General features: G+C 36.0%; 6 protein-coding genes and 1 long non-coding RNA gene across 7 annotated transcripts; 6 read left to right on the forward strand and 1 right to left on the reverse strand.

Moving 5' to 3' along the window:
• The first annotated feature begins 12,477 nt into the window (after window positions 1-12,477).
• On the forward strand, window positions 12,478-54,863 carry LOC138329066 (cytochrome P450 3A5-like). Its single transcript, XM_069275791.1, has 14 exons — window positions 12,478-12,601; window positions 13,561-13,654; window positions 13,918-13,970; window positions 20,531-20,627; window positions 21,099-21,215; window positions 21,931-22,025; window positions 22,833-22,984; window positions 42,603-42,727; window positions 43,055-43,160; window positions 45,965-46,122; window positions 50,756-50,844; window positions 51,074-51,211; window positions 52,546-52,708; window positions 52,920-54,863. The coding sequence occupies exons 1-14, from the start codon at window positions 12,531-12,533 to the stop codon at window positions 52,992-52,994; spliced, it is 1,533 nt and encodes a 510-aa protein (XP_069131892.1). The 5' UTR covers window positions 12,478-12,530; the 3' UTR covers window positions 52,995-54,863.
• A 1,077-nt stretch (window positions 54,864-55,940) lies between these two features.
• Window positions 55,941-60,280, forward strand: LOC138329068 (uncharacterized). Its single transcript, XR_011209401.1, has 3 exons — window positions 55,941-56,076; window positions 57,510-57,591; window positions 58,012-60,280. It is a non-coding gene; the product is annotated as an uncharacterized lncRNA (long non-coding RNA).
• A 3,493-nt stretch (window positions 60,281-63,773) lies between these two features.
• Window positions 63,774-78,684, forward strand: LOC138329071 (cytochrome P450 3A7-like). The gene is made up of 8 exons (XM_069275795.1): window positions 63,774-64,151; window positions 73,144-73,237; window positions 73,837-73,889; window positions 74,105-74,201; window positions 75,447-75,563; window positions 76,327-76,421; window positions 77,252-77,404; window positions 78,565-78,684. The coding sequence occupies exons 1-8, from the start codon at window positions 64,081-64,083 to the stop codon at window positions 78,593-78,595; spliced, it is 711 nt and encodes a 236-aa protein (XP_069131896.1). The 5' UTR covers window positions 63,774-64,080; the 3' UTR covers window positions 78,596-78,684.
• Window positions 78,685-81,442: 2,758 nt separating this feature from the next.
• LOC138329070 (cytochrome P450 3A5-like) lies at window positions 81,443-92,870 on the forward strand. The gene is made up of 13 exons (XM_069275793.1): window positions 81,443-81,562; window positions 82,162-82,214; window positions 82,430-82,526; window positions 83,778-83,894; window positions 84,664-84,758; window positions 85,590-85,741; window positions 86,899-87,023; window positions 87,349-87,454; window positions 89,441-89,598; window positions 89,971-90,059; window positions 90,302-90,439; window positions 91,641-91,803; window positions 92,025-92,870. The coding sequence occupies exons 1-13, from the start codon at window positions 81,473-81,475 to the stop codon at window positions 92,097-92,099; spliced, it is 1,458 nt and encodes a 485-aa protein (XP_069131894.1). The 5' UTR covers window positions 81,443-81,472; the 3' UTR covers window positions 92,100-92,870.
• Window positions 92,871-97,083: 4,213 nt separating this feature from the next.
• On the reverse strand, window positions 97,084-97,926 carry LOC138328880 (uncharacterized). The gene has a single exon (XM_069275596.1). It carries the CDS (start codon window positions 97,924-97,926, stop codon window positions 97,084-97,086), a length of 843 nt encoding a protein of 280 aa, XP_069131697.1.
• Window positions 97,927-117,469: 19,543 nt separating this feature from the next.
• On the forward strand, window positions 117,470-131,769 carry LOC138329069 (cytochrome P450 3A5-like). Its single transcript, XM_069275792.1, has 14 exons — window positions 117,470-117,833; window positions 119,119-119,212; window positions 119,379-119,431; window positions 119,652-119,748; window positions 121,466-121,582; window positions 122,152-122,246; window positions 122,747-122,898; window positions 124,340-124,464; window positions 127,451-127,556; window positions 128,484-128,641; window positions 128,976-129,064; window positions 129,289-129,426; window positions 130,500-130,662; window positions 130,873-131,769. The coding sequence occupies exons 1-14, from the start codon at window positions 117,763-117,765 to the stop codon at window positions 130,945-130,947; spliced, it is 1,533 nt and encodes a 510-aa protein (XP_069131893.1). The 5' UTR covers window positions 117,470-117,762; the 3' UTR covers window positions 130,948-131,769.
• A 177-nt stretch (window positions 131,770-131,946) lies between these two features.
• On the forward strand, window positions 131,947-134,422 carry LOC138329072 (cytochrome P450 3A2-like). Its single transcript, XM_069275796.1, has 3 exons — window positions 131,947-132,081; window positions 133,153-133,315; window positions 133,526-134,422. The coding sequence occupies exons 1-3, from the start codon at window positions 131,954-131,956 to the stop codon at window positions 133,598-133,600; spliced, it is 366 nt and encodes a 121-aa protein (XP_069131897.1). The 5' UTR covers window positions 131,947-131,953; the 3' UTR covers window positions 133,601-134,422.
• The last annotated feature ends 9,757 nt before the right edge of the window (window positions 134,423-144,179 follow it).

Consider the following 144,179-nt stretch of genomic DNA (forward strand, 5'->3'; position numbering starts at 1 on the left):
ATCATTTATGATATAAACCAATACATCATTTACTGATATAATGCTACATCCTCGGTAACCCAGTGTCAGATATAAACCATTTACTGGTATAATGCTACATCCTCGGTAACCCAGTGATAGAAATACATCATTTACTGATATAATGCTACATCCTGGGTAACCCAATGTCAAATATAAACCATTTACTGGTATAATGCTACATCCTGGGTAACCCAATGTACGATATAAACCATTTACTGGTATAATGCTACATCCTGGGTAACCCAATGTCAGATATAAACCATTTACTGGTATAATGCTACATCCTGGGTAACCCAATGTCAGATATAAACCATTTACTGGTATAATGCTACATCCTGGGTAACCCAATGTCAGATATAAACCATTTACTGATATAATGCTACATCCTCGGTAACCAATGTATAGAATATAACACCATTTACTGGTATAATGCTACATCCTGGGTAACCCAAGTGTCAGATATAAACCATTTACTGATAATGCTACATCCTGGGTAACCATGATAGAAATACATCATTTACTGATATAATGCTACATCCTCGGTAACCCAGTGGCAGAAATACATCATTTACTGATAAAATGCTGCATCCTCGGTAACTCAGTGATAGAAATACATCAATTACTGATATAATGCTACATTCCTGGGTAACCCAGTGTGACAGATAAAACCATTTACTGGTATAATGCTACATCCTGGGTAACCCAATGTAAGAATAAACCATTTACTGATGTATAATGCTATCCTGGTAACCCAGGGAGTCAGATATAAACCATTTACTGATATAAATGCTACATCCTGGGTAACCCATGTGATCAGATTTATAAACCATTTACTGATATAATGCTACATCCTCGGTAACCCAGTGATAGAAATACATCATTTACTGATATAATGCTACATCCTCGGTAACTCAGTGATAGAAATACATCATTTACTGATATAATGCTACATCCTGGGTAACCCAATGTCAGATATAAACCATTTACTGGTATAATGCTACATCCTGGGTAACCCAATGTCAGATATAAACCATTTACTGGTATAATGCTACATCCTCGGTAACCCAGTGATAGAAATACATCATTTACTGGTATAATGCTACATCCTCGGTAACCCAGTGATAGAAATACATCATTTACTGGTATAATGCTACATCCTGGGTAACCCAATGTCAGATATAAACCATTTACTGGTATAATGCTACATCCTCGGTAACCAAGTGATAGAAATACATCATTTACTGATATATAATGCTACATTCTCATCCATTTACTGATATAATGCTACATCCTGGGTAACCCAGTGTCAGATATAAACCATTTACTGGTATAATGCTACATCCTGGGTAACCCAATGTCAGATATAAACCATTTACTGATATAATGCTACATCCTCGGTAACCAAGTGATAGAAATACATCATTTACTGGTATAATGCTACATCCTCGGTAACCCAGTGATAGAAATACATCATTTACTGATATAATGCTACATCCTCGGTAACCCAGTGATAGAAATACATCATTTACTGGTATAATGCTACATCCTGGGTAACCCAATGTCAGATATAAACCATTTACTGATATAATGCTACATCCTGGGTAACCCAATGTCAGAAATAAACCATTTACTGGTATAATGCTACATCCTGGGTAACCCAATGTCAGATATAAACCATTTACTGGTATAATGCTACATCCTGGGTAACCCAATGTCAGATATAAACCATTTACTGGTATAATGCTACATCCTCGGTAACCCAGTGATAGAAATACATCATTTACTGATATAATGCTACATCCTCGGTAACCCAGTGATAGAAATACATCATTTACTGGTATAATGCTACATCCTGGGTAACCCAATGTCAGATATAAACCATTTACTGGTATAATGCTACATCCTCGGTAACCCAGTGATAGAAATACATCATTTACTGATATAATGCTACATTCTCGGTAACCCAGTGATAGAAATACATCATTTACTGATATAATGCTACATCCTGGGTAACCCAATGTCAAATATAAACCATTTACTGGTATAATGCTACATCCTGGGTAACCCAATGTACGATATAAACCATTTACTGGTATAATGCTACATCCTGGGTAACCCAATGTCAGATATAAACCATTTACTGGTATAATGCTACATCCTCGGTAACCCAGTGATAGAAATACATCATTTACTGATATAATGCTACATCCTCGGTAACCCAGTGATAGAAATACATCATTTACTGGTATAATGCTACATCCTGGGTAACCCAATGTCAGATATAAACCATTTACTGGTATAATGCTACATCCTGGGTAACCCAATGTCAGATATAAACCATTTACTGGTATAATGTTACATCCTCGGTAACCCAGTGATAGAAATACATCATTTACTGATATAATGCTACATTCTCGGTAACCCAGTGATAGAAATACATCATTTACTGGTATAAATGCTACATCCTGGTAACCCAATGTCAGATATAAACCATTTACTGATATAATGCTACATCCTGGGTAACCCATTGTCAGAAATAAACCATTTACTGGTATAATGCTACATCCTCGGTAACCCAGTGATAGAAATACATCATTTACTGATATAATGCTACATTCTCGGTAACCCAGTGATAGAAATACATCATTTACTGGTATAATGCTACATCCTGGGTAACCCAGTGTCAGATATAAACCATTTACTGGTATAATGCTACATCCTGGGTAACCCAATGTCAGAAATAAACCATTTACTGATATAATGCTACATCCTCGGTAACCCAGTGATAGAAATACATCATTTACTGATAAAATGCTACATCCTCGGTAACTCAGTGATAGAAATACATCATTTACTGGTATAATGCTACATCCTCGGTAACCCAGTGATAGAAAATAAACCATTTTACTGATATAATGCTACATCCTGGTAACCCAATGATAGAAATAAACCATTTACTGGTATAATGCTACATCCTCGGTAACCCAGTGATAGATAATACATCAATTACTGATATAATGCTACATCCTCGGTAACCCAATGTAGAAATACACCATTTACTGGATATAATGCTACATCCTCGGTAACCCAGTGATAGAAATAACCATTTACTGGTATAATGCTACATCCTCGGTAACCCAGTTGATCAGATATAAACATCATTTACTGATATAATGCTACATCCTCGGTAACCCAGTGATAGAAATACATCATTTACTGATATAATGCTACATCCTGGGTAACCCAATGATAGATATAAACCATTTACTGTATAATGATATAATGCTACATCCTCGGTAACCCAGTGATAGAAATACATCATTTACTGGTATAATGCTACATCCTCGGTAACCCAGTGATAGAAATACACCATTTACTGATATAATGCTACATCCTCGGTAACCCAGTGATAGAAATACATCATTTACTGATATAATGCTACATTCCTGTTAACCCAATGTCAGATATAAACCATTTACTGATATAATGCTACATCCTGGGTAACCATGTCAGATGTACCATTTACTGGTATAATGCTACATCCTGGGTAACCCAATGTCAGATATAACCATTTACTGTATAATGCTACATCCTACGGTAACCCAGTGATAGAAATACATCATTTACTGGTATAATGCTACATCCTGGGTAACCCAATGTCAGATATAAACCATTTACTGGTATAATGCTACATCCTCGGTAACCCAGTGATAGAAATACATCATTTACTGATATAATGCTACATCCTGGGTAACCCAATGTCAGAAATAACATCATTTACTGGTATAATGCTACATCCTGGGTAACCCAATGTACAGATATAAAACCATTTACTGGTATAATGCTACATCCTGGGTAACCAATGATCAGAAATACACCATTTACTGGTATAATGCTACATCCTGGGTAACCCAGTGATCAGATAAATACATCATTTACTGATATAATGCTACATCCTGGGTAACCAAGTGATAGAAATAAACATCATTTACTGGTATATAATGCTACATTCCTCGGTAACCCAGTGATAGAAATACATCATTTACTGGGTATAATGCTACATCCTGGGTAAACCAATGTCAGAATAAACCATTTACTGGGTATAATGCTACATCCTGGTAACCAAGTGTCAGAATTTATCTGTAAATGCTACATACGGTACCCATGATAGAAAATACATCAATTTACTGCATAAATAATGCCTACATCCTGGTAACCCAATGTTCACATCAGTGATAGAAATACATCATTTAACTGATAAAATGCTACATCCTCGGTAACCCAGTGATAGAAAATACATCATTTACTGATATAATGCTACATTCCTCGGTAACCACAGTCAGATATAAACCATTTACTGATATAATGCTACATCCTCGGGTAACCCAGTGATAGAAAATACATCAATTTACTGATATAATGCTACATTCTCGGTAACCCAGTGATAGAAATACATCATTTACTGATATAATGCTACATCCTCGGTAACCCAGTGATAGATAAATAAACCATTTACTGGTATAATGCTACATCCTGGTAACCCAATGTCAGATAAAACCATTTACTGAGTATAATGCTACATCCTGGGTAACTCAGTGATAGAAATACATCATTTACTGATATAATGCTACATCCTCGGTAACCCAGTGATAGAAATACAACATCATTACTGGTATAATGCTACATCCTCGGTAACCCAGTGTCAGATATAAACCATTTACTGGTATAATGCTACATCCTCGGTAACCCAGTGATAGAAAATACATCATTTAATGATATAATGCTACATCCTGGGTAACCCAATGTCAAATACAAACCATTTACTGGTATAATGCTACATCCTCGGTAACCCAGTGATCAGAAATAAACCATTTACTGGTATAATGCTACATCCTCGGTAACCCAGTGATAGAAATACATCATTTACTGATATAATGCTACATTCTCAGGTAAACCCAGTGATAGAAATACATCATTTACTGGTATAATGCTACAATCTCGGTAACCCAGTGATCAGAAATACACCATTTACTGATATAATGCTACATTCCTGGGGTAAACTCAATGTCAGTGATATAAACATTTACTGATATAATGCTACATCCTGGGTAACCCAATGTGATAGAAATAAACATCATTTACTGGTATAAATGCTACATCCTGGGTAACCCAATGATAGAAAAACCATTTACTCATTTACTGGTATAATGCTACATTCTCGGTAAACCCAATGTCAGATATAAACCATTTACTGATATAATGCTACATCCTCGGTAACCCAGTGATAGAAATACATTCATTTACTGTATATAATGCTACATCCTGGGTAACCCAATGTCCAGATATAACCCATTTACTGATATAATGCTACATCCTGTCCGGTAACCCAGTGATAGAAATACACGCATTTACTGATATAATGCTACATTCTCTCGGTAACCCAGTAATAGAAATACATCATTTACTGGATATAATGCTACATCCTCGGTAACCCAGTGATAGAAATACACCATTTACTGATATAATGCTACATCCTCGGTAACCCAGTAATAGAAAATACATCATTTACTGATAAAATGCTGCATCCTTGGTAACTCAGGATAGAAATACATCATTACTGATATATAAGCTCCTACCCTGGGTAACCCAAAGTCAGAAATAAACCATTTACTGATATAAATGCTACATTCTCGGTAACCGATTACTAATAAAGGGATACCCCTAGTGTCAACACAATAAATCATTTACTTATATAAATTGACCTAGTGTATTTTTATTTGCGTGGAAGTTGTTGCTAGTCCTAGTTTCCAAGTTTTCGTTAATAAACGTAACTATTAACCAGAAACCCGAGTTCCGGGGTCTAGGTGTCAGATCAGTTTAAGGAAATCTGTGTTTTTGAGATGTGTCGTATCGTTTCTGAAAGCTCAGAGTTAGATTCCTGGATAATATGTGTAATTAAATATCTTCTTAGACTGAGGTAGAAATGCTAATAAACGGAACTCTACTTGTTGACCAGTATTTGTGTTAAACGGAACTCGGGTCTGGTTCCTAGTTCCGTATAAGCTTAAACGGAACTCGGGTCTGGTTCCTTGTTTCATTTAAGTTAAACGGAACTCGGATCTGGTTCCTAGTTCCATTTAAGTTAAACAGAACTCGGGTCTGGTTCCTAGTTCCGTCTAATAAACGGAACTAGGAACTAGGAACTCGCAACCAACTTCAGCCCTGCGTATTTATCTCTATATACTGGGTTATCTAGTGCAATACGCTCATGTCCCCTGAGACTATATTACATGGTTACCCATACAATACACCCATGTCCCCTGAGACTATATTACATGGTTACCCATGCAATACAGGCATGTCCCCTCAGGCTATATTACATGGTTACCCATACAATACAGCCTCGGTACGTCACGGCATCAACAAAATTACTATCTTATTGTTAACTTTTCAACATTATTTTCAGAAATTATGCTGATTGCACTATAAAAATTAAGACAAATTATTTATCAAAATGGCAGGCTTTCATAATTGTGAGATTGTAATAAAACATCGAGGTACAATGTGAGAAAAATACTCTTTCACATGTGGATATGAAGGATAGCGATATTCCACCCTCGGGATCACAAAAGACTGTAAAACCCTCGGCAAGCCTTGGGATTTATTACATTTTGCGAACCTCGGATAGAATATCCCTATCCTTCATTTCCCTGCATGAACAAGTACTATCGCCTGCCATACACAACAGTATGGGGAGTTTGTAAATAGCAAGTGTAAGCAGTACAAGGGCCCTGGGGATATTCGTAAGTATGGGGTGGTAGTTCAATAGCGAAAAATAAAGAATTGTTGGACTTGTTCATTAAATCTCATGAATTTATTTAACAACATATAGAGGCTAATACACTTGGCAATGGAAAGAATCCACTATGTCATAGTGATGTGAAGTTTTCTACATGTCCAGTCCCCTAAATGAGATTACGTATATAATATCGTAATATGTCACGGGATAACTATTTTGTTCACTATACTGTCGGTACGAGACGCTAACTACAAATGATGGACGTTTGCGCATTGTGATTTCTAAACAAGAGAAATACTAAAGACACAAGATAATACATGCTTTTCATGTAGTCATTAATAACGCCACAAAGGATGGGGAAGAAACCTTTATGAAGTACAAGTTTAATCAAATACATGATGTTAGTTAAATATTAATAGAATTGCATGGTACATGTTAAATAATTGTTTGGAATTTTCTCAGTTTTCCGTGTGCTGGACTTGTTCCAACAGAAGAAATGCAGAGTAAAAAAATGCATCATTCACTGTTATAAATCTTCATCCTCGGCAACCCAGTGTTAGATTATCAGAGATACTGATGTAATGTTACGTAATAGCGTATTTATCTCATAACTACGAGTGTACTACTGGGTTATCTAATACAATACACTCATGTCCCCTCGAGACTATATTACATGGCTACCCAAACAATACACTCATGTCCCCTGAGGCTATATTACATGGCTATCCATACAATACGCTCATGTCCCCTGAGGCTATATTACATGGCTACCCATACAATACGCTCATGTTCCCCTGAGGCTATACTATGTGTCCCCTGAGCGATAATACATGGCTACCCCATACAATACACTCATGTCCCCTGAGGCTATATTACATGGCTACCCATACAATACACTCATGTCCCCTGAGGCTATATTTACATGGCTACCCATACAATACACTCATGTCCCCTGAGGCTATATTACATGGCTACCCATACAATACACTCATGTCCCCTGAGGCTATATTAACATGGCTATCCATACAATACACTCATGTCCCCTGAGGCTATATTACATGGCTACCCATACAATACACTCATGTCCCCTGAGGCTATATTACATGGCTACCCATACAATACACTTCATGTCCCCTGAGGCTATATTACATGGCTACCCATACAATACACTCATGTCCCCTGAGGCTATTTACATGGCTACCCATACAATACGCTCATCCCCTGAGGCTATATTACATACAATACACTCATGTCCCCTGAGGCTATATTACATGGCTACCCATACAATACACTCATGTCCCCTGAGGCTATATTACATGGCTACCCATACAATACACTCATGTCCCCTGAGACTATATTACATGCTATACCCATACAATACCTCATGTCCCCTGAGGCGATGATTACATGGCTACCCATACAATACACTCATGTCCCCTGAGGCTAATATTACATGGCTACCCATACAATACACTCATGTCCCCTGAGGCTATATTACATGGCTACCCATACAATACACTCATGTCCCCTGAGGCTATATTACATGGCTACCCATACAATACACTCATGTCCCCTGAGGCTATATTACATGGCTACCCATACAATACACTCATGTCCCCTGAGGCTATATTACATGGCTACCATACAATACACTCATGTCCCCTGAGGCTATAATACATGGCTACCCATACAATACACTCATGTCCCCCTGAGGCTATATTACATGGGCTATCCATACAATACACTCATGTCCCCTGAGGCTATATTACATGGCTACCCATACAATACACTCATGTCCCCTGAGGCTATATTACATGGCTACCCATACAATACACTCATGTCCCCTGAGGCTATATTACATGGCTACCCATACAATACACTCATGTCCCCTGAGGCTATATTACATGGCTACCCATACAATAATACACTCATGTCCCCTGAGGCTATATTACATGGCTACCCATACAATACACTCATGTCCCCTGAGGCTATATTACATGGCTACCCATACAATACACTCATGTCCCCTGAGGCTATATTACATGGCTACCCATACAATACACTCATGTCCCCTGAGGCTATATTACATGGCTACCATACAATACACTCATGTCCCCTGAGGCTATATTACATGGCTACCCATACAATACACTCATGTCCCCTGAGGCTATATTACATGGCTACCATACAATACACTCATTCCCCTGACACTCAATCGCTCAGTCCCCTGAGGCTATATTACATGGCTACCCATACAATACACTCATGTCCCCTGAGGCTATATTACATGGCTATCCATACAATACACTCATGTCCCCTGAGGCTATATTACATGGCTACCCATACAATACACTCATGTCCCCTGAGGCTATATTACATGGCTACCCATGTACAATACACTCATGTCACCTGAGGCTATATTACATGGCTACCCATACAATACACTCATGTCCCCTGAGGCTATATTACATGGCTACCCATACAATACACTCATGTCCCCTGAGGCTATATTGCATGGCTACCCATTACAATACGCTCATGTCCCCTGAGGCTATATTACATGGCTACCCATACAATACGCTCCATGTCCCCTGAGGCTATATTACATGGCTACCCATACAATACACTCATGTCCCCTGAGGCTATATTACATGGCTACCCATACAATACGCTCATGTCCCCTGAGGCTATATTACATGCTCCCTACCACATACAATACACTCATGTCCCCTGAGGCTATATTACATGGCTATCCATGCAATACACTCCTGTCCCCTGAGGCTATATTACATGGCTACCCATACAATACACTCATGTCCCCTGAGGCTATATTACATGGCTACCCATAAAATACACTCATGTCCCCTGAGGCTGTATTACATGGCTACCCATACAATACGCTCATGTCCCCTGAGGCTATATTACATGGCTACCCATACAATACACCCATGTCCCCTGAGGCTATATTACATGGCTACCCATACAATACGCTCATGTCCCCTGAGGCTATATTACATGGCTATCCATGCAATACGCTCATGTCCCCTGAGAGGCTATATTACATAGCTACCCATGTAATTAAGCCCCATGACGTCACGTTGTCAACACAGTATTACTATTATATTTTTAAATATTAACATTATTTTCAGAAATTATACTGTTTATAAAGAATAAGACAAAATATTTCTCAAAAAAGCAGGCTTTAATAATTGTGAGATTGTATTAAAACGTCGAGGTATGAGAGAAAATACTCTTAAACAGGTAAATATGAAATATAGGGATATTCTATCCTCGATATCACAAAAGGCTGCAAACCATGCCAAGCCTCGAGGTTTTAGTACATTTTGTGAACCTCGCGCCACGAAGGGAAGGGGGGGGAGAAAACTCAGTTGATTCTAGATAATGACGTACTAGTAATCAAATACATGATGTTGATTAGATATTAATAGTATTGCATAGTACATGTTAAATAAGTGTTTGTAATATTCTTAGTTTTCCGTGTGCTGGACTTGTTCCAACAGAAGAAATGCAGAGCAAATAAATACATCATTCACTGTTATAAGTCTACATCCTCGGTAAACCATTGTTAGAAATAGATTATTTACTGATATTATGTTACGTAATAGTGTATTTATTTCATATCTACTACTTGGTTATCCAATGAGTTACGCTCATGTTCCCTGAGGCTATATTACATGGCTACCCATACAATACACTCATGTCCCCTGAGGCTGGTTTACATGGCTACCCATACAATACACTCATGTCCCCTGAGGCTATATTACATTGCTATCCATACAATACACTCATGTCCCCTGAGGCTATATTACATGGCTACCCATACAATACACTCATGTCCCCTGAGGCTATATTACATGGCTACCCATACAATACACTCATGTCCCCTGAGGCTATATTACATGGCTACCCATACAATACACTCATGTCCCCTGAGGCTATATTACATGGCTACCCATACAATACACTCATGTCCCCTGAGGCTATATTACATGGCTACCCATACAATACGCTCATGTCCCCTGAGGCTATATTACATGGCTACCCATACAATACACTCATGTCCCCTGAGGCTATATTACATGGCTATCCATACAATACGCTCATGTCCCCTGAGGCTATATTACATGGCTACCCATACAATACACTCATGTCCCCTGAGGCTATATTACATGGCTACCCATACAATACACTCATGTCCCCTGAGGCTATATTACATGGCTACCCATACAATACACTCATGTCCCCTGAGGCTATATTACATGGCTACCCATACAATACACTCATGTCCCCTGAGGCTATATTACATGGCTACCCATACAATACACTCATGTCCCCTGAGGCTATATTACATGGCTATCCATACAATACACTCATGTCCCCTGAGGCTATATTACATGGCTACCCATACAATACACTCATGTCCCCTGAGGCTATATTACATGGCTACCCATACAATACACTCATGTCCCCTGAGGCTATATTACATGGCTACCCATACAATACGCTCATGTCCCCTGAGGCTATATTACATGGCTACCCATCCAATACACTCATGTCCCCTGAGGCTATATTACTTGGCTACCCATACAATACGCTCATGTCCCCTGAGGCTATATTACATGGCTACCCATACAATACGCTCATGTCCCCTGAGGCTATATTACATGGCTACCCATCCAATACGCTCATGTCCCCTGAGGCTATATTACATGGCTATCCATACAATACGCTCATGTCCCCTGAGGCTATATTACATGGCTACCCATGTAATAAAACCTCATGACGTCGCGGTGTCAACACAGTATTACTACACAGTATTACTAATTTAATTTTAAATATTAACCTTATTTTCAGAAATTATACTGTTTAAAAAGAATAAGACAATTTATTTCTCAAAATAGTAGGCTTTCATAATAGTGAGATTGTATTAAAATGTCGAGGTATGAGAGAAAATACTCTTTCACAGGTAAATATGAAAGATAGGGATATTCTATCCTCGAGATCACAAAAGGTTGCAAACCATGCCAAGCTTCGAGTTTTTAGTACATTTTGTGAACCTCACGCCTTGAAAGGGGGGGGGGAGAAAACTCAGTTGACTCTAGATAATGACGTAATCAAATACATGATGTTATTTAAATATTAATAGTATTGCATTGTACATGTTAAATAAGTGTTTGTAATATTCTCAGCTTTTCCGTGTGCTAAATTTGTTTCAACAGAGGAAGTGAAGAGCAAGTCTTGACCATGTCTGCACAATACAGATGTAAACAGTGTTTACCTAAACTGGTCATCATAACCTAATTAAGTTGTTGATAAGATTTGTTAAGCTAAGTCTGTCCTGAATTAGACAAAGACAAGTACATTTGTAATGTATTCTAAAGACTGGTGGTGAGTTATATGTTATACCTTCACATTTTTGTAATGCTCACGAGTGAAAAAGGCATATATCGTATATACACAAATCCATATAAACTACGACTCAAAATCTAGGACATTCTTCACATTCAGTCATATGTAAATGACGTCTCGAAATCAGGACATTTTACAATCACTGCCCTTTAGTTTGCGTATTATGTAACATATCACGTGGATATATTCCACTTGAACAAAAAAAAGTACCACTATCAATCTAAAATAGCTGATGTTTCATTTCTCATAGTCAGATAACCTGTACCTATATCTCGACAAGATGGACGTGATGGGATTTGACACCCCCTTGTGGGTTATCCTGGTGCTACTGGCGATTTTTTTCTATACAATGTGAGTAAATTTTCGTGTGCACCTCTATCAAAACGCACGTATACACAAAACAAAACTATATCAAATTATTTACACTTACACAAGATCGTTATCTGAATGCAACTTAATACCGGAATAAAGATACAGGTATAACCTTTGGACTATGGCAATTTACTATAGCCTAACTGAATATTAAATGTTCATGTCTGAATAATTAAGTTATTATTATTGGTATGCGTTTTCAACATGAAAAAATGTATTTACTACATGTTATGTACCTAGCCTAGCCTGTATCGTATTATAACCCGTTTTATTACCAGATGGTTATTTACAAAAAAAAAGTATCATTAAAAACGCTCACAATACTCAACTTTGCCCGATAGCATTATTACTGAGGTTTGAGTGTGACCATGCATGTAGTAACAAGCCAAATGAGTTTGTCTGTTTACATTTATTTGAATAAAAAAACATACATACGTATCCATTAAATAAAGAAATCGTCAGGGTTCGTTAATATGTTCCACGGATAGACGACTGATCAGGTCATTCAGGACTGTTATATTGGCACTGTACCTCCCTGTACTAGTGGACAATCTTGTTCATTGTAAAACGTTATCTCACTAATTACTACCAGGATACCGAACAGCATACCCAACGAGACCGTCAACCATTCTTAACTTAATAATGACTGTTTTAGAGAAGCTAAGAGAAAGGCTGAGAAATGTTTTACAATCATAATATTTAAGGAGCCATAATGAAGTGTGTTCTCTTTAGCAAACGGTATAATCCTACTCATTAACAAAAACTATAAAAGCGGTCCTAATAAAGATACAACCTTACGCTTGGATCTATTAGTACTATGTAAGGCGATCCAGATGAAGAGTGATTAACATATATCCGATATACACTGTATAACATGACCTGTTCGTTGGTACTTATGTTCGTAGAATGAATAACTATGGACATTATAATTATTGTAGTTTGATGAGTCGGGACTTCCTTACATTCAGACGGATGGGCATCCCGGGACCAACACCTTTGCCTATAATTGGCAACTTGTTTGCCATGAGGAAGGTGAGAACGTTTGCTAATAAGCCGTCAACTTCCATACAATAAGTTGTAATGTTTTTGTATCATATAATGCCTAGGGAAATGTATTGATTTTCCTTATTAATTTGACGTTAATTTTCAATTACGTTTCATTTTCGATTAAATGATTCAATTTGATACATTTTCAAATGTCGGTTTTGAAAAATAATATATTAGATAATATTGATTCAATTAATTTTACGCGTTTTGAAATTATAATAAATGCCATTTTCCCTTTGTCTTTTTAGGGTATCCGTGCCTTCCACACAGATGCAATTAAAAAATATGGCAAAGTATGTGGGTATGTGTTACGACCAAGAATAACAGAAATGAGAAACCAGCAGCTAAATTCAAAACATAATTTATTTATATATAAAATATCATACAGAGATGGTTTACAATATCTAAAGTAATTGGTGGTGGTACAAGAATAATACAAGAATTAAAAATGTTACTTATCTGTATGTGAATGTCCTGGTATAATTATTGATCCTTCTAGGTTCCGAATTAACAATAATCACATATCCACGAGGAAAATGAATGTCATCAGATGATTTGTAAAGTTCCAGGCAATATGAATATAATCCACACCATACGTTGTAACAATTCACAGATAAAGTCACAATAGCTCTCCCAATAGAAGCTGATATGGCGCTCTACAATTCTTGATACGTCTAATTACAGGTCTCATTACATTCTGATTAGCCTTGGATAGCTGGAGTGTATATAGCTAAACCCTAATTCAAGAATATTGGAGAACCTTCTACCTCTAGAATATCTAACTTAAAACAGTAAACTTTCTGGAAATAGATCATTCTAGATCCCTACTTATAATCAACATGTTTACAAACATGTATGTTTATACATGATAATATTCTAAAAAGTTCTATAACCCAGATTAATGATATGACCTTAGGACGAATTGATAATATAGCTATAGGAGTTATCTCCCTTATCTAATAACTACATGTATTTAGTGTCATACATAAGACACCCCTCTTTAAAGAAAAGAAAGTTTTATTGAAAAGGAAATTTTCTTGAAATATCAATCAAGTAACATTTAAATTTAAATCCTTGATAAAGCATCAGTCAGAATATTGTCTTTCCCTTTTAAATGTTTGATGTCAAGATTGTACTCTTGCAAAGTCAAACTCCACCTGAGAATTCTTTGTTTTTGTTTTTCATTTTCCCAAGGAATGTCAAAGGGTTGTGATCAGTGAATACCAACACAGGCACAACTATAGTGCAGAGATACACATCAAATTGCTTCAAAGCCAAAATCAATGCTTAACATTCTTTCTCAATGGAGGAATATTTTCTCTGGTGTTTGTCATTTTTTTCGAGAAATAACAAATTGGATGGTCAATTTGTTCAGAAACATCTTGCATCAAAACAGCACCAACACCTACATCGCTGGCGTCAACAAACAGTTTAAACTGTTTATCAAAATCTGGAGCAGTCAGAACTGGCGAATTTGATAGTATGGCTTTCAATTTCTCAAAGGCAGACTTACTTTCGTCTGATCAGACAAATTTGACATATTTCTTTACCAAAGCAGTAAGTGGAGCTGCTATAACAGAGAAATTTTGACAAAATTTTCTGTAATATCCAGCCATACCAAGAAATCTCATCAGCTCTCTTTTGCTTCCAGGAGTTAGAAAATCTATAATTGCTTCTACTTTGGTCTGAACAGGTTTTACCTGTCCCTATCCTACAACATGGCCTAAAAGTTCAACAGTTGCATGACAAAATTCACATTTCAGTAAGTTCACAGACAATTTCATGGTAGTGAGTCTCTCGAAGAATCCGTGTATCTCGCGTAGATGGTCTTCCCACTTGTCCTAGTAGTTGATGACGTTATCAATGTATCCATCGAAGCCTTCAAGGTCTGATATCACGCTGTTAAGAAGACGTTGAAATGTTGTCGGGGCATTCTTCATATCAAACGATACTGGTGCAAACCTTGAGAGGTTACAAATACCGACAATCCATAAGCTCTTTCTGTTAATGGCACCTGCCAGTAACCTTTCAATGGGTCAAACTTGCTGACATACTTGGCTTTGCCAATTTTGTCAATACAAGAGTCAATCCTTGGAATTGGATAAGAGTCTGTTTTACTAAGAGAATTTACTTTTCTGAAGTTAGTACAGAACCGGTATATCTTGTCTAGCTTTGGCACCAGAACACACGGAGAGCTCCATTCACTTTTGCTTGGTTCAATGATATCATTGTTCAACATGTGTTGAATTTCTTTCTTTAAATGTTCTTCTTTCAAAGGATTGGCAAGGTAAGGATTACAGGTGGCGCAACGCCCACATCCACATCGTGATAGATAGTATCTGTTTTGCCTGGTGTATCCGGAAACGAAATCTTTATACTCAAGTATCAGATCTTTCAGTTCATTTCGTTCCTTTTCCGATAGATGACATATATAGTTTCTTGTCCAAGTGTGCGAGCACATCTGAGTTCCGTAACTTAACACCACAATCTAAACCTACATCTTGTACACCACCATCTAAGTCTGATTTACAAATATCAGCTGTACTTTCACTTTGCGATGGTACAGAGACCAAAGTAGCAACAGGTTGCGAGGTCTTGCTCTCTTCTCTATTTACATATTTTTTAAGCATATTAACATGACATAATTGAGTTTTCATGCGCCTCCCTGGATTTTGTACAATGTAGTTAACATCATCGATCTTTTTCTCAATAACATAGGTCCAAAATATGTAGCTTGCAAAGGCTGACCAGGTATTGGTAATAGAGCCAAAATTTTGTCACCTGTATCAAAACTTCTTGAACGGGCATCTTTATCGTACCATGTGGTCATTTTGGTTTGAGTAATGGCCAAATTTTCTTTTTCCAATTCACATGCCTTTTTCAATCTTTGCTTAAAGTTAGACACATACTCTAAGAAATTCACTTTAAAATCTTCGTCCGAAATTTTGTCTTTCAAAGTTTTCAAAGGATCATGTACAGTTTGTCCAAACACAAGCTCAAATATATTGAAGCCAAGAGACTCTTGGACAGATTCTCTAACGCCAAACAACAACATGTGTATACCTTCGTCCCAATCTCTTTTGTTTTCAAAACAATAAAGTCTCATTATATTCTTCAATGTCTGATGAAAACGTTCTAAAACACTCTGAGACTATGGATGATAGGCACTGGACTTATAATGCTTGCTCTGGAGCTGGTACATGACTTGTTTAAAATACCAGACATGAAATTAGAACCTTGGTCCGATTGGACAGCTTTTTGAAGACCAACCAGGGTAAAGAATTTAACCCAAGCCTTGACTATGTTAGGGGCCTTAATATCACTGGGGGCACTTGCGCATCAACACACCTGACCTACGGAAGTAACAAAGCGGGACTTTTCAGCCTCTTCCTCACTCAAAGCCCTATTACACAATAAGGAGATTTCATGATCTTTTTCCTGATCAACTATAAGCTCCTCTCTAGATAAAGATGATTTACTCATCATGTCAGAGCAAGACGTATCATTGTTAGGAACACCTCTATCATTATAGAGGTCTACAGGATTACTCAAAAGATCACACTTGCCCCCGACATCCTGTATATCATGAACCAAGAAAATGTCATCTAACCCTGGACTATAATGATCCTCAACTACTGCAACATCAGAAACCTTTTTACTCATTGAACGAGAAGCAGCACAAGAGAAAATACCATATTCCTGTTGAATAAGGATACTGAACACTAAGGGATCTACCCAAACTTTCTCTCCAGCCAAGTCATTACCTAAAATGAGCGACACGCCGTCTATGGAAAGTTCCGGTCTTACACCAATGGTAACAGGCCCAGATACCAAGTCTGACTTAAAATAAACACAATGAAGATGAACATTAACAAAACCTAACTCTACACCTTGAAGCAAAACACTACTACCACATGAGGTCTCCTCAGACAAAGGCATTACGCCATCTAATATTAAAGAATGAGAAGCCCCAGTATCTCGCAAAATCTTCACAGGTTTCAAGTTGGTGATATCACTAGTAAGTAAAACAAAACTTTCAAAAATGAAGAGAGAGTACTTCTCCAAGACACTATTAGACTCTGAGCTCTTAATCTCAACATTTGGACACTTTAGAATCTTCCACAATATCACTTACTTTCTGACTAGGCTTTGACATAGCTAACACAGAAGGAACTGACTGTTTTCGGCTGTGTTCATTACGCTGGAGAGAATAACACTCAGACACAACATGTCCTACTTTCTTGCAGTGATTACAAACAGGACCAGAATGAGATCTCACACCTGCCCTATGATCTGTTTTAGAATCTGACTTAGTCTTATCACCAAATTTAGGTTTGTCGTTAGAAGGGCCACTCAAGGTTGGGTTCCTAGGCTGACCAAATTTACTAGTAACAGTGGTACTGTTTTTGTCTTGAGAACTGTTTAAGGAAATGAACCTTTGTGGGTGAGAGTGTAATCATCAGCCATTGTAGCTACTTCACTAAGTGTTTCAGCTTTTCTCTCATCTAAATGAGTTTTTATGTTTGTGTGGACACAACGTTTCAACCCCTCTATCAACAATAATTGGCAGTAAGTCTCGGGAACTACATAACTCATAAGCTTTAGAAATAGCTTTCTTGACTACTTTGTAATTTGAAATCTCATCTACAGACAAAGAAGTATAATGTCTCTAGCTTTACCAATCAAGACTCTCAGGCCATTTCATATTCTCAGACAAAGGCACTACGCCATCTAATATTAAAGAATGAGAAGCCCCAGTATCTCGCAAAATCTTCACAGGTTTCAAGTTGGTGATATCACTAGTAAATGAAAAAAAACCTTCAAAAATGAAGGGAGAGTACTTCTCCAAGACACTATCAGACTCTAAGCTCTTAATCGCAACAGACACTTTAGAATCTTCCACAATATCACTTACTTTCTGACTAGACTTTGACATAGCTAACAGAAGGAACTGGCTGTTTACGCCTTTGTTCATTACGCTGGAGAGAATAACACTCAGACACAACATGTCCTACTTTCTTGCAGTGATTACAAACAGGACCAGAAGGAGACCCCACACCTACCCTGTGATCTGTTTTAGAATCTTTTTTAAGCCTCCGGAACTACATGTAACTCATAAGCTTTCTGAATACCTTTCTAGACTACTTTGTAATTTGAAATGTCATCAACAGATAAAGAGGAATAAATGTCTCTAGCTTTACCAATCAAGACACTCTGAAGAAGCATTGTAAGCTTATCTTCAGGCCATTTCATACTGTCAGCTATTTTCTCAAAATGCAGAAAATACTTGTCAACTCCTTTCTCTTGAAAAGGAGGAATTAACCTAATGTTTCTACTAACATCAAAACCTCTGTTTCCTAAACCCCTAAAAGTTTAATAACTTGAACCGTCTTGAGAAGCTAGTTTTAATTCTTTAATTCTAAGTTCTGTTTCAGCTTGAATTTTCTGGGTTTTTTTTTTCTAGTTCTAACCTCTGATCTCTCCCAATCTCTTTTTTTTCTTTTAATTTTCTTTTAATTTCTTTTTCTCTTAACTCTCTTTCTTTATCTATTTTTTTCTCTCAACTCCTATTCTATTTCTCTTTCTCTCATTTCTTTTCCTTTGTCTATTTCAATTGGTCTTAGTTTCATTTCATGTTCAAGTTCCATTTTTCTAATTTGAATTTCTGAACTGACTGTTTCCTCTATACTATCTAATGCACTAGAATTTGTCATTGTCAACAAAATATCTTATAATAACATTCCTAATTTCAGCTTTCCTTAAATGAGTTTTGATAGTTAGGCCTAAACGTTTACCCAATAACAGTAAATCCTTCTAACTAACTTGCAAAAGAACTTCCCGGGATGGCACTTTAACAAACTGTTCTACCAGCATAGTAGTCATGTTTATCTAGCTGTTGGTTTCAAATGTTAACTAAAAGTTTGTACACAATTTTGAAAATTTCTTAATTAATTTTCCAAAGTTAGGTTTCACAAATTAAATATCGATCCCGGACGAGCCCTCAATTCTGTTACGACAAAGAATAACAGAAATGAGAAACCAGCAGCTAAATTCAAAACACAATTTATTATATATACAATATCATACAAAGATGGCATACAATATCTAAAGTAATTGGTGGTGGTAATACGGGAATTCAAAGTATAACTTATTTGTATGCAAATTTCCTGGTATAATTATTGGTCCTTCCAGTTTCGGAATAAACAATAATCACAAATCAACGAGGGAAATGAATGTCATCAGATAATTCGTTAAGTTCCAGGCAATATGAATATAATCCACACCATACGTTGTGAAAATCCATAGATAAAGTCACAATAGCTCTCCCAATAGAAGCTGATATGGCGCTGTACAATTCTTGATACGTCTAAGTACAGGTCTCATTACAGTTCTGATTAGCCTTGGACAGCTAGAGTATATATAGCTAAACCCTAATTTAAGAATATTGGAGAACTTTCTGGAAATAGTTCATTGTATATCCCTACTTGTAATCAACATGTTTACAAATATGTATGTTAATACATGATAATATTCTAGAAAGTTCTATAACCCAGATTAATGATATAACCTTAGGACGAATTGATAATATAGCTATAGGAGTTATCTCCCTTATCTAATAACTACATGTATTTAATATCATACATAACAATATGTTACTTACTTAGTAAAATGTCATTTGTTACTAATTTGGATAATTTATAATAATGTATCCAATACATCAATCAAAATTACATTAACTTAATATGCTAAATAAAGAAAAATATTTCGGTATCGCAGATGGCATGACATAACATAATATAAGATTAATCATAATTTCAATTATTCTAGTAAAGTTAAATGATATCTCTTTTGATTTTGTAGACATTACGAAATGATTTCTTCGACTCTTATCGTAGCTGACAAAGAGATGTTGAGAGAAATCTTGGTGAAACAGTTTAATAACTTCCCGGATAGACTGGTTTGTATAATACACTTCTTTTGGAGTTCCTCTCCATGCAAGAGTAGCAATGAACACGAGATAATCCGATAACAAAGTCTCAATATTTCAATGGTCACTATCTTTGTTGTCATATCGACTCCTTGTATGTCATAGTAAAACCAATCAAAGGTCTTTATCTTCTTCTTTTAAAAGTAATTACGTCAGCCTTTAAAGCCATTCAGTGTACCGTTATTCGATGGTTTGATATGCAATACAGGACCAACATACATGTCTCATCATATGTCTCAAATAGAACTTTCAGTTACCCCAGGGGCGGATATAACGACGGTGATAGTAACCCCTGAACTACGAGAATTATGATTACACTGACAAATGTAACGGTCCATGGTAACAGGTATGCTCTATGGCATATGATGACAGCTTTAATTTTTATCCAAAAAACTATGTTGGGTTTACTTTGATATGCACAAATGTTTTACGTTTTTGTAGATGATTGAAGGCTTCAATGGAGATTTGGATCATAGTCTCGTTAGTACGAAAGGAAACCAATGGAAACACGACAGAAGCATTATTACACCAACGTTCTCATCCAGCAAATTACGAAAGGTAGATATATACCAATATGTACTCTCTCTGGCACCGCTCTCACTTACTATCATTGTGGTGATATATATTGGACTTTACGTACTTAGCATTGGTAAGTCAGACATCCACTATAGACAAATATACAGAAAAGGGTACAACTCCTCCGTGATGTAGGATTGGGTAATTTAGTTCAAAGGTGCTGTCAAATATAACAGGAAATCTCAACAGCGAAGGTTCTACTTAAAAATTATACTGTTAAACTGAACTAGTCTCCTTTTCACATACTTTAAAATTGATAAATAGTTCTTAGTCGGATATGATCGAAAACCTGTATGCACACCAGAATGTCTGTTCACTACACTAAAACACGACAGCCTACAATAACATGCTTTGACATAAACAAACTTGAGGTAAGTATAAGCATCACTATTTATCCATGTAAAGTTAACGACCATTCTGCCTTTAAAGTGAATCTCATTGTCGTAGCAAACGAAACAATCTTTGACTTAATTATCTATGTCTAGACCATCCTTGATGACCCAGTGGTTACTATCACTGTCGTTATATCCACTTCATAGCAAAGTTGAAGGCTCTATGTACAACATATGTGACAGGTAGCTTGGTCTTTTGTGATAGATTAGATGATATTAAGATATGTTGAGCATGCTACATTGTATTATCAAATGTTTCTTCTCCAGCAGTATATTGTTAAAATGTCATTATATTATATATAAAGATGGTGCCACTTGTCCAACAAGCATGCGACCTATTGATGAAGACGACTAAGAAAACAATGAAGAATGGGGAGGATGACCAAGTAGAAATGAAAAGGTAAAAAAAAAATCACCGAAGAGTGCATGGCATTTTAAATTGGTTCATGTATAATACCATTAAGTGATAGTGTATGTTGATAGCGCTGACATAAATTGTCTGTGACTCAATTATTTATTAAACAACACGTGACATTGCATTTTGCATTGTATATGGTACGACATTGAACACGTACACGTGCGTGTATGAGCACGAGACCTGGTTATATACCGCCTGGCGACCAGTTAGTAACATCCATGTATACCATTGACATATGCAAACTATGCAGCATCACTCTTTTGTTTCCTCAAGATATTTTCACATGTATAGGACATTTACAACATCATTTCGGCAATAATAGAGCATGTCATTACGACATTTGAAAAAAATATAAGCTACCTTGAAAATAATGATAACTCCATTCATTGGATCTATCCTCAGCTTTCGACAAGTCTCATTCAAGGTCTCTCGTCCTCTATTAATTAAATTCTAAAGATATTAAAATTCTAATATTATTAGACTGTTTTTACTGAGATTTTAGGTCAATGCTTTTCACTAGAACGGATTCTGTAGCCCATACAAGTTCATGTTTGTTTAATATAAATAACAAATGAAGTTATCGTGATAGAAAAAAATATGGCTTGTTAACGTTATCACATATGTCAACTTTCATTTTTTGCTATGATCCTGATTTTCCATAACCAGTTTTGATGTCCATTCACTACCACCGCTGTGAAAGATTAAATCATGCATTATTGATAAAGTTTAAAGTGAAGATAAGTTAATTATATTAATCTTTTATTGATTCACTGATCTTATATTTTGTAGATTATTTGGAGGTTTTAGTATGGACGTGATCAGTTCCACGGCTTTCGGTATCCATGTGGATTCACAGAATAATCCCGATGACCTCTTCGTAAAACATGCCAAACAAATGTTCAACATCAGTTTTACGTCATCTCCAGTGGTCCTCCTTATTTGTGAGTTTTATTCTGTCGTATCTCATCTCATGTAGTCCTTCTTATTTGTGAGTTTTATTTTATCTTATCTTATCTCCTGTGGTCCTCCTTATTTGTGAGTTTAATTTTGTCGTATATCATCTCCTGTGGCCCTCCTTATTCGTGAGTTTTATTTTATCGTATCTCATCTCCTGTGGCCCTTCTTATTTGTGAGTTTAATTTTGTCGTAACTCATCTTCCGTGACCCTCCTTATATGTGAGTTTTATTTTATCGTATCTCTTCTCCTGTGGTTCTCCTTATTTGTGAGTTTTATTTTATCTTATATTATCTCGTGTAGTCCTTCTTATTTGTGAGGTTTATTTTGTCGTATCTCATCTTCTGAGTCCTCCCTATTTGAATGTTTTATTTTGTCGTATCTCATCTCCTGTGGTCCTTCTTATTTGTGAGTTTTATTTTATCGAGTCTCATCTCCTGTAGTTTTTTATTTGTGAGTTTCATCTTATCGTATCTCATCTCCTGTAGTCTTCCTTATTTGTGAGTTTTATTTTGTCGTATCTCATCTCCTGTGGCCCTCCTTATTTGTGAGTTTTATTTTGTCGTATCTCATCTTCTGTGGTCCACCTTATTTGAGAGTTTTATTTTGTCGTATCTCATCTCCTGTAGTCTCCTTATTTGTGAGTTTCATTTTATCATATCTCATCTCCTGTAGTTCTAATTATTTGTGAGATTATTTTTTCGTATCCCATCTCATCTCATGTCTCCTTATTTGTGAGTTTTATTTTGTCGTATCTCATTCCCTATCCTACTTCTTATTTGTGAGTTTTATTTTATCGTATCTCATCTCCTGTAGTCTCCTTATTTGTGAGTTTCATTTTATCGTATCTCATCTCCTGTAGTCCTAATTATTTGTGAGTTTTATTTTGTCGTATCTCATCTCCTGTGGTCCTCCTTATTTGTGAGATTATTTTTCGTATCTCATCTCATCTCATGTCTCCTTATTTGTGAGTTTTATTTTGTCGTATCTCATTCCCTATCCTACTTCTTATTTGTGAGTTTTATTTTATCGTATCTCATCTCCTGTAGTCTCCTTATTTGTGAGTTTTCATTTTATCGTATCTCATCTCCTGTATCCTCTCTTATTTGTGAGTTTTATTTTGTCGTATCTCATCTCCTGTGGTCCTCTTTATTTGTGAGTTTTATTTTATCGTATCTCATTCTCCTGTGATCTCCTTTATTTGTGAGTTTTATTTTATCGTATCTCATCTCCTGTGTCCTCCTTATTTGTGAGTTTTATTTTATCGTATCCCATCTCCTGTAGTCCTCCTTATTTGTGAGTTTTATTTTTCGTATCTCATCTCCTGTGGCCCTCCTTATTTGTGAGTTTTATTTTATCGTATCTCATCTCCTGTGTCCTCCTTATTTGTGAGTTTTATTTTATCGTATCTCATCTCCTGTGACCCTCCTTATTTGTGAGTTTTATTTTATCGTATCTCATCTCCTGTGGTCCTTCTTATTTGTGAGTTTTATTTTATCGTATCTCATCTCCTGTGGTCTTCTTATTTGTGAGTTTTTTTTTCTTCTCATCTCCTGTATTCTCCTTATTTGTAGATTTTTTATTTTGTCGTATCTCATCTCCTGTGTCTCCTTATTGTGAGTTTATTTTATCGTATCTCATCTCCTGTGTCTCCTTATTTGTGAGTTTTATTTTATCGTATCTCATCTCCTGTAGTCCTCCTTATTTGTGAGTTTTATTTTATCGTATCTCATCTCCTGTAGTCCTCCTTATTTGTGAGTTTTATTTTATCGTATCTCATCTCCTGTAGTCTCCTTATTTGTGAGTTTTATTTTTTTCGTTTTTCATCTCCTGTAGTCCTTCTTATTTGTGAGCTTTATTTTATCTTATCTCATCTCCTGTGGTCCTCCTTATTTGTGAGTTTTATTTTGTCGTATCTCATCTCCGTAGCCTTCTTATTTGTGAGTTTTATTTTATCGTATCTCATCTCCTGTAGCCCTCCTTATTTGTGAGTTTTATTTTGTCGTATCTCATCTCCTGTGGTCCTCCTTATTTGTGAGTTTTATTTTATCGTATCTCATCTCCTGTGTCCTCCTTATTTGTGAGTTTTATTTTATCGTATCTCATCTCCTGTGGTCCTCCTTATTTGTGAGGTTTTATTTTGTCGTATCTCATCTCTGTGGTCCTCCTTATTTGTGAGTTTTATTTTATCGTATCTCATCTCCTGTGGTCCTTCTTATTTGTGAGTTTTATTTTATCGTATCTCATCTCCTGTAGTTTCTTTTTGTGAGTTTTATTTTGTCGTATCTCATCTCCTGTGGTCCTCCTTATTTGTGAGTTTTATTTTGTCGTATCTCATCTCCTGTGGTCCTCCTTATTTGTGAGTTTTATTTTATCGTATCTCATCTCCTGTGGTCCTCTTATTTGAGAGTTTATTTGTCGTATATCTCTTCTCCTGTGGTCCTCTTTTTGTGAGTTTTATTTTATCGTATCTCATCTCCTGTAGTCTCCTTATTTGTGAGTTTTATTTTGTCGTATCTCATCTCCTGTGGTCCTCCTTATTTGTGAGTTTTATTTTGTCGTATCTCATCTCCTGTGGTCCTCCTTATTTGTGAGTTTTATTTTGTCGTATCTCATCTCCTGTGGTCCTCCTTATTTGTGAGTTTTATTTTATCGTATCTCATCTCCTGTGGCCCTCCTTATTTGTGAGTTTTATTTTGTCGTATCTCATCTCCTGTAGTCCTCCTTATTTGTGAGTTTTATTTTGTCGTATCTCATCTCCTGTGTCTCCTTATTTGTGAGTTTTATTTTATCGTATCTCATCTCTGTAGTCCTCCTTATTTGTGAGTTTTTATTTTTCGTATCTCATCTCCTGTGTACTCCTTATTTGTGAGTTTTATTTTGTCGTATCTCATCTCCTGTAGTCTCCTTATTTGTGAGTTTCATTTTATAATATCTCATATCCTGTAGTCCTCCTTAGTTGTGAGTTTTGTTTTGTCGTATCTCATCTCCTGTGGTCCTCCTTATTTGAGAGTTTAATTTGTCGTATCTCTTCTCCTGTGGTGCTTCTTTTTTGTGAGCTTTATTTTATCGTATCTCATCTCCTGTAGTCTCCTTATTTGTGAGTTTTATTTTATCGTATCTCATCTCCTGTGTCCTCCTTATTTGTTAATTTTATTTTGTCGTATCTCATCTCCTGTGGTCCTCCTTATTTGTGAGTTTTATTTTATCGTATCTCATCTCCTGTAGTCCTCCTTATTTGTGAGTTTTATTTTTCGTATCTCATCTCCTGTGGTCCTTCTTATTTGTGAGTTTTATTTTATCGTATCTCAATCTCCTGTAGTCCTCCTTATTTGTGAGTTTTATTTTATCGTATCTCATCTCCTGTAGGCCTTCTTATTTGTGAGTTTTATTTTGTCGTATCTCATCTCCTGTGGTCCTCCTTATTTGTGAGTTTTAATTTTTCGTATCCCATCTCATGTCCTGTCTCCTTATTTGTGAGTTTTATTTTATCGTATCTCATCTCCTGTGGCCCTCCTTATTTGTGAGTTTTATTTTATCGTATCTCATCTCCTGTAGCCCTCCTTATTTGTGAGTTTTATTTTGTCGTATCTCATCTCCTGTGGTCCTTCTTATTTGTGAGTTTTATTTTTATATCGTATCTCATCTCCTGTGGCTTCTTATTTGTGAGTTTTATTTTATCGTATCTCATCTCCTGTAGTCTTCCTTATTTGTGAGTTTTATTTTGTCGTATCTTATCTCCTGTGGTCCTCCTTATTTGTGAGTTTTATTTTGTCGTATCTCATCTCCTGTGGTCCTCCTTATTTGTGAGTTTAATTTTGTCGTATCTCATCTCCTGTGGTCCTTCTTATTTGTGAGTTTTATTTTATCGTATCTCATCTCCTGTAGTCCTCCTTATTTGTGAGTTTTATTTTGTCGTATCTCATCTCCTGTGGTCCTCCTTATTTGTGAGTTTTATTTTGTCGTATCTCATCTCCTGTGGTCCTTCTTATTTGTGAGTTTTATTTTATCGTATCTCATCTCCTGTAGTCTCCTTATTTGTGAGTTTTATTTTATCGTATCTCATCTCCTGTAGTCCTCCTTATTTGTGAGTTTTTATTTTATCGTATATTTGTATATCTCTGTGGTCCTTCTTATTTGTGAGTTTTATTTTATCTTATCTCATCTCCTGTAGTCCTCCTTATTTGTGAGTTTTATTTTATTTATCTCTTATCCTTCTTATTTGTGAGTTTTATTTTTCGTATCTCATCTCCTGTAGTCCTCCTTATTTGTGAGTTTTATTTTATCGTATCTCATCTCCTGTGGCCTCCTTATTTGTGAGTTTTATTTTTGTCGTATCTCATCTCCTGTAGTCCTTCTTATTTGTGAGTTTTATTTGTATCGTATCTCATCTCCTGTAGTCCTCCTTATTTGTGAGTTTTATTTTATCGTATATATCTCATCTCCTGTAGTCCTCCTTATTTGTGAGTTTTATTTTGTCGTATCTCATCTCCTGTGGTCCTCCTTATTTGTGAGTTTTATTTTGTCGTATCTCATCTCCTGTGGCTTTTATTTGTGAGCTTTATTTTATCGTATCTCATCCCTGTAGTCTCCTTATTTGTGAGTTTTATTTTTTCGTATTTCATCTCCTGTAGTCCTCTTATTTGTGAGTTTTTTTTATCTTATCTCATCTCCTGTGGTCCTCCTTATTTGTGAGTTTTATTTTATCGTATCTCATCTCCTGTAGTCCTCCTTATTTGTGAGTTTTATTTTATCGTATCTCATCTCCTGTAGTCCTCCTTATTTGTGAGTTTTATTTTCGTCGTATCTCATCTCCTGTGGTCCTTCTTATTTGTGAGTTTTATTTTCGTATCTCATCTCTGTGGTCTCTTATTTGTAGTTTATTTTATATCTCATTCCTGTAGTCTTTTATTTGTGAGTTTTATTTTATCGTATCTCATCTCTTGTACTTCCTTATTTATGAGTTTTATTTTGTCGTATCTCATCTCCTGTGGTCCTCCTTATTTTGTAGTTTATTATTATCGTCTGTAGTCCCTTATTTGAGTTTATTTTATCCATGTCATCTTGTAGTTTCCTTATTTGTGAGTTTTATTTTATCGTACTCATCTCTTGTACCTCCTTATTTATGAGTTTATTTTATAGTATCTCATCTCTGTGTCTCCTTATTTGTGAGTTTAATTGTTCGGTATCTATGTACTCCATTGTATTGACATTTAGATGTTGGTATATAGACATCCATTATACCTGACAGTGATAGAGATGTTGGTATATAGACATCCATTATACCTGACAGTGATAGAGATGTTGGTATATAGACCTCCATTATACCTGACAGTGATAGAGATGTTGGTATATAGACCTCCATTATACCTGACAGTGATAGAGATGTTGGTATATAGACCTCCATTATACCTGACAGTGATAGAGATGTTGGTATATAGACCTCCATTATACCTGACAGTGATGGAGATGTTGGTATATAGACCTCCATTATACCTGACAGTGATGGAGATGTTGGTATAAAGACCTCCATTATACCTGACAGTGATAGAGATGTTGGTATATAGACCTCCATTATACCTGACAGTGATAGAGATGTTGGTATATAGACCTCCATTATACCTGACAGTGATAGAGATGTTGGTATATAGACCTCCATTATACCTGACAGTGATAGAGATGTTGGTATATAGACCTTCATTATACCTACAGTGATAGAGATGTTGGTATATAAACCTCCATTATACCTGACAGTGATAGAGATGTTGGTATATAGACCTCCATTATACCTGACAGTGATGGAGATGTTGGTATATATAGACCTCCATTATACCTGACAGTGATGGAGATGTTGGTATATATTAACCTCCATTATACCTGACAGTGATAGAGATGTTGGTATATAACCTCCATTATACCTGACAGTGATAGAGATGTTGGTATATAGACCTCCATTATACCTGACAGTGATGGAGATGTTGGTATATAGACCTCCATCATACCTGACAGTGATGGAGATGTTGGTATATAGACCTCCATCATACCTGACAGTGATGGAGATGTTGGTATATTAACCTCCATTATACCTGACAGTGATAGAGATGTTGGTATATTAACCTCCATTATACCTGACAGTGATAGAGATGTTGGTATATTAACCTCCATTATACCTGACAGTGATGGAGATGTTGGTATATAGACCTCCATTATACCTGACAGTGATGGAGATGTTGGTATATAGACCTCCATCATACCTGACAGTGATGGAGATGTTGGTATATAGACCTCCATTATACCTGACAGTGATGGAGATGTTGGTATATAGACCTCCATTATACCTGACAGTGATAGAGATGTTGGTATATTAACCTCCATTATACCTGACAGTGATAGAGATGTTGGTATATTAACCTCCATTATACCTGATAGTGATGGAGATGTTGGTATATTAACCTCCATTATACCTGACAGTGATGGAGATGTTGGTATATAGACCTCCATCATACCTGACAGTGATGGAGATGTTGGTATATAGACCTCCATTATACCTGACAGTGATAGAGATGTTGGTATATTAACCTCCATTATACCTGACAGTGATAGAGATGTTGGTATATAACCTCCATTATACCTGACAGTGATGGAGATGTTGGTATATAGACCTCCATTATACCTGACAGTGATGGAGATGTTGGTATATTAACCTCCATTATACCTGACAGTGATGGAGATGTTGGTATATAGACCTCCATTATACCTGACAGTGATGGAGATGTTGGTATATTAACCTCCATTATACCTGACAGTGATGGAGATGTTGGTATATTAACCTCCATTATACCTGACAGTGATGGAGATGTTGGTATATAGACATCCATTATACCCGACAGTGATGGAGATGTTGGTATATAGACATCCATCATACCTGACAGTGATGGAGATGTTGGTATATAGACCTCCATTATACCTGACAGTGATGGAGATGTTGGTATATAGACATCCATTATACCCGACAGTGATGGAGATGTTGGTATATAGACCTCCATTATACCTGACAGTGATGGAGATGTTGGTATATAGACCTCCATTATACCTGACAGTGATAGAGATGTTGGTATATAGACATCATTATACCCGACAGTGATGGAGATGTTGGTATATATAGACCTCCATTATACCTGACAGTGATGAGATGTTGGTATATAGACATCCATTATACCCGACAGTGATAGAGATGTTGGTATATAGACATCATTATACCTGACAGTGATGGAGATGTTGGTATATAGACATCATTATACCTGACAGTGATGGAGATGTTGGTATATAGACCTCCATTATACCTGACAGTGATGGAGATGTTGGTATATAGACCTCCATTATACCTGACAGTGATGGAGATGTTGGTATATAGACCTCCATTATACCTGACAGTGATGGAGATGTTGGTATATAGACCTCCATTATACCTGACAGTGATGGAGATGTTGGTATATAGACATCCATTATACCTGACAGTGATAGAGATGTTGGTATATAGACCTCCATTATACCTGACAGTGATAGAGATGTTGGTATATAGACATCCATTATACCTGACAGTGATGGAGATGTTGGTATATAGACCTCCATTATACCTGACAGTGATGGAGATGTTGGTATATAGACATCCATTATACCCGACAGTGATGGAGATGTTGGTATATAGACATCCATTATACCTGACAGTGATGGAGATGTTGGTATATAGACATCCATTATACCTGACAGTGATGGAGATGTTGGTATATAGACATCATTATACCTGACAGTGATAGAGATGTTGGTATATAGACCTCCATTATACCTGACAGTGATAGAGATGTTGGTATATAGACCTCCATTATACCTGACAGTGATAGAGATGTTGGTATATAGACATCATTATACCTGACAGTGATAGAGATGTTGGTATATAGACATCCATTATACCTGACAGTGATGGAGATGTTGGTATATAGACCTCCATTATACCTGACAGTGATAGAGATGTTGGTATATAGACCTCCATTATACCTGACAGTGATAGAGATGTTGGTATATAGACATCCATTATACCTGACAGTGATAGAGATGTTGGTATATAGACCTCCATTATACCTGACAGTGATAGAGATGTTGGTATATAGACATCCATTATACCTGACAGTGATAGAGATGTTGGTATATAGACATCCATTATACCTGACAGTGATAGAGATGTTGGTATATAGACCTCCATTATACCTGACAGTGATAGAGATGTTGGTATATAGACCTCCATTATACCTGACAGTGATAGAGATGTTGGTATATAGACCTCCATTATACCTGACAGTGATAGAGATGTTGGTATATAGACATCCATTATACCTGACAGTGATAGAGATGTTGGTATATAGACATCCATTATACCTGACAGTGATAGAGATGTTGGTATATAGACCTCCATTATACCTGACAGTGATAGAGATGTTGGTATATAGACCTCCATTATACCTGACAGTGATAGAGATGTTGGTATATAGACCTCCATTATACCTGACAGTGATAGAGATGTTGGTATATAGACATCCATTATACCTGACAGTGATAGAGATGTTGGTATATAGACATCCATTATACCTGACAGTGATAGAGATGTTGGTATATAGACCTCCATTATACCTGACAGTGATAGAGATGTTGGTATATAGACCTCCATTATACCTGACAGTGATAGAGATGTTGGTATATTAGACCTCCATTATACCTGACAGTGATAGAGATGTTGGTATATAGACATCCATTATACCTGACAGTGATAGAGATGTTGGTATATAGACATCCATTATACCTGACAGTGATAGAGATGTTGGTATATAGACATCCATTATACCTGACAGTGATAGAGATGTTGGTATATAGACCTCCATTATACCTGACAGTGATAGAGATGTTGGTATATAGACATCCATTATACCTGACAGTGATAGAGATGTTGGTATATAGACCTCCATTATACCTGACAGTGATAGAGATGTTGGTATATAGACATCCATTATACCTGACAGTGATAGAGATGTTGGTATATAGACCTCCATTATACCTGACAGTGATAGAGATGTTGGTATATAGACCTCCATTATACCTGACAGTGATAGAGATGTTGGTATATAGACATCCATTATACCTGACAGTGATAGAGATGTTGGTATATAGACCTCCATTATACCATGACAGTGATAGAGATGTTGGTATATAGACCTCCATCATACCTGACAGTGATGGAGATGTTGGTATATAGACCTCCATTATACCTGACAGTGATAGAGATGTTGGTATATAGACATCCATTATACCTGACAGTGATAGAGATGTTGGTATATAGACATCCATTATACCCGACAGTGATAGAGATGTTGGTATATAGACCTCCATTATACCTGACAGTGATGGAGATATTGGTATATAGACCTCCATTATACCTGACAGTGATGGAGATGTTGGTATATAGACCTCCATTATACCTGACAGTGATAGAGATGTTGGTATATAGACATCCATTATACCTGACAGTGATGGAGATGTTGGTATATAGACCTCCATTATACCTGACAGTGATGAGATGTTGGTATATACTTGGTAATAGACATCATTATACCTGACAGTGATGGAGATATTGGTATATAGACCTCCATCATACCTGACAGTGATAGAGATGTTGGTATATAGACATCCATCATACCTGACAGTGATGGAGATGTTGGTATATAGACCTCCATTATACCTGACAGTGATAGAGATGTTGGTATATTAACCTCCATTATACCTGACAGTGATATAGATGATTGGTATATAGATCTCCATTATACCTGACAGTGATGGAGATGTTGGTATATAGACATCATTATACCTGACAGTGATGGAGATGTTGGTATATAGACCTCCATTATACCTGACAGTGATAGAGATATTGGTATATTAACCTCCATTATACCTGACAGTGATAGAGATGTTGGTATATAGACCTCCATCATACCTGACAGTGATAGAGATGTTGGTATATATAGACATCATTATACCTGACAGTGATGGAGATGTTGGTATATAGACCTCCATTATACCTGACAGTGATAGAGATGTTGGTATATAGACCTCCATCATACCTGACAGTGATAGAGATGTTGGTATATAGACATCCATTATACCTGACAGTGATGGAGATGTTGGTATATAGACCTCCATTATACCTGACAGTGATGGAGATGTTGGTATATTAACCTCCATTATACCTGACAGTGATAGAGATGTTGGTATATAGACCTCCATTATACCTGACAGTGATAGAGATGTTGGTATATAGACCTCCATTATACCTGACAGTGATAGAGATGTTGGTATATAGACCTCCATTATACCTGACAGTGATAGAGATTTGGTATATAGACCTCCATTATACCTGACAGTGATGGAGATATTGGTATATAGACCTCCATTATACCGACAGTGAGAGAGATATTGGTATATTAACCTCCATTATACCTGACAGTGATAGAGATGTTGGTATAAAGACCTCCATTATACCTGACAGTGATGGAGATGTTGGTATATAGACCTCCATCAATACCTGACAGTGATGGAGATGTTGGTATATTAACCTCCATTATACCTGACAGTGATAGAGATGTTGGTATATAGACCTCCATTATACCTGACAGTGATAGAGATATTGGTATATAGACCTCCATCATACCTGACAGTGATAGAGATGTTGGTATATTAACCTCCATTATACCTGACAGTGATAGAGATGTTGGTATATAGACCTCCATTATACCTGACAGTGATGGAGATATTGGTATATAGACCTCCATTATACCCGACAGTGATAGAGATGTTGGTATATAGACCTCCATTATACCTGACAGTGATAGAGATGTTGGTATATAGACCTCCATCATACCTGACAGTGATGGAGATATTGGTATATTAACCTCCATTATAACTGACAGTGATAGAGATGTTGGTATATAGACCTCCATTATACCTGACAGTGATAGAGATATTGGTATATAGACCTCCATTATACCTGACAGTGATAGAGATATTGGTATATTAACCTCCATTATACCTGACAGTGATAGAGATGTTGGTATATAGACATCCATTATACCTGACAGTGATGGAGATGTTGGTATATAGACATCATTATACCTGACAGTGATAGAGATGTTGGTATATAGACCTCCATTATACCTGACAGTGATGGAGATGTTGGTATATAGACATCATTATACCTGACAGTGATGGAGATGTTGGTATATAGACCTCCATTATACCTGACAGTGATGGAGATGTTGGTATATAGACCTCCATTATACCTGACAGTGATGGAGATGTTGGTATATAGACCTCCATTATACCTGACAGTGATAGAGATGTTGGTATATAGACCTCCATTATACCTGACAGTGATAGAGATGTTGGTATATAGACATCCATTATACCTGACAGTGATAGAGATGTTGGTATATAGACCTCCATTATACCTGACAGTGATAGAGATGTTGGTATATAGACATCCATTATACCTGACAGTGATAGAGATGTTGGTATATAGACCTCCATTATACCTGACAGTGATGGAGATGTTGGTATATAGACATCATCATACCTGACAGTGATGGAGATGTTGGTATATAGACCTCCATTATACCCGACAGTGATGGAGATGTTGGTATATAGACATCATTATACCTGACAGTGATAGAGATGTTGGTATATAGACCTCCATTATACCTGACAGTGATAGAGATGTTGGTATATAGACCTCCATTATACCTGACAGTGATAGAGATGTTGGTATATAGACCTCCATTATACCTGACAGTGATAGAGATGTTGGTATATAGACATCCATTATACCTGACAGTGATAGAGATGTTGGTATATAGACCTCCATTATACCTGACAGTGATAGAGATGTTGGTATATAGACCTCCATTATACCTGACAGTGATAGAGATGTTGGTATATAGACATCCATTATACCTGACAGTGATAGAGATGTTGGTATATAGACCTCCATTATACCTGACAGTGATAGAGATGTTGGTATATAGACCTCCATTATACCTGACAGTGATAGAGATGTTGGTATATAGACCTCCATTATACCTGACAGTGATAGAGATGTTGGTATATAGACCTCCATTATACCTGACAGTGATAGAGATGTTGGTATATAGACCTCCATTATACCTGACAGTGATAGAGATGTTGGTATATAGACCTCCATTATACCTGACAGTGATAGAGATGTTGGTATATAGACATCCATTATACCTGACAGTGATAGAGATGTTGGTATATAGACATCCATTATACCTGACAGTGATAGAGATGTTGGTATATAGACCTCCATCATACCTGACAGTGATAGAGATGTTGGTATATAGACCTCCATTATACCTGACAGTGATAGAGATGTTGGTATATAGACCATCCATTATACCTGACAGTGATAGAGATGTTGGTATATAGACATCCATTATACCTGACAGTGATAGAGATGTTGGTATATAGACATCCATTATACCTGACAGTGATAGAGATGTTGGTATATAGACCTCCATTATACCTGACAGTGATAGAGATGTTGGTATATAGACATCCATTATACCTGACAGTGATAGAGATGTTGGTATATAGACATCCATTATACCCGACAGTGATAGAGATGTTGGTATATAGACCTCCATTATACCTGACAGTGATAGAGATGTTGGTATATAGACCTCCATTATACCTGACAGTGATAGAGATGTTGGTATATAGACCTCCATTATACCTGACAGTGATAGAGATGTTGGTATATAGACATCCATTATACCTGACAGTGATGGAGATGTTGGTATATAGACCTCCATCATACCTGACAGTGATGGAGATGTTGGTATATAGACCTCCATCATACCTGACAGTGATAGAGATGTTGGTATATTAACCTCCATTATACCTGACAGTGATAGAGATGTTGGTATATAGACCTCCATTATACCCGACAGTGATGGAGATGTTGGTATATAGACCTCCATCATAACCGACAGTGATGGAGATGTTGGTATATAGACCTCCATTATACCTGACAGTGATAGAGATGTTGGTATATAGACATCATTATACCTGACAGTGATGGAGATATTGGTATATAGACCTCCATCATACCTGACAGTGATAGAGATGTTGGTATATAGACCTCCATCATACCTGACAGTGATGGAGATGTTGGTATATAGACATCCATTATACCTGACAGTGATGGAGATGTTGGTATATAGACATCATTATACCTGACAGTGATGGAGATATTGGTATATAGACCTCCATCATACCTGACAGTGATAGAGATGTTGGTATATAGACATCCATCATACCTGACAGTGATGGAGATGTTGGTATATAGACCTCCATTATACCTGACAGTGATAGAGATGTTGGTATATTAACCTCCATTATACCTGACAGTGATATAGATGTTGGTATATAGATCTCCATTATACCTGACAGTGATGGAGATGTTGGTATATAGACATCATTATACCTGACAGTGATGGAGATGTTGGTATATAGACCTCCATTATACCTGACAGTGATAGAGATATTGGTATATATATTATACCTGACCTCCATATACCTGACAGTGATAGAGATGTTGGTATATAGACCTCCATCATACCTGACAGTGATAGAGATGTGGTATTCATCATTATACCGACAGTGATGGAGATGTTGGTATATAGACCTCCATCATACCTGACAGTGATAGAGATGTTGGTATATAGACATCCATTATACCTGACAGTGATAGAGATGTTGGTATATAGACCTCCATTATACCTGACAGTGATAGAGATGTTGGTATATTAACCTCCATTATACCCGACAGTGATGGAGATGTTGGTATATTAACCTCCATCATACCTGACAGTGATAGAGATGTTGGTATATAGACCTCCATTATACCTGACAGTGATAGAGATATTGGTATATAGACCTCCATTATACCTGACAGTGATAGAGATGTTGGTATATAGACCTCCATCATACCTGGCAGTGATGGAGATATTGGTATATAGACCTCCATTATACCCGACAGTGATAGAGATGTTGGTATATTAACCTCCATTATACCTGACAGTGATAGAGATGTTGGTATATAGACCTCCATTATACCTGACAGTGATGGAGATGTTGGTATATAGACCTCCATTATACCTGACAGTGATAGAGATGTTGGTATATAGACCTCCATCATACCTGACAGTGATAGAGATGTTGGTATATAGACCTCCATTATACCTGACAGTGATAGAGATGTTGGTATATTAACCTCCATTATACCTGACAGTGATGGAGATGTTGGTATATAGACCTCCATTATACCTGACAGTGATAGAGATGTTGGTATATAGACCTCCATTATACCTGACAGTGATGGAGATGTTGGTATATAGACCTCCATTATACCTGACAGTGATAGAGATGTTGGTATATAGACCTCCATTATACCTGACAGTGATAGAGATATTGGTATATAGACCTCCATTATACCCGACAGTGATAGAGATGTTGGTATATTAACCTCCATTATACCTGACAGTGATAGAGATGTTGGTATATAGACCTCCATTATACCTGACAGTGATAGAGATGTTGGTATATAGACCTCCATTATACCTGACAGTGATAGAGATGTTGGTATATAGACCTCCATTATACCTGACAGTGATAGAGATGTTGGTATATAGACCTCCATTATACCTGACAGTGATAGAGATGTTGGTATATAGACTCCATTATACCTGACAGTGATGGAGATGTTGGTATATAGACCTCCATTATACCTGACAGTGATAGAGATGTTGGTATATAGACCTCCATCATACCTGACAGTGATAGAGATGTTGGTATATAGACCTCCATTATACCTGACAGTGATGGAGATGTTGGTATATAGACATCCATTATACCTGACAGTGATGGAGATGTTGGTATATAGACCTCCATTATACCTGACAGTGATGGAGATGTTGGTATATAGACCTCCATTATACCTGACAGTGATAGAGATGTTGGTATATAGACCTCCATTATACCTGACAGTGATGGAGATATTGGTATATAGACCTCCATTATACCTGACAGTGATAGAGATGTTGGTATATAGACCTCCATCATACCTGACAGTGATGGAGATGTTGGTATATAGACCTCCATTATACCTGACAGTGATAGAGATGTTGGTATATTAACCTCCATTATACCCGACAGTGATAGAGATGTTGGTATAAAGACCTCCATTATACCTGACAGTGATAGAGATGTTGGTATATTAGCCTCCATTATACCTGACAGTGATAGAGATGTTGGTATATAGACCTCCATCATACCTGACAGTGATGGAGATGTTGGTATATAGACCTCCATTATACCTGACAGTGATAGAGATGTTGGTATATAGACCTCCATTATACCTGACAGTGATAGAGATGTTGGTATATAGACCTCCATTATACCTGACAGTGATAGAGATGTTGGTATATAGACCTCCATTATACCTGACAGTGATAGAGATATTGGTATATAGACCTCCATTATACCTGACAGTGATGGAGATGTTGGTATATTAACCTCCATTATACCTGACAGTGATAGAGATGTTGGTATATAGACCTCCATTATACCTGACAGTGATAGAGATGTTGGTATATAACCTCCATTATACCTGACAGTGATAGAGATGTTGGTATATAGACCTCCATTATACCTGACAGTGATAGAGATGTTGGTATATAGACCTCCATTATACCTGACAGTGATGGAGATGTTGGTATATAGACCTCCATTATACCTGACAGTGATAGAGATGTTGGTATATAGACATCCATTATACCTGACAGTGATAGAGATGTTGGTATATAGACTCCATATACCTGACAGTGATAGAGATGTTGGTATATAGACCTCCATTATACCTGACAGTGATGGAGATGTTGGTATATAGACCTCCATCATACCTGACAGTGATGAGAGATGTTGGTATATAGACCTCCATTATACCTGACAGTGATAGAGATGTTGGTATATAGACCTCCATTATACCTGACAGTGATAGAGATGTTGGTATATAGACCTCCATTATACCTGACAGTGATGGAGATGTTGGTATATAGACCTCCATTATACCTGACAGTGATGGAGATGTTGGTATATAGACCTCCATTATACCTGACAGTGATAGAGATGTTGGTATATAGACCTCCATTATACCTGACAGTGATAGAGATGTTGGTATATAGACCTCCATTATACCTGACAGTGATGGAGATGTTGGTATATAGACCTCCATTATACCTGACAGTGATGGAGATGTTGGTATATAGACCTCCATTATACCTGACAGTGATAGAGATGTTGGTATATAGACCTCCATTATACCTGACAGTGATAGAGATGTTGGTATATAGACCTCCATTATACCTGACAGTGATAGAGAGATGTTGGTATATTAGACCTCCATTATACCTGACAGTGATAGAGATGTTGGTATATAGACCTCCATTATACCTGACAGTGATGGAGATGTTGGTATATTAACCTCCATTATACCTGACAGTGATAGAGATGTTGGTATATAGACCTCCATTATACCTGACAGTGATAGAGATGTTGGTATATTAGACCTCCATTATACCTGACAGTGATAGAGATGTTGGTATATTAACCTCCATTATACCTGACAGTGATAGAGATGTTGGTATATAGACCTCCATTTATACCTGACAGTGATAGAGATGTTGGTATATAGACCTCCATTATACCTGACAGTGATAGAGATGTTGGTATATAGACCTCCATTATACCTGACAGTGATGGAGATGTTGGTATATAGACCTCCATTATACCTGACAGTGATGGAGATGTTGGTATATTAACCTCCATTATACCTGACAGTGATGGAGATGTTGGTATATAGACATCCATTATACCTGACAGTGATGGAGATGTTGGTATATTAACCTCCATTATACCTGACAGTGATGGAGATGTTGGTATATAGACCTCCATTATACCTGACAGTGATGGAGATATTGGTATATTAACCTCCATTATACCTGACAGTGATAGAGATGTTGGTATATAGACCTCCATTATACCTGACAGTGATAGAGATGTTGGTATATAGACCTCCATTATACCTGACAGTGATAGAGATGTTGGTATATAGACCTCCATCATACCTGACAGTGATAGAGATGTTGGTATATAGACCTCCATTATACCTGACAGTGATAGAGATGTTGGTATATAGACCTCCATCATACCTGACAGTGATAGAGATGTTGGTATATAGACCTCCATTATACCTGACAGTGATAGAGATGTTGGTATATAGACCTCCATTATACCTGACAGTGATAGAGATGTTGGTATATAGACCTCCATTATACCTGACAGTGATGGAGATGTTGGTATAATAACCTCCATTATACCTGACAGTGATAGAGATGTTGGTATATAGACCTCCATTATACCTGACAGTGATGGAGATGTTGGTATATAGACCTCCATTATACCTGACAGTGATGGAGATGTTGGTATATAGACCTCCATCATACCTGACAGTGATGGAGATGTTGGTATATAGACCTCCATTATACCTGACAGTGATAGAGATGTTGGTATATAGACCTCCATTATACCTGACAGTGATAGAGATGTTGGTATATAGACCTCCATTATACCTGACAGTGATAGAGATGTTGGTATATAGACCTCCATTATACCTGACAGTGATAGAGATATTGGTATATAGACCTCCATTATACCTGACAGTGATAGAGATGTTGGTATATAGACCTCCATTATACCTGACAGTGATAGAGATGTTGGTATATTAACCTCCATTATACCTGACAGTGATAGAGATGTTGGTATATAGACCTCCATTATACCTGACAGTGATGGAGATGTTGGTATATAGACCTCCATTATACCTGACAGTGATAGAGATGTTGGTATATAGACCTCCATTATACCTGACAGTGATAGAGATGTTGGTATATTAACCTCCATTATACCTGACAGTGATAGAGATGTTGGTATATTAACCTCCATTATACCTGACAGTGATAGAGATGTTGGTATATAGACCTCCATTATACCTGACAGTGATAGAGATGTTGGTATATAGACCTCCATTATACCTGACAGTGATAGAGATGTTGGTATATAGACCTCCATTATACCTGACAGTGATAGAGATGTTGGTATATAGACCTCCATTATACCTGACAGTGATAGAGATGTTGGTATATAGACCTCCATCATACCTGACAGTGATGGAGATGTTGGTATATTAACCTCCATTATACCTGACAGTGATAGAGATGTTGGTATATAGACCTCCATTATACCTGACAGTGATGGAGATGTTGGTATATAGACCTCCATTATACCTGACAGTGATAGAGATGTTGGTATATAGATGTTGGTATATAGACCTCCATCATACCTGACAGTGATAGAGATGTTGGTATATAGATCTCCATTATACCTGACAGTGATGGAGATGTTGGTATATAGACCTCCATCATACCTGACAGTGATAGAGATATTGGTATATTAACCTCCATTATACCTGACAGTGATAGAGATGTTGGTATATAGACCTCCATTATACCTGACAGTGATAGAGATGTTGGTATATAGACCTCCATTATACCTGACAGTGATAGAGATGTTGGTATATAGACCTCCATTATACCTGACAGTGATAGAGATATTGGTATATTAACCTCCATTATACCTGACAGTGATGGAGATGTTGGTATATAGACCTCCATTATACCTGACAGTGATAGAGATGTTGGTATATTAACCTCCATTATACCCGACAGTGATAGAGATGTTGGTATATAGACCTCCATTATACCTGACAGTGATGGAGATGTTGGTATAAAGACTATCATTATACCTGACAGTGATAGAGATGTTGGTATATAGACTATCCTGTTCTCATGACATCACCATAATCAGGATCATATCAATTGTCATCTCTAACACTTTTTAGCTCTCACGTTATAAGCAGTATTCTGACTTTTTCGCCACGTCTACAATACATTTGGAGACATTATCTATAGCTGGGATAGCTATGTAAACTACATTTCGGTACAAATTTAGAAACATGCAATTTGATTAATTTCTGCAATGATTATTTTTGCCTGGTTTTCGCCAATTGTTTTTTACGGTTCTGTCCCTTATGGCCTGATCGATGTATTAAAATTGATTGAAAAAGTTGCTTGACTGATTGGTCTATGAATAGATTTGGAATACAGTTTTACAGTGTCGAATTCATTACTTCAAGTATTGTTAATATATCTGAAATACAAATATAGATATTCAAACTAGATTTTATGGTTTTGATGCAGTGTATAATAAAATCGAAGTAAATTAATTAGCATTTTGAATTCGGTCAATGTATGATTTTATGGACCAAAGAAACCATATCAACATTGGACTACATTTGTTGTTGATTTCAGTGTTTTTTCCTGTACTGAAGCCACTGCTTAAGAAGATGGGTTTTGCTGTTTTCCCCACAGATAGCATGGTTTACTTCCGTAAACTTACCACACAGCTGATGGAGGAGAGGAGAAAAGACAAAACGGTATATTTGGATTTTTATTATAAAAAACTAATGATAATAGATTATGTGTGCTACAATTATGGATGATGCGTGATCTTACATACTTAATGTTGTTTGCCGGATACCAAATCACCCTCTTATGTTACTCATTCCATATAAAAATCTTACATGATTAATACCATGAATACATGTTGAACTTATTCGTTTATCATATTGTTAACTTGTTTCCGCATGACTAGGGAAAAAACCAAATGTGATTCCACATCGTGTCTTGGCCTATACATATGGTAATGATTGTTTACTAATATCCAATTTGCTCTGAACATTCAATTGTTGCTAACGTTACAGACAAGTCGTTCGGATTTCCTTCAATTGATGATAGACTCCCAGGAGGATGGAAATATATCAGAGGATATCAATGACAGTGCCAATCACTGGGATTCTAAACAGAAAGGTGATTTCTATTAGTGCCATAAGTGGTAAAATATCATCTTATCCTATTCACATTTGACAGATAGCGTAGCTAAGGGATGGCAATTTTCAAAACTGTACAAAATGGTGTGACTGACAACATGACAACACCCTCCTCCTACCCCAACTCCTCCTCTCTAGTCTGAGTGACTTTTGACATCATGAACAAATCAACAAGAAAAGTACATCACATATCAAACCAAATAGAGAGCTGGTTTTAAGATGAACAAGTGGTCATGCCGATGTGAACGTATCCTCATGAATTAAGCTAAAGGACTATGGATATTGCTAAATTTATTTCACTTATTACATTCTTACAGACTAGTGTGAATTTCAAAGGTCAGGGCAGAAAAGGATCTTTTAATGCACTGTAAATAATCTTTGTCATATGTGTGGAATATCTCAAATCTTACAAAAAAAATAAAATACCAAACGATTTCAGGCTACAAAATATTTCAAAATGAATGATTTGGTCATGGCTTGAAATAGGTCAACTTGGTCTTTCTATTAAAAGTATCTGGATTAAGGTTCTTGTCCACCAGTAGTGATCATAACATATAACGAAATTCTATAAAAAGTGTGTTCAAATGAATAAAATCTGGATAATAAACATGTTGTCGGTTAAATGTGAAAATAGGATTCTTATATGGCTCTGAACTTTATATCACTATATTTCCAAGCATTCCAGGAATGTGTGTCTTTTTTCGCTTTGAGTAGAGTCACAGTTTTACCATTTTTTCCTGATTTTTTTTTACTTAAATCATCACTGCGCCACCATTTTAGCTGTATCAAATTTATTTCTGCTGTAAATCTTTACTAGGTTCGTGGTTATTAAAATATTGAGCATTAATGTGTGAAATGACACACTTTTGTCACTTTATTTTTACATTTAATGGTAATTTGAGCACTTATGTTTTACTCTACAATATTGAAAAAACAAATATTCAAATGGGCAAAAAAGTAAGCACACGGGCCCCCCATTTTTCTACCTGATTTAGAAAGAACAACCCTTTCCTTATTGATATGCAAAATATTAACAAAAGTTTATTCTATAAAGGGTTTAATTTGGCAAAAATGGCTGATAATGGTGCATTTTGTAACTCAAAATTAAGGGGTAGGGGTAGCATATGTTGTTATTCTGGGATAAAATATGAGTCTTATTAATCAAAGCTGGTATATTAAAAAAAAAGACCACTGGATAGTAAATTCTACATACATCCATATATATCAAACGCCTCATTAGGGAATTATGGCTTTAATCTCTTGTGTATATGGTTAAAATGGCATGATTCATATAAAATCCAATATTTTGTCAACTAGGTATCTTTTAGTGACAATAGCTCAAAAACGAGCACACGGACATATGTTTTTCTTCATGGTATGAACTCCTATTTCCAAAATTCTATATGGGAAAAAAAGTTTTAATACAAGAAAGCTTTGACTTCTCAGAGGAGTACATCCTTACGATGACTACGATGAATATGTATCAAATATATATCAATTATGGACTTTTGTTGAGGTTACACCATATGAACCGAAACAAAGGATTAGATATGATAATCATTTTAAATGTTTGCTTCGTGCTTAATGATATAGAAATACATGGATAATGGCTTGACTGCATCTTCCCGAAGAACTCGACGTCGGGTATTGTGACGTCATAATCGGAAAATCGACTTTGGAGTGACGTCACAATCGGGAATATTGACTCGGTGTTTCCCAAAATAGAAATCTAGTCGATATGCTAAACATCGCCCTCCATGTGACAGTGTATCAGCCAATGAGAGTGGCGGAAAATCGGAGCATATCTAATATATATTGATGTACATCCCTATCTTCCTTAGTGGTCACCTCCTTATACAGACCATCTGTATAACAAGTCCACTTTCTTTTTCGAGGTCCTCAAAAGGTAAATTCCAACATAATTTGGGCTGTGTAAAAAGGTCGGTTTGCTATAAACACTCTTTTTGTCTGGTCCATTGGATGATCTTTATAGACATATTTATCTGTAGCTTATATCGGTGTGGTTTGGCGTCACTATTTCATTAACCAGTCAGTATTTTTTAAGGATTTAAGAATTTAAGAGATAGAAGAAGTCCAGGAGAAAAAAACACCAGCATGCGGTCATTACCTAGCAACTGCCTCTCATAGGTTTGCAACTCGGACCAAGATGTAGAGGCTGTCATCGAGTCCACTTGATATAATTTAATTACATTATGTTTATAAAATATATTTATATTTATTAGATATGCTCCGATTTTCCACTATTCTTATTGGCTAATACACGCTTACTTGGAGGGCCATATTCAAGATATTGACTCGATGTTTCCATCTTGACAAAGCATATTGACTCGATGGATGCTACCGTTTTTATAATCGCCGAGTCAATATTACTATTGTGAAATCACTACCGAGTGATATTTCTATTGTGACGTCACAACATCCCGACGTCGAGTTTTTTGGGAAGATGTAGCCGAGCTATTTTCCATGTATTTCTATATTACTTATATACACAGCGCGAAGCAAACATTTTACAATAATTATTATATTTAATATGAAAAATAAGGACCTCACCAAAGGTCCATAATTGATATTCATGTTAGTATAGATAATATTATATTACATACATTCTACAAATATCGTTTACCCATTCCCCCGATATAGGTTATTTACATACTTGTCATAACATCCATGTCGTTACCTTCAAAATAATTACATACCGTTACGTCTTATTTCTTATCTCACTTCTTTTGCAATGTATGTTCATATTTTATTTATTGATGTTAGGAATAACATTCGAATCAATCGTGGGAAATGCTGAACTATTGATCGCTGCCGGCTACGAAACTATGTGTATCACCCTTACAATGACTGTGTACAACCTTGCCACCAATCCAGATTGTCAGGACAAACTGCGTCGGGACCTCAAGAAGGAACTTGGATCGGTAGGCAGCTAAGATAACGTTGATAATTTCATAGGTTCGACTGATGTAACAGCTATCGTTAACAGTAGGTATGGCGTTAAGAGTCTTCTTTGTATTGCTAGCTCTATATAACTTATAGGCCATGGGCTAGGAGGGTCCAACATGCACCCCCCACCCAAACCTCCGAACCAATATTTTTCTGAACCCTTATGACCCACTGATCACAAATCAAAATGTTAACATTGCATAAGTTGGGATGAACTTCCGGTTATGACGTCATAAAGATGGCCGCCATCTCGAATTTCACTAAAAATTGACAAATAGTCATAACATTGACATTTTTCAACCGAAGTAGACAAATGAGGTATCAAAATGACCACAATAGAACAACAAATACATATCAGGACCAAAAAATCCAATATATGAAGTGATTTCTACGCAGGTATTGAAGAAATCTGATTTTAAGCTCAAAAATGGTGATTTTTATGCAAATTTTTCATATTTGGCTTGACGCAGTAAAAATGTTTCCCAACATCAAACTATTATTTCTAATAAGTGTTTTGACCACTTATCAATCAGATTAAGCAACAAAAACAACAAAAACCAATGTTAAGATCATTTAAGTTCAGGTTATGACGTCATTAAAGCTGACAATGCAAGATAAAAACATGCAGTTGAAATTAAAAAAAATATATTTTAACGAAATTTTTTTTCAAAAATTGTTTCTGAGACATCCCCTAGTTATGACAGTGTGGTATCTAAGGAAGTGGCAGCCATTTTTCTTTTGCTCTGCTTAGTAACCTTCACTGGCCAACCCCCTATATAAAGCACGGGACACTTGACACACGTGTATCATTCTAAACATGTCTTGTCTCAGATACACATGCCCCGATATTGCAAATAACAATGTCAAATTGAAAATAAACACTGCACTCACCTGACAATAGTTCATTGAAGTAATAGATGAATGTGTTGTCAGCTAAATCCCAACATATGTCCAATACGAACTAATAAAACACTTCAATATACAGTAGGTTTTACACGTACATGTAGAACGACACGTGTGTGTTTTTGATAGTTGTCGCTCGTTCGGGTCAGGTACGTAGTCACGTGTATACGGTCAGTTGAGTGCATCGGGTACGATGACATACGTGCAGATATGTGGACGGATTATTGTTTGGATTTCTATTCACTTGCGTTGGAATTTTATTTTGAGAAACATCTAAATGACAACGTAGAGGAGTTGACATGTTAATTGCTAAAAAAAGGTCCCATATAGTTTTACAGGTGAGGGTTTTGTTTACCTAATTGTAGGTGATATATACTGTGGAACGCTAGGTGTATAGGTACATGAATGAGCGCACGTGTGTCGATTCACGCGCTTTATATAGGGGTCGGCGAGTCGTCGGAATGTAAAACGAAAAATGGCTGTCCTCAACCGGGGAATGTCCCATAAACGATTCTTGAAAAAAAGAGTATACTTATTAAAAAAATCATTTAATAATTTTAACTTGCATTGTCAGCTTTAAGATGGCCACCACCTCGAATTTCACTTAAAATGAAGAATAGTCATAACACTGATATCTTTCAACTCAAGTAGACAAATGAGGTATCAAAATGACCACAATAGAACGACAAATACATATCAGGACCAAATAATCCGATATATGTAGTGATTTGTACGCAAGAAATGAAAAAAATAAGATTTTAAGCTCGAAAATGGTGATTTTTCAGCAATTTTTTCATACGTGGCTTGACGCAGCTAAAATGTTTCCCAACAACAAATTATTACTCGTAATCAGTTATTTAAACTCCTATCAATCAGTAAAAACAACAACAACAACAACAGCAAAAATATATAGAAAAGCAAAAAGAATTTTTGTTATACCCTCAATTTTATAGATTAGCAGCCTCTCAAAAATAATTATTATAGCACAACACCTACTGATAGCGCAACAAATGTAACCTTAGCTAAGCCTATCTTTCCGTTAATATCATTAACAATTTTCAAAACATTTGTGTCTTTGAAAATGAGCAGATTCATTGTTTATTTCATATGCATAGCATAAGCAAAATGTCAGATGGTTACTACAATGTCACATATGTCTTTCACTGGTTCTCAATGATAACCATTATCATTGTGCGTGCTTTCTCGCCTGAATGCACTATCCACTGAAGAGACTCGACATATCTGATAGCTGGCACATGCAGTCCGAATCAGAGTAATCGAGATATCAGTATCTAATTCTTCGAAAGTCAGAGCGTCGTCTTCGATGTCGATGAGCTGATGTGACACTATATTACCAGTGTTGTTCTAGCCTGTCATCTTTTATGACACATCCATGGCCAGAGTTCATATCAGGAACAACAGGTTCAGGGATGTGGGATCTCTTTCAGAGTCTAACATATCGTACATATATGCTGTTTCAGACTTCTCCTGCATAATGGAAATTACACCAGATCCACATTCTTCCAATGGTAGAATTGGTTCTCCTTCGCACATAGCTCCATAATTCGTATGAAGTACTATTCATCAATCTTGTGGACCCTCGTACAACCATAAATGGCACAGGTGATATCATCGAGGTCATTAATGAGGCCATAAATGTTAAATGTTTTTCATTGGTCTGGCTTTTCCCACTCCCTTGAAGCTGCTGGTTGTTTCACATCTGGTGTATGCGTAAAGAGACCATTGAAGACTCTCCAGTAAAAAGTTCTCTACAGTGCTTTCCAGACTTTGCAAAGAGTGGAACTTCACTGCAGACCTCATTTATGACCTCAAAGAATCCACCTGTGCCACCTATGGTCACTGAGGTTCACAAGAATGAGGAATTGTGCTTCATACGAATTAAGGAGAACCAACTCAACCCTCTGCTGAATGTGGATCTGGTGTCTTTTCCATCATGCCGGAGAAGTCTGGAACATCGTATACGATATGTGAATCTAGGTGAAACTAGGTTGGAAACAGGAAGAGCTCCCACATCCCTGAATCCGATGTTTCTGATGTTAACTCTGACCATGGACTGTTGACAAGTTAGAACCACGATGGTGACCCGGTAATGTAGTATCACATCAGGTCATCGAGGACGAAAACGACACTCTGGCGAGAAAGCGTGCATATTATTATGAACTAGTGAAAGAAATATATGACACTGTAGTAACCATCTTTTATTTCCTTACGTTATACAAGGAAATAAACAATGGATGTGCTCATTCTAAAAGACACAACACGTTTCGAAAAGTGTCATGGTATTTACGGAATTTTAATTTGATACCCTATAGCGATTAGTTGGCGCTTTGCTGTAATAATTCAGTTTGAGAGGCTACTAGTCTACAAACATTCGAACATGAAAATGGATTATTTTGAAGTCCCACTTAGATATCCAGCCAACTTTAAGTTCAAATTTGTTAGATATAAATCGTCAATAGCCATTGTTATATTGAGGAAATTCCAAGACACTAGGAAACTGTAGTGTCAGCGGTTTGGAAAAAATAACAATCATATGCCGAATCCGGTGATGATTTGTAAACCAAATGATGGTATAACAACAATTCCTATATATTTTTGTTGTTGCCGTTGTTGTTGTTTTAACTAATTGATAAGAGGTCAAATAACTGATTACGATCAAAAATAATTTTTGGGAAACAATTTTGCTACGTGAAGCCAAATATGAAAAAAATGCTGAAAAATTACCAGCTTTGAGCTTAAAATCGTATTTTTTCATTTCCTCCGTACACATCACTACATATATTTGATTATTTGGTCCTGACATGTATTTGTTGTTCTATTGTGGTCATTTTGATACCTCATTTGTCTACTTCAGTTGAAAAATGTCAATGTTATGACTATTTTTCATTTTTCAGTGGAATTCGAGATGGTGGCCATCTTGATGACGTCATAACCGGAACTTATACGATGTTAACATTGGTTTTTGTTGTTTTTGTTGCTTAATCTGATTGATAAGTGGTCAAAACACTTATTAGAAATAATAGTTTGATGTTGGGAAACATTTGTGCTGCATCAAGCAAAATATGAAAAATTTGCTGAAAAATCACCACTTTTGAGCTTAAAATCAGTTTTTTCATTTCCTGCGTAGAAGTCACTTCATATATTGGATTTTTTGGTCCTAATATGTATTTGTTGTTCTAGTGTGGTCATTTTGATACCTCATTTGTCTACTTCGGTTGAAAAATGTCAATGTTATGACTATTTTTCAATTTTTAGTGAAATTCGAGATGGCGGCCATCTTTATGACGTCAAAACCGGAAGTTCATCCCAACTTATGCAATGTTAACATTTTGATTTGTGATCAGTGGGTCATAAGGGTTCAGAAAAATATTGGCTCGGAGGTTTGGGGGGGTGCATGTGGGATCCTCCTAGCCCATGGCCTATTAGTCTTAGGTTATAAAATACATAGGGCAAATTCCGTATCGCTAGTTGCACTTTGGATTACATTATCTTTTTAAATGCCAAATAAGGAGTCGCAATCATAGTTTTAAAAGTCATCAAGTTTAACAAAGTATTGAAAAAAATTGACCAAATGGTCTACATGTGTTTGAATAGGATATACTACTATTTTCTTTATTTGTCATTAACAGAAAGAATAAATTTTGAACGTGTGAATATACGCTGATTATGTATCTTCTTTTTAAGGAAAATGTCGATTACGAGAACGCTCAGAAGCTACAGTACCTCGATATGTGTATAAATGAGACTCTAAGGATGTACCCGCCAGCAATGAGGTGGGTGCCCGACTTTTTGTGTAATTCTTTTTTTCACCTTGAAATTAGTCTTTAATACGATTTTATATAAGATATCATCTATAAAATCAAAACGTATATTTGTCGCGACATGTCTGTATGAACAAATTTATATTTTGCTTAGAGATTTCGCTTAAGATAGCATTAATGTATTTGATAATAAATCTTACATTATAATTCGGAACGATTTCACGGAAAAAATTCGTTGTAGACTTGAGAGAGTGTGCGTTAAGACCACCAAGGTAAAGGACATTACGATTCCAGCCGGAATGAGTGTCTCTGTGCCAGTATACGCAATGCAGCATGATCCAGAAGTTTGGGAAAAGCCTGACGTCTTCAATCCAGAGAGGTATATATCATTTAAATTAGCACACAGTCCAAATGCTTTCGTTTCAGGCCACGTGTTTAATGACAATTTTCTCTAAAAATTATGACGTCATATGGAGTTAGAAGAGAGATTAATGTTATCGAACTTGTAATCCTTCATAATTAATTTGTCCGAGAAAAGCGCGAAAACCGACGGTATCGTGACATCACAATAGCGAAACAGTACTCCCAGGAAAAATTAAAATGAATCGTATATTAAGCTTATTTCGTTTACTAAATAGTCTAAAAACAGTTATAAGCATTGTTGTCACTCTTTTATTAATATCCCGATGAAATTAAAAAAATAACATCCATGCATTGTTAAAGTTGCTAACACAATAGCAGATTTAATTCATTTTGATTTATCTCTTTTATTTCATGTTGATGCCATCCATATGTTATAGAGGTGAAATGATTTATGTTTTGTATGTATATACATTTGTATTAGACATCCTACAATATTCCATCATTCTCATTGGCTAATTACACTCTCACGTGGAGGGCGATATTTAGCATATTGACTCGGTGTTTCCATTGTTTGAAACACCGAGTTAAAATTTCTGTGGTGACGTCACTCCTAAGGCGATTTTGCGATTGTGACGTCACGATATACCCGACGTCGAGTTCACGAAGAAAGCATTTTGAAATAATTATCATATACATGTTAACATAAAAAATTGGACGTTTGATTCGGTTCATATGGTGTTATAACGCCCTGGTAGAATATCAAATAATGACCTCTGTCATTATTTAACTATACTAGGAGTTATAGCACCATATTTACCTCAACTAACCTCCATCAATGATATAGTTTTATAAGCTGTATTTATACTTTCTGATGACTTAGGTTTGTCGCATCTAAACAGTAGGTAAACATAAAAGAGCTGTTAAAATAAATGTAAACACACCTGAAGACAAAATCTTAGCATACAACTTTTTGTCATTAATTTTTCCATTGATGTTCATGTCAAAAATATATCTATAGACGGCTTTAAATATATCTTATAATGCTAAGTATTTTTTAGTTTTGAATGGGTAGATATATATATTCCAATAATGTAGCAGTAAATTAACTTGGATAAACTGAACCCATTTCATTTCTACGGAATATGGAGGAGTTTTGTCTATTTTCGTCTTGCTTTATTTTCTTCTCATTGTTTTGTTCTCATTTGTAAGTATGATATGTAGTCTTCTTTCTTTAACTCGTGTACGGCCGATAGTCTTCATTTGGATATTAATTCTAACAATATTTAATCTTGACAACATGGATATCGACCTATCTGAATTGATATGTATTTTTATTATTATCACTTTAAGGTTCTCACCTACTGAGAAGGCAAAATATGATCCCGTGGATTACATGCCATTTGGACACGGTCCGCGCAATTGTATTGGTATGAGGCTGGCTTTACTGGAGGCAAAGATGGCACTAGCTGACTTTGTGCGCAACTTCCGGATAAGTGTTGGCAGTAAAACTGACGTATGTCATTTCCCAATCACTTAATTATAAACGTTTTTGAACATTACTTCTAATTTATTGATAAAATTCATATTATTCGATAGACATGTTATTGTCAAACAGATAATCATACAATCGTATTATTTCGTATTGTTTTTAACAGAAAGAGTATGAACATTTTAAAATAATTAGCATCTAAAGCAATAAAATTCTATGGTTGTCCCTGTTTTAGATACCACCAAGAATGGAGGATGAGGAAGTCTTGAAACCTACGTACCTGTGGCTTAAGTTGGAAGAAATAAAATGAGCTTGTACATTCCTATTTTAAGTCGGATCGTTCGAAGGAAAAAGTTGTGCATGTCAATCATCAAAACAATTTAGATATTTATATTTTGTTTAAATGAACTATCGCTACTACAGTTTCTGTCAGCTTCATATCACTTCTGAAAAAAATTAGTGGATTTTTATTCATGTGATATTACGATATTGTTTTTGATGATATCTTATGGTATAAATCACCGTTTCTATGCATAATTAATTGGTGAATTTTGAACTAATAAGAGCATACTTACTGAATGTATATTTAGCGGCCGAGTGGTTAAGATGTCCCGACATACTACCTCAAGTCATCCACTTCTGGGATTGATTATGAAATTAGATATGAAAATATTGAAGAACATAACATGCATACCTACACATCATTTAGCGTTTGACCCATTTAGGGATGCTGCAATTTTTATTTGATTTCTCTTATAATTCTTGGTCGCTATTCCATATGTTTAAATGTAAACGATAAGTGTATTACTTGATATTAAAACATTTTATAATAGTAATATTTTAGATGCATAGTGACTGGATTCATAGAATTTGTAAGCACTATGCCTAGGAAGTAGTGGAAAACCATTGGGGTTGATTGTTTCAAAAGCATATTGATTGTTTCATGTTTTACAAACATACTGTTTCACTTCTACCTGAATTAAGATTCGGTATATTTATAGCATACTATCCATTGTATATTGTTACTGTAAGCATTCTAGAAATTATACAATTCATTGTTATTGTGATTCATTTTCATGAAGTACTTTACAATTAAACTTTGATTAACATGTTAACATATTTTTATCCTCAGTTGAAATAGAAAAAAAAGTATTTGAAATTATTTTTTTGTCTTTTATCACAGAAGACCGCTAAAACCAATATAGTGCTGTTTTGTCGTAATACAATTACATACAGCTGAGCTAACATCAGTGACAAGTATGTAATATATAAAAGTTATTAAAAAAGTTTAAAAAAATAATATGCCAATAGATTTTAGGAATTGAATTTGATCTATTTCATATAATGTAAGAGTGGGTGGTTTTGTGACGATTACTAGTTGTACATTAAATTAAATTTAACAACCTGATCTGCAATATGGAAAAAGGTGAAGGCTTTTTAACACAATAGTATTTTATTTATTTTATTGCTGATTGTAAGCAGTCTCAAGGCTCTGTTGTTTTAAATAGCCCAATCGAATGTTTTACCTGATATGCCATTCTCCCAACATGCCACGTGCTTTTTTATACAACACAAATGTGTTGCTTGGCAATTGTTGTACTTTCAGCGAATGTTATGTTTTGAGAATATCATATATGACTAGCGAAGTAAACCTGGAACTCGTTGAACTACTATACCCTATTTTATTTAATTCAAATCATTGTGTTAGCCCCAGTTTAATGTATTTAAACGGTCCTTGTAAAATGTATTTCATTAAAAAGAAGCAATGATCAATCCTTTGGCCTCCTATCACCTATATATAAACGTCTGTACCACCATTATGTAACAGATCAAGGTCCAATACTTTTCATCAGTTTCCCACAAATATTTTAAACATAAATTATTCTGTTTTATTCAAACTCAATATAATTTATTACATACATCGATGTTTGTAATTAGTTATTCAGACTACTAAGTAAAATACATATGTATTTTGATGCACGATTCCATTGATTTTTCAATGATTTTTTTTTCAAACCAATACGTAGCATCAATATCTCTGTTGTGACGTCACTACAATGTTCTTGTTCTGCACCACTGTCGACTTTTGCATGTAACTATTAATTAATTAATGCAAAACTCCAATAGTATAAAGTTATGAAATAAAATCACTGGCCTGGAATTGTTTTTGACTGGTGTGTTTTACTTTTTAATATTTTTCAAAATGTGTATTCCAATTCCAAAAATATGTATTTCAACTCGTTTTGATATTATATACAGTGTTTTCTTTCGATACTATATATGCTATAATTACGTTACATGTATGATTTACTTTTTAATATTTTTCAAAATGTGTATTCCAATTCCAAAAATATATATTTCAACTCATTTTGATATTATATACAGTGTTTTCTTTCGATACTATATATGCTATAATTACGTTACATGTATGATAAATATCACTATGATAAATTTTGATTGATTCAAATTTGTATTGACATGGTTCAGACTACACAATTCGATTGGAAGAATAAGGTTTAAGGTCCCTTCTTGGTTCCCCATACAGTACAAAAAAAGAAAAACCGAATAATAAAAAAATAGGGGGAGTTGAAGCTATATATTTTGCATATGTATACTGTTATTTGTAAACAATATAGTAAACAAAATTGAGTATGTGTTGACTTACTTTAAAACAAGCAATTAGTCGGTAAATACTGCAAATGTTAAACAAAATGATGATTTTTTTGTGCAAATCCTCAAGATACACATTGGCGTTAACGGGTTCGGCTCAAACATTAGTAGTTTGTAGTCGACATTATCTACTTTATGCTATGCGTTAGAAAGAATGACACAACTTGTACGCTCCATATTTAACAAAATATTACGACGTATTTTCAAATCCCGGAGATTCGCCATATTGGAACGATGCCGAAATATAAGCAGGTTGTAACATAGGAAATTATACCAAAACAGACCTACACATAACTTTGAAATGAAGCATATATTTATTTGAGGTCATTATCACAATATTAACAAACGAATTTACCTCATCAGACGCAAGACTTCTTCAACATAATGTAACAAAATCGGTGTGTCGAAAGTTATCTTTTTAAAGCACCTACCCGGAAGATACCGAAAGCTAGGAAATCAATACGCTGAAAGTGAAAGTAGATCAGTAATGATACTTAACGTTTTACTTGAGCATTACTGCAGAGCCATTTAATGTCCGATGTCATGTTGAAACCAAAAGATGAAGATAGTTATTTTATTCGAACATTTAGATATTTTATTTATTGAACTGCGGGCCTTGTTATTCATTATGCAATGACTTCCGGTTTTTCGCGAGAGGGCATGCAGACAGCAACCTAGCAGAAGATGTTATTCATTGATGTTGATACATATGATTGATTGTGGTAAGTACTGTTGATAAGTGATACATAGCATACCATTTTATTTCTTCATTGTTATAATCAACGATCAAATGGACAGAACGCTCGAATTCTTAGTCGATTTATTCAGCAGTAAGGTTTGACATTTGATGTGAATATGTCAACTTCCGGATGATTTATAAACGTTTAAAAGTATATATTTTTCAGTTTCATGGGTAGTGGTAACGTTTTTTCTTTCTCGAAGATTAAACAAAATATGAATTGTTAATAATAAACGTATTTGAGAGAGTTCTAGTGTCCCTTGAAGCGTGGGTCAATCTATGGAAGCCTTACTCTAACAATACATTTTATTGTATGATGTAACACAAACCAGAAAGTGAATAATGAACATTTATTAAGGACAGTCATATTAGCTTGAAGCTATCATCAAGACTGGAAAAATAGTGCGAAACGCGATGCACTTTTGAAAGATATAAACAAAGCCAGCGATCTCACGATTACTGGAAGTACGGAAGCATGTTAAAGTCAATAACCTTCACAAAATATTGTGTATGTTGTCAAAAAATCAGTCTGCCATTTAAAGTTGTTATCAATGATACATTTGTAAATGAATGTGGAAAGGCTGCATCCTATAATTAGGAATGTCTAGTAAAGTAAGATTCTCTTTATAAATGTACAAGAGTGAGTGGGACATGGGGAAGGTGGGCGGTGCGAGAGGATTGTACCCTTCGTCTTCTTGTTACAAGTATATATAATCATGGATGTTCCAATGTTAAAAATATGAAGGCATTACAATACAGCAGTTTTGGAACAAACAGTGTTGCATGATTGTTGTGTTTTTATTCAATCGTCAAAAAAGGAATGAGTTAGTGTGGTTTGTACATAATCATGTTAGTGTTAAATACGGTGTCACTTCTTAGCTGACGGAGCATGCATACACTGTAAGCTCCTCAGTTGATAGCGTTGTAGATTTCCACTCTGGAGACCTGGGTTGCTCATCCGATAAGAATCATGTGTATTTATCCCTGTTCTTCTTTGATTAATTTACCTTTTATGATTCTGTAGTTTTGTCAACAAATATTGATTTGAAATATAAAACATAAATTAATATATGCTGGTTAATGGTAAAAAGTAGATGCCCCCTGGCCAAAACAAGCTGATCTTGGACATTGATTGTCATGTAATGAGATTAATCTATAACAGGGTGAGACTGTGCCGCCAGGTGGACTTGAACCTGCTACCAAGTCTTACTGGTCTGTCGCTTTACCAGTTAACTTATATTTAATTAGTGTAAGGGAAATTCCCTCTAGCCTGAAGCCAGGAGGCTAGTATTACTTTATTATACCTGTTACAAAAGTGATAGTTCATTACCTTACAGCAATGAAGACAATAAAGCACATACAATGTATATACACAGTTAGTAAAATATTGGATCGATAAATTCTTTATTATTTCAGTGGGGAAAATGAGATTGTATCCTACCAGAAGACTAGTCATCGAATCACTAAACGGATATGCAGTATATGTGTAACCCTGCAGGTACATAAACGTATATACATGTTTATAAAATCATTGTAGTGTGATTTAAAAATATATGTTTTTGTCTCCTTTCTCTCTGTCAACCCCACTCTGTCATGCAATATCATGTCATGGCACAATTAGATACAGTCAAACCTGTCTATAAAGGACACCAAAAGGACATAGCAAAATTGCCCTTTAATATAGATAGATAGGTCTCTTTATACAGAGTACTACCTTTATAGTATATTTCACCAAATGGAACTGATGGGTTTGTAAAAGGACCCTTTACATACAGGTTTAACTGTTTGTGCATGTATATTTTAAGGAATGATGCACATGCTTAGCTATATATACATTGACCAGAATACTTTTGTCACACTCACTCTTGCATCATTGTTTGAGGTTCACAATTAAATATCTTTTTGTTTTGTTTTGCAGTTCTCATCAGTTTTGAACTTGTCATTAGCAGTACAGCAGTTATCTCTGGCTATGGATCTACAAAGCACCATACAAACTGAAGTTATTTGATCAGTTCCTTTAGCACCTTGAATTAAAGTCAGAGAAGTGGAGAATAACTGAGATTGCATCAGGGAAAAGAGACAGGGTGATGTGTATTAAGTTTTAACAAAGAAGGTCCATGTGGAGCTGGAATCAAAATTAATGAAAGGTTTTACAGAATGTGGTATTTGAAGGTGTTTAATGAATATCATCCATGCAGATTGTACATATATGACTGTAATGACAATCATAATTGACTAAAATAATTTGTGTTTTGTCTGCAATACTGTGGAATGATAGACAACTACATGAAAAGATGAGGTGGTATTATTGACACTACTGTTTTCTAAGTTATTGCTAGAAAATTACATGTACATAATAATTGGGCCATTCATCGTTATGTCCATCTGTGTGAAAAGTTTAGTTAGTTACAAAAGGCCAATTTACTTGAAATTTTACAAGATTCAAGCATTTGGTTCATAGTATGTAAATGTGCATTTTTTTCCATTAATAAAGATGGATGAAAAAATCTGCTTTCTTTTTTATTGATAACTTAAGACAGACTTAAGTAACGTTTTCTAATCATCTCTTGTCTGTCGTCGAACATCCTCTGCAGTCAATCAGGCCCCAATTTCTCAAACAAACTTAACTTAAAAACTTACATAAGTCAAAAATTTTTACGTAAGTTACATAAGGAGAAAAACAGAAAAACTTAAGTTCTTACTTAACTTACTTAAGTCTGCACTTTTGTTTCGAGAAATCGGGGCCTGATCTTCATAGATTGAAGGACTCTAAAACTCTTAACAAAAATTATTGATTTCATGGCCTAAAGATTGGGTCTAAGATTTTCTTCTAGAGAGTGTACTCCGATACTACAGTTACATAGGGAAGCATGGTTTGAGAACTATTTGTTTCCCTCAGGAAAAAGTTGAACTTTCTTATAATTATCTATTAATTATCAGTTAGAGATCACAGGGATATGGCGCAAATTTTCAACCAACACTATATAGACTATATATACATTGTATTAGAAATAAAAACAATAACGACTGACTAGTTCATTTATTTTATTTTATTCATTATAAATACATTGTATTTATATACATAGTGAAACAAATCTATGGTTTCTGAGCTACAAGACCAGAGAGGGAGACCAAAAGTGGTCAAACTGACCAAGATGTCTACAGTATTTTTCTTAAAATCCAGATATACTCAAATTTAATACTCATTGCAGATAAAAGTTTCTTTTTTCAAATACATTTTACTTAAAGAGTGTGTTTCTGAAATCGGGATATTAGGCTCTTCCCAAAGCAAGAAAATAAAGTTTATTACAATTATGTGTGATTACAGTGATGGTTATTTTATTTTGATATGCATCTGTTTGAGTCCAGAATGCTCCTTTACCAAAAAAGTCAAAATCTTTTTTAAGCATACATAACTCAAGTGACCTTTAAGGCCATTTTATCTTTTGTTTCCATAAAATTTACTAATAAAACATTTCTTACTGTTCAAAATAAACAAGGAAATAGAGTTTTACATTGTATTTATTCTAGCAAATTTTCTTTTAATAATGTCTATGATACAAATGTACTTGCCCCATGGGCCTCCAAACATTGTATGGAGAAAGTAGTCTATGGCTGCCATTTTGGATTTCTTGTTCATTTATTAACAAACTTTTACTAGTCGATTTTAGATGTTTATCATTATACTATATCAACCAAAGGCATAGCATAACCAACAAAATAACTTTTAAAAGATATTTGAGTTCCTTTTCAAACAATATATGACTTCACAAATTCTGAGGATTTGCAGCAAAATTTCAACAATTTTGTGGTACTCATTTCATTTCAGAAGTGTTTTTAAATAAATAGTTTACTCACATGGATAGTCTGTTTCCTACTGAACATTTTGGTATATAGAATATATGTTATATTTAAGTTTTTTAACTTGTAATTCTAACTAGAAAATCACACTCTTAAAAGGGACCTTCTACCTTAACTAATAAACCTGTGTCTTCCGGGTGGTATTAGGAGTTACCTCCCTTAATATAAGGTATCACGACAAAAATATGTAGGTTCTAGGCTTAGCTATGTATGAAAGTGGGAATGATGAATAAATCTCCTCCTGTGAGAGGACACATCATGTATAATGATTACATGCCTATTATGAATAAACTTTTATGTTAAAAAAAATAACCCAGTGTCTGAAATACATCATTTACTGATATAATTTTTCATCCGCGGTAACCCAGTTTCAGAAATACATTATTTACTGATATAATGCTATATCCTCGGTAACCCTGTGTCAGAAATACATCATTTACTGATATAATGCTACATCCTCGGTAACCCAGTGTCAGAAATACATCATTTACTGATATATGTCTACATCCTCGGTAACCTAGTGATAGAATACATCATTTACTGATATATGTCTATATCCTCGGTAACACATTTACTGATATATGTCTACATCCTCGGCAACCCAGTGTTAGAAATACATTATTTACTGATATAATGCTACATCCTTGGTAGCCCAGTGTTAGAAATACATTATTTACTGATATAATGCTACATCATCGGTAACTCAGTGTTAGATGTTAGAAATACATCATTTACTGATATAATGATACGTAATAGTGTATTTATGTCATACCACGCAATTAATGTATTGTACTCTATACTGTCTACAGTTAAATCGGTACGAGAAACTAACTATTAATGATTGATGTTTGCGCATTTTGATTTCAAAATAAGAGAAATACTAAAGACACAAGATAATACATGCTACTCATGCAGTCATAAATAACTATATTTACACTTGCTAGGCTTGGTCACTATACGCTAATACTAGCCGATTTTGTTTACCATAACTGCATGGTAACATTGAACTTTGAACTTGCGTAAGGAAATACTCTGTGCAACGTAAAAGGACTACTTTTAAAAAAAAAGAAACACATGGCTTTGTTTACATTTTGACGCAACATTACGTGTATATTGTTGTTTTTCATAGAATTTTGGAAAAATGTAAACAATATATACATGTTTTATATTTATATATGATTCAAACAATTTTTAAATTAACAATTGTATAAAGAAACGGAAAAATATCCCGACCGGGGCGACGTGCTTTCATTTTTGTTAAAAATGATGGGTGTCAAATGTAAACATTACCTCTGTGCCTATGTTCGTCCTACGATCGAGTCTTTGGGGTAGACGGGTGTGAGACCCTCTGATAGAGGTCAGTTATAAACATATCCTCTTGTCTTTGTTCTTTGAGTATTTAATCATGTGTATTATAAAACATGCACCGCTAATAATCCACGTGTTGACAGTTCCGCGTCACCACAAATACATTGTATCCATCGAACACAAGTGAATTTGTTTCATCTATCGATGGTAATATGGATCTAAGCGTAGATTATATAATCACATGGCTCCCAAGGATGTAAAACCGTCAAGTCAGACGACAATTCAAACACATTGAGCTACTTGAAAATCGGTGTTCGACAACTTCGGCAAACTCCAGTGTGTAAGCGTGCGTCAGCTTCGCCTCGCTGCACAATAACGGTCACCGAGTTCACACATGTGGCCGTGTACAAATTCTTTATGTTATTACGCTATATATTAACTTTTAGCAAAATTGAATATATATTTAAAGTTCTGATCTGATTAAATAAAATCATCTCTGAAATTTACTTTGTTTGTCATGTTTATTTTACACTAAAATATTGAACTTTTTTGTCGTCGCGGATGAATAATTCTACCTTACGTGAAGCGTCATCATTCGCTGTTCAATTGAGTAAGCTCCTCCCACTTTTGACCGACTTTTATTGAATAATTACGTCACTTTCAAATGACGATTTTATTGCATAAAATATAAATAAAAAGTCGTGTGAGTGTAAATATAGGGATTGGATTTCGTTTTTATGTTAACCATGCTTGTATGGAGCAATTCCTCTAAGAATATATTCTATGGGGCGCTACGCTAACGCGCCCCATAGAATATATTCTTAGAGGAATTGCTCCATACAAGCATGGTTAACATAAAAACGAAACCCAATCCCTATTTAGTAAAAAGTTTAGTTACATATTAGTAGCATTGCATGGTAGATGTTCAATAATTGTTTGGAACATTCTCAGTTTTTTAGTGTTCATGCACATGTTCCATAAAATCTCATGAAATTATTTACGATTATATATAATACACTTGTCAATGGAAAACAGTCACTAGACTGAATTCATTGATTACAAATGGATAGTAAAATTTGATATGACGCCCACATTAAATGAGGTAGGGAAACTCTAGATCTAGTACCATAGCCGGCCATCCGGACTATGTCATAGGCATGTGGGGATTCTGTCCAGAATTGAGGTTATATATATATATATATATATACCACAACATTGCGCATTATATCACTCGATGAATATATTGTACTCTATACTGTCTATAGTTAAATCGGTACGATAAACTAACTATTAATGTTGAATGTTTGCGCATTTTGATTTCAAAATAAGAGAAATACTAAAGACATAAGATAATACATGCTTTTTCATGTAGTCATTAATAACGCCACAAAGGGTGGGGGAAAAACCTCAGTTAACTCTAGATAATGAAGTACAAGTTTAATAAAATACATGATGTTATTTAAATATTAATAGTATTGCATTGTACATTTTAAATAAGTGTTTGTAATATTCACAGTTTTCCGTGTGCTAGACGTGTTCCAACAGAGGAAGTGAAGAGCAAGTCTTGACCATGTCTGCACAATACTGATGTCTGCACAATACTGATGTAAACAGTGTTTACCTAAACTGGTCATCATAACCTAATTAAGTTGTTGATAAGATTTGTTTAGCTAAGTTTGCCCTGAATTAGACAAAGACAAGTACATTTGTAATGTATTTTAAAGACTGGTGGTGAGTTATGTGTTATACCTTCACATTTTTGTAATGCTTTCTTCTTCTTCTTCTATTTACGGGACGCCGTCAAAGTATGACGATTATGTCCCGGGGGGACCTGTAGGGGTGCAAGGGTGTGAAAGGATTAGATTTTGTGATTTGATTTTTTTTAGTATATAGATAAAAGGTGTGTGCAGAACTAAGGTGTGAGGGCTTCAAGGGCTACGTTGGAAATATGCGCCTTGAAGTCCTCGAGTGTAGTGCATTGTACTGCTGCTACAGGGAGGAGATTCCATTGTGTTATTGTTTGTGGGAAAAATGAATATTTGTATGTGTCATTTGTAGCAGAGATTTGTCTGAAGCAGTGTGGATTGGAGTGTCTGGTTCTGTGGTCTACTGGTATGAGTATGGTCTGGTATTCGACGGCAACTATATTGTGTATTATTTTGTAGAAAAGTATCAATCTTGTGTGTAGCCGTCGTGTCTGTAATGTTGGACAGTTGAGTTGATGTATCATGTTTGTAACTGAACTGGTGTCGTGATATTTGTTGTGAACATATCTTGCTGCTCTGCGTTGTGTTTTTTCTATCTGTTGAATTTGGTGTGTGTTGCTCACGGGTGAAAAGGCATATATCGTATATTCACAAATCAATATAAACTACGACTCAATCTCTTTAGGACATCCTTCACATTTAGTCATATGTAAATGACATCTTGAAATCAGGCCATTTTACAATCACTACCCTTTGTTTACGTATTACGTCATATACCACGTGGATTTATTTCACTTGAACAAAAGAACCGCTTTCAATCTAAAATAGCTGATGTTTCTCATAGTCAGGTGACTAGTGTAAACATAACAACACAGTGTTATTTACAGCCATGTTGAAGCTACGAACACTGGTCTTGAGTCGCTCCCTTGAAAGTTTAATCACAATTGTAAATACGACTGGATATGGACAGCTTTCACTATGTGTGGAGAAGGGGTCAGTAACTAGACCGCTCATTGTTCTGATTGTTTGCGTACATAGTGCATAAATTCCCGACCGGAGACAAACTCGGGATACACATATAGTAGACCCGTACCTACCTAGATCTAGACAAGATGGACGTGATGGGATTTGACATCCCCTTGTGGGTTCTCCTGGTGCTACTGGCGATGTTATCCTATACAATGTAAGTAAATGATAACAGTAACATTTGATCAAAAGATGAGATAACTTACACATATACAGTACACGTATACATGTACATGTAACGACTTGTTTTGCTACGACCGTAGTCATTAGCACAGAGTAAGAATGATACAATTAATTTGTTTTGCTCTGGGTTCGACTGCCGCGTTAGCTTGCAGATTCCTATGTCTCGCTACAATATTCAAAGGTACTAGTGAGTATGGACAATGGACGACATCAAATTCATTTTACAGTTTTTTAATATTTAACATGTGTAAAGGCGACAACAAGAAATTAATACCCGCGTGGCTCAGTGGGAAGTAGTGTGTAATGGACAGTTTTGCTGCTAATATTCTCACGTTTTCGCTATCAGAATTAACTCCTACCCATCAATGAAAGACCAAGCACGTGGCGCTACACACCGGGCCGATTATCGATAGTTTAACCTCCAATTTCACAAACACCGTTCTCCAGCGAAGATTCTCAAAATATCTCCTTAACGGTTAACCCCGAAACTCAACACAGGAGGCTCCCACTCTTTTGCCTACCAACGGCTCTCAACACAAGAGTGAAGACTTTTAATTACTATCGAAACCCGTCTAAAAGCGAGACATGCCAAGTCCGACATCGCACAATTTCACAAGTATTTCAAACTCAAAAATATAGAAAAAATATCGACTGACAGCGAAAAATACACACACAGTAATGTTAATGCATTTCCATACTATACGATAACAGCAAATTAGGGAAAGGATGGGCGACAAATATATAAAATTTACTTAGGATTCAAAAACACAACCCTCACCTCTCAAGGCCCGGTAGAAAACTGAATGTCTCGGCGCAGTCCCGAGATCTCGTGCCCAGCAAATTCCCGCCAAAGTCTCGGTTAATATAATTTCCGGAAAATATAGCAACGAAGCGCACCGCAGCTTCGTTTCATACCCCCAACCACCTAGACAGGCTGCGACCCGTAGCCGTAAAACTGATCTAAGGGAGATAATTTTGGGAAAAAAATAAACCAAAAGTTCCTAACAAAAGTTGAAACATTTAAAGCCAAAAGTAAGATGCACAAATTTCGAATTTGGAAGTATCCAGTTCACGAACTCGAACTAAAATAAAAATAGAATGGAAAAAACCAAACTAAATTTTAAAGAACCTATCTATCCAGTTCACGAACTCGAACTAGAATAAAAATAGAATGGAAAAAACCAAACTAAATTTTAAAGCACCTATCTATCCAGCTCACGAACTCGAACTAGAATAAAAATAAAATGGAAAAAACCAAACTAAATTTTAAAGAACCTATCAAGGGGAGATAATTTAAGGAAAGAAAAACCTTAAGTTCACAAAGTCAAACATCTCTTAATAAAGAGAGGTAATCTGATGAAAAAAACCCACAAAATTTTGCACAAAGACAAACATGCCTTAATAAGGAAACGTCAGCTAAAAAAGAAAAAAAAACCACCAAGTTTGTATATTGTCCCCCAACCACCTAGACAGGATGCGACCCGCAGCCACAAACAACCTACTGCAAGAGAAAAAAAAATGTGAGAACTTCCTACAATTACAGAGGACGGAAATGCATCAACATACCGCGGCCATTCTAAACAGAAGATAAAACATGTCATTATCTTTAAATTATCCCTCACTGGCCAAAATCACAATCATAACAACAACAAAAACAAAAAAACAAAACAATTGTACAACAAGGTACCAAAAACAAAGGAGGTGGACTCTCTATATAACAATTATCCTGAAGTGGAATTGGGAATTAAAAAAATTTACAATCATCCCAATGCCAGTACACAATTAAATCACATCACAAGTATAGAGCCTGTACAAGTATCACCGATTAATTATCCCTTAAATGTTCAATATTAATATTTTTGCTAAATAACCACAATGCCAGTGCGTCAAAGGTTAAAACAGCGAAAGCATTATATTTCATCAAGGAATCCTGTGCAAATCTACGAATTTTCATTTGCAACCAAATTACACCAGTAATATTTCCTTATCTTTCATTTCTCTTATGGTTTTTGGGTTTTTTTCCCAGATATCTAATTATAACATCTTCATTCTGTAACACCACTGGTATGAACACGAAAACATCCACTATAAACAAACCTGTTGTATTAAATGTAGTATTATCAGAGACAAGCTATGAAACCCCCAGACAGCTCAGAGAGTCACATGAGTTACGTGCCCTTGGTATAGGTAGTAGCTGGTGGCTAGCAAAATTCAATACTCAGCTCACCTGTAATATCACTTATTTTCTCTACGAGTAACTCAATCACATCTGCTTAGTAGTGATTATATATATAGCTTAGGGCATGGTTGTTTTTCATTCCTTTTCTTTTGTATTTCTTTCTCTTTGTATACTTGTTTTACCGCCCTAGCAATCAACTGCAGATGCCTCGTATATATATATTGTACTACCACCTGACGTATGTACAATGCCAAGTGACCTCGGAGCAGACAGGAGAATTTCAGCGCAGAAATGGGTGCTAAAAGAATTGTAACAGGCACTCTTGCTTACTTTTGCAATAAATGTATATTAGAAGATGTTGTCGAGTATTACAATGGTGAGACCATAATAATTGTTATTGTGAAATGGACATCAATCAGCAATTGATTTTACCCCTAACATATATATTTGCACGCGTTACACATTCCGCTGTTCAAAGTTAGACACCACCAAATATAACTTAGAGAGTTGAATAATTTTTCAAGGCAGAAAAAATTTAAAGCTGACAATGCAAGTTAAAAACATGCATTTGAAATTTAAAAAAAAAATTATTAACGAAATATTTTTTTCAAAAATTGTTTCTGAGACATCCCCTAGTTATGACAGTGTGGTATCTAAGGAAGTGGCAGCCATTTTTCTTTTGCTCTGCTTAGTAACCTTCACTGGCCAACCCCCTATATAAAGCACGGGACACTTGACACACGTGTGTCATTCTAAACATGTCTTGTCTCAGATACACATGCCCCGATGTTGGAAATAACAATGTCAAATTGAAAATAAACATTGCACTAACCTGCCAATATTTCATTGAAGTAATAGATGAATGTGTTGTCAGCTATATCCCAACATATGTCCAATACGAACTAATAAAACACTTCAATATACACCAAGTTTTACACGTACATGTACATCGACACGTGTGTGTCCTTGATAGTTGTACGGTCAGTTGAGTGCATCGGGTACGATGACATACGTGGAGATATGTGGACGGATTATTGTTTGGATTTCTATTCACTTGCGTTGGAATTTTATTTTGAGAAACATCTAAATGACAACGTAGAGGAGTTGACATGTTAATTGCTAAAAAAAGGTCCCATATAGTTTTACAGGTGAGGGTTTTGTTTACCTAATTGTAGGTGATATATACTGTGGAACGCTAGGTGTATAGGTACATGAATGAGCACACGTGTGTCGATTCACGCGCTTTATATAGGGGTCGGCGAGTCGTCGGAATGTAAAACAAAAATGGCTTTAAGCTTTAAGCTCCATGTCCCGGAACTCCGTACACGAAAACTTTAAGATTATACATAAACGTAATAATCCCTTGCAGTCATTAACCTTGTGGGTTTCACAAGATTCCAGCATTTATAAAAAAAAACAGAACAATGTCCCAAGAGTCTTTTAACCAAGTTAAATTTCCTTGATACTTTTAGACAATTCCAAAATCAGAAAAGTACCCTTAGATAATTTTTTTTTCTGCCTTGGACACCACCTCCTTTTTACACGATTTTTAGAACAAAAGGAAAAAATGACATTATGGGGAAAAATACACAAATACAAAAACATACAATTAACAAAACAAAGTTTTCAATCGGGCCCTAAACGATCCTACAAGACTGGGGAAGCCACTCTTATGATTTTACTTAAGCCGACTCGAATGAAAATTTGGGGTCGACCAGAGACTTTTCCCGTTACCTAGTATAGCTCCCTCCCAAACTAATTAAGTCTGACCACGTGAGTACAAGACCCCAGTGTTGGTCGTATCAACTCTAACCACCAGAACCATAGTCCCCACAGTGGCCAGAATACCTAACAGCCAAAAATACTCTCCCCAACAATTTTGAATAGGAGCAGTCCTTGTTAGGGTTACCTCGAGGTGTTGGTTATTTCAACTCTTACCACCAGAGACACCCCCAACCACCTGGATCTTCTCCCTAACTAACTACAATTATACCTACAGTCCTATCAACATGCCCCTGGTCGCCCCCACCTATTACACTTAACATTACATACCACCAGTTCATCTACATAATAACCTCCCATTATATAGACAATATTACCAACAGCCCCCCCCCCCCCAACACTACATGACTATAGCTATATCTACCAATAACGAAACGAAAAAATATAAAACAGATATGAACATTTCAGGAATACTTATCAATACATTGAAATTTGAATGTTCACTATGCACATTATCCAATAGTTCTGATGCCTCCTGGGGGAAGGGATATTCAGGGGTCGACACTGTGTCCTCCAGACCCCTGTGCTGCGCGGTTCGGGGTAATTACCCTGCCCGATCGGGCCCAAACTATAATGTTCTCCTTGTGTTACACTGAAATTCTCCGGAATCAAGCACAGGGGGTTAACGTTGCTGAGCCCTACAACACCCCAATGTCCCGATACTTATCATACAAAAGTTCCTCGGCACTTTATATCTCACTTTGCACTTGCACCGGAATATCAATAAGGGTGTCTGGGTCCAGGCAGGGCCCCATGAGTTTTCCCCAAACCGCTTTGACGTTGTGGCACCAGCAATGACACAGGGGCCTGGGTCCTCTTCCTTGGTTCCTCCCCCAGGTCAGGGGCACCAGTATACAGCAAACATGAAAAAAAATTGAACAACAAATGTTAGTCCTATATATCAGCTTGTAATATCAATACTATTAAATAACAACAACTCCTCAAATATCCAAATTACAAGTTTGTATTTTCAGTACTGGCCTTATCAGTTTCGGAATTTAACTCACTCTAACCCCATATCAGTTACTACAATAAATCCTACTTAGTCCCTTTTACCCATGAGCGGCCTCCCCAGTAATACTGTCGCCCATCCTTCCCCTGTACCCTGTTACACCACAGGGGGCCAACTCAATGGAAATGGATGTTGTCATACGTTTTTTTGTATTTGGAGGATGGACTGATGAGTATATATGACAGTCATATGATTTTTTTTTCGAAAAAAACGAGATTTGAAAAATTATTAAAAAATCGGGATATTTACTATAAAACAGAGAAAGGAACGACAGTCGCCATATTGGATTTTTTACCCCCACCTCGATTAAAGTTAATTTTTTCACAATAGTATACCGTTTTAATATTCAAATTTTCCGCGAAAACAAACCTATCGGAATATCTCTGATTAAACCGATTGAATTACACTGCAGGGGAAGTCACTCTAATCGCTCTTCACTAGGACGTTGCTTTCGATGTCACAAGTCAGAAAGCGCCGGTAATTTTGGATTCAAATATTGCGTTTGACTATATAGACATCGTTTATATGCTTTTGCATGGTTTGTGTGTGATTATGGATTATCGGAGGACTGATGCGTGATTATGACTCTAGGAAAAAAGGTATACTTTTGTGAAAAAATTAACTTTAATCGAGGTGGGGGTAAAAAATCCAATATGGCGACTGTGGTCCCTTTCTCTGTTTTATAGTAAATATCCAGATTTTTTAATAATTTTCAAATCTCGTATTTTTCGAAAAAAAATCATATGACTGTCATATATACTCATCAGTCCATCCTCCAAAGACAAAAAATGTATGACAACATCCATTTTCATTGAGTTGGCCCCCTGTGAACCGAAACGTAAACAGTTCACCTGTATAAATTTCACAACCACTGGGACTCGTCACCCCGCGTAGTAGATAAACGAGTAAGTAAGTCAACAATCAAATATTCAATTGATTAGTTAATTAGGGCCCCACGTTGGGCGCCAAATTGTAACGACTTCTTTTGCTACGACCGTAGTCATTAGCGTAGATTATTTTGTTTTGCTCTGGGTTCGACTGCCGCGTTAGCTTGCAGATTTCTATGTCTCGCTACAATATTCAAAGGTACTAGTGAGTATGGACAATGGACAACATCAAATTCATTTTACAGTTTATTAATATTTAAAACCCAGCTAGTAAAGTTTCCTTTGTTGTATATGATCATTATATTACATAATGGACACCTAGGAGTCCATTATGTAACTCACTGTCCATTATTATAGGGCCCCTGTCCATTATTCCCCAAAATAATGGACAGTCTATTTTGAACAAAGGAAAAAAAACGCTGCTGTATGGAAAACTAAACATGTTTATTTGACTATCCAAAATTTTACATTTAAGTTCACTCCTCCATCGAAATTATTACTTCCCCTTCCTAGCTGTTACTGTTCTGAAAATAAAAAAAAAAAACATAATTAGATTCTTGCATTATTATTTGTTACATCTTTTTAAAACTTGTAATTGACGAGGAATAGGAACTCTAGATTCTTGACTGAGGTGGGATAATATGCAGTCTTTTAGATCAGATATCTCACAACCCTTATAACATATAATCTGATGATTATGGTTAAACATAATATACTTATGAGCGAAACCTGTCTAATCTGACACCTGCTTTCCCTATCCTATCTGTAACTGTTCCGTATTCAACAATAGCAACAATAGTATACAACAGTATCTGACTTTTCTACACCCTGAATAATCTGACCAAACACCCACGTGGTGTCGGATTAGACAGGTTTCATTGTATTCCAGTGCAATGCTATCATAGCAATCAGATATGGGTTTTTTTATCATATCTATAACATGCGTATGGTAGATTTTTTAGGAAAAACAGTTATGTTTAAATTGTAGCGAAAACTCGCCTTGCTTGTATGTATTTGATCACAGGGACTTGTAACGTAGGTTGTGAGAAAGTCTGTTGTGTATACGTGTGTACTATAGGCCTATATACTATATAAAAGGACAAGGGAACCAACGGCTCGCTTGGAAGAGGTACACCTGCCTCTACAAAAGTCGCCGGTATTCCGTCAAACATGGATAAATATGTATATATTTAATACTAATATATTCTTAAATAAATTTTCGATACGGAAAACACAACTTCAGACACGAAATAATATATTAACATACCTTTATTTCACTATGAACGCGGAAAATGCAGTCAGATTTCCTCACTGTTTAATTACTATCGAAACCCGTCTAAAAGCGAGACATGCCAAGTCCGACATTGCACAATTTCACAAGTATTTCAAACTCAAAAATATAGCAAAAATATCGACTGACAGCGAAAAATACACACACAGTAATGTTAATGCATTTCCATACTGTACGATAACAGCAAATTAGGGAAAGGATGGGCGACAAATATATAGAAATTACTTAGGATTCAAAAACACAACCCTCACCTCTCAAGGCCCGGTAGAAAACTGAATGTCTCGGCGCAGTCACGAGATCTCGTGCCCAGAAAATTCCCGCCAAAGTCTTGGTTAATATAATTTTCGGAAAATATAGCAACGAAGCGCACCGCAGCTTCGTTACATACATATGTGCGTCTGTATAGATAGCTGCTTAATGCAAATCGACGAAATAAAATCGATTTTACATTACTTGATACAACTGTACATGTTTGTGAAAGTCATATGTAACGATACAGTACAATGACGATTGTTTAATTTGATGCTACCTGTGCTGGTTATTTACGTATCCCACGTACGTAGTCGCACGTTAAAATTGGCAAGGAAGCGGTCACATGTCAAATTTAGACCCAATAAATTACGTTCCTAGGGTCCAGAGGTGGTAGTCCAACTTTCTATTTACAACGTCCTAAATTTCCGTTTATGACCGGTCAATCGATCAATATATATCTAAGGCCGTAGTCCCTAGCTTAAACCTGAGAATAGAATATAAAGGCACTAGAAATTAATTTGCAATATAAACAATATGTCGTTTATATTGAAACAGTAATTATGTCGCTTGGGAGTAATTCCAATCGTTTAGACAAAATAGATTGACAATTTTGCAACGCAGTCTGCACCTTTATTAAGATGAACGTATACACAAAACAAAACGATATTAAATTATTTATACTCCTACAAGATCGTTATCTGAATGCAACTTGATGTCGAAAAAAGATACAGGTATAACCTATGGACTATGGTAATTGACTATAGCCTGTTTGAATATTATAATGTTCATATGTCTGTCTCATTAATTAAGTTATTATTATTGGTATGCGTTTTTAACATGAAAAAAGGTATTTACTACCTAGCCTAGCCTATATCGTAATATGAACCGGTTTAATACCAGATGATTATTTACAGTATCATAAAGTATCAAAAAACGCTCACAATACTCAACTTTGTCCGATAGCCTTATTACTGATTTTTGTGTGTTACCTTGCATGTAACAACAAGCCAAATAAGTTTGTCTGTTTACCAGACTTTTATTTGAATATAACACATACATACGTATCCGTTAGATAAAGAAACCGTCACGGTTCGTTAATATGTTCCACAGATAGACGACTGATCAGGTCATTCAATGACTGTTATGTTCGCAATGTACCTCCCTGTACTAGTGGACATTCTTGTTCATTGTAAAACGTTATCTCACTTATTACTACCAAGACACCGAACAGCACACCCAACGCGACCGTCAACCATTCTTAACTGAATAATGAGTGTTTTAGAGAACCTAAGGGAAAGTTAAGAAAGATGTTACAATTATAATATTTAAGGAATCAATCATGAAATGTGTTCTCTTTAGCAAACGATATAATCCTGCACATTAGCAAAAACTATAAAAGCGGTCCTTACATAGATTCAACTTTATGCTTGGTTCTAATAGTCCTATGTAATGCGATCCAGTTGAATAGTAATTAGCATGTATCATATATACACTGTATAACATGACCTGTCCGTGAGTACTTATGTTCGTGGAATGAATAACCATACATTATACTTATTGTAGTTTGATGAGTCGGGACTTCCTTACATTCAGACGGATGGGCATCCCGGGACCAACACCTTTGCCTATAATTGGCAACTTGTTTGCCATGAGAAAGGTGAGAACGTATGCTAATAAGCCGTCTACTTCCTTACAATAATTCGTAACGTTTTTGTATCATATACTGCCTAGGGTAATGTATTGATTTTCCTGATAAATTTGACGTTAAATATTAATTACGTTTCACTTTCGGTTAAATGATTAAATTTGATACATTTTCAAATGTGGGTTTTGAAAAAAATATGGAGTTCTAACCAACAGTATTTGCATAATACTATTGGTTAGAAACTTGTGCCAGGTCCCTGTGAGTAAGAAGCAGTGTCTTCATGAATCTGTCTCCATATTCTACATGAAGACGATTTTTGCTCATTTTTGTCTCTGTTTATATGAATTTCTCTCGTGGTACGAGTCGAAGATTTCAATAGTCAATTAATGCGACTTTGTGTGTATATGTTTACTTAATGTTGACATTGTTAATTGTATGTATTGTTTGAATTAATGAGGGCAAGAGAGCCTTTAGAGAGCTGTAAAGAAGTTACGAAATAAAACAACTTGTCAAATAAAAATATATATGTATATATATTAGATAATATCTATTCAATTAATTATACATTTTTTGTAATTGTAATTAATGCCATTTTCCCTTTGTCTTTTTAGGGTGTCCGTGCCTTCGACACAGAGGCAATTAAAAGATATGGCAAAGTATTTGGGTATGTTATTTAGTTCTAATAAAAATGTCATTTGTTACTAAGATGGATCATTTGTAATCATGTATCCAATACATTAAACAAAATTACGTTAAAATACTAAACAAAGCAAAACATTCTGGTATCGCACATGACATAACATAAAATTGTATCAAAGAAATCAATCATAATTTCAATTATTATTCTAAAGTTAAATGATCTCCCGTTTTATTTTGTAGACATTTTGAAATGATTTCCTCGAATCTTATCGTAGCTGACAAAGAGATGTTGAGAGAAATCCTGGTGAAACAGTTTAATAACTTCTCGGATAGGCTGGTTTGTATAATACTTCAATACAGTCATGCTCATCAAGCTAACAATACTAGTTAGGCTATGTATAGATGCTCCACGCGCTCCCGACAAAACTTTTCGAATCACCGAACATTTTGGAACCACTGTAGACTTACCATATTCAGTACGTGTAGCGTCGCCTAGTGTGATTTCTGAGAATAATGTCCGACAACCAGATAAAAAACATTCGGACTTATCTGGGTTTATCTAATGATAATTTGCATATAATCTTCAACAACAAGTAACTAATAAACACTCGTAAATCATGTTGGCCAGTCAATCAAAGTGAACAGATTATTTATAACCACGTGAAATCCCAAAAACATGGCAGGCAAAGCGACCGATTATAAAAGCTATCATCAGATGCCATAGAGCATCTATGTTAAACATACCTGTTACCATGTACCTTTACATTTGTCAATATAATCATTATCCTCGATAATTCAAGAGTTACTATCACCGTCGTTACATCCGCCCCTGGGGTAACTGAAAGTTCTATGTGAGACATCTGATGAGACATGTATATTGGTCCCTATTTGTAAAAACTATCCGGAGATGCTGGAACAAAATTTTCTACTTAGGGGATATTTGTGGAACTGTATGCGCTAAAGTAAAGTACAGTTTTAACCGAAATGTCATGTTTGTTTCTATGCGTATATTATGTATTTTACCAACTTGTCCAAGTACATGTACATGTTATCAGTACAGTGTACATTAGACGGAAAACTTGTTAGCATTAGGAAAAAGCCCCACTACACCTTCTGAACAACCTTATCAAAAAATTTCATAACGCAGGTCGTATTATGTTTCCCGGCGTCGTCTTAATTATAACGCGTTAGTTGACTATCACTGCGCCAGACGGCAAAACGTCAACTTGTTTGGTGTTGTAACCTCATCTTTGGCCATCGTTATCAATTTTATTATACTACAATTGTTTTAAAGAGACTTTATTGTTTTGGTTTCTGAAAGGTAGCCTAGTTGCCCCTTCATTAATATCATGAAGTTGATTATCATTTACATTGACTATGAAAACATTTAAATTATCATTCTTCAAAAATGAATTGTTATAAGAACTATGACATCTAACTGTGAACAGAACAAGCTTTCCTATTATTGCTTCCTAATAAATAATGCTGTGTGGTAGCCTTCTTAGCTTTTTGGGAAGCTAATACTTGTATACAATCTATGCTGGGTTCACTGTGATGTGTGCTATTGTTTTACGTTTTGTAGATGATTGACGGTTTCAATGGAGATTTGGATCATAGCCTCATGTGTACCAAAGGTAACCAATGGAAACACGACAGAAGCATTATTACACCAACATTCTCATCTGGCAAATTACGAAAGGTAGGTATGTACTCTCTTTGGCACCACTCTCACTTATTATCACTGTCGTGATATGTATTGGACTAAATTTACTTAGCATTGGTAAGTCTGACATCCAATATAGACTGATATACAGAAAAGGGGACACAACTCATCCGTGATGTAGGAATGGGCTATTTAGTTCAAATTTAGGTGCTGTCAAATATAACAGGTAATCCCAACAGCGAAGGTTCTAATTAAAAGTTAAGATGTTATACTGAACTCTCTTTTTTCACATATTTTAAAAATTGATAAATGTTACTTAGTCAGATATGATCGAGAACCTGTATGCACACTAGAATGTATGTTCACTACACTAAAGCACGGTCCAGCCTACAATAACATGCTTTGACATAAACAAACTTGAGGTAAGAACAAAAACGTATCAACTTCGATAAAATTCTCCACTCGTATACCTTATATCGTGTTTAAGCATCGCTATTTATCCATATCAAGTTAACGACCATTCTGCCTACATTTCAATTTATGTAAAGTGAATCTCGTTGTCGTAGCAAACGAAGCAATCTTTGACTTAAATATCTATGTCTAGGCCATCCTTGATGACCCAGTGGTTACTATCACTGACGTTATATCCACTTCATAGCAAAGGCTATGTGACCGGTAGCTTGGCCTTTTATGATAGATTAGATATGAAATTAAAATATTCTGAACATGATACACTGTATTGTCAAATGTTTCTTCTCAAGCAATATCTTTTTAAAATGTCATTATATTATATATAAAGATGGTGCCACTTGTCCAACAAGCATGTGACGTATTGGTGAACACAGCCAAGAAGGTAATGAAGAATGGGGAGGATGGCCAAGTAGAAATGAGAAGGTAAAAACATTCACTGAAGGGTGTTCATGGCATTGTAAATTGGTCTTTGTATAATACCATTAAATGATAGTGTATGTTGATAGCGCTGACATGATTTGTCTGTGACTCAATTATTTATTAAACATTACGTGACATTGCATTTTGCATTGTGTATAGTACGACATCGAATACATAAACGTGCGTGTATAAGCACGAGACCTGGTTATATACCGCCTGGCGACCGGTTAGTAACATCCATGTATACCATTGACATTTGCAAACTATGCAGCATCACTCTTTTGTTTCCTCAAGATGTTTTCACATGTATAGAATATTTACAACATCAATTCTACAAATTATAGAGCATGTCATTACGACATTTGAATGAATTAAGCTACATTGAAAAAATGCTAACTCCATTCATTAGATATAAACTCATCATTCTACAAGTCTCATTTAAAGTCTCAGATCGATTAGTAATTGAGACGCCGTTGCGAAGTCGAATTCTAAAGATATTAAAATTCTAAGATAATTAGACTGTTCTGACTGAGATTTTAGGTCATTGCTTTTCACTAGAACGTATTCTGTAGCCCATACAAGTTCAAGTTTGTTTAATATAAATAATGAATGAAATTATCGTGATAGAAAGAAATATGGCTTGATAACGTTATCAATATATGTCAACTTTCAATTTTCGCTATGACACTGATTTCCGATAACCAGTTTTGATGTCCATTTATCACTACCGATGTGAAAGATTAAATCATGCATTACTGATGAAGTTGGAAGTGAAACAAGGCAAGTTAATTGTTTCAATCTTTTATTTATTCACTGATATTATATCGTTGCAGATTATTTGGAGGTTTTACTATGGACGTGATCAGCTCCACGGCTTTCGGTATCCAGGTGGATTCGCAGAATAATCCCGATGACCTCTTCGTAAAACATGCCAAACAAAATGTTCGACTTCGGTTTTACGTCATCCCCTGTGACCCTCCTTATTTGTGAGTTATTTTTTCTTATATTATCTCCTGTAGTCCTCCTAATTTGTGAGTTTCATTTTGTCGTATCTCAATTTCAGTAGCCCTCCTTATTTGTGAGTTTTATTTTGTCGTATCTCATCTCCTGTAGTCCTCCTTATTTGTGAGTTTTATTTTATCTGATATGATCTCCTGTGGCTCTCCTTATTTGTGAGTTTTATTTTGTCGTATCTCATCTCCTGTAGTCCTCCTTATTTGTGAGTTTATTTTATCTGATATGATCTCCTGTGGCTCTCCTTATTTATGACTTTTATTTTGTCGTATCTTATCTCCTGTAGACCTTCTTATTTGTGAGTTTTATTTTATCTTATCTCATCTACTGTAGCCCTCATTATTTGCGAGTTTTATTTTGTATCTCATATTCTGTGGCCCTCCTTATTTGTGAGTTTTATTTTATCTTATCTCATCTCCTGTAGTCCTCCTTATTTGTGACTTTTATTTTATCTTATCTCATCTCCTGTGTTCCTCCTTATTTTTTTATTTTTTTTTATCGTATCTCATCTTCTGTGACCCTCCTTATTTTTAATTTTTATTTGATGTTATCTCATCTCCTTTGGCCCTCCTTATTTGTGAGTTTTATTTGATGCTATCTCATCTCCTGTGGCCCTCCTTATTTGTGAGTTTTATTTTTGTCGTATTTCATCTCCTGTAGTCCTCCTTATTTGTAACTTTTATTTTATCGTTTTCGCCGCGAATACAATACATGTGGAGACATTTATCTATTACTGGGATAGCTATTTAAACTACATTTCGGTGCAATTTTGGAAACATGCAATTTAATTGGATTATGCAATGAATATTTTTGCCTGGTTTCCACCAATTGTATCGAACGGTGGCCCAATCGATTTATAAATAAATAATTGAACATATTGCTCGAGTGATTTGTCTTTAAATAGATTGGGAATTCCCCGGGCCGGTGTATTACAGCGTCGAATTCGTTACTTCAAGTATTGTTAATATATGTAAAATACAAATATAGTCATTCAAACTAGACAATTTTACGGTTTTGATGCAGTGTATAATAAAATCCAAGCAAAATTATTTTGCATTTTGAATTAGGTCAATATATGATTTTATTTACCAAAGAAACCATATTAATATTGGACATTTGTTGTTGATTTCAGTGTTTTTTCCTGCACTGAAACCACTGCTTAAGAAAATGGGTTTTGCTGCTTTTCCCAAAGAAAGCATGGTTTACTTCCGTAAACTTACCACACAGCTGTTGGAGGAGAGGAGAAAAGACAAAACGGTATATTTGGATTTTTTTATTATGACGACAGCTCGCGTTAGCTTGCAGATTTCTTATGTATCAGCTACACATATTCAATAGGTACGAGTGAGTATGGGACAATGGGGACAAACATCAAATTCATTTTACAGTTTATTACATATTTAAAACACCAGCTAGTAAAGTTTCCTTTGTTGTTATATGTTCATTTTTATTACATAATGGACACATAGGAGTCCATTATGTAAACTCAACTGGTTCCCCACCCAATTATATATAGGGCCCCTGTCCATTATTTCCCCAAAATAATGGACAGTTCTATTTTGAAACTAAAGGAAAAAAAAACGCTGCTGTATGGATAATACTAAACTTGTTTATTTGTGGGACCCTATCCAATAAATTTACATTTAAGGTTCACTCCTCCATCGAATTTATGTACTTCCCCTTTCCCTACGCTGTTCTACTGTTCTGAAAATAAAACAAAAAAAATACATTAAATTATGTATTTTTTGCATTATTATATTGTTACATCTTTTTAAACTTGTAATTGACGAGGAATAGGATATCTCATAGATTGCTTGGACTGACGGTGGGATAATATGGCTGTCTTTTTAGATCATAGATATCTCACACAAACCTTTATAACATTATACATCTGATGATTATGGGTTATATACATAATATACTTATGAGCGAAAAACCTGTCTAATCTGTCACCTGCTTTCCCTATTTCCCTGATCCTGTAAACTGTTCCGTTATTCAACAACCCTATAGCAATACAATTTAGTATACAAACAGTATCTGGACTTTTCATACATCCTGAATAATATCGACACACATAAATCCTCACGTGGTGTCGGATTAGGGACAGGTTTCATTGGTTATTCCAGTGCAATGCCTATCATAGCAATCAGATATGGGTTTTTTTTATATATCTATAAAACATGTCGTTATATGGTTGATTTTTTAGGAAAAAAAAAAGTTAATTCTTGTAAATAAATCGCCTTTTTAATTACTATCGAAACCCGTCTAAAAGCGAGACATGCCAAGTCCGACATTGCACAATTTCACAAGTATTTCAAACTCAAAAATATAGCAAAAATATCGACTGACAGCGAAAAATACACACACAGTAATGTTAATGCATTTCCATACTGTACGATAACAGCAAATTAGGGAAAGGATGGGCGACAAATATATAGAAATTACTTAGGATTCAAAAACACAACCCTCACCTCTCAAGGCCCGGTAGAAAACTGAATGTCTCGGCGCAGTCCCGAGATCTCGTGCCCAGAAAATTCCCGCCAAAGTCTTGGTTAATATAATTTTCGGAAAATATAGCAACGAAGCGCACCGCAGCTTCGTTACATACATATGTGCGTCTGTATAGATAGCTGCTTAATGCAAATCGACGAAATAAAATCGATTTTACATTACTTGATACAACTGTACATGTTTGTGAAAGTCATATGTAACGATACAGTACAATGACGATTGTTTAATTTGATGCTACCTGTGCTGGTTATTTACGTATCCCACGTACGTAGTCGCACGTTAAAATTGGCAAGGAAGCGGTCACATGTCAAATTTAGACCCAATAAATTACGTTCCTAGGGTCCAGAGGTGGTAGTCCAACTTTCTATTCACAACGTCCTAAATTTCCGTTTATGACCGGTCAATCGATCAATATATATCTAAGGCCGTAGTCCCTAGCTTAAACCTGAGAATAGAATATAAAGGCACTAGAAATTAATTTGCAATATAAACAATATGTCGTTTATATTGAAACAGTAATTATGTCGCTTGGGAGTAATTCCAATCGTTTAGACAAAATAGATTGACAATTTTGCAACGCAGTCTGCACCTTTATCAAGATGAACGTATACACAAAACAAAACGATATTAAATTATTTATACTCCTACAAGATCGTTATCTGAATGCCACTTGATGTCGAAAAAAGATACAGGTATAACCTATGGACTATGGTAATTGACTATAGCCTGTTTGAATATTATAATGTTCATATGTCTGTCTCATTAATTAAGTTATTATTATTGATATGCGTTTTTAACATGAAAAAAAGGTATTTACTACCTAGCCTAGCCTATATCGTAATATGAACCGGTTTAATACCAGATGATTATTTACAGTATCATAAAGTATCAAAAAACGCTCACAATACTCAACTTTGTCCGATAGCCTTATTACTGATTTTTGTGTGTTACCTTGCATGTAACAACAAGCCAAATAAGTTTGTCTGTTTACCAGACTTTTATTTGAATATAACACATACATACGTATCCGTTAGATAAAGAAACCGTCACGGTTCGTTAATATGTTCCACAGATAGACGACTGATCAGGTCATTCAATGACTGTTATGTTCGCAATGTACCTCCCTGTACTAGTGGACATTCTTGTTCATTGTAAAACGTTATCTCACTTATTACTACCAAGACACCGAACAGCACACCCAACGCGACCGTCAACCATTCTTAACTGAATAATGAGTGTTTTAGAGAACCTAAGGGAAAGTTAAGAAAGATGTTACAATTATAATATTTAAGGAATCAATCATGAAATGTGTTCTCTTTAGCAAACGATATAATCCTGCACATTAGCAAAAACTATAAAAGCGGTCCTTACATAGATTCAACTTTATGCTTGGTTCTAATAGTCCTATGTAATGCGATCCAGTTGAATAGTAATTAGCATGTATCATATATACACTGTATAACATGACCTGTCCGTGAGTACTTATGTTCGTGGAATGAATAACCATACATTATACTTATTGTAGTTTGATGAGTCGGGACTTCCTTACATTCAGACGGATGGGCATCCCGGGACCAACACCTTTGCCTATAATTGGCAACTTGTTTGCCATGAGAAAGGTGAGAACGTATGCTAATAAGCCGTCTACTTCCTTACAATAATTCGTAACGTTTTTGTATCATATACTGCCTAGGGTAATGTATTGATTTTCCTGATAAATTTGACGTTAAATATTAATTACGTTTCACTTTCGGTTAAATGATTAAATTTGATACATTTTCAAATGTGGGTTTTGAAAAAAATATGGAGTTCTAACCAACAGTATTTGCATAATACTATTGGTTAGAAACTTGTGCCAGGTCCCTGTGAGTAAGAAGCAGTGTCTTCATGAATCTGTCTCCATATTCTACATGAAGACGATTTTTGCTCATTTTTGTCTCTGTTTATATGAATTTCTCTCGTGGTACGAGTCGAAGATTTCAATAGTCAATTAATGCGACTTTGTGTGTATATGTTTACTTAATGTTGACATTGTTAATTGTATGTATTGTTTGAATTAATGAGGGCAAGAGAGCCTTTAGAGAGCTGTAAAGAAGTTACGAAATAAAACAACTTGTCAAATAAAAATATATGTATATATATTAGATAATATCTATTCAATTAATTATACATTTTTTTGTAATTGTAATTAATGCCATTTTCCCTTTGTCTTTTTTAGGGTGTCCGTGCCTTCGACACAGAGGCAATTAAAAGATATGGCAAAGTATTTGGGTATGTTATTTAGTTCTAGTAAAAATGTCATTTGTTACTAAGATGGATCATCTGTAATCATGTATCCAATACATTACACAAAATTACGTTAAAATACTAAACAAAGCAAAACATTCTGGTATCGCACATGACATAACATAAAATTGTATCAAAGAAATCAATCATAATTTCAATTATTATTCTAAAGTTAAATAATCTCTCGTTTTATTTTGTAGACATTTTGAAATGATTTCCTCGAATCTTATCGTAGCTGACAAAGAGATGTTGAGAGAAATCCTGGTGAAACAGTTTAATAACTTCTCGGATAGGCTGGTTTGTATAATACTTCAATACAGTCATGCTCATCAAGCTAACAATACTAGTTAGGCTATGTATAGATGCTCCACGCGCTCCCGACAAAACTTTTCGAATCACCGAACATTTTGGAACCACTGTAGACTTACCATATTCAGTACGTGTAGCGTCGCCTAGTGTGATTTCTGAGAATAATGTCCGACAACCAGATAAAAAACATTCGGACTTATCTGGGTTTATCTAATGATAATTTGCATATAATCTTCAACAACAAGTAACCTATAAACACACGTAAATCATGTTGGCCAGTCAATCAAAGTGAACAGATTATTTATAACCACGTGAAATCCCAAAAACATGGCAGGCAAAGCGACCGATTATAAAAGCTATCATCAGATGCCATAGAGCATCTATGTTAAACATACCTGTTACCATGTACCTTTACATTTGTCAATATAATCATTATCCTCGATAATTCAAGAGTTACTATCACCGTCGTTACATCCGCCCCTGGGTCAACTGAAAGTTCTATGTGAGACATCTGATGAGACATGTATATTGGTCCCTATTTGTAAAAACTATCCGGAGATGCTGGAACAAAATTTTCTACTTAGGGGATATTTGTGGAACTGTATGCGCTAAAGTAAAGTACAGTTTTAACCGAAATGTCATGTTTGTTTCTATGCGTATATTATGTATTTTACCAACTTGTCCAAGTACATGTACATGTACATGTTATCAGTACAGTGTACATTAGACGGAAAACTTGTTAGCATTAGGAAAAAGCCCACTACACCTTCTGAACAACCTTATCAAAAAATTTCATAACGCAGGTCGTATTATGTTTTCCGGCGTCGTCTTAATTATAACGCGTTAGTTGACTATCACTGCGCCAGACGGCAAAACGTCAACTTGTTTGGTGTTGTAACCTCATCTTTGGCCATCGTTATCAATTTTATTATACTACAATTGTTTTAAAGAGACTTTATTTTTTTGGTTTCTGAAAGGTAGCCTAGTTGCCCCTTCATTAATATCATGAAGTTGATTATCATTTACATTGACTATGAAAACATTTAAAGATATCATTCTTCAAAAATGAATTGTTATAAGAACTATGACATCTAACTGTGAACAGAATAAGCTTTCCTATTATTGCTTCCTAATAAATAATGCTGTATGGTAGCCTTCTTAGCTTTTTGGGAAGCTAATACTTGTATACAATCTATGCTGGGTTCACTGTGATGTGTGCTATTGTTTTACGTTTTGTAGATGATTGACGGTTTCAATGGAGATTTGGATCATAGCCTCATGTGTACCAAAGGTAACCAATGGAAACACGACAGAAGCATTATTACACCAACATTCTCATCTGGCAAATTACGAAAGGTAGGTATATACCAATATGTACTCTCTCTGGCACCACTCTCACTTATTATCACTGTCGTAATATGTATTGGACTATATTTACTTAGCATTGGTAAGTCTGACATCCAATATAGACTGATATACAGAAAAGGGGACACAACTCATCCGTGATGTAGGAATGGGCTATTTAGTTCAAATTTAGGTGCTGTCAAATATAACAGGTAATCCCAACAGCGAAGGTTCTAATTAAAAGTTAAGATGTTATACTGAACTCTCTTTTTTCACATATTTTAAAAATTGATAAATGTTACTTAGTCAGATATGATCGAGAACCTGTATGCACACCAGAATGTATGTTCACTACACTAAAGCACGAAAGCCTACAATAACATGCTTTGACATAAACAAACTTGAGGTAAGAACAAACGTATCAACTTCGATAAAATTCTCCACTCGTATACCTTATATCGTGTTTCAGCATCGCTATTTATCCATATCAAGTTAACGACCATTCTGCCTACATTTCAATTTATGTAAAGTGAATCTCGTTGTCGTAGCAAACGAAGCAATCTTTGACTTAAATATCTATGTCTAGGCCATCCTTGATGACCCAGTGGTTACTATCACTGACGTTATATCCACTTCATAGCAAAGGCTATGTGACCGGTAGCTTGGCCTTTTATGATAGATTAGATATGAAATTAAAATATTCTGAACATGATACACTGTATTGTCAAATGTTTCTTCTCAAGCAATATCTTTTTAAAATGTCATTATATTATATATAAAGATGGTGCCACTTGTCCAACAAGCATGTGACGTATTGGTGAACACAGCCAAGAAGGTAATGAAGAATGGGGAGGATGGCCAAGTAGAAATGAGAAGGTAAAAACATTCACTGAAGGGTGTTCATGGCATTGTAAATTGGTCTTTGTATAATACCATTAAATGATAGTGTATGTTGATAGCGCTGACATGATTTGTCTGTGACTCAATTATTTATTAAACATTACGTGACATTGCATTTTGCATTGTGTATGGTACGACATCGAATACATAAACGTGCGTGTATAAGCACGAGACCTGGTTATATACCGCCTGGCGACCGGTTAGTAACATCCATGTATACCATTGACATTTGCAAACTATGCAGCATCACTCTTTTGTTTCCTCAAGATGTTTTCACATGTATAGAATATTTACAACATCAATTCTACAAATTATAGAGCATGTCATTACGACATTTGAATGAATTTAAGCTACATTGAAAAAATGCTAACTCCATTCATTAGATATAAACTCATCATTCTACAAGTCTCATTTAAAGTCTCAGATCGATTAGTAATTGAGACGCCGTTGCGAAGTCGAATTCTAAAGATATTAAAATTCTAAGATAATTAGACTGTTCTGACTGAGATTTTAGGTCATTGCTTTTCACTAGAACGTATTCTGTTGCCCATACAAGTTCAAGTTTGTTTAATATAAATAATGAATGAAATTATCGTGATAGAAAGAAATATGGCTTGATAACGTTATCAATATATGTCAACTTTCAATTTTCGCTATGACACTGATTTCCGATAACCAGTTTTGATGTCCATTTATCACTACCGATGTGAAAGATTAAATCATGCATTACTGATGAAGTTGGAAGTGAAACAAGGCAAGTTAATTGTTTCAATCTTTTATTTATTCACTGATATTATATCGTTGCAGATTATTTGGAGGTTTTACTATGGACGTGATCAGCTCCACGGCTTTCGGTATCCAGGTGGATTCGCAGAATAATCCCGATGACCTCTTCGTAAAACATGCCAAACAAATGTTCGACTTCGGTTTTACGTCATCCCCTGTGACCCTCCTTATTTGTGAGTTATTTTTTTCTTATATTATCTCCTTTAGTCCTCCTAATTTGTGAGTTTCATTTTGTCGTATCTCAATTTCAGTAGCCCTCCTTATTTGTGAGTTTTATTTTGTCGTATCTCATCTCCTGTAGTCCTCCTTACTTGTGAGTTTTATTTTATCTGATATGATCTCCTGTGGCTCTCCTTATTTGTGAGTTTTATTTTGTCGTATCTCATCTCCTGTAGTCCTCCTTATTTGTGAGTTTATTTTATCTGATATGATCTCCTGTGGCTCTCCTTATTTATGACTTTTATTTTGTCGTATCTTATCTCCTGTAGTCCTTCTTATTTGTGAGTTTTATTTTATCTTATCTCATCTACTGTGGCCCTCCTTATTTGCGAGTTTTATTTTGTATCTCATATTCTGTGGCCCTCCTTATTTGTGAGTTTTATTTTATCTTATCTCATCTCCTGTAGTCCTCCTTATTTGTGACTTTTATTTTATCTTATCTCATCTCCTGTGTTCCTCCTTATTTTTTATTTTTTTTATCGTATCTCATCTTCTGTGACCCTCCTTATTTTTAATTTTTATTTGATGTTATCTCATCTCCTTTGGCCCTCCTTATTTGTGAGTTTTATTTGATGCTATCTCATCTCCTGTGGCCCTCCTTATTTGAGAGTTTTATTTTGTCGTATTTCATCTCCTGTAGTCCTCCTTATTTGTAACTTTTATTTTATCGTTTTCGCCGCGAATACAATACATGTGGAGACATTATCTATTACTGGGATAGCTATTTAAACTACATTTCGGTGCAATTTTGGAAACATGCAATTTAATTGGATTATGCAATGAATAGTTTTGCCTGGTTTCCACCAATTGTATCGAACGGTGGCCCAATCTATTTATAAATAAATAATTGAACATATTGCTCGAGTGATTTGTCTATAAATAGATTGGGAATTCCCCGGGCTGGTGTATTACAGCGTCGAATTCGTTACTTCAAGTATTGTTAATATATGTAAAATACAAATATAGTCATTCAAACTAGACAATTTTACGGTTTTGATGCAGTGTATAATAAAATCCAAGCAAAATTATTTTGCATTTTGAATTAGGTCAATATATGATTTTATTTACCAAAGAAACCATATTAATATTGGACATTTGTTGTTGATTTCAGTGTTTTTTCCTGCACTGAAACCACTGCTTAAGAAAATGGGTTTTGCTGCTTTTCCCAAAGAAAGCATGGTTTACTTCCGTAAACTTACCACACAGCTGTTGGAGGAGAGGAGAAAAGACAAAACGGTATATTTGGATTTTTTTATTATAGATAAATGACAATAGATTCTGTGTGTTACAATGATGGATGATGCATGATCATACATCCTGAATGTTGTTTGCAGGATACCAAATCACCCTCTTATGTTACCCATTCCATATATAAAGCTTGAAAGATTAATACCATAGATACATGCTGAGTTTATTTTTTTATGATATTGTTAACTTGTTTCTGTATGACTAGGGATAACAAAAATCTGATTCCACATCGTGTCTTGGCCTATTCATATGGTAATGATTGTTTACTAATATCCAATTTACTCTGAACAATCAATTGTTGCTAACGTTACAGACAAGTCGTTCGGATTTCCTCCAATTGATGATAGACTCCAAGGAGGATGGAAATAAATCAGAGGATACCAATGACACTGCCAATCACTGGGATTCTAAACAGAAAGGTGATTTCTATTAGTGCCATACGTCTCAAAACATTATCTTATTCTATTTACGATGATTACGATGAATGTGTATCAAATATATTTCAATTATGGACCCTTGTTGAGGTCAATGTGGTGTTATATTACCCGAGTAGAATAAATAATGACCGAGGGGGAAGCCCAAGATCGAAATTCTACAAGGGCAATATAACACCACATTGACATCAACAAAGGTCCATAATTGATATATATTTGATACACATTTAATAGGAATATCGACTCGGTTGTGACGTCACAATAGGAAATATTGATTCGGTGTTTCCAAAAAACGGAAACATCGAGTCAGTATGCTTTCTAAAAATGGAAACATCAAGTTGATATGCTAAATATCGCCCTCCACGTGACAGTGTATCAGCCAATGAAAGTGTCTGAAAATTGGAGCATATCTAATACATTGATGTACATCCACACCTTCCTTGGTGGTCACCTCTTTATAAAGACCATCTATATAACAAGTCCACTTTCATTGTCAAGGTCTGCAAGAGGTAAATTCCAACAAAATTTGGGCTGTGAAGAAAGATCAGTTTGCTATAAACACTCTTTTTGTCTGGTCCATTGGATGATCTTTATAGACATATTTATCTGTAGCTTAGTTCTGTGTGGTTTGGCGTCACTTTTTCATTAACCAGTCAGTATTTTTTTAAGGATTTAAGGATTTAAGAGGTAAAGGAAGTCAAGAGAAAAAAAAAACACCGACATGTGTCAACTACCTCTCATAGGTTCCCAACTCGAGACCCAGATGTAGAGGCTGCCATCGGGTCCACTTGATATGATTTAATTACTTTATGTTTATAATATATATCACATATATTAGATAGCTCCAATTTTCCACTATTTTCATTGGTTAATATACTCTTTTGTGGAGGTCGATATTCGACATTTTGACTCGATGTTTCCATCTTTAGAAAGCATATTGACTCGATGAATGTTACTATTTTTATAATTACCGGGTCAACATTATTTTTGTGATGTCACTACCGGGCGATATTTCTATTGTGACGTAAAAACACCCCGACGTCGATCTCTTCGGGAAGAAGTAGTCGAGCCATTTTCCATGTATTTCTATATTACTTACAGCACGAAGCAAACATTTTATAATAATTATTGTATCTAATATAAGAATTATAAATGTCAGTATATTATTAGTTATATAGTCTATAAAGGCAAATAGGGTCAGTGAGATTTATAGAGAGCAAGGGCGTAACTCGAGCCTCTTATACTTCTTTATGACTCTCTATGCCTTTATAGGGGGTGAGTAACTGACTATATAACGTAATTATCGCATCGAGGACCATAATTTTTTTTTTCATTTGGTCTGTGTTTCCTTTTTGTTTTGTCAATAATCTGACATCAAACTTGAATCATGCTGGCGAATGATACAAACCATCGACGCATCACAAACAAAAGTGACACAAACATCCATCAAACATTTAAAGAGCAATCTCCTTGATCATCTTTGCATTCTCGCTGAGACAATCACTCAAAAGTCATGCCGATGAATTGATTGTAGAGTGAGGATTCACTTGTACGAATCCCTCCAAGTATTAGATGATTTTTACGGTAATAATATGATGTATTTACTGGAAGAGAATGTGTTAAAATTTTGAAGCGAAGGCGACAGCCGCCATATTGCACCATAATAAAATTTACTGACCCTATAAAGTGTTAGAAGGTCACACCATGGCGGCTCTCCGCCAGTCATTTGGGCACATTTCTGTCCGAGGTGCGATAAATAATATTATATTACATACATTCTACAAATATCGTTTACCCTATCACCCGAGATAGGTTATCTACATACTTGTTGTGATAAAGTAACATGAGTAAGAAAAAAGTGTGTTTCTTCATCAACATCATAACATCCATGTCGTTACGTTCAAAATATTTACATACCGTCTTCTCCCACTTTTTTACAATGTATGTTCATATTTGATTTATTGATGTTAGGAATAACATTCGAATCAATCCTGGGGAATGCTGAACTATTCTTCGCTGCCGGTTACGAAACTACGTCCATCACCCTTACAATGACTGTGTACAACCTCGCCACCAATCCAGATTGTCAGGACAAACTGCGTCGGGAACTCGAAAAGGAACTCGGAGCGGTAAACAGCTGTGATAATTGCATATGTTCAACTGATGTAACCGCTTTTGAAAACAGAAGGCACCATTGTAACGCTAGCTATATACATCTTAGTCTGAAGTTATAAAATACATAGGGCCAATTCCGTATCGCTAGTTGCACTTTGGATTACATCATTTTCTAAAAGGCCAAATAAGAAGCGGCAATCATAGTTTAGAAGTCATTAAGAATAAAACAGTCTCGTAAATTCTAAAAACAAAGTTTTGAAAAATAATTAACCAAATGGTCTACATGTGTTTGAATAGGATACACTACAGTTTCTTTATTTTTCATTAATAAAAATAATAAATTTTGATCGTGTGAATATACGCTGATTATGTATTTTCTTTTAAAGGAAAATATCGATTACGAGAACGCTCAGAAGCTACAGTACCTGGATATGTGTATAAATGAGACTCTAAGGATGTACCCGCCAGCAATGAGGTGGGTGCCCGACTTTATGTGTAATTTTTTTCACCTTGAAATTAATTTTGAATACGATTTTATATAAGAGATAATCTATAAAATCATAACGTGTATTTGTCGCAACATGTCTGTATGAACATATTCATATTTTGATTAGAGCTTTCAATTAAGATTGCATTAATGTAATTGATAATAAATCTTACATTATAAAATTCGGAACGATTTTGCAGAAAAATATATAGATAACACATTATTTGTAGATTTGAGAGAATGTGCGTTAAGACCACCAAGGTAAAGGACATTACGATTCCAGTCGGAATGAGTGTCTCTGTGCCAGTATACGCAATGCAGCATGATCCAGAAGTTTGGGAAAAGCCTGACGTCTTCAATCCAGAGAGGTATATATTATTTAAGATTAGCACATAGTCCAAATGCTATCGTTTCAGGCCACGTGTTTGATGAAAATTTTCTTGGAAAATTGTAACGTCATATGGAGTTAGAAGAGAGGTTGATGTTCATGAACTAGTAATCCTTCATAATTAATTTGTCCGAGAAAAGCGCGAAAACCGACGGTATCGTGACATCACAAAAGCGAAACACTACTCCCCGGAAAAGTCAAATGAATCGTATATTAAGCTTATTTCGTTTACTAAATAGTCTTAAAATAGTTAAAAGCATTGGTGTGACTCTTTTTTTCACATCCCGATGACATAAAAAATTGACATCAATGCATTATTATAGTTGCTAAAACAATACACAAGAGAACTGTTAAAAATAAATGTTAGCATATCTTAAGACACAATTTTAGCATGCAAATTTTTGTCATTGACTTTTCCATTTATGTTCATGTCAAAAGCATATCTGTAGACGGTAAAAGTGAAACTTGAAATATATCTTATTAATACTAAATATGTTTTAGTTTTGTATATGTAGGTATAGATATTGCAATAATGTAGCAGTAGATTAACTTGGATAAATTGAATCAATTTCATTTATACGGAATATGGAGGAGTTTTGTATATTTTCGTTTTGCTATAATTTGTTTTTATTGTTTTGTTCTCATTTGTAAGTATGATATTCAATTAAACCTTATTGCTTCCTTACATCCACACACAAGGGATCGATAACAAAACATACAGGTACATAACACACTGTAGATCGAAACAACAACTTAAACATTCATCAAGCCAGCTTTCCTCAGTTCAAATGACTTTTTAACAAAGAGGCCTAAATCCTGTAGAAGTTTTATATCATTCGAAGACAAGAGTTGTAAGAATTTTTCAAAATCTGTTAGATGGTGGTTAATTACATCTTTATGACTACTAAAGAAAATTGTTTTCGCTGTACTGTTTATGGATCATTTAAAAATGAAGTGGGTTTCATCCTCAATCTCATTAGAAAATTTGCATAATCGCATAGGACGGGGATTTTTGTTTACCCTACTCGCCTCAATTTCTAAACTGTTATGTAGTCTTCTTTACTCAACTCGTATACGGCCGATAGTCTTCATTTAGATATTAACTCTTACAATATTTAATATTGACAACATAGATATAGACCTGTCTGTTTGATATGTATTTTTATTATTATCACTTTAAGGTTCGCACCTACTGAGAAGGCGAAATATGATCCCATGGATTACATGCCATTTGGACACGGTCCACGGAATTGTATTGGTATGAGGCTGGCTTTACTGGAGGCAAAGATGGCACTTGCTGACTTTGTGCGCAACTTCCGGATAAGTGTTGGCAGTAAAACTGACGTATGTCATTTTTCATTCACTTAATTAATAATGTTTTTCAGCGATGTAATTAATTTTACTTCTAATTTATTCATACAATTAATATTATCGATAAACAGGTTATTGTCTAACAGATAAACAGATAATCATATATCTCTTATTATGTTTAACAGAAATAGTATGAAGATTTAAAAATAATTACCTTCTAAAGCAATAACATTTTATGGTTGTCTCTGTTTTAGATACCACCAAAAATGGAGGATGAGGAAATCTTGAAACCTACGTGTCTGTGGCTTAAGTTGGAAGAAATAAAATGAGCTTGAACATTCCTAATTTATGTCGGATCGTTCGATGGAAAAAGTTGTGCATGTCAATCATCGAAACAATTTAGATATTTAGACATTGTTTCTTAAGACGATTATTTAAATGCACTATCGCTACTACAGCTTAAGTCAGCTTCATATACTTCTAAGAAACTTTTTTTTAATTCATGTGATATTACGATATTGCTTTTGTTGATATCTAACGGTATAAATCACCGTTTCTATGCATAATTAATTGATAAATTTTGCAATAATATGAGCATAATTACAGAATGTATATTTAGCGGCCGAGTGGTTAAATGTCCCGACATAATTCCACAAGTCGTCCACTTCTGGAATTAATTACGAAATTAGATTAGAAAATATTGAAGAACAAATCATGTATTTTTATTTGATTTATCTTTTAATTCTTTGTCGCTATTCCATATGTTTAAATGTAAACAGTAAGAGTATTAAATAATATTGAAATATTTCATAATTGTAAAAGTTTAGTTGCATTAGTGACTGGATTCATAGGATTTGTAAGCACGTATGCCTAGGAAGTAGTAGAAAATCATTTGGGGTAGATTGTTTCAAAAGCATATTGCATTGTTTCATGTTTTGCAAACAAACTCTTTTACTTCTACCGGAATTAAGATTCGGTATATTTATCGCATACTATCCATTGTATATTGTTTCTTTAAGCATTCTACAAGTTATACAATTTATTCATATTGTGACTCATTTTTACGAAGTACTTTACAATAAACTGTGATGAACATCTTAGCATATTTTTGTTCTCAGTTGAAATAGAAAGAAATATTTGAACTCAGTTTTGTGTTGTCTTTTATCATAGAAACCGATAAAATCAATATAGTGCTGTTTTGCCATAATACTATTATACATATAGCTGAGCTTACATAAGTGATAAGTATGTAATATGTATAAGTAAAATTCATTGGCATACAAGGTATCATCAATTAAAGTTAACCTGGGGTTTTTGGAAGGGAGGTTACTCGTAACTTCTGATTGTGTGAGTTTTGTTTTATCTATTTATCTATTTCATGCATTCCTTTATTTATTGATTGCTTTCTCTCAATATGCAGTTAACGGTGATCACGGATATTTTTCTGTTCAAACTGTCGCTACCATATCAGAAAAAATGATTACAATTTAGTATTAATTACTAAAACACAAAAACATTTTTTGATAACATTTTTTGATTTTTTGATTTTTTTACAGTGTAGTGTTGTAAGGATATTATTGTACCAGTACTTTTTGATGCAACAGTATTTTTTTTTGTTATTATTACTGCCAGAAAACAGCTTCAAACATCCTTTTAAATTTGCACAGTAACAGAGCAATGCTAATCAAAGCAGTGTTCCCCGTACTGTTATAGGATAGCGAGATGAAATTGGCTTACTTGTATTTTACCCGATAATCCAACCGATTAACATCATATGTGTTTCATCTTATACAAAACAAATGTAATGTATGGCAGTGGTACAGGCCATTTGCATATAAAATTATCATACACGTTTACCTAACGTTTTGTACGATATAAATGTTAAGTGTAAAGCTATCTAAATGACAACAGCAACCAACCAACATAAAGACTGGGCAAATTTAATAAACATTTACACATAAAATTATTACAAGTCAATATCCATTGACAGTAAAAATAAAATAAATTAATTGTACATATAGAGAAAAATTGGAAAGTTGAAATGTCTAAAAAAAAACTTTAACCCCCTACATTATATGGAGAGAACTATCTATAGTAATACTACTATGGAGATAGGAAGCAATGCGAATAATATTACCCTAGTGGGCAAAGCAAAAGGGGATGGGAGGGTGGGTTAAAAGATATTTAATGGCCCACCAAGCGTACTCCCATACTGCATGGAGCTATGCGTTGTAACAGCTTGCACATGGCTGTAAAACTGTCTACTACTTAGAGAGCATGGCAAGGGGGGTAACTCTAACCGCAATGTCCGGAAAAGGCCCCATAGGCCTGCATGTATTTACAGTCTTACAAAATTTATTTTTACCAAAATTATCACTTTGTGCGATATAAATGTTAAGTGTAAAGCTATCTAAATGACAACAGCAACCAACCAACATAAAGACTGGGCAAATTTAATAAACATTTACACATAAAATTATTACAAGTCAATATCCATTGACAGTAAAAATAAAATAAATTAATTGTTCATATAGAGAAAAATTGAAAAGTTGAAATGTCTAAAAAAAAACTTAAACCCCAAGCCCAGTGAAAATTGGTTGATTAATGAAGTAATTGGTTATGGAGAAAAAAAAAGGGGGGGGGGGGGTTATAGTATATGTACAAATGGAAAAATATGGAGGCAGCCAGGCGTGGTTACCTTCTGCACAAAACATCAATTCAACGCAACTGATTTTGTAAATTCTTGCATAGTACGCAATTTTACATCATTGTCATGTTCTATATATATCTAGAGACAGCTTCACTGAACCAAAGACCAATATGCTTGATAACGTCCACAGGAACACCTAGTTTGTTGAGCCACGTGGCTCCACCTCTACGGAAAGAATGTCCTTTGATATTCGAGGATGGAATGCCGGCCTTTGTCAAGCAGCCATGAAGCAAACTGAGAAACGTTCTATAACACAGGGCCGACCCATCGTTCTGAAGAAACAAAGGGCCCATAGGGTCTGCAGACTTGGAGAACTGTAATAATACTAGAATAGCACTTGCTAGACATAATACACTAGATTTTTCTAATTTGGGGAGGTACACTTCCACTACCTTCTCCCTATATTGAATTGTCTTTGTCCAACGGAGAAAAATGATGAACCCCCATTCATAGGCTAAAACATCCACTCTCCGTAGATCTCTATCCTTGTTGAAGGCTTGGCGAACTACCACATTACCTGGTCGTAGTAGGCCAAAAAAGCTACTAAGCATGCACACCAAAAGGATATGTCTTGTAGGTTGTCCATACTTAGAATTGAATGTATTGCTTGTAGAATTTGAGGTGTAATAACATCAACAGGCTTTTGCGCGACACCCAACACACGTTTAACTCCGGATTACTCCGTTTGCAGGTGGTAATCTCCCTTTAGGGGATCAGATAAATTTGAACACTTGTGAAAGTGAGTAATTATGTTGAGGTATTGTCTAGCTGTACTAAAACGAAAGTGCTTTACCGATACCAGATAGGCGATATACATCTGTAAGGTTGTAGACACAGCTGGAACAGGTGTTAGACGAAACTGCGCACAGAATTCCACATAGCACCTCAGATGTGTAGTATACGTCGCCGCCGTAGAATTAGCCCACGCCCTTCTTTTCAGGTCTTCGGCCACTCCATGGAGGGACTCTGCTGTTGAACCACCTGTAATTCACAAACGACAAAGACATATGGTGAGTAAGTTCCTCTACTGTGAATGGTTCAAATTGGAGGGATGGTATCAAATTGTACAGGTGTGTCAGTTTTTGTGGCTCATGTAACCTAGAACATGTGTCTGCAATCACATTATATACACCGGGGAAGTACACACACTTCAAAGTGAAATTGTAAAAGGCACAAAACCAGAAGAGAATTCGCAGTAGAAACATGCCTGTGTGGCTTCGACAAGATCCTTTATTAATCTATGCTGCTGCGGACCTATTGTCTGTGTAGATAAGTACTTTTTTGTCTTTTAATTGAGAACACCAGCGACAAATTGCTAGGTAAATAGCGACTAGCTCCTTCACATTAATGTGTTCTGATTTAAGTGGTGGTAAATCAAGATTCCAATTAGTATAATAATAGTCTCCACAAAAATAACCTCCCGCACCATGATCACAGGCATCAGTTTGTAATGAAGTTACAGGTTTTGTGTCTAGAATTTTGCATGTACCATTGAACTGGCTAATGAAGGTAGACCACCAGAATATGTCCTGATAAAACTCGGAGGATAGCAGCACTTTGTGGTGACGGTGTTTGATGGAATCTTTCATGCTGATGTGATACGTCATAAAAATGTGCGACCACCACAAATTACTTGAGCAGCCCAATTAAGCTTCCCACACAGTGTTTCGAGTTGGGCTTTACTAGCACGGCGCTTTCTTTGATACGACAATAAAAGAGTTGAGAACTCTGCAAGTTTGTTTGGTGGTAATTCAAATGTCATTTGGATGCTGTCGATGATGATACCAAGAAAACAAATCCTAGTATTTGGACCTGCTACTTTGGAGTAGTTTATGGAAAAACCTAATCTGCGTAAAACAGTGATCAGGCTATAGAGGGCTTTTGAACACGCCGAGAAAGTCTTCCCAAAGATTAGGAAATCGTCCAAGTACGCAATAACAGTAATACCATATTTAGCCTTTAAAATCCGACATACTGCACTGCTGAGTCGTTGAAAAATATGCGGGCTCTTAGCAACCCCAAAAGGGAGCCGAGAATCGTAAAGGTAGGTCGGAGATGAGTCACCTGTAAATGTTTATTTTAATCCTGTGGCGGAATAGTTTGACGGATGAATAGGTACAGACCTGTATGCAGCACTAAGGTCAACTTTGGCTAGGTAGCAACCCCGAGTTATGTGTTTATCTACTTCACGGAGGTCCATATATGAACAGGAACAGTCTGTCGTGATATGATCATTTAGAGAAAGACCTGATGGCCTGCTCGCATCATGAATCAGACGTATTTTGTTATCCGATTTTGGAATCGCGCCCAAAGCACTGATAATTCGCGGTTTTTCACTACAAACAACATAGTTACCATGGATAATCTCAGTGTGAACTTGTTTTTCAACCAAGTCATGGTATTTAACACATGATGAATAATTGTCATTTTCAACATCAATAATATTGTTCATGTCTAGCTCATTGTCGAATAAATCGAATCCATTTTTACACCACTTAATATGTAGTCCCTATCAAAATCATGCTGATCGAGTAAGTCATTCCAGCTACTATAATTCAGAGGACCTAAATTGTCACTTAATCTAGGCGCTGGACTCTGAATATCTACTTTTTTGACTCCGCGTTGACTGGGTGTTTAGTGGCCGGATGGTCTCGCGAGAAACACAGAGAACAATTATGAGCTAATTTGCAGTTTGTCGAAACACGGTCACAGTTCTCAATGTTAAATCGTCGACAAATTTCTTTGCCGTTGGGTAAGAATGGACCTTTCTGGCGTTTTGAAGCTGGAGAACGTCCATTTGGACTGTCTTGGTATAGATGTAATGTACCTGCATTAGGTTTTAGGATTAACTGGAAGTCCTGAATGTCACGACGTGGAGAACCCCAAGGGAAGCCGTCCTTGCACTGTGCCTCGCGATATTCCTTGTCATACAAGGTGACACTACCCCTGGCATAACGACTGAATAAACGCAATGTTTTTTGGGTGTGTTCGATGTATTGTACTACCTCTGGGGTCTTTATTTCATCCTTGTTGATCATGTGTAATAAAATTCCCAGGCTACCATATCCCCACTGTTCTACGGACAATTGGTGGACTTCGGGACGTAATTTCCGATTGAATTTTATGCCGTTGTCCGTTATGGTAATGCCCTCCTCGCGAATCGAGGGTTCTTCCATAACAAAATCTTTGACATTGTATGCTTTTATTGACTGACAGTTTTGGGGTGTTTCGTTGATACCTGACACACCTAACATATCACATAGTGTTTTAAAAGATTCAGCGTTAGTGAAGTGACCATTTTTGTCAACGCTTATCTGGCCCTGGGTATCAACACTTGGCCTACCTTGTTCAAGTTGTTGGGAGACTCTGTCCGACGTCTGGTCTTTTGTAACCAATTTGGTCTGCATATCAGCGATCCTTTGTTTTGTCTGTTCAATGTCCGACATTAGTTTTCATTTTTTTCCTCTGCTTGCAGATCTGCCAGTTGTTTTTCCAAAATGTCGGTTTCCCGCGTAATTGCGCTAGGCCTAGCCGGTTGAGAGTCATGCACCACGTGTTTTCCTCGTCCGAGGGATTTTGAAACTGGCCGAGGCAAAGTTTGTATTTTGGGGGTTACATCTTGCTCGGACCCCTTTTCCGCGTTGCACCTTGTCAAATTGAGGTGTTCCTCTTCGGATGTCTCCGAATCCTGAAGGGCCTCGTGTACCACGGCCGCCGCCATTTCAAAAAAAATTGTTCCGGTTTTGTCAGAATCAAACGCTGACTTTGGGCTTACTAAAACTCTAGATACACGTATTTTTTCCCGTGGTCTCAATTCCATGTCATAAACAGTTCATATTGGTGATACTTCTTTGAAAAACATCTTTAAAAAGATATTTAATGGCCCACCAAGCGTACTCCCATACTGCATGGAGCTATGCGTTGTAACAGCTTGCACATGGCTGTAAAACTGTCTACTACTTAGAGAGCATGGCAAGGGGGGTAACTCTAACCGCTATGTCCGGAAAAGGCCCCAGAGGCCTGCATATATTTACAGTCTTACAAAATTTAATTTTACCAAAATTATCACTTTTGGAAGGGAAGTAACTCCGACTTTTTTTCAATTCTCTTCATATGCCATCAAAGGCCCAATATCCGTATCTGTCTTATTTTCTTCATAACTTAGAAAAATTTTGAAGGAAAATATCCTGTTATAATCATGCAGAGACAGGACTAAATCGAAGTCAAGATGAGCGATAATGATTCGGAAACTTTTTATAAAAAAAAATATAGAAAATCGCTTGATGGGTCCCATTTAGTCAAACAAGCCGAAGTTGTAACGTCGTTGCTGAGAACGCCATGTGGCTACCTTAACTAAGCAACATCTGTCCAAACACTTCCGGGAACGGGTCATGGACTTTCGAACTTCCGGTCAGCAATAATGGTAACTTTCATGGCGACCAGTTTAAAATGAAGGCATGTTTACAAGTATTGACTTTCAACATATGCTGTTAAATATTGTGACAAATAACATTATAATTCACAGTTAAATTATCATTTCCGGATATTACGGCTCCGGACCCTTTTGTTATGTTGATGAATATACTTCCTGTTATTGTCGAGTTTTGCCGCGATTAAACGCTGTTTAGCTGAACTCAGCGATTTCTAGTCTAATTCTTGCTGTGACACACATCCTGACACAACAACTGGTAACAGAAGTGGTAATATTATTCTACGTTCATGTCGTGCTCGTCATACCTACATGTGGACCGAAGCTTCTCCAGGTATTGTGAGTTGGATTTGCAAGATCTTCTATGGGAGTTCCAGGACATTTTTGCCAAAGATGATTATGAATTGGGAAATTCAGTGGTGTAAAGCATAGGGTCTTAATTGAGGATTCCCAACCTATCAGACAACCACCAAGACGGACTCCTATAGGATTCCAGTGGGAGGAGGATGAGCATCTAGAAAAACTCCTTAAAGCTGGAATTGTCATTCAGTCCAGTTCTGAATGGGCATCGCCAGTAGTTTTAGTCCGGAAGAAGGATGGCACTGTCAGATGGTGCATAGACTACAGAAAAGTAAATGCTGTGAGTGTTAAGGACGCATATCCGTTGCCAAAGATTGAAAAGTGTCTCGACACTTTAGGTGGGACAACAGTCTTTTCAACGTTGGACCTCATGAGTGGATACCACCTGGTGGAAGTTGATGAGCGAGATAGGTCAAAGACGGCTTTTGTCACCAAGAAAGGCCTTTATGAGTACACGAGGATGCCATTTGGACTCTGTAATGCCCGTCCACTTTCCAAAGAGCCATTGAGTTAGTTCTTCGAGGTCTGCAGTGGTCTATTCTTCTGATTTACCTGGACGATGTCATCGTTGCTTCTAAATCCTTCTCGGAACACCTTTACCTTTCGTTCGACAGGTGTTTGCTCGTTTTCGTTCCCACGGGTTGAAGCTAAAGGCTAAGAAGTGTTGCTTGCTGAAAACGGAAGTCCTTTTCCTTGGTCATAAGATAAGTGGAGAGGGAATTTCCACCAACCCCAAAACTGGTATCGGATGTGATAGACTGGCCAACTCCAACGACAGTGCGCGAACTTCAATCCTTCCTGGGGCTGACAAACTACTACCGAAGATTTGTTCTTGGTTATGCGGAGATAGCACTCCCACTTTATGATCTCATGAGAAAGGGTGTTCGATTTGAATGGAACAATAGGCAGGCTGAAGCTTTCCAAACACTGAAACACGCTATCACCAGTGCACCTTTACCTTTCGTATCCCACAGAGGATGATGTTTTTATACTTGACACGGATGCGTCTAATCAGAGTATTGGTGCCGTTTTGTCCCAAGTAGCTGTGGTAGCCTTCTGCCATAATTTTAAGCATTATCTGCTAGGAAGAACATTCCTTCTTCGGACAGATCACAGCAGCTTGTCCTGGCTCTTCCGATTCAAGTCCCCACAGGGACAACTAGCTAGGTGGCTGGAAGAACTGAGTCAGTTTTCCTTCACCATCCAACGTCGGGCAGGAAAACAACACAGTAATGCTGACGCCCTTTCAAGGCGCCCTACAGAGGAATCCTGTGACTGTTACTATGCTGGAGCATCGGTAGCTTCTTTGCCGTGTGGAAGGTGCTTACATTGCTCTAAACTACAATAGTCGTGGGAAAGGTTTGAGAGCGATGTAGATGACATTTATTTCATTTCAACAAATTTTATTGCAAATAATATGCAAATGGATTTGGCAACAGGCAAAGCCTATATTAGCCATCTCCAAACAAATCCGGTATAGTACAATTATCAACAAAATATTTTTAACATTTAACATTTACATTACATTATGAATGAATATTATTATTAGTGTATCTCCCCAACCTATCATAGTAGAAAAATCTAAAAAAAATCTTTTAGTTTCAGATATATATTCTTATGCATTGCAATAAATATGTATTTTTTTCTTCATCACAATTGTCACAACCATGCAGTAGAGTTTTTGCGTTACAATGCGAGTGGGGGATATTAGAGTTATGTATTTTGGTTCTGAGTGATGATCTTTGTTCATTAAATAAAGGACATATGAAAAGATAGTGTTCGGCTGTTTCATTACCAAGGCCACAAGAACAAATTGGAGAATCTCTCAAATGATCGCGAAATAGGTCAGAATTTAGATTGCTAGAGGAATTTCTGAGCTGGCACAGAGTAATATTTATAATTCGAGAACCTTTGTTTATAAAGGTATTTGTTATATCAGGTTCCATTTTATTAATGTTAAAAAGGAGTGTTTTAAATTGTGCAAACAGTATTAACATTCGATAAGTCAAAGTTTAAAGCGAAAGAATTAAATTCTCTAAAGGTACTTGGAAAAAAACTAGTATAGTAACTTGCAGTTCTGCACATAGGAATATTAAAATATCTTGTCATCCTTAGTGGATATCTCTCATTTTCAGGCTGATATAAAAATGGTTGTACAATTTCAATCAAATGCTGTGGAGCAAATCCACGGAGTATCTTAAACATAAGAATAAGTTTGTGTTTTTGACGCCGATCAGAGAGAGATTCCCAAGCTAGTTCTTTATAAAGTATATCATGGGAGGTACCTCTGCGCAATCCCGTTATAATCCTAGCGGCTTCTAAGTGGACAGACTCTAACAGAAGTTTACATTGTTCAGTACAGTTATCCCATAAAACATCAGCATATTCTAAAATAGGTAAAATATAACTTTTATAAATGTTTAAAAGAGTTTTACGTGACACTCTTTTTTTTTTAATGTTTTTAAAATATTTATCCTTTTAAATGCTTTCTGGTATACATAATCTATGTGGTGAGTCCATTTACAGTCGTCAGAAAGTAGAACTCCTAAATGTCTATGTGTGCTAGCTGTATGAACCGTGTTATTGTCAAAGTATATATCGGGATGAATGACGTTTCGTTTCCTTGAAAATATTAATGATTCAGTTTTAGTGGGGTTAAACTTTATGTCCCATTTCAGAGCCCTGGTACTTATATTCGAAAGATTTTGTGAAAGTGTATGGGCAGCATAGATTTGGTTATTATCAATTACTTCACTAATCGAAGTGTCATCTGCAAACAATTTGCAATCACTAGTAACAATATTAGTTATGTCGTTAATATATAATAGAAATAAAAAAAGGACCTAAGACAGATCCCTGAGGGACTCCAGCGTTAACAGTTTTAAATGTAGAGAAAATGCCTTCAGTTTAAAACACGTTGCTTCCTATCAGTAAGATAATTTCTAAACCACCCTAATAATTTCCCTTTAAAACCATAAGATTCTAATTTAAATAATAGTCCATCATGCCACACTCTATCAAAGGCTTTACTTATATCACAGAAAACAGACCGGACTTCTTTTCCTTTGTCTAATGAGTTAGTGATATTATTGTATATCGAAAGAAGTTGGTTCACAGTTGAATCACCGGGAATGAAGCCGGACTGATGTTTGGTGATTACTTCACAGTCACGTAGGTAATTATAGAGATACTTAAAAATTACTTTTTCTATTATTTTACTGAAGCAAGAGGTGATAGAAATGGGTCGATAGTTGGAAATATCATTTACATCACCTTTCCCTTTGTAGATGACATTCTTCCGATCGCAATAAGGCAATGTGGAACTGATGAATCAAAGAACATAAAAAGCATTCAAAAACACTCTGAAGAAACGATTGAGTGTAATTGGATGGATACGATGAGCCTCCAGGAAATGCAAAATGCTCAGAAGGAGGATGATGACATTGCTTTACTGCTGGAAGTTATCCAGGGAAACACCACGTTCTCCAAGGATGAAGCTCACAGTCAAAGCCCAGAGTTCCGTCGATATTTGCTGCTCATTTCCCAGATGCGAATAGTCAACGGAGTCCTTTACTACGAATGGGTAGGGGATGCGGGGCAGAAGTCACTGCGACTCCTTGTACCGCATAGACTCAGGAGGAATATCATAGAGTTTTGTCATGACGCAGCATTCTCAGGGCATCAGGGAGAAAAGCGAACGCTCGAGCGGGTAAAACAGGGATACTTCTGGCATGGCATGTCCACGGACGTGTCAACCTTCGTTGCAGCTTGTCCTAAATGTGCAGCTTCCAAGAAGGACTGTCGGACCAAAAGAGCGCATCTACAGAACTACATTAGTGGAGCACCGATGGATCGTATTCAGCTTGATGTTTGTGGACCTTTTCCAGTGAGCGATTCTGGGAACAAGTTTATACTGGTGATAATAGACCAGTTCACTAAATGGGTCGAGGTATTCCCCATCCCGAGTCAAGACAGCGAACCTACAGCCAAGCGGTTGGTATTGGATTTCATTTCTCGATTTGGTGTTCCCTTTGAAGTACATACGGATCAAGGTCGCAATTTCCAGAGCAATTTGTTTCGAGAGGTATGCCGTCTCCTTGGTATCGCCCAGTCAAGGACCACGCCCTGTCATCCATCTTCAAATGGACAGGTTGAAAGATTCAACAGAACACTATTGCAGATGATCAGGTGCTATATGGACAAAGGACAAAGACACTGGGACGAGAACATTCCTCTTCTATTGGATGCGTACAGAAGCACTCCTCACCCCGCAACCGGGTTCACCCCGAACCTTCTTCTGTTAGGGCGTGAGGTATACCCACCACATGATGTGGTATTCAGAGAGCCTGATATACTACGGAATAATGAGGATGTTCCATCATTCTTGGAGAGACTGCGTGAGGGAAGCACTTAACCGAGTGTCTGGCTAGGAAAATGCTGAAGTCTAGTGCAGTGAGACAGAAAAAGCTATATGACTTGAAAATGCTGGAATGTCAGTACCATGAGGGTGATTTAGTCTTTATTCGAAATGAAACCCGTAAAGTTGGAGTTTCGCCAAAACTACAGTCAGTCTGGGATGGTCCCTACGTAGTAACACAAAAGCTTGGCCCTGTGTAATATGAGGTAACTGGTCGGAAGCGCGTCATCATCGTTCACAATGATCGTTTGAAGCCATACAAATCCGATGTGATCCCAGGTTTTGTGAAGAAGATCAAGCATAGCCTCACATCCTGGCTTGATTCTCTACCGGATATCCCGGAGTGCAAGGAGCAAGAAGATCCAGGCATAGTCGAGAACGACAAAACAGACAAAGATAATCAACCAGATTCTGAGGGATTTGACGAACCCCCACTTGAGGACGACGATTATGGAGGTTACCCCACGAAAGACGGGATTGGGTCACTGCGACCTTCATCTTGTCATGTCGTTTCACAGGGTGCAGTATCCCGTTACGGACGTTTGAGGAAAAGACCAGATCGGCTTGACCTTTGAAGTGAGTCAAAGGAGCCTGGAGGGGAATTTTGTGACAAATAACATTATAATTCACAGTTAAATTACCATTTCCGGATATTACGGCTCCGGACCCTTTTGTTATGTTGATGAATATACTTCCTGTTGTTGTTGAGTTTTGCCGCGATTAAACGCTGTTTAGCAGAACTAAGCGATTTCTAGTCTAATTCTTGCTGTGACACACATCCTGACACAACAATATCATTTGACATAACTTTATTTCAACTACCTTTACAAATACTTACAATATCGGGGTCGAATCTATCTTTGCATTTTGTTGATAGTTACGTATAGTGTGACTTTAATGATCTAAGATGTTTTCTATTTTTTTCATGTTTAATTTCATACTAAGTTACGCAAAATAGCTAGGGTATCACCAATACGTTTTTATTAACTATATTTTCATTAAATCAGAACAATAGTTACAAATCAACGTTTAAATATGACAATCTACGCTATATAAAAGACTGAAGTAATTTCATCACAATCATAATTTAATCATATTTGTTTATTTTATTACTAGAAAACAGTATCAAAAGTCTTTTGAAAATTGTTGCTGTCTTAAAGACTTTTATTCAAACACAATATAATTTATTACATACATCGATGTTCGTAATTAGTTATTCAGACTACTAACTAAAATACATATGTATTTTGATGCACGATTCCATTGATTTTTCAATGATTTTTTTTTTCAAACCAATACGTAGCATCAATATCTCTGTTGTGACGTCACTACAATGTTCTTGTTCTACACCATTGTCGACTTTTGCATGTAAATATTAATTAATGCTAAACTTCAATAGTACAAAGTTATGAAATAAAATCACTTGCTTGGAATTGTTTTTGACTTGTGTATTTTACGTTTTTACTAGTTTTCAAAATGTGTATTTCAATTCCAAAAATATACATTTCAACTCATTTTGATATTATATACAGTGTTTTCATTCGAGACCATATATGCTATAATTACGTTACATATATGATAAATATCACTATTATAAATTTTGGTTTGTTATAAATATTGACCAGGTTTAAACTATACAATTCGATTGAAGGAATCAACTAATAACATCATATAGATAAAGTCGGCCAATTAACATTAACCAGGATGTATGTATGTATGTATTACTCCATCTTTTCAACTCATTTCTCACCCTATCAGTCAATTAAAGAAGCCGCTTCTGTTTGTAATAAGTATGCGACTGAACGAGGTATGTATCTATGATTTATAACAATAAGGCAAGCGAGAGTTCCGTCAAAAGGACCCAACAGGAATATATCGCCATATGATTATCTCCCGAAACACACATACACAACATACATATAACGCCGCCACTTCCCATACAGGAAAAAAAGGGGGATGGCAAAACAAAACCATGTATATAGGTCATAAATGTAATAACTGTGAGCCCATCAAAAAGAGCATCAAAAGAAACTTAGATAGATCACATAACTACAACAAAACCATATATATAGGATCATAAACGTAATAACTGAGAGCCAATCAAAAAGAGCATCAAAAGAAACTTAGATACATCACATAACTACAGCAACATACATTCTGAAAAAAATTCAGCATCAAAATGTCCTGGAAATATCAAGCGTACGTCCTCGAATCCTAACTTGTGATAATACAAAATTACTACATGGGCGGAGTCAGTTGACAACATCATTGAAGTAATATCCTGTTTCAATGTTATCTTTTACTGATTTACATCATTTACTGATATAATGCCACATAACGGTAACCGAGTGTCAGAAATACATCATTTACTGATATATCACTACATCCTCGGTAACCCAGTGTAAGAAATACATCATTTACTGATATAATGCTACATTATCGGTAACCGAGTGTCAGAAATACATCATTTACTGATATAATGCTACATAACGGTAACCGAGTGTAAGAAATACATCATTTACTGATATAATGCTACATAATCGGTAACCGAGTGTCAGAAATACATCATTTACTGATATAATGCTACATACTCGGTAACCGAGTGTCAGAAATACATCATTTACTGATATAATGCTACATAATCGGTAACCCAGTGTAAGAAATACATCATTTACTGATATAATGCTACATTATCGGTAACCGAGTGTCAGAAATACATCATTTACTGATATAATGCTACATAACGGTAACCGAGTGTCAGAAATACATCATTTACTGATATCATGCTACATAATCGGTAACCGATTGTCAGAAATACATCATTTACTGATATAATGCTACATACTCGGTAATCCAGTGTAAGAAATACATCATTTACTGATATAATGCTACATACTCGGTAATCCAGTGTAAGAAATACATCATTTACTGATATAATGCTACATACTCGGTAATCCAGTGTAAGAAATACATCATTTACTGATATAATACTACATAATCGGAAACCAAGTGTAAGAAATACATCATTTACTGATATAATGCTACATCATCGGTAACCGAGTGTCAGAAATACATCATTCACTGATATAATGCTATATCCTCGGTAATCTAGTGTTAGAAATATATCATTTACTGATATAATGTTACGTAATAGTGTATCTATCTCATAACTACAAGTGTACTACCGGGTTATCTAATACAATACACCCATGTCCCCTGAGGCTATATTACATGGCTACACATACAATACGCTCATGTCCCCTGAGACTATATTACATGGCTATCCATACAATAAAGCCTCATTATGTCACGGTGTCAACACAGTATTATCATTTTATTTTTGAATTAGCATTATTTTCAGAAATTATGCTGTTTATAAAGAAAACGACACCTTAGTTCTCAAAATAGCAGGCTTTCATAATTGTGAGATTGTATTAAAACGTCTAGTCGAGGTATGAGAGAAAATACTCTTCCACGTGTGAATATGAAAGATAGGGATATTCCACCCTCGAGATCACAAAAGGCTGTAAACCGTTGCCAAGCCTCGGGTTATTACTACTTTTTACTACATTTTGTGAACCTAGTGTAGAATATCCCTATCCTTCATATCCACGCATGAAAGAGTATTATAGTATCGCCTGCCATACATTACATTAATAAGAGTGTTAGAGACTACGTCAAAAGGGAGAGTTTGTAATTGGGTTGTTTACGGAGTGAAAGAGGGGCCCTGGGGATATACATATATGTACATCAGTACGGGGTGGTATATTGAGTTCAATTGCGAAACATAAAAGGCTCACAAAAATAAAGAAGGCTTGGCCTCGTTCCATAAAATCTCATGAATTTGGAATTTCAACAAATTTTATTACAAATTAATATTTGAAAAAGGATTGAACAACAGGCATAAGTCTATATAAGTTCTCTCCCTAAATAACAACTAGTACATAGCAAAATATATAAGATATATAAGATAAGATATGCAGTGTTGTTTACAAAATATAACAGTATAAATATATTATAATTATCAGATATAAGATTTGAATGTCGAAGCTTGTAGTTACAGATATGTTTAATCATGTTTAATTGCTAAAAACTGTATGTATATATAAGATAATTGCCAGGTTTTAAAAGGTTATTGGTAGTGAATCCAGTATTCAATGAAAGGTTTCCCTCCACCTTTAGGATGCAGACCATTAATGTCCATATCGGCTTACTAGCCATTGGTCATCACCCATGAGTTTATGGGCCAGTCATGGATACTGAATTCTGTATTCAAAGTAAGATTGTCAAAGAGAGTAAGTCAGTTTTGCTGTGTTTATGAAAACATTTAGAAAGATTTTAAAAAGTACATATAGATTGAGCTACATTTAACTGTTATCTAATTATAGTGTTAGAAAATATGGGACATAATTATAAGATGATGATTGAATTAATCCATCTCCAGAAAATTCACATTTATATTTATAACTAATAGATAATTTAGTTATCACCTAAACAACACTGCATAGTAATTGTTATAATTAATACATAATGCATACAAGCATAAACTATTCAAAATATCAAACAAAAACACCCATTAGATCTATATGGAGGAATGGCAACCAGTGATCAGAGGCACAGTGATATGATTATTTACTATTGTGAAGTACAGTCGTTTTACATTACATGTTTAAAGTGGGATATTAACAAAACTGTTTTATGTACTGCATTATATGCTCGTAAATCTATATGTGGCTCTTACAAACTCAATAGTACACTCAAATATATATGTATTGGCCTGATCATCACATTCACAACAACCTGATAGAATCCTATCTAGATTGTAGTGGTTGTGATTATCATCAAATAATTTTTCTTTTAAGGTTCTGGGTGGATTATCATGTTTCACACAGTCAAGAAAATAATGTTGTACTGTTTCATGAGCATTACCACAGCTACAAGTTGGTGATTCAGTAAGATGGTCCATATAAAGATCAAAATTAAGATTACTTGAAGAATTTCTAAGTTGACATAATGAAATATTAAATTTCCTATCAACTGTATTTACAAATGTAGTGTTCCTAGTTTTATCTGTGGTAATGCCACTTACAGATCTTTTAGAAGTTGCTTAAATTGGTATAATGATGTGATATTAGTTAATTAAGTCAAACTTTGCTGCAAGTTCATTATAATCTCTAATTGTAGATGGTAACAAACGTTTTGCATATGCAGTTGTCATCCATACAGGTATTGTAAAGATTCGTTTATTTCTTAATAAATATGGATTTACATTATTTAAAAAGGGTTCTTTTAAGTAAGTGGGAGCAGCTCCTGTAAAAGCTCATGAAATTATTTAAGATTATATATAATACACTTGACAATGGAAAGCAGTCACTAAATTGAATTCATTAATTACAAATTGATAGTAAAATTTGATATGACACCCACATTAAATGAGGTAGGGAATCCCTTGTACCATATGCGGCCATCCGGACTATGTCAAAGTCATGTGAGGATTCTGTCCAGATTTGAGGTTATATATATATACCGAAACATTGCGTAATACATCACGCGATGACTTTTTTGTACGGTCTATAGTTAAATCGGTACGAGAAACTAACTATCAATGATTGATGTTTGCGTTTGCATTGTGATTTTAAAATAAGAGAAAAACATAAGACAGAAGATAATACAGGTTTTTAATGAATTCATTAATATACCTCCCAACGCCACGAAGGGTGGGGAAGAAACCTTAATAAACTTTAGATAATGAAGTACAACTTTGATAAAATGCATGATTTTAGTTAAATATTAATAGTATTGCATGGTCTATAAGTCTTTGGAATATTCTCAGTTTTTCGTGTGCCAGACTTATTCCAACAGAGAAAATGCAGAGCAAAAAATACATCATTCACTGTTATAGCCAAGTGTTAGAATTTCATCACTTAATGATCTAATGTTAGGTAATAGCGTATTTATCTCATTACAACAAGTGTACTACTGGGTTATCTAGTGCAATACACTCATGTCCCCTGAGGCTATATTACATGGCTACCCATACAATACACTCATGTCCCCTGAGGCTATATTACATGGCTACCCATACAATACACTCATGTCCCCTGAGGCTATATTACATGGCTACCCATACAATACACTCATGTCCCCTGAGGCTATATTACATGGCTACCCATACAATACACTCATGTCCCCTGAGGCTATATTACATGGCTACCCATACAATACACTCATGTCCCCTGAGGCTATATTACATGGCTACCCATACAATACACTCATGTCCCCTGAGGCTATATTACATGGCTACCCATACAATACACTCATGTCCCCTGAGGCTATATTACATGGCTACCCATACAATACACTCATGTCCCCTGAGGCTATATTACATGGCTACCCATACAATACACTCATGTCCCCTGAGGCTATATTACATGGCTATCCATACAATACACTCATGTCCCCTGAGGCTATATTACATGGCTACCCATACAATACACTCATGTCCCCTGAGGCTATATTACATGGCTACCCATACAATACACAGTCCTGAGGTATATTACATGGCTACCATACAATACACTCATGTCCCCATGAGGCTATATTACATGGCTACCCATACAATACGCTCATGTCCCCTGAGGCTATATTACATGGCTACCCATACAATACACTCATGTCCCCTGAGGCTATATTACATGGCTACCCATACAATACACTCATGTCCCCTGAGGCTATATTACATGGCTACCCATACAATACACTCATGTCCCCTGAGGCTATATTACATGGCTACCCATACAATACACTCATGTCCCCTGAGGCTATATTACATGGCTACCCATACAATACACTCATGTCCCCTGAGGCTATATTACATGGCTTACCCATACAATACACTCATGTCCCCTGAGGCTATATTACATGGCTACCCATACAATACACTCATGTCCCCTGAGGCTATATTACATGGCTACCCATACAATACACTCATGTCCCCTGAGGCTATATTACATGGCTACCCATACAATACACTCATGTCCCCTGAGGCTATATTACATGGCTATCCATACAATACACTCATGTCCCCTGAGGCTATATTACATGGCTACCCATACAATACACTCATGTCCCCTGAGGCTATATTACATGGCTACCCATACAATACACTCATGTCCCCTGAGGCTATATTACATGGCTACCCATACAATACACTCATGTCCCCTGAGGCTATATTACATGGCTACCCATACAATACACTCATGTCCCCTGAGGCTATATTACATGGCTACCCATACAATACACTCATGTCCCCTGAGGCTATATTACATGGCTACCCATACAATACACTCATGTCCCCTGAGGCTATATTACATGGCTATCCATACAATACACTCATGTCCCCTGAGGCTATATTACATGGCTACCCATACAATACACTCATGTCCCCTGAGGCTATATTACATGGCTATGCCCATATACATCATATACACTCATGTCCCCTGAGGCTATATTACATGGCTACCCATACAATACACTCATGTCCCCTGAGGCTATATTACATGGCTACCCATACAATACACCCATGTCCCCTGACTATATATTACATGGCTACCCATACAATACACTCATGTCCCCTGAGACTATATTACATGGCTACCCATACAATACACTCATGTCCCCTGAGGCTATATTACATGGCTACCCATACAATACACTCATGTCCCCTGAGGCTATATTACATGGCTACCCATACAATACACTCATGTCCCCTGAGGCTATATTACATGGCTACCCATACAATACACTCATGTCCCCTGAGGCTATATTACATGGCTATCCATACAATACGCTCATGTCCCCTGAGACTATATTACATGGCTATCCATACAATACGCTCATGTCCCCTGAGGCTATATTACATGGCTACCCATACAATACACTCATGTCCCCTGAGGCTATATTACATGGCTACCCATACAATACACTCATGTCCCCTGAGGCTATATTACATGGCTACCCATACAATACACTCATGTCCCCTGAGGCTATATTACATGGCTACCCATACAATACACTCATGTCCCCTGAGGCTATATTACATGGCTATCCTTACAATACACTCATGTCCCCTGAGGCTATATTACATGGCTACCCATACAATACGTCATGTCCCCTGAGGCTATATTACATGGCTACCCATACAATACACTCATGTCCCCTGAGGCTATATTACATGGCTACCCATACAATACACTCATGTCCCCTGAGGCTATATTAATGATTATACATGTCCCTGCTATACCCATACAATACACTCATGTCCCCTGAGGCTATATTACATGGCTACCCATACAATACACTCATGTCCCCTGAGGCTATATTACATGGCTACCCATACAATACACTCATGTCCCCTGAGGCTATATTACATGGCTACCCATACAATACACTCATGTCCCCTGAGGCTATATTACATGGCTACCCATACAATACACTCATGTCCCCTGAGGCTATATTACATGGCTACCCATACAATACACTCATGTCCCCTGAGACTATATTACATGGCTACCCATACAATACACTCATGTCCCCTGAGGCTATATTACATGGCTACCCATACAATACACTCATGTCCCCTGAGGCTATATTACATGGCTACCCATACAATACACTCATGTCCCCTGAGGCTATATTACATGGCTACCCATACAATACACTCATGTCCCCTGAGGCTATATTACATGGCTACCCATACAATACACTCATGTCCCCTGAGGCTATATTACATGGCTACCCATACAATACACTCATGTCCCCTGAGGCTATATTACATGGCTACCCATACAATACACTCATGTCCCCTGAGGCTATATTACATGGCTACCCATACAATACACTCATGTCCCCTGAGACTATATTACATGGCTACCCATACAATACACTCATGTCCCCTGAGGCTATATTACATGGCTACCCATACAATACACTCATGTCCCCTGAGGCTATATTACATGGTTACCCATACAATACACTCATGTCCCCTGAGGCTATATTACATGGCTACCCATACAATACACTCATGTCCCCTGAGGCTATATTACATGGCTACCCATACAATACACTCATGTCCCCTGAGGCTATATTACATGGCTACCCATACAATACACTCATGTCCCCTGAGGCTATATTACATGGCTACCCATACAATACACTCATGTCCCCTGAGGCTATATTACATGGCTACCCATACAATACACTCATGTCCCCTGACTATATATTACATGGCTACCCATACAATACACTCATGTCCCCTGAGGCTATATTACATGGCTACCCATACAATACGCTCATGTCCCCTGAGGCTATATTACATGGCTATCCTTACAATACGCTAATGTCCCCTGAGGCTATATTACATGGCTACCCATACAATACACTCATGTCCCCTGAGACTATATTACATGGCTACCCATACAATACACTCATGTCCCCTGAGGCTATATTACATGGCTACCCATACAATACACTCATGTCCCCTGAGGCTATATTACATGGCTACCCATACAATACACTCATGTCCCCTGAGGCTATATTACATGGCTACCCATACAATACACTCATGTCCCCTGAGGCTATATTACATGGCTATCCATACAATACACTCATGTCCCCTGAGGCTATATTACATGGCTACCCATACAATACACTCATGTCCCCTGAGGCTATATTACATGGCTATCCATACAATACACTCATGTCCCCTGAGGCTATATTACATGGCTATCCATACAATACACTCATGTCCCCTGAGGCTATATTACATGGCTACCCATACAATACACTCATGTCCCCTGAGGCTATATTACATGGCTACCCATACAATACACTCATGTCCCCTGAGGCTATATTACATGGCTACCCATACAATACACTCATGTCCCCTGAGGCTATATTACATGGCTACCCATACAATACGCTCATGTCCCCTGAGGCTATATTACATGGCTACCCATACAATACACTCATGTCCCCTGAGGCTATATTACATGGCTACCCATACAATACACTCATGTCCCCTGAGGCTATATTACATGGCTACCCATACAATACACTCATGTCCCCTGAGGCTATATTACATTGCTATCCATACAATACACTCATGTCCCCTGAGGCTATATTACATGGCTACCCATACAATACACTCATGTCCCCTGAGGCTATATTACATGGCTACCCATACAATACACTCATGTCCCCTGAGGCTATATTACATGGCTACCCATACAATACACTCATGTCCCCTGAGGCTATATTACATGGCTATCCATACAATACACTCATGTCCCCTGAGACTATATTACATGGCTACCCATACAATACACTCATGTCCCCTGAGGCTATATTACATGGCTACCCATACAATACACTCATGTCCCCTGAGACTATATTACATGGCTACCCATACAATACACTCATGTCCCCTGAGGCTATATTACATATTTACATGGCTACCCATGGCTATCCATACAATACACTCATGTCCCCTGAGGCTATATTACATGGCTACCCATACAATACACTCATGTCCCCTGAGGCTATATTACATGGCTACCCATACAATACACTCATGTCCCCTGAGGCTATATTACATGGCTACCCATACAATACACTCATGTCCCCTGAGGCTATATTACATGGCTACCCATACAATACACTCATGTCCCCTGAGACTATATTACATGGCTACCCATACAATACACTCATGTCCCCTGAGGCTATATTACATGGCTACCCATACAATACACTCATGTCCCCTGAGACTATATTACATGGCTACCCATACAATACACTCATGTCCCCTGAGACTATATTACATGGCTACCCATACAATACACTCATGTCCCCTGAGACTATATTACATGGCTACCTACATACCATACACATACACTCATGTCCCCTGAGGCTATATTACATGGCTACCCATACAATACACTCATGTCCCCTGAGGCTATATTACATGGCTACCCATACAATACACTCATGTCCCCTGAGACTATATTACATGGCTACCCATACAATACACTCATGTCCCCTGAGACTATATTACATGGCTACCCATACAATACACTCATGTCCCCTGAGACTATATTACATGGCTACCCATACAATACACTCATGTCCCCTGAGACTATATTACATGGCTACCCATACAATACACTCATGTCCCCTGAGACTATATTACATGGCTACCCATACAATACACTCATGTCCCCTGAGACTATATTACATGGCTACCCATACAATACACTCATGTCCCCTGAGACTATATTACATGGCTACCCATACAATACACTCATGTCCCCTGAGGCTATATTACATGGCTACCCATACAATACACTCATGTCCCCTGAGGCTATATTACATGGCTACCCATACAATACACTCATGTCCCCTGAGGCTATATTACATGGCTACCCATACAATACACACTCATGTCCCCTGAGGCTATATTACATGGCTACCCATACAATACACTCATGTCCCCTGAGGCTATATTACATGGCTACCCATACAATACACTCATGTCCCCTGAGGCTATATTACATGGCTACCCATACAATACACTCATGTCCCCTGAGGCTATATTACATGGCTACCCATACAATACACTCATGTCCCCTGAGGCTATATTACATGGCTACCCATACAATACACTCATGTCCCCTGAGGCTATATTACATGGCTACCCATACAATACACTCATGTCCCCTGAGGCTATATTACATGGCTACCCATACAATACACTCATGTCCCCTGAGGCTATATTACATGGCTACCCATACAATACACTCATGTCCCCTGAGGCTATATTACATGGCTACCCATACAATACAATACACTCATGTCCCCTGAGGCTATATTACATGGCTACCCATACAATACACTCATGTCCCCTGAGACTATATTACATGGCTACCCATACAATACACTCATGTCCCCTGAGGCTATATTACATGGCTACCCATACAATACACTCATGTCCCCTGAGGCTATATTACATGGCTACCCATACAATACACTCATGTCCCCTGAGGCTATATTACATGGCTGCCCATACAATACACTCATGTCCCCTGAGGCTATATTACATGGCTACCCATACAATACACTCATGTCCCCTGAGGCTATATTACATGGCTACCCATACAATACACTCATGTCCCCTGAGGCTATATTACATGGCTATCCATACAATACACTCATGTCCCCTGAGGCTATATTACATGGCTACCCATACAATACACACATGTCCCCTGAGGCTATATTACATGGCTACCCATACAATACACTCATGTCCCCTGAGGCTATATTACATGGCTAGCCATGCAATAAAATCACACACGTCACATTGTCAACATCATTTTATTTTTAAATTTTAACATTATTTTCAGAAATAATGCTGTTCATAAAAAATAAGACATTTTTTTCCCATAATGACTGGCTTTTATAATTGTGAGATTGTATTAGAACGTCGAGTTATGAGAGAAAAATACTCTTTCACTTGTGGATATGAAAAATATAGATATTCCACCGTCGGGATCACAATAGGCTGTACACCCTAGCCAAGCCTCAGGTTTTATACATTTTCATTCATATCCACGCGTGAGAGAGTCCTATACTATCGCCTTCTATACACAGCAGTATGGAGAGCTTGTATATTCGTAAGTACGGCGTCGTAGATTGAGTTCAATAGCGAAACATAAAAATAAGTCAATTTGCTAATTCGGTATTTACAAACATATCTCCATGAATTTCACCATAGCTCGCAAAAATAAAGAATTCTTGGGCTCGTTCATTAAATCTCATGAAATTATTTAACATCATATATAATACACAATGGAAATAACCCACTAGACTGAATTCGTTGATTACAAATGTATAGTTACATTTGATACGACATCCACAATAAATGAAGTAGGGAATTCCCATTTCCGCCCATTCGGAATATGTCATAGTCATGTGAAGTTTCTACATATCCAGAAATGAGGTTACATTGCGCAATATGTCACGCGATAACTATTTGTATTCTTTACTCTCTATAGTTAATTCGGTACGATAAACTAACTATTTATGTTAGATGTTTGCACATTGTGATTTCAAAATAAGAGAAATACCAAAGACGCAAGATAATACAGGTTTTTCATGAAGCCATTAATATATATAATAACGCCACGAATGGTGGCCCCGGGGGGGGGAACTCAGTTGACTCTAGATAATGAAGTACAAGTTTAATCAAATGCATGATGTTAGTTACATATTAATAGAATTGCATGGTACATGTTAAATTGTTGTTTGGAATATTCTCAGTTTTTCCGTGTTCGTGCACTTGTTTCAACAGAGTAAATGAAGAGCAAGTCTTGACCATGTCTGCCCATAAATGAAGAGCAAGTCTTGACCATGTCTGCCCATTGATCTGTTGATAAGATTTCTTTAGCTGAATTTGTCCTGGATAAGACAAAGACAAGTACATTTGTAATGTATTCTAAAGACTGGTGGTGAGTGATGTGCTATATACCTTCCCATTTTTGTAATGCTCACGTGTGAAAAAAACCATATATCATATATAAACAAATCTATATAAACTACCAATCAATCTCTTTAGGACATCCTTCACATTCAGTCATATGTAAATGACATCTTGAAATCAGGCTATTTTACACTCACTACCCTTTTGTGTACGTACTACGTCATACATCACGTGGATATATTCCACTTGAACAAAAGAACCGCTTTCAATCTAAAACAGCTGATGTTTCTCATAGTCAGGTGACTAGTGTAAACATAACACAGTGTTATTTACAGCCATGTTGGAGCTACGAACACTGGTCTTGAGTCGCTCCCTTGAAAGTTAAATTGTAATTGTAAATCAAGTTACATGGACAGCCTTCACTATATGTGGAGAAGGGGTCAGTAACTAGACCGCTCATATTGTGCTGATTGTTTGTGTACATTGCGTATAAATTCCCGACCGGAGACGCACATCCAGCATACCCGTACCTAGATCTAGACAAGATGGACGTGATGGGATTTGACATCCCCTTGTGGGTTCTGCTGGTGCTACTGGCGATTTTATCCTATACAATGTAAGTAAATGATAACAGTAACATTTGATTAAAAGGTGATATAGCTTACACATATATACAGCACACGTACATACGTGTGTATAGATAGCTGAATAATACAAAACGCTATATCACCGGGAAAAATCACTGCATACAACTGTACATGTGTGTGAAAGTCATATTTAATGATACGGTACAATGCCGATTGTTTAATTTGATGCTACCACTGTTTGTTGTTTACGTATGACCAGGAAGCGGTCACATGTCAAAGTCAGACCCAAAAAATTACGTTCCTATGGTCGAGAGTTGGTAGTCCAACTTTCTATTTTCAGCGTCAAGAATTTCCGATTATGACCGGTGAATCGACTGTCTACTTTTCAAGGCAGTCTGCACCTTTATCAAGACGCACGTATACATAAAACAAAACGATATTGAATAACTTATACTTCTACAAGACCGTTATCTGAATGCAACTTGATACCCGATTAAAATGCAGGTGTATCCTATGGACTATGGTAATTGACTATAGCCTGACTGATTATTTAATGTTCATATGTATGTCTGATTAATTAAGTTATAATCATTGGAATGCGTTTTCAACATGAAAAAAAAGTATTTACTACCTAGCCTAACCTCTACCGGTTAAATTACCAGATGGTTGTTTACAAAAATAAAACACTCACCAAACTCAGCTTTGTCCGATAGCCTTATTACTGATGTTTGAGTGTAACCATACACGTAGTGACAAGCCAAATGAGTTTGTCTGTTTATCAGAAATTAATTTGAATATAACACATACATGCATATCCGTTAGATAAAGAAATCGTCAGGGTTCGTTGATATGTTCCACGGATAGACGACTGATCAGGTCATTCAGGACTGTGATGTTGGCACAGTACCTCCCTGTACTAGTGGACATTCTTGTTCATTGTAAAACGTTATCTCACTTATTACTAGCAAGACACCGAACAGCACACCCAACGCGACCGTCAACCATTCTTAACTTAATAATGAGTGTTTTAGAGAACCTAAGGGAAAGTTAAGAAAGATGTTACAATTATAATATTTAAGGAATCAATCATGAAATGTGTTCTCTTTAGCAAACGATATAATCCTACACATTAGCAAAAACTATAAAAGCGGTCCTTACATAGATTCAACTTTATGCTTGGTTCTACTAGTCCTATGTAAGGCGATCCAGTTGAAGAGTCATTAGCATGTATCCTATATACACTGTATAACATGACCTGTCCGTTGGTACTTATGTTCGTTGAATGAATAACCATAGACATTGTAATTATTGTAGTTTGATGAGTCGGGACTTCCTTACATTCAGACGGATGGGCATCCCGGGACCAACACCTTTGCCTATAATTGGCAACTTGCTTGCTATGAGAAAGGTGAGAACGTTTGCTAATAAACCGTCCACTTCCTTACAATAATTCGTAACGTTTTTGTATCATATAATGCCTAGGGTAATGTATATTGATCTGCATAATAAATTTGACGTTACTCAATTCAATTTGATACATTTACTCAATGTCATTTTCCATTTGTCTTTTTTAGGGTATCCGTGCCTTCGACACAGAGGCAATTAAAAGATATGGCAAAGTGTTTGGGTATGCTATTTAGTTCTAGTAAAAATGTCATTTGTTACTAAGATGGATCATCTGTAATCATTTATCTAATACATTAAACAAAATTACGTTAACTTAAGATGCTAAACAAAGAAAAACATTCTGGTATCGCACTTGACATAACATAACATAATATAAAAGAAATTAATCATAATTTCAATTATCATTCTTAATTTAAGTGATCTCTCGTTTTATTTTGTAGACATTTTGAAATGATTTCTTCGAATCTAATTGTGGCTGACAAAGAGATGTTGAGAGAAATCCTGGTGAAACAGTTTAATAACTTCCCGGATAGACTGGTTTGTATTATACACTTCTTTTGGATTTCCTCTCCGTGTAGGGGTAGTCATGAACACGAGATAGACCGATAACAAAGCCTCGATATTTCAATGGTCACTATCTTTATTGTCATATCGACTCCTTACGTTTGTCATAGTAAAACTGAAAAGGAACTAGAAAAGATTTGTATAGGCTTTGCCTGTTTTCCAATCCATTTGTCAATACTTTATTATTTTTATGATTTATATTATAATTACGTTTATATTTCTTGTACATTATTAATAGCATATTTTGAAATTAGTAAACTTAAAGACAATTCGGGGAAAATAAATCCCTGACTAATCAAAGGTCTTCATATACTTCTTTTAAAAGTAATTACGTCAGCCTTAACGTCAAAGTCAATCAGTGTACCGTTATTCGATTGGTTTGATGTACAATTCAGGACCAACATGCATGTCTTACATAGACCTTTTAGTTGCCCCAGGGGCGGATATAAGGACAGTGATAGTAACCCCTGAAATATCGAGGATTATGATTCATTGACAAATGTAACGGTCCATGGTTACAGCAATGTTTATCAGAGCTGCTCTATGGCATCTGATGACAACCTTATTTCTTTCTATCATCCCTGGATTCATTGTTGCTATTTTAATTGGTCTCTTTGACTGCTATATTGTTGGAATTTCACATGGTTATAAATAATCTGTTCACTTTGATTGGCTGGCCAAAACGATTTACGTGTATTGATTGGCTACTGGTTGAATATTTCATATGTGAAAGGGGTACCAGTGGGAGTTTTTTTTTCAAAGTATCATTAGATAAACCTAGAGAAGTCCGAATGGTTTTTTTCTGGTTATCGGACATTATTCTCAGAAATTACATAAGGCGGCGCTACACGTACTGAAAGGGGTAAGTCTAGAGAGGTTTCAAAATGTTCAATGATTCGTCAAGTTTTGTTTACATTGCCGGGAGCGCGTGGGACATCTATATATAGTCTTTCTAGTACTGAAAGCGAAATGAACATGACCTACTTGTAAAAACACTGCCTGGAGATGCTGAAACAAAGTTAGACTTTATTTAGGGGGTATTTGTGGAACTGTATGCGCTAGAGTATAGTACAGTTTTAACCGAAACGTTATGCTTGTTTCTATGCGTATATTGTGTATTTCACCAACTTGTCCAAATACATGAACATGTTATCAGTACAATGTACATCAGACGGAAAACTTGTTAGCATTAGGAAAAAGCCACCCACACCTTTTGAACAACCTTATTAAATGAACAAAAATGTTAATTTTCATAACACAAATCGTATTATGTTTCGTCATAATTATAACGTGTTAGTTGACTATTATTACGCCAGACGGCAAAACTTCAACTTGTTTGGTGTTGTATCCAAATCTTTGGCCATCATTATAAATTTTATTATGCTATAATTGTTTAAAAAAAACTTTTTTGACTCGGAAAGGTAGTCTAGTGGCCCTTTCATGAGTATCATGAGATTGATTATCTTTTACACTGAATTTGAAAGCATTTACATTATCATTCTTTAAAAATGAATTGTCATAAGAACTATGACAGCTAACTGTGAACAGAACAATTCGTGAAACTTTCCTTTCATTGCTTCCTAAGAATAAATGCTGTATGGTAGCCAACTTAGCTTTTTGGGAAGCTAATACTTGTATACAATCTATGCTGGGTTCACTGTGATGTGTACTATTGTTTTACGTTTTGTAGATGATTGACGGTTTCAATGGAGATTTGGATCATAGCCTCCTAAGTACCAAAGGTAACCAATGGAAACATGACAGAAGCATTATTACACCAACGTTCTCATCCGGCAAATTACGAAAGGTAGGTATATACCAATATGTACTCTCTTTGGCACCACTCTCACCTATTATCACTGTCGTGATATGTATTGGACTATATTTACTTAGCATTGGTAAGTCAGACATCCAATATAGACTGATATACAGAAAAGGTTACGCAACTCCTCCGTGATGTAGGATTGGAAAATTGAGTTTTAGCGAAGGCTCTACTTAAAAGTTAAATTGGTATCTGAACTACTCTCCTTTTACATACTTTAAAAATTGAATCTTAGTCGGATATGAATGAGAACCTGTATGCACACTAGAATACCTGTTCATAACACAAAATACGACAACCTACAATAATATGCTTCGACATAAACAAACTTGAGGTAAGAACAAGCAGATTAACTTCGATACAATTCTCCACTCGTATACCTTATATCGTGTTTCAGTATCGCTATTTATCCATGTCAAGTTAACGACCATTCTACCTACATTTCAATTTATGCAAAGTGAATCTCATTGTTACATTGTATTGTCAAATGTTTCTTCTCAAATGTTTCTTCTCAAGCAATATCTTGTTAAAATATTATTATATTATATATAAAGATTGTGCCACTTGTCCAAAAAGCCTGTGACGTATTGGTGAAGACAGCTAAGAAGGCAATGAAGAATGGGGAGGATGGCCAAGTAGAAATGAGAAGGTAAAAAATTCACTGAAGGGTGTGCATGGCATTGTAAATAAGTCTATGTATAATACCATTAAATGATTGTGTATGTTGATAGCGCTGACATAAATTGTCTGTGACTCATTTATTTATTAAATAACACGTGACATTGCATTTAGCATAGTTTATGGTACGACATCGAATACGTACACGTGCATGTATGAGCACGAGACCTGGTTATATACCGCCTGGCGACCAGTTAGTAACATTCATGTATACCATTGACATATGCATATCTAGACGCCGTTGCGAATTCGAATGCTAAAGATAATAAAAATCTAAGATAATTAGACAGTTTCGACTGAGATTTTAGGTCAATGCTTTTCACTAGAACGGATTCTGTTCAAGTTTTGATGTCCATTTACCACCACCGATGTGAAAGATAAAATCATGCATTACTGATGAAGTTGTAAGTGAAACAAGACAAGATAATTTTATCAATCTTTTGTTTATTCACTGGTCTTATATTGTTGCAGATTATTTGGAGGTTTTACTATGGATGTGATTAGTTCCACGGCTTTCGGTATCCAGGTGGATTCGCAGAACAATCCCGATGACCTCTTCGTAAAACATGCCAAACAAATGTTCGACGTCAGTTTTATATCATCCCCTATAGTCCTCCTTGTTTGTGAGTTAATTTTATCTTATATTATCTCCTGTAGTCCTCCATATTGATGAGTTTTATTTTTGTCGTATCTCATCCCCTGTTGCCCTCCTTATTTGTGAGGTTGTTTTATAGTATCTCATCTCCTGTAGTCCTTCTTATTATTGAGTTTTATTTTACCTTATCTCATCTCCTGTGGCCCTCCTTATTTGTGAGTTTTATTTTATCTTACATGTATATCTCATCTCCTGTGGCTCTCCATATTTACGACTTTTATTTTATCTCATCTCTTCTCCTGTGGCCCTCCTTATTTTACTTTATCTCATCTCCTGTGATAGAGGTATAGTTGCATTGTTTTATTGATCAAAATATAGACGTCCATTATACCTGACAGTGATGAAGATGTTGGTATATAGAATTCCACTTGGTTTCCAGCTTTTGTATCGAGTTATGTATCAAAATTGATGACGTCATCTGCAATGCGCGCCGCAGATACGCCGTATGTATAGATGACGTCACGTTATTGTCTAGCGCGTGTGAGCTGTCTTACACCCCACTGTGTAAGATAGAGATATTTTTCCCTAGCAGGCAAGGAATATCCCTGCGAAGTATGAGAGACATTACCTACTGCTTGGGAGACATTATCTACTATCAGGGAGACATTATTTACTGCTGGGGAGACGTTATTTACTATTGGGAAGACACTATCTACTACTGAGGAAACACTATCTACTGCTGGGGAAGACATTATCTACTGCTGGGGAGACATAATCTACTGCTGGTGAGACATTATCTGCTGATGGGGAGACATTATCTACTGCTGGGGAGACATTATCTACTGCCGGGGAGACAGTATCTATTGCTGGACAGACATTATCTACTGCCGGGGAGACATTATCTACTGCTGGGGAGACATTATCTACTGTCGGGGAGACATTATCTACTGCCGGGGAGACATTATCTACTGCTGGGGAGACATTATCTACTACCGGGGAGACAGTATCTATTGCTGAAGAGATATTATTTACTGCTGGGAAGACATTATCTTCTGCTAGGATAGCTATGTAAACTACATGTCGGTGCAAATTTGGAAACATGCAATTTGATTAGAGTATGCTATCTTTATTTTTGCCTGGTTTCCGCTAATTATTTTGAACTGTGCTGCCCCTTATAGCCCGATCGATTAATAAAACTTGATTAAAAAGTTGCTTGACTGATTGGTCTATAAATAGATTGAGATACCCCGGGCCAGTGTATTACAGCGTCGATTTCGTTATTTCAAGTATATATTGTTAACACATCTAAAATACAATCATAAACATTCAAACCAGATATTTATATGGTTTTGATGCAGTGTATAATAAAACCCAAGTAAAATAATTTGCATTTTGAATTCGGTCAATGAATGATTTTATTGGCAAAAGAAACCATATCAACATTGGTCTACATTTGTTGTTATTTTCAGTGTTTTTTCCTGCACTGAAGCCACTGCTTAGGAAGATGGGTTTTGCTGCTTTCCCCAAAGAAAGCATGGTTTACTTCCGTAAACTTACCACACAGCTGATGGAGGAGAGGAGAAAAGACAAAGAGGTATATTTGGATTTTTTTTTTTTTTTTTTTTTTTTTTTTTGATTCATGACAAAAGATTCTGAGTGTTACATCGATGGATGATGCATGATCTCACATACTGAATATTGTTTGCCGGATACCAATTCACCCTCTTATTCCATATAAAAATCTTACATGATTAATAACATGAATACATGTTGAACTTTATTTTTATCATATTGTGAACTTGTTTCCGCATTACTAGGGATAATATTGGAGCGGCAAAAGTCGATTTTTCGGCAAAATCGTTGAAAGTGTGAAGAAAGCATGAAACTTGCATATGGCTTCTTTCGGACGTAAAGTTTCTGGAAAAAAATGGACCCCGAAAAATCACGGGCTCTGCCGGCCGTCATATTGGTTTTCAATATGGCAGCCAAAAACCACCTTCTGCGACCCATATATCGCGTTCTATACCAGCTAGACAAAAACTTTAAACGTCTATACCCATATTATTGATACTTAAGAACATTCTGGTAGAGTTAAACTTCATGTAATAGAACCGCCATTTTGTATTTCAAGATGGCCGCCAACTTTGCGAGCTTTATCTGTACATGTACCTGTATCTAAATATAATCATATTATAATGATAAATCAAAATCAAATGATTGGCTAAGCTGACTTTAAGTAAATAAAATGCCCCCAAATACATTGAGTATTTACATTTTGTAGTGTTTGATACAAAATAATTCTATTTTTATTTGAATTTCAAAATGACCGCCAATCTGAAATTTAAGATGTCCGACAGCATTAAATAAAGGTACATGAAATAACCAAACAGCTGGTAATTTACTTTAAAAAATCATTTAATACATAAACAATTTGATTCCTATATTAATTTCAACATAACCGCCATTTTGAATTTAAATGGCCGTGTAAATTAGTTTGTTTCCGTATTTCACTCTGTAAGTGATCGAGCTAAAATCAACTCTTAAAATGTTGTTACATATGACCTGCCTTGAATGATATTGAAATGGTATCTGAATTGCAACTTTGCATGCGTCAACAGTGGATCATCTTTCATGGGCTTCACCGACTCTTAAACTGGAACATCTTTAAAGTTGCGCCGCAAGTCAACAGCAATTGTCCAAATCTCTGCCCATCTGCTGATAACACCTAGCCCTCACTTTATCACGTCTACTGCATTCAAAAGGGCGCCTTCTCTCCTGTTTTTAGAGTTCCTAGTGGCACAACAAGCAGCCTGCACTATCGGTCCCACTTTTTTTCATATATCGATGTCATCCAAAACTAAATTCGGTAAGGTTCCAGATGACCACTTGTTTATACTCTCTATCATCTCTATTGTTTTGACTTAGTTTGAAGGCCTACTGTTCTTCTGTTCTTAATCGCTGCAATTTATTTTCACCCTGTCTATCGAGCCTTATGCATGCTTTATTGAAGCTGGCTATATGTTTCAGGTGGATTTATTTTGCATACTGTCCTGCTAGTATAGCGCTTCATATCTTTTAATTAATTCGACACCATTATCTGTCTCGCTTTCGCCATCTTCATCTCCTAAGCCAGTAATGAGATTGGGAGTTCTAAATCGAAGGCTCAGCTAACATATATAAACTTTTGAGATACTCATGACTATCTTCACAAGGACTTGTTTGTGGTTAATTTTAGTGCCACTACTGTCAAATAGATAGCCGTACCAGACGAGGTAGACATTCAAGCTTTGGCGGCAAAACCTTGCTATGAACAATCTTCTGGCAAACAATATCTTCCACTTCACATTCAAAAAGAAGATGATCCTCGATTTTTTTTTTTTTTTTTTTTTTTTTTTTTTGTTTCTTTCGAAAACACCTCCTCTGACATTTATGAGTCACTACACTATTTGTTATAAGGGTTAGGCACATCTTGCATTTGTAGACAATGTAAGGTATACCAATAGGTCATTGTTCTGATGAAGTGAATATCTCCTTCACGATACTTTATTTCCAATTACATGATATAGACGATTTCGCAGAGCAATTTGTGATTTTTTCTCTAATTAAATTTGAACTTACATTTTGTGTTTAAAGGTCTCTCCCAGTGGTTCTTTTAAGCGTAAAAGCATTAGAGTCTTTTATGATAGTTCTTACATTTAATTTAATGCTGCCAGACGTCTAGAATTTCAGAATGACGGGCATTTGAAAATACAAATAAGAATCGAATTCTTCTGTATCAAACGCTACAAAATATCAATACTAACAGTAATTGCAGATATTTTATTTGCTTAAAGTCAGCATAGCCAATGATTATATTATTATTATAAAGATAATCTTGGAATACAAAATATCGGTAATTATATGTTAACACTACCAGAATGATCCTTAAGGTATTGATAAGAATTAGCATCAATAATATCGGTGTAGACGTTTAAGAATGTAAACTTAATTTTTTGTTCGATCACCTACAGTATGAAATATGGTAACAATTTAAACCGCAAATTTGGGTTTAAAATAGCGGTCATTTTGAAATTGCAAGAAGAATTCAAATATTTATGTATCAAACGCTACACAATTATCAATACTCTTAATATATTTGCAGGTATTTATTTGCTTAAAGTCAGCTTGGCCATTAAGATGTATTATATACAAATACAGCTCGCAAAGTTAGCGGCCATCTTGAAATACAAAAAGGCGGTACTTCTACCAGATTGTTCTAAATATCAATAATATGGGTGTAGATGGTTTAAGGTTGGGTCTAGCTGGTATAGAAGAAAGTGGTTTTTGGCGGCCATTTTGAAAACCAATATGGCGGCCGCTAGAGGCCGTGATTTTTTGGGGTCCATTTTTTTCCTGAAACCTTATTTCCTAAAGAAGCCATGTGCTAAGTTTCATGCTTTCTTCAAACCTTGAATGTTTTTTATGCTCAGCCTGTATAAAACAAATCTGATTCCTCATCGTGTCTTGGCCTATACATATGGTAATTATTGTTTACTAATATCCAATTTGATCTGAACATTCAATTGTTGGTAACGTTACAGACAAGTCGGTCGGATTTCCTCCAGTTGATGATAGACTCCCAGGAGGACGGGAACGAACCAGAGGAGACCAATGGAACTGCCAATCACTGGGACTCTAAACAGAAAGGTGATTAGTACCATCAGTGTCAAAACAGCATCATGTTCTATTTAACGATGAATGTATATCAAATATATTGATATACAAACATAGTGGTCACCTCTTTATACAGACCATCTGCATAACAAGTTCACTTTCATTCTGAAGGTGCCCAAAAGGTCAATTTCAACGTGTAGAATGACCAGTGTGCTATAAAGACCTTTTTGTCTGGTCCATTGGATGATCATTATAGACATATTTGACTGTAGCATAATTCGGTGTGGTTTTGCATCACTTTTGCATTAACCACTCAGTAGGTTACAAGGATTTAATGTTTTATTAGGTAGAGGGAATCCAGGAAAAAACACACTGACATGCAGTCATTACCTGGCAACTACCTCTCATAGGTTCCCAACTGGAGACCAAGATGTAGAGGCTGTCATCGGGTCCACTTGAAAAAATTTAATTACATAATATATATATATAGATATATTAGATATTCTCCGATTTTCCACTATTCTCATTGGCTAATACACTCTTACGTGGAGGGCGATATTTAGGATATTGACTCGATGTTTCCTTTTTTTCAGAAAGCGAATTGACTCGATTTTAACTATTTTATAAACACCGGGTCAATATTCCTATTGTAACGTCACTCCCATTCGATATTGCGATGGACAATGTCACACTATTCCAACGTCGAGTTTTTCGCCCTCGGTCATATTTAATTCTACTAGGGCATGACGACATTATATGTACATCAGCAAAGGTCCATAATTGATATATAAGATTTATTACATACATTCTACAAATATCGTTTACCCGTTAACCCCAGACATTTACAAATATTACTTGTGTTGATTAAATAACAAGAGTAAGAAAACAAGCTACCGTTACGTCCTAGTCGTTCTGTTACTATTTTGCAATGTATGTTCATATTTTATTTATTGATGTTAGGAATAACATTCGAATCAATCCTGGGGAATGCTGAAGTATTTTTCGCTGCCGGTTACGAAACTACGTCTATCACCCTTACAATGACTATGTACAACCTTGCCACCAATCCAGATTGTCAGGAGAAACTGCGTCGGGAACTCGAGAAGGAACTTGGATCGGTAGGCAGCTAAGATAACGTTCATAATTGCATAGGTTCAACTGATGTAACATCTATCGTAAACAATTATAAAATACCTAAGGCAAATTCCGTATCGCTTGATGCACTTTGGATTACATCATTTTCCCAAAGGCCAATAAGGAGTGGCAATCATTGTTTAGAAAGTCATTAAGAATAAAACAGTCTCGTAAGTCTAACAAAGTTTTGAAAAATAATTATCCAAATGGTGTACATGTGTTTAAATAGGATATACTAAAGTTTCTTTATTTGTCTTTAATAAAAAGAATAAATTTTAAACGTGTGTGTATACGCTGATTATGTATCTTCTAATTAAGGAAAATATCGATTACGAGAATGCTCAGAAGCTACGGTACCTGGATATGTGTGTAAATGAGACTCTAAGGATGTATCCGCCAGCGATGAGGTGGGTGTCCGACTTTTTGTCTTTTTTTTATCTTGAAATTAGTCTTTTATATGATTTTATATAAGGGATAATGTATAAAATCAAAATGCATCTTTGTCGAAACATGACTGTATGAACATACATAGATTTCACTTAAGATAGCATTAATATATCTGATAACAAATCTTACATTATAATTTGGAACAATTTTACAGAAAAATATATAGAAAACACATTCTTTGTAGATTTGAGAGAATGTGCGTTAAGACAACCAAGGTAAAGGACATTACGATTCCAGTCGGAATGTGTGTCTCTGTGCCAGTATACGCAATGCAGCATGATCCAGAAGTTTGGGAAAAGCCTGACGTCTTCAATCCAGAGAGGTATATATTATTTTAAATTAGCACATAGTCCAAATGCTATCGTTTCAGGCCACGTGTTTTTTTGAAAATTTTCTCTGAAAATTGTGACCTTACATAGATTTGGATGAAAGCTCATGTTCTTGAACTTATTTATTAATCCTTCATAATCATTTTGTCCGAGAAAGGCGCGATAACCGACGGTATCGTGACATCACAATAGCGAAACACTACTCCCCGGAAAAGTCAAATGAATCGTAAAATATAGCTTATTTCGTAAATAGCCTAAAAATAGTTATAAGCATTGATGTCACTCTTTTTCATTTATCGATGACATTAAAATTTTTTACATCACTGCATTATTATAGTCGCTAAAACAATAGCAGATTTAATTTATTTTGATCTATCTCTTTTATTTCATGTTGATGCCATCCATATTTCATAGAAGTGAAAGGATTTATGTTATATATATATATATATATATATATATATATATTTGTATTAGACATCCTACAGTTTTCTATCATTCTCATTGGCTAATTACACTGACACGTGGATGGCGATGTTTAGCATATTGACTCGGTGTTTCCATTGTTAGAAACATCGAGTCGAAATTCCTATGGTAACTCATAAGGCGATTTCGCCAATGTGAAGTCGAGCCATTCTTCATGCTTTTCTTATTTTACACGAAGCAAACATTTGGTAATAATTATCGTATCTAACAAAAATTATGGACTTTTGATTCGGTTCATATGGTGTTATAATGACTTGAAATATATCTTATTAATACTAAATATTTTTATAGTTTTTATGTGTAGGTATAGATATTCCAATAATGTAGTAGTTAATTAACTTGGATAAATTGACTCAATTTCATTTTATACGGAAAAGGGAGAATTTTTGTCTATTTTCGTCTTGCTTTATTTTCTTCTCATTGTTTTGTTCTCATTTGTAAGTATGATATGTAGTCTTCTTTCTTTAACTCGTGTACGGCCGATAGTCTACATTTGGATATTAATTCTAACAATATTTTATCTTGACAACATGGATATCGACCTGTCTGAATTGATATGTATTTTTATTATTATCACTTTAAGGTTCTCGCCTACTGAGAAGGCGAAATATGATCCCATGGATTACATGCCATTTGGATACGGTCCACGGAATTGTATTGGTATGAGGCTGGCTTTACTGGAGGCAAAGATGGCACTAGCTGACTTTGTGCGCAACTTCCGGATAAGTGTTGGCAGTAAAACTGACGTATGTCATTTTCCAATCACTTAATTATAAACGTTATTGAACATTACTTCTAATTTATTAATACAATTAATATCATCGATAAACAGGTTATTGTCAAACAGATCATCATATAATCGTATAATCTCGTAGTATGGTTAACAGAAATAGTATGAAAATTTTAAAATAATTACCTTCAAAAGCAATATAATTTTATGGTTGTCTCTGTTTTAGATACCACCAAAAATGGAGGATGAGGAAATCTTGAAACCTAAGTATCTGTGGCTTAAGTTGGAAGAAATAAAATGAGATTGACCATTCCTATTTTAAGTCGCATCGTTCGAAGGAAAAAGTTGTGCATGTCAATTATCAAAACAATTGAGATATTTAGACATTGTTTCCTAAGACGATTGTTTAAATGTACTATCGCTACTACAGCTTCAATCAGATTCATATTACTTCTAAGTAAATTCAGTGGATTTTTTTTATTCATGAGATACTACGATACTGTTTTGTTAATATATAATGGTATAAATCTCCGTTTTGTGCATAATTAATTGGTGAATTTTGCAATAATAAGAGCATATTTATAGAATGTATATTTACACTTCTGGAATTAATTACGAAATTAGATTAGAAAATATTGAAGAACAGTACATGCATACCTACACATCATTTAGCGTTTGACCCATTTAGGGATGCCGCCATTTTTATTTGATTTCTTTTTAAAATTCTTTGTCGCTATTCCATATGTTTAAATGTAAACGGTAAGTGTATTAATTAATATTAAAACATTTTATAATTGTAATATTTTAGTTGCATTAGTGACTGGATTCATATTCTTTGTAAGCACGTTTGCCTAGGAAGTAGTAGAAAACCATTTGGGGTAGATTGTTTCAAAAGCATATTGCATTGTTTCATGTTTTACGAACAAACTCTTTTACTTCTACCTGAATTAAGATTCGGTATATTTATCGCATATTATCAATTGTATATTTTTTCTGTTAGCATTCTGTTAACAATTCATTGTTATTATAATTCATTTTTACGAAGTACTTTACAATTAAACTTTGATTAACATGTTAGCATATTTTTGTTCTTAGTTGAAATAGAGAAAAATATTTGAAATCAGTTTTGTGTTGTCTTTTATCACAGAAGACCGATAAAACCAATATAGTGCTGTTTTGCTTGTCATAATACATTTTTTAATACATTAATATATCTTTCTTACATAAACATCTATACATTATAATTTAAACAATTTTACAGAAAAAAATATATAGAAAACACATTTGATCTTTGTAGATTTGAGAGAATGTGCGTTAAGACAACCAAGGTAAAGGACATTACGATTCCAGTCGGAATGTGTGTCTCTGTGCCAGTATACGCAATGCAGCATGATCCAGAAGTTTGGGAAAAGCCTGACGTCTTCAATCCAGAGAGGTATATATTATTTTAAATTAGCACATAGTCCAAATGCTATCGTTTCAGGCCACGTGTTTTTTTGAAAATTTTCTCTGAAAATTGTGACCTTACATAGATTTGGATGAAAGCTCATGTTCTTGAACTTATTTATTAATCCTTCATAATCATTTTGTCCGAGAAAGGCGCGATAACCGACGGTATCGTGACATCACAATAGCGAAACACTACTCCCCGGAAAAGTCAAATGAATCGTAAATATAGCTTATTTCGTAAATAGCCTAAAAATAGTTATAAGCATTGATGTCACTCTTTTTCATTTATCGATGACATTAAAATTTTTTACATCACTGCATTATATTAGTCGCTAAAACAATAGCAGATTTAATTTATTTTGATCTATCTCTTTTATTTCATGTTGATGCCATCCATATTTCATAGAAGTGAAAGGATTTATGTTATATATATATATATATATATATATATATATATTTGTATTAGACATCCTACAGTTTTCTATCATTCTCATTGGCTAATTACACTGACACGTGGATGGCGATGTTTAGCATATTGACTCGGTGTTTCCATTGTTAGAAACATCGAGTCGAAATTCCTATGGTAACTCATAAGGCGATTTCGCCAATGTGAAGTCGAGCCATTCTTCATGCTTTTCTATTTTACACGAAGCAAACATTTGGTAATAATTATCGTATCTAACAAAAATTATGGACTTTTGATTCGGTTCATATGGTGTTATAATGACTTGAAATATATCTTATTAATACTAAATATTTTTATAGTTTTTATGTGTAGGTATAGATATTCCAATAATGTAGTAGTTAATTAACTTGGATAAATTGACTCAATTTCATTTTATACGGAAAAGGGAGAATTTTTGTCTATTTTCGTCTTGCTTTATTTTCTTCTCATTGTTTTGTTCTCATTTGTAAGTATGATATGTAGTCTTCTTTCTTTAACTCGTGTACGGCCGATAGTCTACATTTGGATATTAATTCTAACAATATTTTATCTTGACAACATGGATATCGACCTGTCTGAATTGATATGTATTTTTATTATTATCACTTTAAGGTTCTCGCCTACTGAGAAGGCGAAATATGATCCCATGGATTACATGCCATTTGGATACGGTCCACGGAATTGTATTGGTATGAGGCTGGCTTTACTGGAGGCAAAGATGGCACTAGCTGACTTTGTGCGCAACTTCCGGATAAGTGTTGGCAGTAAAACTGACGTATGTCATTTTCCAATCACTTAATTATAAACGTTATTGAACATTACTTCTAATTTATTAATACAATTAATATCATCGATAAACAGGTTATTGTCAAACAGATCATCATATAATCGTATAATCTCGTAGTATGGTTAACAGAAATAGTATGAAAATTTTAAAATAATTACCTTCAAAAGCAATATAATTTTATGGTTGTCTCTGTTTTAGATACCACCAAAAATGGAGGATGAGGAAATCTTGAAACCTAAGTATCTGTGGCTTAAGTTGGAAGAAATAAAATGAGATTGACCATTCCTATTTTAAGTCGCATCGTTCGAAGGAAAAAGTTGTGCATGTCAATTATCAAAACAATTTAGATATTTAGACATTGTTTCCTAAGACGATTGTTTAAATGTACTATCGCTACTACAGCTTCAATCAGATTCATATTACTTCTAAGTAAATTCAGTGGATTTTTTTTATTCATGAGATACTACGATACTGTTTTGTTAATATATAATGGTATAAATCTCCGTTTTGTGCATAATTAATTGGTGAATTTTGCAATAATAAGAGCATATTTATAGAATGTATATTTACACTTCTGGAATTAATTACGAAATTAGATTAGAAAATATTGAAGAACAGTACATGCATACCTACACATCATTTAGCGTTTGACCCATTTAGGGATGCCGCCATTTTTATTTGATTTCTTTTTAAAATTCTTTGTCGCTATTCCATATGTTTAAATGTAAACGGTAAGTGTATTAATTAATATTAAAACATTTTATAATTGTAATATTTTAGTTGCATTAGTGACTGGATTCATATTCTTTGTAAGCACGTTTGCCTAGGAAGTAGTAGAAAACCATTTGGGGTAGATTGTTTCAAAAGCATATTGCATTGTTTCATGTTTTACGAACAAACTCTTTTACTTCTACCTGAATTAAGATTCGGTATATTTATCGCATATTATCAATTGTATATTTTTTCTGTTAGCATTCTGTTAACAATTCATTGTTATTATAATTCATTTTTACGAAGTACTTTACAATTAAACTTTGATTAACATGTTAGCATATTTTTGTTCTTAGTTGAAATAGAGAAAAATATTTGAAATCAGTTTTGTGTTGTCTTTTATCACAGAAGACCGATAAAACCAATATAGTGCTGTTTTGTCATAATACAGGTATACATATAGCTGAGCTTACATAAGTCACAAGTATGTAATATGTATAAGTTATAAAAGAGTTTAAAAAATTGAAATGTCAAAATATGTTAGGAAATTAATTTGATCAATTACATATAATGTTATTGAGGGTGGTTTTGTAACGATTACTAGTTGTACATTAAATTTAATTTGACAATCTGATCTGTACTATGTAAAAAAAAGGTGAAGGCTTTTTAACACAATAGTATTTTTTTGTTTATTTAATTACTGATAGTAAGCAGTCTCAAGGCTCTGTTGTTTTAAATAGCCTCATTGAATGTTTTACTACATGATATGCCATTCTCCCAACATGCCACGTGTTTTTTATAAAACAAATGTGTTGCTTCGCAATAGTAAAATTCATTAGCATATAAGGTATCATCAATCAAAGTTAACCTAACGTTTTTGGAAGGGAGGTAACTCGTAACTTCTGATTGTGTGAATTTCATTTTATCTGTTTCTTTATTTATTTATTTATTGCGTTCTCTCAATATGCAGTTAACGGTGATCATGGGTATTTTTCTGTTCGAATTGTCGCAACCCTTTTTTTAAACTTATTTCATACTATGTTATACATACATGTAGCAGTAAGTTTTGCAAAAAGTAATTATATATACAGTACTTTTTACACCAAATCGGAAAAATGATTACAATTTTAGTTACAATTATTTTAAAAATCAACGCTTAATTCAAACAATATGAAATGCAATATTTAAAAAGTTGAAAAGCATTTTTTGATAACCTGAGTTGTGTTCCAAGGATATTTTGTATCGGTACTTTTTGAACACAACAGTATTTTATTGTTTTTATTACTGCCATAAAACATCTTCACACATCCCTTTAAAATCTATATTTTAGAAACAATTCGTATATCTACAGTGACACATGGCAGTGGTACAGTTCATTTGCATATAAAATTATCATCCACGTTTACCTAACGTTTTCTGAAGGGAGGTAGTTCCGGTTTTTTTTCTCTGCTCTCTTCATATATCATCAAAGTCCCAATATACGCATCTGTCTTATTTTCTTTATGATTTAGAAGAATTGTGGAAAAATGTTATAAATCATGCAGAGACAGGACTAAATCGAAGTCAAGATGAACGATAATGATTTGGAAACGTTTGTGTACCATTTAGTCAAACAAGCCGAAGTTGTAACGTCTGTCCGAATTCATCCGAGAACGGTCATGAACTTTATGACTTCCGTTCGGCAATAATCGTAACTTCTATGGCGACCAGTTTAAATTGAAGGCATGTTTAAAAGTATCGACTTTCAACATCTGCCGTTCAAAAGCAATTAAACGGACAAATAAGTGAGTCTAATTCTGTTACGTAACAACGAGGCAAAACATGGCAAAAATGTTGTATATTCTTATGAAACATGTAACATCGAATGCTGACAAATTCCGTGTCATTGTTAAGTTTTTTAATTGATATCGTTTTGAAATTACAAATGGTATAGCACTACGATTAAGCATGTACAACATGTACGCTGTACCCACACCCGACCCAAATGCAATACATAAGCACCAGGATACGTTTACACTCTGAACGCATAGATGGAGATTTATTATACAACTTGATATATCTAAAAGATGCGAGAAAAAAATAAATATGTAAGTGACGGAGATCGGATTTGAGATGTGAAAAGTGTCTCAAAAATGGACATGCTATATACATACATATGTTGGCGCAATGAAACTTCAGTACAAGACTGATGTTGAACAGGCATGCGATTGGACAATTATGCATTAGTACATTTGATATAATTGATATACCAAATATAAACTTTATTTATTTCACATAACATCAATTTCGATAAGACGCATACAAATCACTTTTGATGACTCAGATGAAAGCGTACGAGGGGTCTCGAAGTGGGAAGAAACCGGAATGTACGGAGAAAACCCATTTTCAGATTGCGATTACAGTCAAACATTGTTAGATAGATAGATAGATAGATAGATAGATAGATAGATAGATAGATAGATTTTAGATAGATAGATAGATAGATAGATAGATAGATAGATAGATTTTCTTTATTTCCTCTTTTCAGAGATTTCATACCTATTTTACATTTTAATTAAAACAAATCGATATTCAGTTTAGAATTTCAAAATCACATTTTCAAAGTAAAGTGTTCATATGTACAATTAGTGATGGAAGTAGGTCAGCAATGTTTATCATCATCATTTCCCATCTATCATGATCAAGAGGAATATCCACCTGGCTTCCCAGTAGAAATTGGCATTGCTTTTCCTCTGAAAGGTGGTCGAATGTTACATATTCTGTAATTTCTAGGAAGTTTACAAGAAAGTCTAATATTTTATCGCGACTATAGAACAGTGCCGGGCACTGGATAAGAAAGTGCGTAGTAATATTGCCAGAGTTCTTCCCACACAGTCTACATACTACAATACTACGTTCGTACCAATACGAGAGTTTGATTAACTCGCCCATTTTCCATGTATGGTTAGGATAAACAAGACTCAGTATCCAGGGTGGATTAGGAACACAGACAGAGTGGATGCTGGCGTAGGTTTTGAGCACAATCGAATTATTCATAGCGTCCGCCCATTTATTGAAGTAAAACTCTTCTACAATTCTCGTGGTAAAGTTTCGCCAGGAGTTGTGAGTGGGACAAAAACCATCGTATAAAAAGTCAAACAGAGCTGATGCTACATTAAGCCTGTGTGCGGTTGCAAATATATCTTGAATAAAGCTTTCCGCGAGGGGCATCTTGTTTCCGAATATGAAAGCACAAACACGAATAATGAAGAGAGTTTTCCACACGTATTTACTACTTGCAGCACATAGTTTGTTCCAATATAGCATCTTCCTTTTATCAACCTCGCCAGCAATGTCAAGTCGTCCAATAGCGCGACACACGCGATTGGACTATACTTTTGATAAGCTTGCAGCTTATCAACGGATTCATGCCGCCACCCTGAACACGAACGCTTATCAATGAATTCAGTGATTGTCTCCCATTCTGACAAGCTTTTTTATGCTCTCGTCGCAATGCAAATTCTGAGTCAAGTTTATACCGGCGTATTCCTTGGTTGTGACCCACGGAATAGGTTGCCCTCCGAATGCACATTGAGTTCGTGGAACGCGCTTTGTGTGGCCCCTTTGAAACTGTATTAGAGAACTTTTCTCGGGGTTGTAATTAAGACGCCATTTTCGCAAGAAGCTATACACTAAGTCTAGGAGACACTGCAAGTTCCCAATGGAACAGTCCATAAGTAAAGTGCCATCCGCTAGAAATATTGCTGGTATGTGTAGAATATGAATAGTGAGTCCAAACGGACACGAGTCAAGCTCTAGAATAAGGTTGTTGATCATGACTAGAAAAAACATGCAGATAATGTCCGACCTTGACCCACGCCTTGCTCGACAGGATATGGACTTCCTGTTCTGCCTTCATGCAGTACGCATAATGTAACACCCTTAAAAGAGTTCGCTATGATCCGCCATATCTTACCATTAAAGCCAAGATTGAAGACCATTTATCCAGACACTATTGAAGGCTTTCGCGTTGTCTAAAAACGCCGCGTACACTTTCGAGTTACGTTCAAGATGATGACTTACAGCTTCCCTTACCGTGAAGGCAGCAACAATATTACCACAGTCTTCTCTAAACCCTTGCTGAAGGCGATGATGAAAGCTTATCTCGGAACAAACTTTAGCTATTCTTTGGTAGAGTACTTCTTCAAATAGTTTTTGTAGGACCGGGGTAAGGGTTATGTCCCTGTAATTGTTCATATCCAATCTACCCTTTTTTCCACCTTTGAATAGTAAAATAACGATACCATGCTTGAAGCTCACAGGATAGTCTTCAATGTCAATAATGGTGTTATAAAGACATGTATACCTTCAAAAGATGTTCTTCCCCATATCTAAGATGTTCTGCTACGAGGTAGTCATGCCCACTTGCCTTTCCATTGTTCATGTCTTTCAAGGCATTTGACACCTCTTGTTTGGTTATGCGCTCCATAATACTTTGTCGGGGTTAAAATAACTGTTACTATGCAACGTTCTGATTTTAGAGTCAGTTTCTAGCTTATGTTCAGCATCATAGTGATCGTTTTCAGATACCCGAACAAGCTTACTGTAATGCTCCGTCCTGAACAAGCGATTTGCATCCACGTCACGTGAAATTGCGCTATTAATTCGCAACTCTGAGGATTCATGACATTTTATTTTTATCGCCCAGACCGCCTTGTAAAAAGTTCCGCTATCAACTTCAGCTGATTTTTGGAGTCCATCCAGCTGGTCCTGCTCGTATTGGTGTCGAGCGGCCGAGAGTGCCTTTACGAAGGCACGCTTACATTGCTTTTACTGTTGGTAAGACGCAAAGTCCATTCCGCAAGGAAGACCCTCAAGAATCCATTTTGAACGTTTTTCGCGCAAAGTTGAGTGTAAGCTTTTAACTTGACCATAATTCCAATAGGGTTTTAGGAATGGTCGGAACCTTTTCTGAGGAAGAGTTTCGAGAGCGGCTTCGTGTATGCAGCTAGAAACGAGTTTGAACTTCTCCTCAAGAGAAAGTACATCACATGTCCTATCATGAAGGGATTCTACGCGACAAAGTTTCTGTCCCAAACAGTTTTCCGTAGTCAGCCCTTTGCTTAGCAGAACATGTTTTCCAATTGACGGACTGCATGTTGTGTTCATATTTGATAGTCACACAAGGTACGTGGTACTTCAAGCGTATGGGGAGATGATCAGAAACGTTCAGGTAATGATCGTCGAGAATAGCACAGTCACTCACACAATCAACTTTATTGTTCTGGACAAAAACATGATCAATGAACATTTCACGCCCGTCTTTGAATATATAAGTTGCGGAGCTGCCCTTAGCCCAGGCTTGGGAGTTCACCGAAACTAGGTTACGATCGCGCACGAAGCTTTCTAATAGAAGACCTCTATTATTTGCAATGTCGTGATTCTTTGATCCGAATTCTTTACTCATTTGCGCGTTGAAATCGCCTAGCAGAATAACATGTCCCTGCTCTGAGAAACGGTCGTACAAATCCGATATACATCTGAGAGTGTCCATGTATATCGCAATAGAAGTATTAGTAGATGGTAACAATGTTCCAATTACAAATATGTGTGACTTGTCAAGAAGCTGAACAGAGAAACACACTATTCTATCGTTGCATTCGTCCACAATCGGCGACACATTGATATTGTTTCTCCATAACACAGCTATACCACCGAATCCTCGACGACAAGGCCTCCTTTCAGGTTCCAGAGGAATACGATTATCGCATATTCCGAACGCTCGGAAACGACCGTCAATGGTATTCAGGAAATTTATCTGCTCTGGAAGGAGCCAGTGTTCAGTTATATCTGCAATGTCTGTTTCATTTAACAACTTAGATAGCATTGGGGTTCCGTACATAATACCCCTTATATTCCAAGAGCAGAGCAATCATTATGAATGATAAACAGACTCGATATTTATTCACTACTGTCACTGCTATGATGGTTGGTTGTTAGCACACGCATTGTAGTTGAAGCGGTCGCGGTGTTCCCACTCACGAACAAGAACGTTTTCTGGCCAAAATGAAGGATCCGTCACTCGGTCGAAGTCTTGTTCGCGAACATTGAGCCTGGCCGTGTACGTTCGTTCTTTTCCTGCCCAGTACTTTATCACTTTCATATACGTTACCTTCACACTTTTGTTAGCGGCATAGGTGACTATAGAACTGATTACTTCGTCCTCAGAAGCGTCGGCAGTAATCCTTGACATCAGGAGCTGTTTTGTACCTGGCTTACGTTTTACCCCGCGGAATTGGTATGGAGGTAAATTGTCGTCGGTCGATCCAAGTTGTTGCGTAGTATTATAACCAATGAAAGTAACATTCCTGTGTTTACCGTTCGAACTTTCTTTTGTATTACATGTGACAGATAAAACACTCGAATCGTCGATATCAATTCCGGCACTCGGCACCTGCGTGACATCTGCGTTCGAAAGTGTAGGCTTGACAGTATGGTTGGGGTTATCTCTAGCCTCCTGAAGTACTTTCAGCACTTTGATTTTAACAACATCAGTGTTACTTGCAGATGGGTCGTCACTTTCTGCCGATACCGACTTCCCGCGGTTTGTCAATTTTAGATCCTCCACGAAAAATGTAGTTGAAATACGTATATTCGAAGTAAATATTCATCATAACTGTTTTGGAGTTCTTAACATAGATCCATATTATTGTGCAGTTTATTTTATTTTAAATGCGCTAAACATGTGTTAGAAATGAAAACGAAAACGCCAAAACCATACATTCCATAAATGCAGTTTATTGATACAATACAATGACTAAAATGTTGTATACTAAAATGAAAATCACTTTACATATATGTAGTTTACATTTTACTTTCAATACGTATTGAACGTTGAACGCTAAAAAGGACTAGACGGCTTTTCAACGAAATGTTTGTGGTTTGTACAATGATGTTCATGGTGGATATAATAGATTAGAATAAAGATGTATCAATGCGTTCGATATCATTCACAACCAATACTGATCAACACAGACCGTGGATAAGAGTTCCGGTCGCCATGACGATCTCACAGAGAAATGTTCTCTTTCCAAAATGAGTTCACAGTTTTCTGTACCTACCAACGTTGTTTGCTGGTTTCGATAAATATGTACCATATTTTACATGAATTTGATGTGAACTATTCAAACAAGATAAAAAAATAATTTTATGAAATTTATCTACATTTCAGGATTTTCCTGAAGTCTTGTAGTAGGAAAGCATACATGATTGGGTTAGTTATAACAGTGGTGGATGCCAGCATGCCACAGCCAAACACAACAGCATCTGACAGGGGTAAAAATACCATCAAAAATCCAACAACGCTTTGAGCTGTCATCGACAACACGAATACTAGGAAGATCACAGAGACAATCCGAAAGGCTTCCGCCGCCCTTGGTTGAGCAGGTGAATCTGGTTTTCCGTGTTTGCCTAGCTGAACTGAGCCAACGGATACGTGGGTGGCGCTCCGTCTGACTGTTACGATTTCGTTGTCGATGGTATCCAGAGTCTGTGTTGACGTTCCAGGTTTGATAATACATTGCAAGCGAGGATTACTGTGAGCATATCTGTCATCGAGTGAACTGTTCACACTTACCGAAATGTTACTTCTACACGTGTTTACTTCTAACACGTTTATCATGGTGTTTGTCTTAGGTTTAATCTGTCTATCATTTGACATATCGTTGCGTGGAGAGATCCTCCCGGCTGTTTCTAAATTAAATGTTTTGGAGCTTGTTGCTGTGTTGTTACGAATCATATCTTTTGTTTTGAAGTGGCTTCTTTTCAAAGCATGCGTTCTTTTCACAATGTTTCTGAAGTTCTTTGCTGTAATGCCGTATACTATAATCGTACATATCCATATAAGGAATGTTATGGACCTTACAGGGGCTGTCGCAAACGGCATGTTTTCCTCAAACAGCAGTGTCACTGCACATGACTCTATCTTTTCCTTTTTCACTGTAAAAAGGTACGGTAATCCGAAAACCACAGAACACATTCCCATGCTCCCAAATGTAATTATCTCTCGTTGCCGTAGAGAAAATGCCTGACTTGGTGTAGGTTTTGTACTGAGGTAGCGTTCTATACAGATGGTCAAAGTATTGACAAGGGATGTCACCATTCCAAGTTGAAGCAGGAAATATGTCAATCCACATATCCAAGTTTGCCGTAATGATGCCATGCCGATCAAGGAAATTAGAAACATAGCTAGACTTGATAAAAGGTCGCTACAACTTAACAGGAGGATTGACACCACGAATGGCTTCTTTCTTAATGTTTTGTTTACAAGTAAGATTGTAATTATTGCAAAATGCTCCACAAACGCAATTATCGAAATAAAACATAATAGGATTTGGACCGCCAATAAAATCCGTGCGTCTATGTCGATTTTCACCTCGCTTGCATTGTTAGTAAAATTGTCCATTTTCATGGATATGTCAACCACCTGTGAAAAATAACCAAAACACAAAATATTATTTAGTACTATTTCAAAAGAGCCTCTAGCGCGATATTTTGTGTGTTTCAAAACATTAATGAGGGAAATCAAGGATGTACTCCTCTGAGAAGTCAAACATTTCTTGTATTAAACTTTTTTCTCATACAGATTTTTGGAAATAGAAGTTCATACCATAAAAGAAAATGGAAGAATAAACATATGTTCGTGTGCTCGTTTTTGAGCTATTGTCACTCAAAGATACCTAATTGACAAAATATTGGATTTTATGGGAATTTTGCCGTTTTGACCATATACACAAGAGATTAAATAATTTCCTAATGAGACGTTTGATATGTATGGATGTTTGCAGAATTAATTTTCCTGTAGCATTTTAGCATTAAATGTAAAAATACAGTGACAAAAGTGTATCATTTCACGCAATAATGCTCATTATTTTAATTACCACGATCCTAGTAAAGATTTACAGCAAATATTAGCTCCATACAGCTAAAAATGCTGGCGTAGTGATGATTTAAGTAAAAACAATTTCAGTAAAAAATGGTAAAACTGTGGCTCTACCCAAAGCAAAAAAGACACAATTTTAAAATGGCCACCAAATGGGCCATTTCTTAAAATCCCTGTATAAAAAATCTGCTAAATATAGAATGTAATTTTTTGACAAAATTTGCATCTGGCAACTTGCTACAGATATTGATAAATCGTATTTGAAAATCTCAAAACTTCTTTGATCTTTGTCGAAACGAGACCTCAACGGGACTGAAACCTCAGAAGAATTCATTCTTAAAGGAAAAGATAATATAAAATAATACTGGAGAGAAACGAAGCATCATACTGTAAACAGAAGTTACCGTGGGAGTTACTCTCGCGAATTTTGCGATCCAGGTACATTCGCAAAAGTTTATCTCACCGAATTAGCAACTACATCAGTGGCACTGACAGCAATGGCCAGTCATTTTCAAATCCGCGAATGGTTATCTTAACGAACATATTTTGAAATGGAAGTCGCAAATTTTATATCCACGAAAGAAAGTTAGTTTACAGTATACAGCATTCATGAGAAAGTGTTGCGAGCGTTTGTAGCAAAAATACAATTTCTTAAAAACTGACTTTTTTGTGTCATTTGATTTGTTATATATTTAAACCGAATAAAGTCGGTGTTCGTATATAATTATATGTTGGTTCAAGATTTATAGGTGCATCTGACATTCATGATAACATACAATATTATATTAGCAATGACGTAAATCGGTTTCAGCATATCAGATTTACACACACACATGAATTTAAAAGCATTTCTAACCGCTGATTTAAGAACTATCAATATCTGTTCTAGCTGAAACGATCCAAATATCAAGATAAGTAGCATAAAGTATTTAGAAATTAAAAAAAAAATAACAAGGTTTATTACAGAGTTCTTGAAAACGCCCTATGTGCAAAGTAAAGGTACTGAATTTGTAATTATCAATAACTGGATAATTGGCAGCGGAGATAGTGAAATAATCTTATTAATTACCAAGCTTGTAGTTAGCTGCCTTTACTCTTTATGCTTTAAGTAAATATCATTGCTCAATAATTTACGATGGAGTTATAGTAACTATGTCTTGTCAATTAAGCTTCTCCTTTTACGACTGAAATAAAGTGGATATGAATGATATGACTGTTCAT

The sequence above is a fragment of the Argopecten irradians genome, chromosome 8 (genome assembly GCF_041381155.1).
Source record: "Argopecten irradians isolate NY chromosome 8, Ai_NY, whole genome shotgun sequence".
NCBI lineage: Eukaryota > Metazoa > Mollusca > Bivalvia > Pectinida > Pectinidae > Argopecten > Argopecten irradians.

Coding starts and splice junctions, on each gene's coding strand:
- LOC138329066 (XM_069275791.1), top strand. CDS start 12,531: ATGGACGTGATGGGATTTGACACCCCCTTGTGGGTTATCCTGGTGCTA. Junction 12,602..13,560: donor GCGATTTTTTTCTATACAAT/GTGAGTAAATTT, acceptor TAATTATTGTAG/TTTGATGAGTCGGGACTTCC. Junction 50,845..51,073: donor ATGTACCCGCCAGCAATGAG/GTGGGTGCCCGA, acceptor AATTCGTTGTAG/ACTTGAGAGAGTGTGCGTTA.
- LOC138329071 (XM_069275795.1), top strand. CDS start 64,081: ATGGACGTGATGGGATTTGACATCCCCTTGTGGGTTCTCCTGGTGCTA. Junction 64,152..73,143: donor GCGATGTTATCCTATACAAT/GTAAGTAAATGA, acceptor TACTTATTGTAG/TTTGATGAGTCGGGACTTCC. Junction 73,890..74,104: donor AGATATGGCAAAGTATTTGG/GTATGTTATTTA, acceptor TTTATTTTGTAG/ACATTTTGAAATGATTTCCT.
- LOC138329070 (XM_069275793.1), top strand. CDS start 81,473: ATGAGTCGGGACTTCCTTACATTCAGACGGATGGGCATCCCGGGACCA. Junction 87,024..87,348: donor AGAGGAGAAAAGACAAAACG/GTATATTTGGAT, acceptor CTAACGTTACAG/ACAAGTCGTTCGGATTTCCT. Junction 89,599..89,970: donor TCGAAAAGGAACTCGGAGCG/GTAAACAGCTGT, acceptor TTTCTTTTAAAG/GAAAATATCGATTACGAGAA.
- LOC138328880 (XM_069275596.1), bottom strand. CDS start 97,926: ATGTCGGACATTGAACAGACAAAACAAAGGATCGCTGATATGCAGACC.
- LOC138329069 (XM_069275792.1), top strand. CDS start 117,763: ATGGACGTGATGGGATTTGACATCCCCTTGTGGGTTCTGCTGGTGCTA. Junction 122,899..124,339: donor CCCTATAGTCCTCCTTGTTT/GTGAGTTAATTT, acceptor TGTTATTTTCAG/TGTTTTTTCCTGCACTGAAG. Junction 130,663..130,872: donor GTGTTGGCAGTAAAACTGAC/GTATGTCATTTT, acceptor TCTCTGTTTTAG/ATACCACCAAAAATGGAGGA.
- LOC138329072 (XM_069275796.1), top strand. CDS start 131,954: ATGTGCGTTAAGACAACCAAGGTAAAGGACATTACGATTCCAGTCGGA. Junction 132,082..133,152: donor GACGTCTTCAATCCAGAGAG/GTATATATTATT, acceptor TATCACTTTAAG/GTTCTCGCCTACTGAGAAGG. Junction 133,316..133,525: donor GTGTTGGCAGTAAAACTGAC/GTATGTCATTTT, acceptor TCTCTGTTTTAG/ATACCACCAAAAATGGAGGA.